Source organism: Haemaphysalis longicornis, unplaced genomic scaffold (genome assembly GCF_048455015.1).
Source record: "Haemaphysalis longicornis isolate Haplotype H1 unplaced genomic scaffold, Haemaphysalis longicornis Haplotype H1 scaffold_3, whole genome shotgun sequence".
In the NCBI taxonomy this organism is placed as follows: Eukaryota; Metazoa; Arthropoda; class Arachnida; order Ixodida; family Ixodidae; genus Haemaphysalis; species Haemaphysalis longicornis.
In genome coordinates this window covers 108,307,059-108,427,690 of record NW_027526335.1, presented here as the reverse complement: position 1 = coordinate 108,427,690, position 120,632 = coordinate 108,307,059, and the positions used below count along the sequence as shown (strand labels likewise).

The window sequence follows — 120,632 nt, the reverse complement described above, 5'->3', positions numbered from 1 at the left end:
TTGCTTTCATCTCGCACCTGCTCAAGCCTTTCTGTGCCGCTTCGAATGCGCCGTTTTTTAATGCGTGGCATTCTTCGTCGAGTACCCCGCAGCCAGGACCGCATAACGCACTGCACTTCCGCAATAATGCAGATTTCGCGGAAGTTCCACCTGTAATGGTTATAATAGCGTAAATGGAGATAATTGGTCGGACAGGATTTAGAAAAACCGAAAATATTGGCTGCAAAGAACTCACACTCAAGACAATAATGCTACGCATTAGTAGACAATTCTCATAAAATTCTGCAGAATTTTTTTCTTCGGCGGCAACGTATTTTTCGCTTACTGTAGTAGCGCCCAACCCAATGAGCGTTGCTAAACTAAATAGACGTGGGGCTGCCGGTTAATTGCAAAGAGTTTGCCTCGAATGTGCCTGCAGTTTTCTTTGCAGTAAATAATGCATGGGACATGTATCACAAGTATACACGCGGTTCAGGAGTTTCGACCGGTTACGACTATATAAACCGATTGTTCAGAAATGCTGGCAACTTTTGGCCGGAAGGCTGAATCGAGGGACAAGCAGATATTTGTTCGTTTCTTAAAGGTCGCCAAGAGCGTGCAAAGGTGTGGAGTCCCTTTTTAAAGGGGCACTGACACAAAAATTTTGCATCTTGTTTTTTTTGTTGCGATAAGTAGCTAGTGACCTACTTATAACCTGTAAAAACCTCATTTGCTTCAGCGTGCGACGGTTGTTTAATTAGAGGCATTTTCAATGCGACCAGTCGCAGTTTCGGTTTCAGCGAGTGCCGCGAAACGATGGATTTTGTGGATTTTGTGTTAACAAAGCTGACCACGTGACCATCGGAGGGATATCACAGAGCAGAGCTGCCGTAGCACTGTCGAATCCGCATCGACGGCAGTTTCTGCCAATGCCCCCACGTACTGATCTCGTGAGGCGCTTAATTAAAAAGCGACCGTGGATGTGACGCAGGCGATGCGAGTGCAAATGCTACCGCGCTAAAGTACGACGCGCGACGCTCGAGATGGTGGTGCAAGACGCGCGTTGGGAGCAGCCGGCCGGTCTGCCTACAGGTCCGCCTACAGATGTGTTCGGCTTACCACTGCGGCAGATATTCGAGTGCCGCTCTCGTAAGCGGTTCAGATGACAATTTTTAATGCAACCCGCCATGGCATCATTAACTCCTTTCTCGTGTAAGCCACCATGGTCGGGACTTGGGGACAATTTCGTGCAGCGGTAACAAGCTATCACTCGAGCTACCTGCGCCGGCCTGGGCCACTTCGCGGCCGTGGCCGCCGCCTGCACAGCGACCGTGCGGCTATTTCAGAGGGCTTTTCGTGCCTCCGGCGCGTTTTCGCATCCAATGGTAATAAACAGTAATAGAAACAGAGTGCCTGGAATCGCTGTAGAACTTTGGTCGCGGCCAGCTGCCCGATGAGCTGACGAAATCACGGCGCCTCCGCCGCCAACGATCGGGTCGTTCGTACTCGAGAGCAGAAGCTCCGCCCTCCGGCCCTCCGATTGGAGCGGCGAGCCTGGCGAGCCGACGAAAAACGCCGGCAGTGCGGAAGCGGCAAACACAAACTCGTGACGTGTTTGGACGTTGTTTATTTACCCAATATCCTCGGGATGTCGATTGCGCGTGGTCCTCGGCTGGCTGCTCGGTTGCGTTTCGCACACTTTAAAATTGTTTTTAAATATGTTCTAGGCTGTATTCGCCGCTGATATTTTGCAGATGATGTAAATGTGTTCCCACCAATCTATCTCCGAAGCTATCTCGCCTTCAAAATTTTGTGTCAGTGCCCCTTTAAGGTGTACACACTTGTGCGCTTCCCATGGAGGGGAGTATACAGAGGCCACGGCGCAGCCTAGGAAGTCTGGCTGAACATGTCTTGACGTGTTGTCCTAGATGTGTTTTTGTGTTGTGTTTTTATGTTGAGTTCCATTGTGTTTGTGTTTTTCCATTGTGTTTTGTGTTTAACTATTGTGTTTTTATGTTGAGTTCCACGCGTGAACTCCGGTGACTGCACCTCGCGCCGTGGACCTCAGGGTTAACAGCCTTTGGTGAGGTGGACTTTGTTTTACGAGAACTTGTGTGCTGTTCATTTCTTTCTTCAGGTCCCTGGGTCCTGTCGTCCCGTGAAGTAGCTATCCTAGCTGTTACTAGATTTAATAAATTACCTTAAGCGGACTTCTTTTCGATTCTAATGAACCACTTGGAGAACAAGTTGGCAGCTCTAGAGAAAGAAGCCTTCATTTTTGCGCTGCTTCACACGCTTTATTCTAAGGAGCCGCATGCTGAGAGCGTCCCTATAGTTCCGAATTGAGTTTCAGCTAATTTCTGAATTCTTTCTTTGAATACCTGTGAACTTTCTGTAAATTGATTTTGAAGTAGCTTGTTGCCTGCATGCGCGCCTCTCCAGTGAATAAAAGCAATACCCTTCTTTCTATCCCGCCACACGCTTATTGAGCCCCCAACAAGGCATTCTGTGCAACCTTATATGAGAGTTCCAGCAATACCCAAGCCTCATCCCTAATCCCAGCAGTACCTATGAGCAGCAAGTGGAGAGAGAGAAACATTTATTATACTGGTGAGCAGGAGGGTGTTCTTAGGGTCTTCACCCAGTGAGAGGCATCCAAGGCCACCCCCAGCCGACGGGCCCGGACGCGTCCGGCCGTTCTACCAGTAAGCGCTGGTTCAAGAGCTCGGAGCTAGTCAGCGGCTCCACCCACTGTTTATAGGTTGGTATTCGGGCTCAGAGTGCTTCGGAGTTAGAGCAACTCCGCTGGGGTAGAGTTGCTGAGCAGCTCCAACCTCTCAGACCAGCAACGACTTCGGGAGAGATCACGGATGGCCAGCAAGATCCAAGACTTACCGGACAAAGGCCGCCTCTCACAGAACGAGTGACCTAACAACAGCACCTGTTTGAGTCGACGTGCTGCTATCATCATCATCCTACACTATATGGCACTGTGTCTGGGGCTTGGAAGTGAATGCAGGGGCGGTGAAGGGTCTGGAATGGATGTTTTAAGCGTGTTGGGTGTGCCAATTGTTGCTTCGAAGTCGTCTCAGTGTTGTTCTCTGGCCTGATTGGTAACTGGAGGGAATAGCCTGGTTATTTCGAAGTGTCGCATAATGTCTCCGTATAAGGGAACTCGTCAACGGGTCCACTCCAACTGTTCTTGTAGCTCCCGGTGGACGCGTACTCAGGCCAGAACGTGCGCCGTTTAGTTGCAGCGAAGAGCGGAGTGGGCGGGGTCCATGCGGTTTGGCGTGCTTTTGCGGGGGTCGTTTGCGGAGGACACTAAGCGTCTGCCTTTAAATTCAACCTGCTTAATACGCTGGTCAGTCTGTCTGAGAGTCTGATAATTAGTTTGGGTTTTGCTCGATAGAGGGCGAAAGCTGTCTCTCCCGCCTGTTCAATGTTCCAGCTAATTCTTTCTTTCTCGCGTGCGGCCGCCGGCCTAACAATCAAATAGGGGATTCCCATTGGCAAATTTATACGCAAAGATAGAATAATTTTGCATATTTAATGGGCCCTAAATAGGCTTCCGAATTTCGCCATTTCAATCGAGGAATCGCTATATCCCTTCGCGACAACTTATACCAAATATTACATCTCTGCGTAAAGCAGGGGCCGCACACATATGCAAAAATATTTTCCTTTCTTTCCTTGTTTACCTAACAATCCTCGTAGCCATTCTGCCGCACTCTGACGTAAACCTCTGGCTCTGGCGCAGCCTCTATAACGCACGAAGCACTGAACAGTACGGTGCCGCTCTTGGTGGGCCCCTTTAAATGCTGTAGCCAATTAGCGCTCCCGACTCTGGAGGAAACACGGCTGCACGTTCGGCTGTTCCGTTGAGCGGAACTCCGGCATCGGTGGCATGGCGTATATTAGTAGGGACGAATGTCGGTTGTCGCCATCCGTCACACCAAGTTAGCTGAGTTTTTAGATATAGCGCGTCGTGTACATGGCATGAATAACGCTGAAAAACACGGAGTCTCTGCAGGCGGAACAGCCGCTACACGCGCAACCGCGGCAAGCATCTGCCTGCAAGGTCAACACGGAGTCATTTGTGCGGTGTATGCACGATACGGCATACACCGCTGCAACTAAAACGCCTCACCGCCCTCCAGAGCGGGACTATTGCTGAAAATTAGAAAGGGGGCGATAGGGCAATGAAAGATTGCGCTGGGTATCGTCGTGGGCCCGGCTTTGTAAACCGGTGACTTTATAACTGCGGCGATGCTAAGCCTTTTCTGAGCGACTGGGCCTCAGAGGGCCCTGTTCGCCGCGACAACGCCGCATGCGGAACCGCTAGCGGGTCGCTAGTCGTCGGTGGAAACCTCCAGGTACTGTCGTGAGCGCGCAAATTGAAATACGATGTGATCGGTAAACCATGATGATGATGAAGATGGCTCGCTGATCGAAGGCACATAGCTGACGACAGTCTACTCCACGATATTTACACTTTATTACAATATTTACAGCTAAGTTACAACAGACATCGCAGTACCATTGCTCGGGGAGAGCTCGAGACGAGGCCGCATCAAGCGGGGCTCTCTCCTCCCATTCTACAACCAACACCCTGGTTTTATTTTAAAAAAAACACGCCTTTAAGGAAGGCGGTACCAAAGAGACAGAGAAGGACACATAATGAAAATATCTGGTCATTCGTAGGCCACACCGCCGCCACAGGCGGGGCTCATAATTAAGCAATCGGCGTGCACCCCTTGTCCCAAACTCATTTCCCATTCCCACGCGAACTAGGCGTCAATAGTCAGAACGAATTCCCACTGGAAGCCGTGTGACGAAAAACAAACTAACCAAGTCTGACGCGTTGTACGCCGATTTCGGAAGTGGCCTCAAAAGGCCCGACTCCCCGAACTCCACATGCCAACATGTGGAGTTCGGGGAGTCGGGCCATGGGGTCGACAGCCATGGGGTCGACTGAAGTTCCCATTAGTTTTCAGTTCGTCTTTCCGTTGACGTTCAGCTTCAGTTTGAATGAGTGAAGGACATAAGGCGCGTTCGTAGCACATGTTCCCGTCTCGGTTTGTAGCTCACTGGGAAGAGCGCCACGTGCCTCCCATTGCGGCCAGACAGTCGTGGAATCGAAACCGGGCGCCGTCTAACTTTTTCTTTTTATAGTGGACTGCGCTGACGTCAGCCCAAACGCTGACGGGGCTGAAGAGACGCGCATGCCCAGTAGAGTGCGGACAGCGGACAACGACAACGACAACAAGGGAGGGAGGGACATGCAGCCCCGAGCATGAGATGCTTCGCATCTAAAAATGTGATGCTGATGGCTAGCATTGCACTAGTAAGAGTCGCTAGTCGACATATAGTAAGAGTATAGTAGTAAGAGTCGACATATGAGTCGCTAGTAAGACCGGGTATTATGTATGTGACGCGATGGTGGGTGTAAGGTCCACTTATGAGATTAGCGGCCGGGCGCCCGGGCTGCGCGTGAGAACCCGCCACTCTGCCTAGCGACGTAGCACTGCCAACGCTGCGCTGCAACCACCGCCAATTCGTCACGGCGTGCACGGGAGACGGATTGTCTGGCCCACCTCGTACCACAAGGATAATCCCCCATTGAGAAAGCAGACAGCGCCGCCGGATTCCGGGAACGTCTGCTAGACGAGCGGAGGTGGAGGGATTACCGGCGTCGGGACGAGCGCGCGCCGTGCAAGAAACCGCCGGCGCAGTGCACTGCGCCAGCGTCTTTCGCGCTCATCCCTCGGGGTCGTACGCGCCTGCTGGCCCGCGAGCGGTCCGTTGACCCGAGATGGCGGCGACTCATTGAATATTCCGTGGCGTGCTGAGTGACAGCTGTCTACGTGAATTTGGGCACTCCCATACGCGTGTACTAACGCTACAGGGGCGTTCCCGAGAGAGTGTGATCTCGAGGTTTTATAAGGCCTAACTTGGCCTTTTGAAATCGTTCTTGTCTGAGCGCTGAGCTGGCAGTTCCCGGCGGGACAAGGAGTCTCAACCGTTAAAGCTAGGTTGGGATTTGTGAGCCCCCTAGTCGAGGTTAAGATCGCGCCGGAGGTTTAGGGTGCAGCGCCGTACCGGGCAACTAGACGGATCTTGCGGCGAGACAGAGTCTCGGCCGGCCGTGGCTTCTCGAGCGGTTTGTGTACGCTCCGAGAATAGGAAGCGTTAGACGAAGTTGAGGAGCTCGAGTGATTTGTGCGCACTCGGAGCTAGCGTCTAGCTGCAGTTTGAAGTTTTTCTTTTCATTACGCATGTACCCAGTTTTCCTACTGTAAATAGCTGTATATAAACTTCCGTTTCACTTGATCAACCTCAAAGCCTCGAGTTCGTCAATTCGACCGCCATCTCCAAGAACTTCAACACCATCGCCCTCCCAGCCTCCTGCCAAATCAACCGGAGCCCGGGCGATTGGGTTCCTGATCGACACCGGACTTCGGGGAAACGATCTTTACTGTGGGCCTAGCCTAGAGCCACTAAATAGGCTTCGTTTAAGAGTAACGAGTCTGATGCACGCTGGCAGCCACTTTGGTTACTTTGGTACTGTACTTTGGTGCCTGTCGACAGGGGGGGGGGGGGGGGGGGGCAGTGTATCCCTTGACTGGCGGAATTCGTCCGGGCGCAGCTTGGCAACCAGGACACTTTTCTAGTAGCTGTATAGGTTACGCTAGGCCACGCCCGTTCGTTTCCAGCGGGAAGCGAAGCAGCGTTTTCCACCTTCCGGCCGGTTGAAACAGCCCGGCGCAGAGCAGCGCCGCATCGCTACTCAATCTGGGGCGTAAAAATGCCGGCATTTTTACGCATTTTACGCATAGGGCATTTTTGATATATCAACGCGTCCTGCAGCCGCACTGCGCTCCGAAAATCACAGTTTATCGAAGAACGCGCGCACGCAGCAACACAGCGGCACCAAAATGTCAGCGCCCATGGGTCTTCCGGCGTAAACAAATGTCACGTGACGCAGTTCTATCAATGGCCGCTGTTGGCGGCATACAACAATGGGTGAAAAGAGTGATGACCAGGGAGGAAGAAAATTTGTAGGAGGGCGCATTACGCCAGGCGGCCCAGCCTTTGCAAGCCAACCTCTCCTGATGCTGCATTCTCCTCTCCTCCGGCTCTTCCCGCGCACTGCATCCTGGGATCTTCGCCTTCACCCCATGCCCGCAGGAGCATCTAGATTTAGTGGCCCCGGCTGGCTGCCGGTGGAGGTGGAGGGGCATCGCCGAAGGTGGAATACGAGATTTTCGCCAGCGTTGCCCTCCCAGATTCGATTTGTGGAATTACTGTCGCTGTTCAAAGCGAGGCGAGACGTAGATAGCACGCTCAGGAAGCACCCTCACGAGCTTCGAGCGGAATTTGACTTATGACGTTGCATCGGTCAAACTATGACCCGATGTGCCCGAACGCGCGGCCGTAAACATTCATAACCACGGAGCGGCGTACGGCTGCGTGGTGTTTGCCAGGTTTGCTGTGTCGGTTGCGTTTGGCATTCTGCTGGGACTTATCGCGGAGCCTTCTTTTTACATCATAGAAGTTTTACAACGGTCCTATCAGCTGAGAAATGGTGCGAAAAAGCTTTGGTTTCGCTCGCGTGCGCACTTGCATACGTTCGCCTTATCGGTGCTCCGGCGTTGTGGCACGTATAGTGCCACGTGGTCGGGATGACATTTATGGCGCGTTTTTGTCTCCTTCAGTGCATTGCGCAAAAAAAATGAAAGAAGCTCACACTAAGGCGCAAGACTTGATGGCAACCATCACGAAGGAATTAAGTCCACGATTGCAGCCGACTTGCCTCTTTTTAGCCGCCGCAACGACCTTTACTCTATCATTGTTGCTATATATAAGTGTGAGCTTCTTTCATTTTTTCTTAGAAGTGATAATCATTGGATATCACGTTGGAGAGGCGTACGCTACTGCGTGTCTTTATCGTTCCGAGCAAGGGGTTACCGCGATTACGGCGAACGCTGGAGTCTTTGTCGTTTCGAGCAAGTGTTTCCGCGATAACGTCAAACGCTGGAGATTTATTTTTGGCTAATATTGCCCAATCTCCCTAAGTGGGTATGCTTGGCTTGACGAACGTGCGCAGGGCACGCTGGGCGGTTCTCGCGAGGCACGCACACACGAGCTAGACATTTTTTTCGGTTTTGTTAACTGACGGGTGGTCGCCGTGCTCATGAGGCCCGCGCTCATGTGCACGCGTTTGGTATTTTCTTGTGTTTTTAACTGCGGACATGAAAAATTACGATTTACTAAGCAGCGTCGCCGTTAAAAAAGTGCAAAACCACCGATTTTGGGGGCGGGCGGGAAAGAACGATCATTCTCGGCCTCGCGTCGCAAGTAGTAAGTGGGCGGTTGTCCGAGGACTGGGAAAAATGAATGCGAAATTACTGATGTTACGCCTGGGAGGGACCTTGGTGTGTTCCTGACTGACTTAGCCTTGGCAATAAACGGTTGATTAATTAGAATAGAGCCTGAGCGGTAAAGTTGAAAGAATCAGGATCAAGGAAGTGATGTGTACTTTGTGTATAAGGCGCGGATCTCGGACTCTGTCATCTCAACTTTTGCACGGCGGCACACAACACTTCGACGGCGGCGTGAACTTCGACGTATACGAAAGCTCGACAAATAAAAATGTTTTCTCTGTCTCTCCCGTCCGACCACTTCGCCCGCACCTTCAGCCCTCTGCGCGTTTCGGGTTGCAGGCTGTGCTACGCGACACCCGGACGGCCCAGCACCGACGGACGCACGCACGCAGCGCAGACGCGATCGCGTGAGGCTTGCCTGTCACGTGAAGGTGAAGCTCCCATTGGTTTTTCCTTTTTATTTTTTAGGACTATGCTTCACGATTCTCACATGACACTCCCTCCTAAACTTTTCTTTCCTCCATGGTGCCGATAGTCTGAACCTAGATGTAGTGGCTCCAGCCTAGCCTGCTGCCTAGCCCGGCCTGGGTGATTGACAGGCGCCCCTTTGAGCTCTTCAAAACAGCCGAGCCACCCTCGCCGTTCTTAATCGTCTCACCTGAACCAGGCGCCGCCCACGCGACGCGGGCGTTGCCATACCACGTCGCTTGATATCGCGGCCAGCCGCCAAAACTGAGAGGGAAGAGTCAACTATGGCCGCGTAAACTGGTAACGTCCTGTCACGTGGTCCAAAAGATCCACATGATCCGCGGTCTGTAGTGTGGCACGGCCTTTGCGAACCTCCGCGACAAGATGGGACGTGCGCGGAAACACGCGTGACATGCCCAAGCGGGCCGAGCGGTATATGAGAGGGTGGAGTAGGGCAGGAGGGCGGGACAGGAAATGTTTGCACTGCACGGGCCCGGGCCGCCCCGAAAGCTCGGGCTCGGCCCGACCCGCGGGCCGGATCGGGCCGGGTAAGGGATTGTTTGATCGGGCCCGGGTTGGGCTCGGGCCCTTGAGCTTCGGGCCCGGGCCGGGTTCGGGCCTGAGTCAGGCCCGGGAATCATACCTGTGGGTAATGGCCCGTGTATGCGAATGCTTGGCTTTATTGGTTCGTATGTTTGCTGGAACACAAAACTACAAGACAGGCAACCCAGGCAACGAATTCTAAGACCGGGAAGACAGATGAGAGAGGAGGCGCCGCGCAACCACCACGCCTGTCCCCGTCGGTGAGCCAGGGTGCCGCAATAGCGTCGAACGGCGAACGCGTGGTATGCATGGAGGAAGAAAACTTTTAGGAGGGAGCATGAAGTCAGGCGGCCCAGCTCTGGCAAGCCAACCTCCTCTGATGCCGCATTCTCCTCTCGTTCACCTCCTCCCACGAAATGCATCATGGAAGATGCACCTCTTTCAGGCCCGCGGTGGCATTTAGAAGCTCCGGCTGGCTGCCGGTCTCAGCTACTCAGCCTGGCGTAATCCCACCAGCACCAGGAGCAGTTACAGCGCGTTTTTTCCCCCTCTCGTTGCATTGTGCAATGAACGAAGTTTGCAGGAGAATTTTCTGCTGTTGTACTCAACAGTCCCAGCTTGTCAGAAATTAATGTAAACTGAACTATGAATGTCCACCGTTTTTCCACCTTATGCGGGCGTTGTATGTTGTAGTCATTCTTTTAAATGCAATAAGAACATTGCGTGATTAGCAGTGCATGCACGAGACACCCACCTATGCTTCCGCTTATAATAATGCCCTGAAAGTATTTCGCAAAAGTGTTACGGGCGTAATTAACCGGAGGTATACGCAGTACCACTGGAAATCGTGACGATGTCTCAAGTTCTCACAGCATTCTCTAAAAAATATTGCGATACGTAGTTAGGAGGGGGCGGTGACCGGTAGTTGCAGTTTGCCGGTGACCAAGGCAGCCCGTTCCGTCAGACTTGTTTGCATCTGCGGGTCGGAGCTACCCAGCGCCGCCTCCCATTGCTCGTTCGTACGGATTAATGGGAAGGGGTCGTTGTTGCATGCCCACATGGTATGGATGATGGTGTTTTTCAAGCCACATGCGGGGCAGTTGGGGGACTGATACAGTGTTGGATGAATTAGGTGCAGTTTGGCGCGACAGGGTAAAGTGTTTGTTTGAATGAGGCGCCATAAGCGTTCTTCAGAGTGAGAGAGGGTAGGATGAGCCGGCGGGAATATGCGGCGGGCGAGGCGGTAATGCTCAGTTATTTCCCGATAGCTAAGCAAGCTGTCTCGGGCTGATCGGGCTCCGTGTAAGGGTACGAGGCTTGGGCCTGTTCGGACAGTGAGTTCTCGAGCTGCTTTGTTGGCTGCATCGTTGCCCCCCAGCCCTGTATGGGCAGGAGCCCAGATCAGCTCCACGGGGTCGGTAGGGGGATTTTGAACAAGAATTTGGAGCGCCTGAGGAGAGATGGTACCCCTGGCAAAGTTTTGAATGGCCGTTTTCGAATCAGAGATGATAATTGTGGGGTTGGCCGTTGCGTTAGTGCTAGGGCGATTGCCGCTTCCTCCGCCGTTGCCGGATGACGGGTGCGTATTGTGAGGGAGGTGAGGGGTGGGGAGTTAGGGCTGAATATTGCTGTGACAGCGTACGCGTCGTGATGTCTATAGTCTGTTGCGTCTACGTAGAGGGTGCTCGACTTAATGGGATATTTCTCAGTCAAGGCCCGTGCTCGCTGTTCCCTGCGTGCTTTGTTGTGCACTGGGTGCATATTGCGTGGGAGAGGGCGGATGCAGAGGTGCGCATGAATGCTTGGAGGAATGGGGACTTTGGGATCCTGCAACTACCGGTCACCGCCCCCTCCTAACTACGTATCGCAATAAAGTTTATTTCTCTCTCTCTCTCTCTAAAAAAATATCTTGTGTGCTGCTGGTACCTGCACAATGACTGGGGATAGGACAGTACCTCGTTTATGCTCAAGGCATAATTGGCTAAAACGTGCCGGGCCGGGCTGGCCCGGGCGGAAACCTGTCGGGCTCGGGCCGGGTACGGGCCGTATCTGATAACACCGGGCCGGGCTTGGGCGGGCCGGTGCATGGCGCTTTCGGGCCAGGCCGAGCCCGGGCCGGAACAAATCGGCCCGTGCAGTGCTCTAGTTTGTATTCATGTTTTTCGGCTGAAGTGTCCGGCTGATCAAAGATTCGTATCGACCTAAGTATAGCGATGAGCACCATGTTTTTTGTCACCAGCACAATTTTGTGTTTGCACATCACTGGTGTAGACTGATGCACCTAAACAAAATTAATCCGCTGCTAGGTTTCGACAAGAGGGTATCCTATTTACGAAACAAGTACGCTCCCTACCAGGCTATGACATCAGCGTTATCAGCTCTAAACTAGAACTAGTCTGACAGTCCTTGTTATGGACTGTGCGGCGGTGACACGTATTTCAGCGAAGCAGCACGAGAATGCAGTATTAGGGTGGTGGTAGTTAAAACTAGACAGTGCAACTGCCTTTAAAGGGACCCTGCAACACTTTCGTTAAGCGCTTTCACTCTTTCCGCCACGTCTGGAACCACTGCGAAAGCTACAGTTATCGCCAGCACGGAGCGGCAGTGCGTGATTTGTTCGTCGCACCATATACGCCTTCCATTTATGCTTTGTTTTCGTGGCTTTTTTTAGTTGCTATCGAAAAGCGTTCATTGCTGCAACTGAAGGAAAACCGGCCAACAGCCGCTACATGGCCTTAGTGGCGTAATTCGAGCCGTCGAAGAACTTCAAGACCGGGAAAGAGAGAAGAAATCTTTTTAGCAAGTTTACAAGTTATCTGATGGGCATAAAGCAGCAATTTCTGGCTGAGAGATACTTTGCGGCCCCCTAATCTAAGTACTGGGTGTGTTGGTTGACTACGTTCCGCAAGCATTTAGGATTTTAAAAAAAGTTGAAAAAAGTGTTGCAGGGTCCCTTTAAGCACACCACATCAATGGCGCGTATCTTATGAAATGATTGTCTAATACTACCAGCGGTCGCTTCCACAGCGTATGAAAACTTGAAACAGCACACAATGCCTGTAAACACCCACTGTAGAAACTCATGAGGAGAGGGCACCGCCACTTGACATCCAAATGGACCTAGAGCAGGAGACAATCAGCCCCATGAGGAACTCCAAATGCTGCGCATTCAGGCCATCTTTAGATACAAAACGAAAAAGAGAAATACTTTTTTTTTCAGCATCAGATTTTATCCAGTGCTGCACATGTACACAAATAATAAATTACGTGAGATCTTTAATGCGGACATCTTTTCAAAAGTGCCCTAACTCAGAATCAGAAAGCATGACAGTTCAATGTCCATTCACCAGCAACTGCTGGTCTTCCTTGGTGGCTGCAAACGCTTGAGCAATGCTAATGACTCCACTGATCCCCGGAGGCAATAACTCCCGTCATTGTATCGTTTCTTGGCACACACTTTTGGTGTATAAATGTCAAAAAGCAAATATACAAGTTTTTCATAGAAACAAGCGTCAGCGGCATAAAAACTTGCTGGTGCACTGGGCATAAATAGAAGGCGCAGTCAGGTGCATCAGCCATTACACGAGACACCACGCCAGTGATGTCGTTGAGGGCAATACAATCCATGCGAGACACTGGGCACGGTCAGGCACACACGGATGCTCAGATGTCGGATCATCGCTCAGCGAACTCCACAGTTGACAAATGCGACCGAGTTCTTCCTTCGCGGCGTCTTACGCTCAAAGCTGGGCGACTTCCCAGACGTCGAAGGCGGTGAGGAACTGTCAGAACTACCTACACTTTCCCAAGAAATACAGTCCACGTCCGACGGCGACATCGCGGACGACGACGATGCGGACGGTGGCCGTTCCTCGAAGAAGGGCTGCTGGCCAAGACCTGTGGGCGTTGGCGTTCCCTCGTCCACGGGCTCCATTCGCACCAGCGGCGGTGTTTGACGCGAAGTTCCAGGGGCCAAGCCGTCCATCGACAGCCGCCTCTTCTGGTGCGCTCCCTCGCTGACGGTCGGTGATGAAGTGCCTGAGGACTGCGGCGCGCCTTTGCTGAGATCAAAGAGCTCGGTCACGCGGACCTTGTGCGTTGTTGCGTCCGTGTAGTAGAAGGCCATCAACGCGCTCTTCTGCTGCGTCACGTCCAGGATCTGCTCGAGCTTGTCGGTGTCCTCCTTGCGCTGGCAGCGCTCGATGCATTCCTTCTCCCAGCTTAGCGCCTTGTTGGTGAGCGCTATCGCGTCCACCGAAACATCCTCTTCACGGTCTTCACTAAGAGTTCGAAGCGCTTCCACGACGCTTTGCCTGCGGCAGCGTTCCACGGGTCCTCCAACCGCGCCGCCCTGTGGGCCTTGGCCGCCTCGGCTTCCCGGCAGGTTCATGGTGAATCCAAAGTTGAGCGAGCTCACCACGGTCGTGTCCTCGCTGCCGGCGCGTCGCGGCGGCATCGGTAGTCCCGCGTACGACGACTTGCGCTGTTTCGCTCGCTGGCGCTGCTGCTGCAGCCTTGGGTTCCCGCGCACCAGGTCCTCCAGGCTTCGGCTTCGCAGGTCGTGTCGAAGCATGGGGGCGGGCACTCGGCGCGGTGGCTGCCCCGTAGGCGTCTTGGGCCGCGGCTCGGGCTCGTCCGGACTGTAGTTGAACTCGGTGATGTTGAGCTGGCAAGAGAAGCGAGCGCTGTACAGTGGGTGCTTGCTGTGGAGCTTGGACGTGAAGTCGCGCGCCAGTCCCAGGGTGCGCGCGACCCTTCGGCGAATCTCCCGGCGAAGCTTGGGGAGAAGTTGCCACATTCTGCACACAAAGTACCAAAATGTGAATCAGGAGAGCGGATAGTACACTCCGTAGAATGTTAGAACTTGTACACCCCACCATCCCTTCTTTTTACGTTTTGCTTAACTATCGGACACTGCACGATAGCGTGCGTTCAGCTTCGCAGCACCAAAGTGTAAGGTTCGTGGCCAGCAGTTTCTTTGCCAAAGAATGCTGCGCATAGTAAGTGAAGGCCTGTGCCTCCGGGAGTTGATCTCTGTCAGGTTTAACCGGCCGATGCACTTAAACACATAACCTCGCGCTCAATGCAAAGATCATTTGCGCAATCAAAGGTACAATTCAAGGTCCAATAGCATTCCTTCCAAGAGGAACATTAGAGTTTTATGATACTTGGCAAAAATCAATGCGTGCTACAAGAAAGACATTTACGTCATATTTAACTTGAACCTACGGCAGGCTTCGTTAGAAAAATGCACGACAAGAAGTACTAGTTTCATTTTGTGAGGAATTTTTGTTTGTTTCTCTGCAAAGTCCTGATTTGTACAAGGACAAAATTTTCGCGCGCAGAATATGGCTTTACAGCGGACAATTTCAGAACGTGCTAAAGATGCCCCAAAGCGCGAAAGGAGGAACGAGCTTGCACTGTACACTCACTTGCAGACGATGACAATGACGATGTCGATGGGCAGTACATAAGGGATGGTCAGGATTGACAGCAGCTTCATCGGGCGGTGTCTGAATAGCCAGTTGATCACACCTTTGTTCAAGTGGTCAGACGCTTCTTGGATCGCTGCATGTAAATAAAACGGAGTTGTTTAATTCATGTCTTCTATGGCGTTCTAAAGCCTGTTACAAAGCTACAGTCAAGAGCCCGCTGAAATAAAATGCAGAAAGCCATCAAGCCAAGTTATCGCGTTCACAAATTTTCATTGACCGTTACCACGTGATGGTTAAAAGAAAAAAAGTTGAGTGAATTGGGGTCTAGGTGGCATCCAAACCAGAAATTTTGTGGAATGTGAGATTAGAACGCATCTACCACAGCACCGCAGCTCAACGCCTTTAGTCGACTAAAAGTTAGGTTTTCACTTAGATATGGTTGTGAATAGGCATGTACTGATGCCTACATGAGTAGCTTGAGCATGCTGATATCAGAAGTAGCAATTATGGAAGTAGCAAAGCACGTCCCGCTACATGTCCTCTGTGTTACGACGCCTACTAAAAGTATTTGAGAGAAGAAAAAGACGCGCAAAGAGAAACATAAAGATGGCAATGACAGCACACGTTCGGCAATTGGTCATTACTGCTTTCGTAATCCCAAAGTCATAAGGAGTGCTTAAGTGTCCTCGTAATTCTTTCTGGAGTCACTACGTACCAGCGTTTACATTTTTCGTATTTCCCACAGTGCAGCGCCTGCGAAACCCACTACGCCGACACTGCGCATGATTAGTCCAGCTATTGCAGCACACGAATGTTCAAAAAGAATCGCGGCATCGAACCAGCTTGACTGATCACCACCTCCGCTTCTCTCTAATAACGGTCCCCAAAATAGCCTCGTCTTAGTCTCGCTTGTGCAAGCAGAATCGCGCTAATTGCAAAAGCAGTCTGCTTCCCCCTACAGCAACTACGGGATAATTCGTTACTCGCCAGAAGCAGCACAGCGGACGCTTCGACAAGCTCACACAGTAGTTGCCAGATGGCAACAGCGCCTCACCCTTGACGATGGTCTCGGGCAGTCTCTCGGTCAGGGCCAGCTCCTGACGCCGCTTGCAGCTGGTGCAGTTGTCGAACGGGTGCTCACCGTCGGAGTCGGTGCTGAGCTCGGGGCTCGCCTCGGGCGCCGCCATGACGAAGCTGGACTGTACCGCCAGGCAGCTGGTGCACGAGATCATGTCTACGACGCGGGGAGAGAGCGGAAAAGAACGCGGCTCAGATGGCGTGCCACAGGGCTTTCACGTATGCACTCCACTTTTCACCGAACCTCGAGGGACGCTAAAATTACAGACGACTTGGTGTCTCCGACGCACAGGTGCTTTAAGGCTCGTAACATGATGTCGCCACAGGACGAGACATGACAAGAGTAAGATAACTAGCTGCTTGCATGCTGATGTACAGTAAAGAAGTGTCAATGCGAGGAGATCCGATTAAACAAATTACACGAGCTGCTCGTAGCGCTATGTAACAGTTCGTCATACGTAATTACGTGCGAAAGCAAGGCAGATTACTTGCAGAACTGACTTTGTTTCGCGACAGAACATCACAATTGGTAACACCGCTTTTTTTAATTACAATATACGGGAACTAAAAAACATAGTGAGGGCTAGCCAAACAGTGCGAACTGAAGTGTCATCGTTTCCGCCATTTTGTACTGCGGTGTAACAGATCTGAGCCTCAGGCTTGTGACTATCGCCAGAATTTATTCAATGGCCGAACGCGAGTATTAGCCGTTGAGGTCAGCCATTGGCGGTGGCGTAACCTTTATATGTTCTTTTTTTATATACATTGGCTTCTTAGGGACAAACACCCCACGCAAATTACTGCATCGTGCGAAATCTTGACTAAAGGTCAAACTGCAGTGAAAGCACAACGTGAGCCAGAAATCGTAATTTTACCTGATTGAGCAAGCATCGAGAGCTGGCTGTAGGCAGCGAGAGATAAAAAACATTGCAGAAGCAACGGGAAAAAAGTTAGTAGCGAAACTCATGATCGGCATTTTCCTCCACCATTAAAATCTACCTTCCCCCCTTCACACTTAGAAACAGTGTTAATCGTTCAATGTCTGATAATAATGTTAATGACACATTACGCGATGTATACCCACCCCGAAAAACCTAATTCCAACAACAACTTTTTAAATAGACAGCATCGTACAACGTATTACAACAGAACAACAAACCCGAATGGTCATAGGAAGTGGATACTTACTATGCTTTTGCAGGAACCGAACAGCATCGTCGAATCCCTGCTGACACATCCGGCTCAATATCTCAGGGTCAGGCGGAAAGAAGATGCGAGCAGCCCTATAAAGGTTTCCCGGGCAGATCTGTTTAACAAAAGGCACAGGAAAAGAAGGGGCACATTCAGCGGATTACAATACGAATAGCTTATACACGTATAACATGCGTATTAAACTGTCTCATTTGTTCTAAATAGTTCCATATTTTCCGAATCAAAGACGAACCTCTCTAGCCAATTTTTCGTACAAGGCACATACATTGCTGTTAAATATTCTATTCTCGAAACTATTTCAAAGCACGTTTTTCTTCTTCCTGACGTCAGTGCTTTCGCATTTGGTTTGGCTGCCTGCCAAGCACAGGCACCGACCAGGGGGCTGGATGACGAGGCTCCATTCAAACGGAGCCGCAGATCCGCCATTTTACGTATTCTGACGTCAATACGTGCACGGCCACCGCACATAACTTGTGTTTAAAGCACTACGATGTCGAATTGACCGAAATGTGCAAAAGATATCGCGGCCGAAATAAGAGACAAGTCTACGAGCCTCGTGGTGGTTTACAATTACTGTAATTGGCCTGGGGCAATGAAAAGCAGCTCCGGTAGCGACGACTACTTATCACTGTCTGATTTAATGTCTAATATAATTAAAATGTATCTAATCAGTAAAGAATGATGACTCTCTTCTCATTTGAAACACCACTTAACATAACACATAAATGCCTTGCAGATAAGATAAGGTATCATTAAATAACTTTATTTCTACGCATGAAAACTTGTGCATTATTCAGCCAGCGTAAGCCCTAAGGCTTGTGTGCGAGGACAGGTAGACAGCTGAAAGCAGTTCAGCCAAGAACCAGATGTACCGACGCTAGACAACAAATGAAACCCACAGCATCTGCAAACAAGCACGGCCGAAAGAAAGAACACAAACAGAAAATGCTGACCCGCATGGCTGATTATTTACACTTGAAAGCCAGTCAATAATACTGGCAGGAAAAATCCCTAATTCCCCACAGGCACTAAGCTGACAATGACTCTATCCCAACACATTCCAATGCTTTTTGAAGACCAAAAAAATTACAAGTCTCCGCGCAGAACTTATGTGTGACGCCAAGCAGCTGACATCAACAATGAACACGACTGCTGCCTGTGTTGAAGCCCACGCGCTGCCGACGGCACGACGCGAGCAGATGAAAAGTGCCTGCAGACGCCCGCCGTTTACGCGTGACCAGCCCGCCGCAAGGGTTCGACACATGGAGATGTTTTGAGCGCATGCCTTCACTTTTGGCAAAAGACCAACATGAGTGCGGATAAATGCAACCATGTTTGCTCCCCTGAGGCATGTAAGAATGGAGAGCGCGTTTCATTGAAGGAATGGGTCAAAATATGACCGACCCAAGGCCCTGATGCTTAGTGCTAGCGGAACGGACGTGTTTTGCACCCAGCAGGGAAACGGTGCCAGTAGTGTCCCTAGATAATGTTACAGAGTATCGGCACTCTTTTCTGTTATTGCTCCGAGCCGCCGCCGTGATCACTGGTCAGTGCGCATCACGTGGAATTTGTTTACACTGCGACGGATCATGGCCATGGCTACCGTCATTTTGTTGTTTATGCATTCTGTGTCGGTCAACTGTGGTAGTTACTCAGCTTGTCCTCCCTGCTCAGCGGCTGCGCGCGACTGACGTCGTTCCGAATGCGAATCAAATATAACGCGTGTAGCAGCATTTCAGCTGCAGAAGTGTGTCCGAAGATGCCGTATTGCTGCGTCTTCGGCAACGTTGTTTACAAGTTACACCGTCAAAGTTAGCGGCGAGGACGCAGAAGCGGCAACATGGCAACACGGATAAACACCAAATTGACCGCCGTTGCTCACTTGCGTGCCTCAGTGACGGTACTCTTGTCTAGTGACACCAGGTGCCAGCACTCACCGAAATGCTGGTGTTGCTGAAGTTGATCTGCATGAGGTTGAAGCTGTCGTCGATGGGGCAGATGTCGCTGTCGCCAGCGAACGGAGACACCGTCACCGTGTCGCCTTCCGCCGCCGACGGCTGGTTGTCGCTGAAGCCGCCGTCCATGTACGCCTGAGAAGGAGAAAATCCCCGATTGAGCACCTCGAACACGGGATGTGATTTAAATGTTACTCATTAAGTGAACGTAGAGACTTACAACTCCATTGATCTTCGGAGGCCTCAGTCCAGAGTAGAAAGGGATGAAGCAACTGCACTTGAGAGCCTACAAAAGAGGTGGCGAATTCGAAGTAAGCATCGTTTATTTCGCATATGACAGTCGCCACATAGTGTGATGACACCCCCACTATCTTGTTTTCGGTACGTCTTTATTTCAAGAAATAAACGCAGTTATGAAAAAAAAAATCACAGGCGAAATTAAATTTTGGAGAAAAGTACGTTGTATACCGTCTGGAAACAAGACCAGCTATATTGTGTTCGTCAAGGCAATTTCGTACATCAACCATTCCTGCTCATAGCATTAGAAAACAATAATCACAGTCCTTTCTCGTTCACTTGTTAACTTGTCCAAAGGTCAAGACGGGCTAAAATTTGACATTTCCAATCCGCAAACATTTGTATCCAATAGATAATGCAATATTTGCTTATACTTCCTCCGCTGCGTCCTTTGTGTCTTGATGTCTCTTCAAACATAGTAAATACCACGAGGTGTTTCCTAGAACATAGCGGATGGCGTAAATTGCGCTACGTATGCGACGACACGCGTCTCATCACGACAGCTACACACTGGCCTTGAAATTCTCCTATAGTCTAATTTTTTTCCGTTCCTTCTAAGCCAGGTTTTCACAGCAAACCACGATCACTTATAGCAGGAGATGAATCATCAGACGACGTACCAACGGATAGCAACCGCGCGCTTCCGAAAGTTCAAGGACAACAAAGCAACGGCAACTGTCCGCTTTCTTCACCATCTTGGTCGACATCGAGGAACTCCATTTAAACTGGATTGTCTAGACGCCTGAACTTTGAGCGTCCTGTTCTCAGAGTAGCCTGAACCACTCTTTTCCCGAAAGCACGTCCAGACGGCACCCTACAAATCACAAATCAGGCTGAATCACAAAAAGGGGGGCTTTCGCGTAATTACGACACGACGACCCCGGGCTTCAGTAAACCATTGATGAAACGGAATCCCCCGCCTGTTAAACGCACGACACTCGGACGCGGTGTATAGCAACAGGGCAATACACGCGACACAAAGAAAGCTGGCCTTGCGAGCAAGCGTAATACGCGTGCGTGGGCCCGATGTATACCGCTACAGCGGTATCCGACGAGCGGGCGCATTTTCCACGAAACGTTGGCGCAATCATCCCCACGCCTTAAGGCGCGCGAACATCGTTGGAGAAGCACCTCCTCAGTGATCAGTTGCCTGTAATCACGTGATGCCTGTCGCTAAGGGTGCATGCGGTACCGAACAAAACAAAAACTCATCCCACACGCTGATTCACCTCGGTTTCCTTCGCAGACTCAGAATAAAGCTCTCTCTCTCTTCCACTCCCAATCTCCTCCACTCTTTCTCCCTCTCCCTCTGTATCTCTCCTTCAAACCCAGCTAACAGGTGTCGATTAATGCACGCTCTTCGGCATAGAGATAATCTTTAAGTACCGTGCGTCGCAATTCCATTGTCTCTTCTAGCCCTTCAGTAAAAAAAGATGTTGCATGATCAGCCAGATTAGGGGGTTGACAGGCACCAACCGCGTCGGGTGTGTACACGCAAGGCTATAGGTAAACAGCCGCGACCCCACATAACTGGTCGCGAACGCTTGTTACAAAGGCTCGGCATCCCTCGTTTCAGCTATTGGGGCCACCGGGGTGAAGATGTGACGCAGTTACGTACCCGCGCGTAGAGATAACGCCGATAGGAGACGGTAATCTCGTTATACAGCACCCGATTGGCGGTGTCGGATTAACGCAACGTGGCACATGACCGGGTTGCGGTTCTCGCTTAACCCTCTCTTTCAACGTAAACACACTCCACGCCGAGTTTCCACGAAATGGGAATCGCGGCGCATCGTTCGATATTTGTCCTTCATGACTTTGGGTCGCGATAATGCTAATACAGCCGCGGAACCACTTGTTTACCGTTCTCCTCACCCTTCCGCGTTTATCAGTTGCCGCTCCACGTTATCGGCACTTTAGACCGAATGCACTCGCCAGGAGATCAGACAAGAGCGAAATCGTGTGACGCCACGCATCCATATTTTTCGTTCTTTTTGGTGGATTCGCTTCCGCGTGAGCGGAACGCAACCTTCACAACCGCCAATGTGTTGCCGACAGCACACTAACAACACGGCTATCACGCTAACCTCGTTCGTAGATGCTCTCAAATGTAGGACACGGGTGTACATAGTTGCACGGTTTGCATATCAGCTGGGAGATAACAAACTGCACAGGCGTTTCGCCTCGCATGACTCAAACACGTGCTTCCTTTCAGTGGAATCACGTACAGTGATGGACAAACAAAATATTAACGCGAGAATACTAACCTGAACACGCAAAATTAAAAATAAAAAAAAACCGTTCGTGGAGGTCCAATAACGTTGCGCTATTGGTATATTTGGAAAGCCCCATTTCCCAACATTGGTACCGCAATTAAGCCACGCGTCAATTTGACCTGCATGGAAAGGAATCACGCCATTTGTGAGTTTTGGTTCATATTTTCGTGATCACGTTTCTAAACGCACGTCAATGGCATTTTTTAAATCGAATCCTAGTATGGCTAATGCTCCGTGCGTTATCCCTAAAGAAAGACAGACAGAGAGAAAGAAAGAAAAGAATAAGAAGAAAAATTAATACTACTACTACTAATAATATTACTAATAATAATAATAATAATAATAATAATAATAATAATAATAATAATAATAATAATAATAATAATAATAAGAAGAAGAAGAAGAAGAAGAAGAAGCGGAGGAGGAGGAGGAGGAGGAGGAGGAGGAGGATCCGTGTATATATGTATCATCTATAATAAACACTTGTCAGTGCGCAGTCATTGCAAGTACGTGCCCTTCTCTTTAACCAGTCTTTGCGTTATACCCCATTGCGCAATCCTACAAACGATGTTAAACCAACCAGCCCGACAACAAGCGCTGCTTAAATCATGGAACGATTGGCCGCTAGGACAAGCCTGTCCTTACTTCGAGTTTTCTCTTCTCGTCATAATTAGATCACAGTGAAGTTGCAAACGTTACAAAATTCCCGTCTGCTTCCAATACAGGGGCATCTACGGGAGAAGTCTGGCTAGAGGAAACGGCTGAAATGGTCGCTTCATCAAAACTGGTTCATCAAAATGCGAGGACACGTACGACAGTTGAACGTTTACGCTTTCGCATTCACTAAACCATAGGAAATGCTTAGTTGTCCTCGTAATTTTTGTTCTCCGTTTCAGGCAAATTAGAATGCCTTCACTTGATTGATTATTACGTTTAACGTGCTAACGCAACGCAAGAGATGAGGCGCGCCGTAGTGGAGAGCTTCGGATTGCTTTTGACCACCTGGGATCTTTCACGTGCGCCCAAATCTCGAACACACGGGCGCTTTCGCCTCCAACAAGAAAGCGCCGCAGCGGCCGGGAATCGAACCCGCGACCTCGTGCTCAGCAGCACAATGCCTTAGCCACTGAGCCACTGCGGCGGGTGGCTCCCTGGCATGCATGGCTTAGCTGCATCCATGGCTTAGCTAAACACCGTTGCTATGAGCCAAAAGTGTTTATTCTCTCTGCACTCCAACATAACAAGAATGTCAAGGTTGCTCTCTGGTAAATTAGCATGCTAATTCTTCCAGTTTTTCTGCTGTTGTTCCGTTTACAACAAAATGCACAAGCAACAACAGAGACGAACACAGACTAAAGACGACGTCAGTGTGTTGTTCGTCGCTTTTCTTTCGGTTCGCTTTTTTTTTCGTCCTCTTGGGTCAGCCCGTGAGCAAGGGATGCGTACCTGTATTAGCTGGTCCCGGGTCTCGAACTCGGACATGAGCACGTTCTTGCCGTCCGAGACGCGCGTGAGCGAGATGAAGAGACGGCCGCTACACAGTTTGTGCGCGTTCTCCGGCAGCAGCTTGCACAGGCCGTCGTGGATGATGCCGTTGATGTCGAAGCCCGGGTGCAGGGGACCCAGCGCCCGGTGCCGGGCACGCACGGCCACCCGCAGGATGTACGTGGTCGTCTCACCTGCACGGACAAGGAGAGAAGGAGGGTTAGGATCCATACAGCGCATATCCACTCGCAGAGGCCGACAAGCTGCGGCTGTCGGGCATCACACCTCTCTAACACAGACTTCTCGGCGATAAAGTTTTTAACACGAAAGTGTTTTATTCCGGGATACACAGAGATTTCACTGACGTCATATACGTGACGGAAATGACGCCAGTGCAACGAAGCAGGCGGCCTGTAAAGGGTGCACCCCAGCACACACGGTCTTCTTGTAGAAAAACAACCTTTAGTCCTAAAGGGTACGTTATACTTTGTTCGTTTTCGGGTTTTATATTTTAACACGACAGTGTTTTATGCCGGGATACACGAAGATTTCACTGACGTCATATCCGTCACGGAAACGACGCCAGTACACCTTCGCCGAAGCAACCCACCAGCAGGACGTCGCTCATCAAGCACATCCACAAGACAGCCGCCGACCCGCAAATCATGCTCAGCTGCAGATTTCGCTGCACATTTCACTTTTGTGTTTTACCGATTCCTATGACAGAGGAATCAACCACAGTTATTTTTCTCTTTCTCACTCGCACACAGGTCAACGGCTATAGGTTTCGCTGCTCGGCAAGGAACTGTGGCAAGTTATTTAAACATCTCTCTCTCTCTCTCTCTCTCTCTCTCTCTCTCTCTCTCTCTCTCTCTCTCTCTCTCTCTCTCTCTCTCTCTCTCTCTCTCTCTCTCTCTCTCTCTCTCTCTCTGCAACTCTAATCAAGCTTGCCGACAGTGGCACATACTCGAAGGCGTGTAACGAACCACACTTTATAAAACGGCTCAGCAACTCACTTCAATTATTCAAGAATTTCAATCGAGGCCTGAATCAATCAATTACTTAGAGCGCAAGCAGGTAGACCACAAGAAATGTGTGCGCGTACTCTGAATCATGTGCGCGCCCTCTTGAGCCTAGAAAGGCCCTACATACCCACAGGGTAGCACACATCCACGGTGCTGCATTGGACAATGCTTTATAAGCATGAATGTATGCCGCTTTCGCACGATAGTCCGTCGGTGGTACCGCAACCCTGGGCATGCTAAGTTTGGTGCGGAAGGCGCGCATAAGTCTTCGTTTACTGAGTCCTTCTATTTCAAGGAACAGCGGCAGAAGCGTGCGCACGATTCTGAAAACGCTTTTATTATCAGACACTACAGGAAAAGTCCGAATAGGAAATGCCAGCCTGTACGCGCAGTCCCCCCGAGAGTCGGAAAGACCTTGAACAACGCGGCAGTAGTTGTCAGGGGTCGTGAAAGCATGACGGGGAAAGATGCAACGCGCCTAAGTTAACCACGGGTCTCTAATGCGGAAGGCTTTCACGGGCCGCCGCGTTATTATAAGCATTAGAACCACCATCGCTGCCCTGAAACGACGGCAATCGTGGTTTTACACGAGGCAACTTTCCCCGTTGTATATCTTTCTTCCCGTTCATAGACAAGCGTTTACTGCAGATACAACCTTACGGAGGACTAAGGGGTCCTGCGAGGACATTGTAACACGGTCGAAAGCGGCCTTCCGGCCTCGTATGCATTAGATATGCAATACTGTCCACTCAGCGTCCTTGTTGTAATTGCTCACGCCACCGTTTCGCCTCCATCTTAAGCCTGCCTTATGAGTAGGATTTTGTCAAGAGTCGAATCTCCCAGCCTGTCGTCGTTCTTGTAGACCTGACACTTCCCCCCACAATCTGCCGTGAAGGGAAAAAAATCCCCTCCTCCGAAATTCGCTCCTCATATGTCAGCGAGTATCGGGTTGAGGAGACGGCGTTGAGATCCCTCTTTTCCAAAGAAGGAGACGGAATACCGTTGCTTACAGGAGCGGAATGTACAATGACCGCTTTTTATGACTCCCAGATTGGACTGCCGCGATTTTACGATTAAATAATGATCAGTGTTTCCGGACCATCCTTTTCGTCTCCTATTTCGTCTCCCTTTACCATCTTCTGCCGTACCGACTTGTTCAAATTTTTTTGTGGCACATTGTAATGCAGTGCTCTCATATCAGTGTGCTATTTGTTTATCCGCACGATTGATATTTGCATTCTGTTTGGCTTCGCAATGTGTATTGTTCACCTGCTGTTTTGTCTAATATGTTGTGTTTCACTGGCAGTTTAGCTGGGGTAAATGTTTTTTTTTTCTTGATATCGTTAGGTTGCTGTTACCGACCAGTGTTCAAATGTATGTTTCACTTTGCCTCTCCTGCTAGGGCCATTCTGGCCCGCAGTATTCTGAAATAAATAAATAAATAAATAAATAAATAAATAAATAAATAAATAGATCTTCCCTTCCCTAACACGTATGATTTATTTGCTGCCATTAATCTTATCGTAATTTATATGCCCTCCTTTACCGTGGTTTGTTCCGGGAAAACTTCAGGCACCTCGTGGAAGCTGCGAGCGGCGCGTAGACTCAGCATCGCACGACACTGCGCCGCCGCTGCTTCTCGTGCCGTGTACACCCGAGCTTCTCGGAAGAGCCAATTAACGGCGACACACTTGGAAGTTCGCAAACGAGACCGGCGATAACTCAGAAGCGCGCGCTCACCGTTGTTCATCGCTTCCCAGAAAACCCGAGAAAAGGGAAGCGCATACGTTACGGCGCCTGCACTTCCGCGAGTACGTGTCGCACGCCGCCCGCGAGACACCGCGACTTCTCTCTCACCGGGAAGCGATAGCGGTTCGGGTGAAGAGACATATCGCTTTTCGGGTACTGATATCTCCGAATGAATAAAAGTACACGCGCTCTACAGCGACGCCGATACCGGGCCCAATTCTCGCACTTTCTGCAGTGCATCCCTGCTTAGACACTTTACCCCTGCGCTGACGTCCGCCTTGCGAGTGGTTTAGCTGTATGCGTGAACTTAAAATCCAAGTCTAAGCTTTTTGCCAAGTTTTGAGAATACGCCTAATATGCACAATTACACTCAGGGCCAGCCTGCGGGCCAGCCTGCTATAATACTTTACTAACTGTCTCACCTTGCATTATCGGCTGGACAAGGAGGCCGAATAAGTGCGCAACAAAAGAGCGCCGCAAGGTAACCCACAGTTAGAAGTAGTCTTTGAGGGGCTCAAGCCAGCGGGCCATACAGGGTACCCCGTTAAGCCATTGACTGACCCCTTCGACGCACGTTGTTTTGTACGTAAGGCCCCGGCAGAATATACGCTTGACAACATGCACCTTCCTACTATAGTATTGGAGGATTGCTACGCCTACCACAAAGGTACGCTGTGTACGCTGGATGTACGCACGCATACGTGCGCGTACACGTACGCGCGTATGTAGAGTACGCGCTCACAAATGCGGTACTTGCGTACCGCAGGATGCGTGTGTTTAGAAGAGTGGGTGCCACGGCAGATCCACTGACATGGGGATGAAGCCCACAATTTCCCCGGCACACCTTGGCGCTTCTAAACTTTGCCACTCACATCGAAGCAGTCATTGCAGAATGATTACTTCTTTCTTTACGACTAACTGGTGCCATTTCGTTGGAAGGTCTGCTAAGGGTAAACACTACTCTCTGTAGATAGAGCAGAAGGCATCCTGGATACAGCGGTCAATAACGCCGTGACGGAGGGACCGTACGCCCGCACTATTCACCCTGTCGGACGGAAACATCGACGCGTCACCTAGAGTGCAATACCGATTCTAAGATACTCTTTGAATACGGTATTGGACCAACAATCCCCTTCCGTCCATTCTCTCTTCGCACACTACGGCGCATGCCCTCCGTGTTTCATTCAATGGTTCGCTCAATCCCACGTTCTGCCGACGCAGTGCGTCACGTCAGCGCGGAGAATCGTCGGTGCGAAGAAGCGTGCAGTGACCCGCGCACACGAGAAGGCGGAAGGGAAACGCATGCGCGACGACGTCGTTGTGACTGGGACGCCGCGCAGGAAAAGCGACGTCCTCTGTTCAGCCCCACAGATACGACGCTGAGAACCGATTCAGACGAAACGCTGGCAGCGAGAGCCTCTCGTAAAGTGCTTGTACTGAGACGCGAACTCTCTCTCTCTTTTTTTTTTTTTTTTCTGGTGAAAGACACCTCAGTCACCACGTATCTACAGTTAGAAAATGGAATTACAATAAAACAAGTGTAGTTCCATGTGAGGTACATACTGCGGTTTCTTCTCTGCGTCGAACGCCATTGTGCAGTGATAACCCGATGTTTCGCGCAACATCTCGCTTGATAACCTCCTAAATAAAAAAATGAAGTCCTGCCGTTCGTCACTGCATTTCTGTGTCAGGAGCATTGCGTTTTTTTTTTTTTTTCGCCATGATACATGCCATGTGTCACACCCTATATCCCGCCACATGCCAAAACTTCCCCCAACCAGGCACCCTGTACCACATGGTATGGGAGTACCAGCAATCCCCAACCCTCACCCCTAACCCCAACTTTACCTATGAGCAGTGGAAGGAGCTGCTGACCAGCTCCGATCTCCCAGCGCAGCGACGATTGGTGGAGAGGGCACGGATGGCCAGCACGGTCCAAGGCATCCCGGACTATAAGGAAGCCTCCCACCGGGCGGGTGCCCTAACATCAGCACCTCGACTCAAATAAAGTTTATTCATCATGATCACAGGACACTCGCTGCTGCCGCCACTTAATTGTGGAGAATGCGCGAAAGTTCAACTTTCGAAGGCATTAGTAAGAATTCAGAATGTGATTACCGGTTATGGGTGCGTTCACGGCCATCTGCCGATGACCCTGGTGGGGAGAGGGTGGGTCCACTCTGCTCCCCTCATCCCACTCACCTCGCGAGAAGTGCGAGTTCAATCCCGCTCGTCGTTCTCCAACTAGCGTCACTATATATAAGGAGCGGGATGGGGTCGGGATCACACTTCTCAAACCGCGCAAGCAGCGGGTTATGACGCCGGCTACGACCATGCCTCGTGACTTTCAGCCGTACGGATAAATGCTAGCTTGGATCGAGGCGTGCACGCTATATACGCCATGATGAAATTATGCGTTGCACCCTTATCCATCATGTTTAGTGTCCAGCGTTCGTGTTATGGCAATGGAAAGACGTGTCGTTCGCCAAAAGAGGGCAGTCAGACGTCGCACGGCACTGCCTTCTTTCTCTCAAGCTTATTAGAGATAAACTTAAACAGTATTAACTACCAACTATCTCTGCAAAATCACTACTGGCGCAATAAAACCAGTGAAAAAATATTTTCAACCCAGCTGTGCAGTACTGAATACAAACTAGCCCTACTCATGAAATATTTCCGGGAAAAAAAATTTAAACAATAAGCTGGCACACGCTGTCGAACATGACTCGAAAAACGACGCGTCTCCTTCTTATCTTAATATATTAACACCGAGAGCCCGCGCGAGTGCAGAGCAAGCAAAAGCAAATAGGTCGTCTCGTTAAGAAGAGCGCGCACTGCCACGCCCTTGCCGGCGAGAATGAGCCTCTCGTCTCCGTGCTGATTATCCGAAAGGACGCGCCCGTGCCCTACTCCAGCGCCGAGTGCATTCACGCCCATCGGCGGCGTGCACTGAAGAAAGTGCGCGCGAGTGGGTGGGCGGGAATCAGCGCGGCAGTTATCTCTCCAGCTCTCGTCTCATTCCTCCCGTATCTCCTCGGAGTGCTGACACGCGCGTCACTCCGGCTTATCTAAAGAAAAGTCGCGCGACTCCCTGCACCAGACACCGCGGCGCCGACCAGCACATCCGAAGACCCCGTCAATCATTTTCTACGCGCCTCTTTGCCCATTCAAACCCCTTCTGTATAATCTGCGATCCATATCGATATCGATTTTGTAATCTTGCAGCGGGGGAAAAAGATACAAGGACGGTAGATGGGATATCTCTCCGTAATGCGTACACGAAGTTGCATAAATGCGTCGAACTTCACTGCGATAGCCATAGCTGTTCTGTCACTCTTGTATCTGTATTTTTTTCCACCGCTTCAAATTTGTTCAATGGATTGTATAACCAACAGGACCAGCTATCAGTACTTCATTTTTTTTTTGCATGCAGAATGAACCCTGCCGATATGTATGTGGAGTCTTGATAAGCAAGGCGATTAGAAATTCATAGTCTCGCGCTCTGAGGAAACGCGCACTATTATACGATTCGCGCTGCAGAAATCACGTCATTCATTTTGCCCACGTAAGCTTTTCTACAAGTTCGTCTCTCTAAAGAGCAGCTCAAAAATTTTACAGTTGCAGTTAACATAACAAATATTTCGGTGCAAGAAAGGAGGGAATAAAGGTAAAGGAAAGGCAGGACAGGAATGTCAACCAGGCCGTAGCCTAGTTCGCTATCCTACACGTAAGGAAGGAGAACAGTGCGAAAATTTCGCAAACACGTAGGCACACAACATCAGCGGCAGATAACGCGAGAATAACTTTGAGATCTTGCCTAATTATCTGGTTGCTTACACTGAGTTATTTCCTGATCTAATTATCTCATGTAATTACCTGTTTACGTTTCTTTTCTATCTGAAATCGAAACGTACAATTTCAATGTATTGCTTTTACTCGTTATACATTCGTGGTGCGGGAAGAGTCTCTATGCGTAGGCTTGTTTAATAAAGAAGTTGCAGCTAACATGCATGAGGAACCGCGCTTCCAACAGCAGGTTATGTGATTGCTCGCAAACTCCTCCCCAATAGAAATCAATGTCTTCGATTGAACCGCTGTCCGCAGCATGCCGGTGCCATTAAAGCACCTGAAAGCCAAGTACCACAAGAGGACACAGTTCTTTGCCTTATGGTACTCCACTTCAAACCTTAGGCCCGTGCAGCTCGGCGTGCTGAATTTTTACGCAAGTCGCATATGAAGCATAATTCCCCGACTCGTGTTTTTGTGAACTAACTGCCCAGGTACTCTGCTCACCAGCCAAACTGCTTAGGAAATATCTGTTTAGTTACTTGCTTCAAGCTAGAGCGACTGATCCGCAGTAGACAGAGGTTATTCCAATTGGTGACACCATACACATCGGCCGCGCGCGCACTGCGCTGAGAAATGTAACCAGTGCACGTCTTGTTGCACTATCAGGCTATGACACTGTCGAGAAGCCTGGCACCGATACGAAATCCCAGACGCGTACGAAGAACAACGTTACACACAAAAAAAGATGACATAACCCAGTAAGTCATCTTTGAAATAACACTGAGCTTTCAAAGGTGTAACTGACAGCTCCCGAGACAAGCGGTGTCTCGGGAGCTGTTTATTTCTCGATACACACAAAACCTTACCCTACAAACAAAGACACAGAACATATATGAACAATATGAACAACTTCTCAATTTTATGTCTCGACAGGACCGACCTGGTCTGTCCTGGGGCGGTATTCTCGGGTTTTGTCCCTTTTGCGTCCCTTTCAAAAGTGTCCCTTTTGGCGAGCCCTGATTGGCTAAAAGCAAACAACCGGAAGTGATGTAGCGCAAGCGCGGCAAACCTACTGCCAACGCCCACTGCTTAACCGGAAGTACGTCACGATGAAAGGGACGCAAAAGGGACGTTTTCAAAAGGGACAGTTACGAGAATACCGCCCCTGCTGTGTTCACTGCTTCAGTCGATCCAAGAGGGCGCGGCATGCACCCACATGATATGGCTTTACGCACTCGCACTGACGACCGTGGCCACGGCGGAGTTATAATTCAAATTTCGATTGAACGTACCCCCAATTGAAAGGGTCAAGTTCATCAGTTTAATAACGTCTACAGGACGTTGCGACACACCGAATTAGCGTTAGGGTAACATAGACGCAAAGCGGTTCACCGCGAGCGCCTTTAGCGAATGTTCTAGACAAAATATATCGACCCGGCGTCGGACTATCCACACTCTTGTCTACGCAGCACGCTACAACGATCAGCCTATCAGGCGAACTACACAATCTTGCGTGAGTTCGAAGAGCGTAAACACTCGCGGTCTCTAGAACAACCGACCCCGACCGGGTAACGGAAACACGAGCGCCATGTTATGAGCGTGTACCTTCAAGTGTTGTCGCTTCTGCTGACGTTTTTTTAACACTACGTCCAATAATACACTTTGCACACTTCCCTTGCATTCCTTGCCCGCGAAGGCTGAATGCACGCCTACGCTAGACGCAAGCGCGAGGCGCGCTCCGCCAAATGGCACAATTCCAAGAGTGCGTCTGCTCTCCCGACTGACCGTGAACTGGCTTTCCGGCTCACGCGAGAGCGCCTCTCCAACGATCGTTGAGTTCGCGCTATTCGTGTAATTCCGTGCAGTGTAGCCAAAGGCGCGGACATCTCCCGCCGGTACGATTAGCAGCGAATTTCAGAACCAAACGTGCTAGCGTGAAAAGTTTTATCGCTGAATATTAGTTGTCGCACCCCTCCGAATAAGGTCTTAAGCAAATTCAACACACGCTGGAAAACATCGTAAAAAGGAACGGGGAAAACAAGCAAAGAATAAATCACCTAGACATCGACACAAGCTTTCTCACTTATTTTGTTCTTGAGAGTATACCTTGCGTATGACTTCAGGCTACAATCACTAAACGGGCGACACCAACGAGACATTCGCAGAGAACCCTTGATTGACGCGCTGGCCTTGAAAGCGCTGCACGAAGTACTTTGAGACAAGAGTGCGTGCCACGCGAGTTTGCCCTTGAGTTTTCGAACTGTCGACCGCACTTGCTCGACGCCGATTGCCAGCGACAACTGCGCGCTCGGACCCTGCTTTGTCGCCTGTGGCTTGGAGTTGCCTTCACGAACGCGTACTCCTTCACCATCGGCGTGCCTGACAGCCCTGTTCGCAACTTTTGTGCTGATGCGACAGCTGAACGCCTCTTGGACCAGTGCGCCCGCGGCCCAAAGCACACACAGCACCTCTGAACAACACTCGGCAAACTCGATAGGGCGCACTATTTCGGGACACAGGCGGTGCCCGTCACAGTCCCAGAAGGCCACAAAAGCAGCGTTGCGCTTTTCTAAGGTCACGCGCTTGTCTCAGCTGCTGTAGAAACAGCCTGCCTTTGGCGTCCTTCGCTCGCCCATTGGGTCGGTTTACCTTCCGTTCTACACCTTCATTCATACTGTTTTCTCACTGCCCAATAATGCGCTTCGCGAGGACCCTATGGACAAACTGTTTCTTCGGCGCGCTAAGTGGAAATGCGTTGCTTGTTAGTTTGTTTTCACAAAGTCCTCGAAAGCCACAAGCCGCAGCGGGCTCCAAACTATAACTCACGTAGCTCGTTGACCGACCATTCGGCGCGCGGAGAAGTGATTTAAGCCCACGGCGCAGCCGGCAGCGATGCACATCGATAACTTAGTTTCAGACAATTATGTTTCTCCCGAACAAAGTATCGTATGCCCTGTTCAAGGCTAGGAAATGCTCACAGGCGTACGGGTCAAGGCTATAGGAAATACTCACGGGCGAACTGTTCAAGGCTAGGACATGTTCACTCACAGACGCACCGTTCAGGGCTAGGAAATCACGGACGCGTTGCGTGCTCGCGGAAGCCGTCCCACAAAGGATACTTGTTGTCGACCACGACCCGAAGAAAACCTCGCCTGCGGCGGCAAGGTCTGCAAAGTAGTCGTGTCAAGTGGTCGTCCATATTTTCACCCAAGAACAATCTCGCTACTTCGCGCAAGGTTAATTTCCCTAGCGAAGGCTGCGAAAGACAAGCGAAAATGACTCTACGCACCAAAGTCCTGCCGGGCCATATTTTCGATCTGCTACATGTGTCCAGTACCACCATCAGAGTCTGCGTTGTCCTGAGCAGAGCTATATATCTTTGCACTTCCTCGTTCTCAGCATTTATAAAAAATAGGGGGACCAGCTTTGAGGTCCGAAGTGCGATTTCAGCGAGCAGTAAGGTGTACATGTGATATTATGGAACATAGAGCGCTTAACTTAACACGACAGCATAAAAGAAAAAAAAAAGGACACACGAAACGGAAGATGCGCTTTATACCAAGCTTTATATTGATGTGTATATGTGTATGCGTAAAGGTAGACCTCCTCCCTTCCGCACTTGCCTCGGTGCTCGCCCAATCACCTAGGCAACCTAACCGTGCATACAACTGCGAAAAATGTCCGCTGGAGTGACACGTCGGGTGTATGGAGGATGTTCGTATGCTGTATTCATAGGCCAAAAAGTGATCACTAGCGATGTATACGCAGCATTTCTCTTAAGAGGGTTAGGGGGGGGGGGGGGGGGGGAGGCATGATTAGAAGAAAAGACGCAACCGAATTAAGACACTACGAAAAAATAAATCAAGCCAGAACTTAAAAAAAAAAAACGAGAATTTCGTTACGCAGTGCCCGACACCGCATCAAAAGACAGAGGGTTTCCGTTCCAAACGCACACCTCGCTTTTGTCTCCCTTCTAATAACCGGCCGCTCTGTACAAGACTCCGCACTCGGCGAGCGCCTACCTCTACACCGCCCTAAGAAATATGCTTACGCGTTATAAGGTGCTGGCGCGGGCCTTGGCAAGCGACTCGCGTGACGACACTTTACGAGACATCCTCACGCTACATGCAGATTCGGCGCCAACTCAGCGCGCAGCTCTTTATCTTCAAGCCCGGTGTTATCAGCGCGCCCACTTGGCCGATGCGTGTGCATCATAGTGTAGGAGCTAACCCTTTCCTCTTCACGTCGCCTTCTATTTCGTCTTATGACATAATGTGACCTATGCGTAGCTCCAGACAAAAAAAAAAAAAGCTACAGAAATTCTGAGAATTGTCTGATCATGATGCGTCAGCATTCTTACGACGCTGCTCCGTTCAAGTCGCCAACCTTACGTTTCCTTTCTGGCATTGGAACTTGGAAGGAAAACGTCAAGCCAGATAATATCGGTTCTATTGCTTTTTTTATCTCCGTGACGGCGCTAGAGAGCATATGTATTATTGATTTCATTTCTTCAAAACTTTTCCTACTTTTTGTGTTCTCTTGTCGCTGACCGAATTCGATATTGTTACGGAATATTTGTTGTTCGTCGATTTTTGTTTGCTTCGACGAATGATGGGTTCCAGATTTGGCTTACCAATGGACGATTCTTCATTTGATTTGGGTCTTTCTTTCGTTTTTTTTTTTTTGTTTTTTTCCTTAATATTATTCCTATTCACTTACTGCGCCGATCAAATTTCGTAACTTTGACAATTGGGCTTTCTTTTTTGTTGCGAATACAAGGCCTTACTACACTGTTCGCGTTGACGTACTCGGTCAGCAAGTAATGCTTACTTTCTGAGTACGTCAACGCCATTGGCGCAAGTCGCCAGGCTCCTCCCACTGCCGCGCGCGTCCGCGTCATTTTCTGACCGAGGCAGCAGCTGCCGCGGGCGCGAAATCGTCGGCGCCGGCGTGAAAATATCGCGCGCGCAACGCCGATGCGCACGAATCGCGTGCAAAAACGCTCCATGCGGTTCACGCTTAATAGTATAGCTCGCCGACACGCGGTGGGAAAATAGCCGTATGCGCAAAAGTGGAAAGACGCTGGCCAAGTAACAAAACACGAGCCTGAGGGCATGAATAAATTATCCAATCGCTTAGCGAGAGAGCTGAGAGACACACGAGGTGAGGCGAGTAGACTGGCGACCTTTCCTCTCTCTCACTGACTTGATGGCGCGACTCGATGACGACAAACTAAATTCTAGCTAATCTGCGTACGGCCCCAGGAATACCTGGGCCCACCACAACTGTCTCTAGGGCCTCAGGAAAGCTGAGATGCATCGTTCCACGTATGAGAAAGCCAAGCGGCGGAAGTCAGAGCACGTCCTATCTGAGAACGAGTGGCCTCTTGTGGTTGCTCGATGTCGAGAGGGAGTGCTCATGTTAAGAGCGCGATTTGCCTAAAAATAGCCACTTGTCGCCGCGCATATTTCGCGGAAGTCGCCTTGGCTGCCCGAGGAACGTCAAGCCCGTTACGCCGGATTGCACAAGTAAAAGATTGCAGTGGTGCATTGCCGATAAGGCCGGCGGCTTGGCTTTACAGCCTGGCGGCATAAAGGCATGTACGAAATGCTGCCGAGAGGCCTCTTCCGGATGGCGGTTACTATGCCTATTACTAAGCCTTGCGAGCGACAGTGCTTCGCGGCATTGTATACACTTCAACAATAGATGACGCGAAGGCTTCCCAGGAGCGCACAGCAAAACTGACTGTCAAACGTATGAGCTGAGCCCGGACTGCAGGCTGTGCCAGTGTTTTCAGAGGACCCTGGAGACAAAGTTTCTAGAAAAAGGTATTTCCCTCAAAATTATCGCGCGTCAGAATAACAACCCCTCATATTTAAACCCGCACTTCGAAGAGTTACCCTAAATAACACGGGAAACAGAAAATAGTGGCGACCCACCAGCCACTCCCTCACACTGCCCTTATGACGTCACAATGAATAGCCCGTGCTATTGGTAGCTGCCGACAAAAGGTACTGCCAAAGAAGACGACCATATGATCGTAGTAGTCCCTTTGGTTTTGTTGGATCGCACTTTCGGAATGCTAGCATTATGTTAACACACCAACTGCTATAGTTTTTGGTACCTGCTCAATTGTGCAATGTTGACGCCCGTTACCGGAAATTTAAAAACTGGCTAACGCTTGCGACTTTTTCTTTCTTTTTTGTTCGAACAGCGTCCTTCAGAGTCGCAGCGGAGTTTGAGTTTTGAGGCTAGTTCTTTCGAATAGCGCAAGAATATAGTAGCCTACATTGTACCTTTAAAAGCCCGATGCGGTGAAAACGTAATCGTCATTTACTCCGAAAATAGAACGCGAAGCTACGAGAGAAGCCACTACAAGGTACCACAGCCCGATACATTCCATAGCACCAGGCGCTTCACAGCGCGAGCATTCACTTGGCAGTAGCGAGAGGTGGTTGTCACCGCCAGCACACTGAGGTTGAAGGGAGCGGAGGAACGTAGCCAAACGAGCGAACGGACAAGCAGCGCCATAGTCGTCAACTCATGGTGCCAGGAACGAGCAGTTGCGCAACGCGTGGGAGACGGATCGAAGCCATTCGAAAGCGTCGAGGCGGACCGCAAGCAAAGCGCCCCAAGCGGCGCGATTACAAAGGAGCTTGACAACTCGAGGCGGGAAGAAAGCGTCTTGGGCGTTCATTTGGAATTAATCATTTCGTATTCATATTAGATAAGAAGTGCTTATGTGTTCTCGGAATTTTGGTTTCGTGAATATGTGCAACCCAATGATACCGAAGCAGCTTCAGTTGGTAACCCGCCACCATATGAGTGGTTCGTTCCTGACATTTTTCCAAAGCTCCGGTCTAAACGCAGGCACTAATATAGGGCTGGTACTCATAAAGCACTGTGCTGGCCCGCTAGCTCAGTCGGTTAGAGCGTCGTGCTAATAACGCGAAGGTCGTAGGTTCGATCCCTGCGCGGGCCAGTTTTTTTTTTTTTTTGCTGCCAAAAAATTATCCCCCCCCCCCCCCCCCCCCCCCCCCGCCGTCTCCAACCGTAGTTTTTGTATTTTCGTTTTGGTAAATACAAGGGTCTGCGCTCCCCTGTTGCCTCTACCATGTATTGCGAAGCGACACTGGCAGAACTTTCTTTTTCTTGTTGTTCATTTCAATCACAATTTGTTCAACGCCCTCCGTTTTCAAAAGGTTCTAAAACGACCAGCCAATCCAAATATGACAGCGTCGAGACAAGTTCGGTAGGTCACGTCACCACCTACATTTCGTTTTCCTGACTGCCGCTGAGCGGTAAAATTAGCAAGCTTGTTATTGCGGCACGACAACCGGTTGATCCTGAAAGTTTTGCTATTTGATTGATTGATTGATTGATTGATTGATTGATTGATTGATTGATTGATTGATTGATTGATTGATTGATTGATTGATTGATTGATTGATTGATTGATTGATTGATTGATTGAGTTTAACGCGCCGACGCTACACAGGGGATGAGGCACGCCGTAATGGAGCGCACGGATTAATTTTGACCCCGGGGGATTTTTAACGTGCCCAGAAACCTTGAACACACCGCGCTTTCGTTTTTCTTCTCCATCACAAAAGCGGCGGCCGCGGCCGAGAATCGAGCCCGCGTCCATGGGCTCAGCAGCACAACGTATTAGCCACTGAGCCACCGCGGCGCGTAACGTTTTGCTATCACCTCTACGGTTATTTCAAAATAAATTATTGTTCTAAACCTTTTCTTTTCGTTTTTGACTAGAATAGAAGCAAGTATCAACTAAAGTGACAGCCTCGTTGCCTTCTAATACCGCGCGTAAAGCTACTCCTACTCTAGGTAGCTACTCCTGAAAACAATTTTGAACCACACAGTTGGGGACTGACGCGTTAGGTCAAAGGATCAAGCAAGATTTCATTCCAGAGGAGGGCGAAAAAAAAAATATCAGAGGAGAGGGGGGGGGGGGGGGGGGGGGGGGTGGCCGTAAAAGACAAATAAAAATACCCAAAACAAGAAACTTATAATAGAAGTACTGGGTTTTTGCCGCGGGGATCTTTGCCGCGCTGTACATTCATTCATCTTTGAATCACGCCGTCTACCGTGCTAGCCGCTAATTCAAGATGGCGGGCTGCTCTTAAAAACATGTCTGCGCCTGTATCCTCTGCCTTCCCGCTCACTGCCTCCCCTTCATTGCCGAATCTTCTTTCTTTAATTTTCTTACATAATTTCCACGATTGTCCTTCGGCCAAACCTTTCCTTATTCATTTGTGCTGATTTTGTAGTTGGTGAGCTCTATCTGCTACCGCACCGTATTTTCTGGCAGTTTACTTATTATCTTTTTACTCCCGTTCATACTCACCTTTTTTCTGTATTTATTCGCTTTTCTTCTTTTAATCCAAATTAGTTTTTCCTCGTCTCTCAGTTAGCGCCCATTTCCTGGCCAATCCCCCTGAGTGGGTACGATCCATTTTTTTTTTGGACCAACAACAACGACAACAAGAACTATCGTGGGCGCACTTGACGCTCCTTTCTGATTGTTTCGCGTTCGTTCTTGTTTTTCTTATGGGACATTGCAAAAGGGCTGACCGTTGTGTTGAGGTTATGTTGTGCGAAGAACTCGAAAACACGCGAACTTGTTATGTCGGTTAAACAACAACAACAAAAAAAAACTTTATCATCCCTTCCTCAAGAAAGTTGAGAGACGTGCGAAAGCGTTCCGACATCACAACTGCGTCTAAAGCGCGTCAAAACCTTCGCTAATAGTGCGTCTATTATCCTCACTGAAAGTGCGTCCAATCGAGTTCGAGGTTTCGGCGCACACCACCCGCCCTGGTGGCTCAGTGGCTAAGGCGATGTGCTGCTGATCAAACACGAGGTCGCGGGTTCGATTTCCGTCGCCGGCGGCCGCTTTTCTGATGGAGGCGAAAAGCAAAAACGCCCGTGCGTACGAGATTTCGCCGCACGTTAAAGATCCCCGGGTGGTCAAAATTAATGCGGAGCCCTCCACTACGGCGCGCCTCGTCGCCTGCGTTGCGTCGGCGCGTTAAACCCTACAATCAATCAATCAACATTAAAGATCCCCAGGTAGTCAAAATTAATCCGGAGCACTACACTACGGCACGCCTCATCGCCTGAGTGGCGACGGTGCGTTAAACCTTCTAATTAAATAAATACGTTCAATTGATAATAAAAGCTTCACAGATCTACCAACGGTTTAAATGTGTACCGATAAGTGGTTTATGGGATAGAGGTTTATAAGATAAAGATAAAGGTAGAGATCGGTATGTGTATCGTCTTACCTAGAACAGTTTCTTATTCGCGATGTTCAAGTAACCGTCTTCACGCAATGCAGGGCCGGTTTCACGCAGGCGCCGTGTGTTCAAGGATCTTATCAGAGCTTTTCGGTCGACCAACTGGTCAGTTTTTTTGACGGTACGCCATCGGTCACACTAAGAAAGCTTTCGCTTTAAAATAATAATCGGTGGTTGTTACTTGATTAACGGGTTCAGGCGCGCCGCGTATGACACAACGTACCCATCCTTCTCATTAAAGGAGCCATGAAGAGAAAATACAACTTCATTTAATTTGAAAGAACTAGGATTCAGTATCTCACTCAGCTCCATTACAGCCACAAAAGATGTTTTTTTAACGAAAAAAAGCAAGAAGTATTCAAAAACTTTCAAATTTTGCGCCACAGTGACGTGTTATGAGCAAGAATGACGTCACACGGACCAACAATAAAACATAATTTTCAGTGCGTTAACTGCACGTTAGCATTCAAGTGATGCGGTCAAATGGAACTATAGAGGCCCCAATACAGACGTCCAGTCACGTGTCCTCGCGACAGGTCAGTTAGGCGGCCGCCAATCGCACAAACAAGGTTCCGTGACGTCATAGAAAAGTTGTGGGAAATTGGCTAGGGGGTCGCGACTGCTTCACACGTTTTCTTTCATATCTCAGTTATTTGTTCGAAGATTGCGATGATATTGGTATCATTGTTATCGGGACTGAGCAGCCTTTCTAATAAATCCAACTTGTATTTTGTCTTCATGGCTCCTTTAGGAGAGGGATGGAGACGCAACCCACTTTCTGTGAAATCCAATTTCCGCGTTAGTGCAAAGCTTATACAGGAGAACTGTGCTCAGGTGTCCGTGTTTTTGCATGTGCATCCCCCGCCCACATCACCCGCCATCATGCTTGCAAAATTTAAAGCGAAGCATGTATGGATATTGGGTTCCACGTCTCTGATGCGCGAGCCATAGGAAAACTATCCGTCCCGGTGTGTGTGTCCTTAGCACACGATCATGCCGTCGAGCATGCCGTCGAAATGATGCCGTCGAAAATGGCATGATTTGTGAGGCATTCGTGTGTGTGCGTTTGTTTGTTTGTTTGTCTTCAAAGAGCGAGGCGTTCACGTGTCAGCGTGCTCGTTTTGTTGTTGTTGTTTGACCAAAATAGAAGTGGGTGCGTGTACGTACGTCTTTCTTTGGTATCGCTCCTACGTCGCCTACGCTTTCGCTCCTACGTCTTTCATATAAGTTCTGTGTCACCGTTACGTCCTGCGCTAAAAGGCTCCGCGGGTCATTCACCTCGACAGAATGGAATGGCTCACGACTTCTTTTTAAGCACCGTCGAAGCAAGTTGGCGCGAAAATGGTGCAAGACACAGCAGCGCCCTTCCGGCGGAAGTAGTAGTACCCGCCAAGTCGGTCGCACGCTCCACCTTGAAAGCGGCAGACATAGACGGCGGCTGGCAACCGCGATATCGATCGCGACGGCGCTCGTACGATCGAACGACGCGGCTGTGGCGACCTTGGATGCAGCACGCAACCCTGCTCAACTCGCTAACCAGACCAAGTCATTACATAAGCGACAAAGGGAGAGCAACGGACGCACGCGAGGTCTCTATCGCGCATTCGCTTTGAGGCTGAGCTGCACACGTATACGACGAACGAATACGCCCTCGGCGTATGACTGCAAAAGTGAAGTCTATAAAAATGATCCCCCTTTTATCGTCGCCTCGTTTTCATCTTCACCTACCGGATCTCTGTCTCTTTCTAAGTTCCTCTTCTGCGTCCCCCCCCCCCTTTTTTTCCTTTTGCCGTGTCAAACAAGGAGTCGTCGTGAAATTATATTAAGGTGAGTCTTTTTCAACATGCACGCGAGGAACCATCCCGCTTAAATTAATGCATGCAGCCCCATTTGTCACTCTATAGAGTATACAATTTCCTTGTTTCATTGAACACGTACACTATCGATTCTACGGGCATTGTCATACTCGTTCGCGTCTTAATGCGCCCATAAAAAAGGACATGGCTTTTATTTCGTGTCTTATAATACTGTTTCCCTATTTTTTTGTACGGCGTTAGTTCTCGAGCAGTTTAGGAGACAATATGCAATTTTGGGGGCGGAGGCCTGAAAGGTCTCGATATCCCTAAGAAATAGCGCTGCCAAACCGCAGTCCTGCTGCGCTGGATTAGCACTACAGTCAAACCCGGTTATAGCGAACTGCAATATGCGCCACGATTAGTTCGATATAGCCGAACCCGTCCATAACGAGGTTATTGTTACGAGTTCGCAATATGCGGGAATCCACCCCCGCCACACCCGCATGCAGAAACGAGCAAAATAAGGTATGTCATTACCATACACGAAACAATCGATTTATTGCAAATAACAAAGCTACTTTCCGCCTTAACTGCCCATTTCCCAAAAAAAAAAAAAAAAGCGCTGATTTTTGTTTTCCCTTTCGTTCTGGCAGCGTCAACTAGCACAGCATTCTTTACACGAGAGACTGTTTGCACCAGTTCGAGTCCGTGTCCTTCAATATCGAAGAAATATTGGCGGAGGACATCGACTGCCGAAAGCGCTTCATTAATCGTCGGACGGCTTTCACTCGCGACATCCTCTGCCTCCTCGGTGCTTTCCATCAGCATTATGACGGTTCTGCTGACGGTGTCAGCGTCCGAGGGGCTTACAGTGACGGCAATGCCGTCGTCGACACTCAGGAAATCTTCGAAGGACACTCCTTTCGGCACAGCATCGGGAAGCTGCCGTCTTGGTCCCGACTCACTGACTGGGCGGATTCCGTCGTGAGTTCCGCGCGTCGGAAACAGTTACGGAAAGTGTCAAGCGTCATGCCGCTCCATACGAGGCGCAATGTCTCAGTCGCGGCCTTTGCTCAGTGGTCTCGGCCAATCAACATCTCAATCACCGCCCCGAGACCATGCATTTTGGCGCCCATTCTAAGCATGCCGATTTCGGTATATCAGATGTGAACTTCGTTATAAGGAATATGCATCGCGTGTATTTCCGTTACTGATTTATTTTTGTTCGATATATGGCATAATTCGCTCTATCCGGGTTCGTTATAGCCGGGTTTGACTGGATATAGTATGGCGCCTTGCGCGATATAGCGCGGAGCGCTTTAGTATATACTTGGGTGTTGCGCGCGCTGCGCTGTTGCGGTTGCGAAAGGGGCTTTAATGTTTGTGGAAGACAAAAAGCCTCGTTCTCTTAAAATAATGTTAGCTGTTTATAGCAAACAAGGCGACTAAACTCCATTTCTGTTTTCAGAATTCCGAATGTGTTTCGGTCTCTATCTACAACTATCCACGCTATACTCGGGAACAAGTTAAGAAAGGCAATAGCTCACGTACGGTATCGCTCCGCCTAAGCTACGGACCCAGATATCAACGGGGGCGCGCGTTTTGAAAGGAGATTGTTATGAATGCGTGATATCGCCTTGTTATCGTGCGTGATATCGTAGTTTGTTTGTCGTCGCTGCAGTAGTTTATAAGTATATTAAGTCCAAAAAATCACGGAAACGGCTCGTGCCATGTTCAAAATATTCCCACTAACGCACTACTTGCGCCACGCGGAGTAACATCCGGCTGCGATGATGAGGCACAGTGGCAACTTCCGCTGCCTTTGTTAACTTGTACTAGAGTATTGTGTAAGACTTAGGCCTAACGCTTTGACCTGGCAACCCAAGAAACCGTCACGGCCAGAGCCCTGGACGTCACGGGGGGTCCTTGAGCCTCAGGGGCTCTTTGGGGCCCTTTGACCCTGAGCAGTAGAGGCCTAAATTTTTTGGCCCTATCCTGAACCCAATGACACTACTACTTACGACTACGGAAGGCCTAACGAGTGCTCTATTGACCGTGCATGTCTGCCATTCGGTATTCGGTTTCAGCTCGTTCCGGATAGGCCGCTTAAGGACAATGGCGGTTATTGCCTCTCGACGATAGCTGGAGATATCAAACAAGCGTTGAGCCGTGCGCATGTTAGCAGCGCACTGCCGTCTAAGTGCTTGCCGGGCGCTCGAATATTCCCCCATTGTGAAATTCTCAATTGACCACACTGTGTGACAAGTTGCCTTATAAACCACCACCACCGCTTACGCACCTCGAGTGCCTATAGCATGCCGCGCTTACACAGCAATGACCGAGGATGTCCGTCCTGCATAGACGATCGGTCTACACACGTTCGGTACGATCCCAATCGAAGGCGAGGGCCGTACGAGACGTCTCCAAGATGGTCGCAAGATTTCGAGCAGCCATGGTACGAAACGGCATTTCCTCGACTTCTCGCGGAAGTTTACCCGGAGTTTGGTATAAACACTCGGGACGCAAATGCCGCGCGATGCATCGAAAACACGGAGGGTCACCACGGTGCGCAAGAGGACGGCAACCCGCGAAACGGCGGGCGACGCAGCGTTCGCCAGCTGCTCGCTATCTGCGTACTCCGCGGCCTTATTTACCAAAGGGCCTCATCGCATCGGGCGCGCGCCCAGCCTTATCTAAATGGATATGAACGCAGAAAAAGGGATCCAGCAGATGTGTTGCGGACAAAGGAAAATGCAGCCGGTTGTTATGCTTTTGGGAAGCAGAATATGTTTGTAAGGATTCACGTCACCCTGGCGGGCAGCTGCTGGCGAGCAGGGCCAGCAGCTGTGTTGCAAGCGCGAAAACAAACATCTCAAGGCGGATCATTCTGGATTAGAACACTTATTCATCCCTGTATTCGCTTCTTTCACACCGAGACCAACTGAGTGTGCGTGTCACATTCCACCCAGGCAACGTGCGCACGCAACAGGTTCTCTATGTCAGGATTGGGTGTATTTGAGAATCTGTACACGGTAAAGATAAAGGCTTCGTTTCCTTTTTTTTTTGTACGCCCCATAAACTCCTCAGTTAGTGGAATTGTATTCTCCTTTCTGAAGCTACTGGGAGCAGAAGTTTTGTGGCATTTGTATGCATCTTCGCTGGAAATCCGGCCTCACTAATTGGAAGGGCTCAATAGACGTGGCTGGAGATCTTTGGGAGAGAGAGAGAGAGAGAGAGAGAGAGAGAGAGAGAGAGAGAGAGAGAGAGAGAGAGAGAGAGAGAGAGAGAGAGAGAACGTTTATTCTTAGAGCATTTACGGTGTTCTAGTAGGAGTGGCTCCCTCTTCATAAGAATCCATGAGCTGTCTTAGCACCGGCTGCCCTCTCGGTGAGCAGAAGCTGGTCCGAGAGGCAGGGGCTGGACAGCAGTGTCTCCCACTGCTCTTGAGGATTTGAAATAGATCTCTGGGAGAGGCCTTCGTCCTGCAGTGGACACAATTGGACTGACGATGATGGTGGTGGTGAATTTTTAGAGCGCAAGCTCTGCTACGACGTGTCTCGCAAAGTCATTCATCACGTCGCAATGACCTTGAGCCGCCAGAGCGGAACTGTGGCAGGTGTGACGTCACTCCACGTGATCTGCTGGGGAGGAGCGTCGCAGTTGCGCTCGCTCGGGGCCTGCCGCTGCGGTACCACGTCACTAAGCGAGGGATTAACGGCTGCTTCGCCAGCGCTTGGTCGCCCAGTCTCGGCGTGGATGGAGCGCCGGCTGGGTCATCTGCGCTTGCCCTTCAGCGCAAGTGACAGGCCTTTCGCTTCTGACAACTAGGTTTTCTAGTATTAAATCTGACCGACTTTATCGCTAAATAAGCTAGTCATAAATTAAGTGATTACGACAATAAAAACAATATGACGCATTGCTTACGCTTGTTCACCACGCCTTTGCCCGGCGACAATTAATGACTGGATACCGTTGTAATACACCGCGATCGCAGTGCTTTCGAAGAGGAGAAGGGTAATGTTAGAAGTTAGTAACAGAGTCATTAGAAGTGCAATCACTAGCGCCCACGGACTCTGCAACCGTGGTACGGGCACGATAAGGCAGACCCTGTTTTGCTCGGACCTTCCGTTTCGGATCGCCGTCACGTAGGCACGCGCGCGTGTCAAACATACGAGCAAGTGCCGGGTGAAGCAATTTGAACCTGCGCCGTTCCCGGTGCAATACGCGCAGGTCCTTATCCAATACGCGCAGTGACAAAAAAAAAAATGGGGAAATGGTCTACGAAAGATCGCCATGAAAAGACAGCTATTTTTATAAGGAACTGTCAATACACCACTGGCCCTGTTCTTTTTTGTTTGTTTGTTTGCTACTTCCTGCAGAGATGAGGTGATGCTGCTGAACCGCGCTTTTTAATTCGCATGTATTATTAACGCCGACCTTCCGTGCCTTGGATATGCATCTAAAGCATTCAGCCGAAGGGCTAGTAATGCGCCGACCTTCCGTGCTTCTCAGACGTATTTAAAGCACGAACATAGCTTAGCGTTCTTCTTCTTTTCACGTCGAATGGGCGAAGCCGTCAGAACAACCAGTTACAATCGAATTACGGGAAACACTGCGATCTCACCAGCGGTCAGTTCACTCCCACGTAACGACACAACTAATTAAGCTCCGCGCTTCTGGAAATGGCACGAACCTTCCTCCAGAAAGACCCGATCATCCACCAAGCTACACGGAAGAGACCACGATAGACAGGCCGGCAGACGCGCACTCACGCAAGCACAAATTTTACCGGCGGCCATCTAGAAGAGTGCCAGCCACCTCTTCATACCTTCCGGAAGCATTTCTGAAAAAAAAAAAACATCCACCACTGCCGGATCTGCCGGTAAGCCTGCAGCATAAGAATGCTCGTGCCCACACGAACTTCGCGAAGCCCTCCCTAAAATAATCTCCGCCCCGGCACGATTATCCAGGGTTCCCTCCTAAATAATGCCCGTCATCGGATGATTTTGTGGAATGCCTTCCTTGAAGAAAGCGGCCCACGCAGGATATCTCCACGGGCATTCCCAACGCCAATTCCAGCAGCAGTATCGAAATCCCCGTCATTCCGAGACAGTGTTAATAAGTACGCAGCTTCCCTCTACGGCAGCTAGTAAAAAATATTCGAGGACACCTAAACCATTCTTATGGGCTGTGACTGCGAAAGCAAAAATGTCCCGTTGCACACTCGACACTCTGCTTCCGCCTCGAAGGGCTTCGCAATTTCTCCGCTTGAGACGCTTCACCGCAACGCTTTCGCGTGGCTTTGATCTGTCTCCTGTGCGTTGCGCCGCTGCTCTCTCCTGCCGCCGTGTAATGGAAAGGTTGACGAGATTAAGGGCTTTCGCTGCGTGTCTGTTCGCTCGTTTGGCTCCGTCCGTCCGCTCCATTCGTGTGCGGGGGCGAACAGGTTCCCGTCGCTGCTGCCGTCTTTATGCTCGAGCTACGGAACACCTCGCGCTATGGAACGCTTGCCAGGGAGCCGTTTCGCGGCTTCAGACGCCCGCTTTTTCGCTCAATTGGTCATTAGAAGCCTTTCTCATTAAAAAGGGAGCGCACAACGCCCCGCAGGCGCCTCGTTCCAGTCAACATCCGTTCAAGCCCAGCGGCGCCGCTTGCCACTGGCCATCAAGGAAGTCGCCTTCGGAGATCCACACATCGACGTGCGTACAAAACCACAACAAGTGTTTCCCGCCTCCTCGCGCCAAGGGCTGCCGTATCAGCAGACGGTGAGGCAGCCAGGATAGACCTCGTGATTGCCGCGCGGAGGGGGGCGGGAGACGGCGCGTTACGCAAGACGCGAAACAAAGAGGGCGCGGCACGAGGCAGCTAGGCGCCGGGGAAACCCCTCCGTCGACAACAAGGAAGAAAGAGGAGCCCGCTGCGCACGATACGCAGTAGTGGGCTGAGGAAGCGGCAGTCGCCCCCGAGAGATACGACGAGGGGGAGCGCAGTCGCCACGAGCTCGGCCGCCGGCGTTTGTACACGGTCAAGCTCGCGCGCCGCGGGATCTCAGTGCGCGCGTTTTTAGCGACGACGAGCCTGCGAAGCAATCCCGCTGAGTTGGCATTCGAGGCAGCCGCACTCGTGGCGTGACCCGATTTCGCGGAACACTGTCTGACAGCCGCTCGATGCAATACGCAGAACCTCAGTGCTGGGCGGCGAGCGACCTACGTCGTTTCTCGTGCAGATAAGCGCGGAGCCGGGCAGCTTTCACCCACAGCCGAGTAGCCTCACGCGGGTGCTGTTCTTTTTTCGTTTTTTTTTTTTCCTACCCGGAAGAGCTTTTGCATGTGCAGTGCAACACTGCAGCGATAACAGCGGACTCACTGCGCCAGCACAGTGTCCCTACACTTAATGCCAGGAGAAATCTAATCAAATGCGTAAAGCATGGCGTGATATCGGGGAGAGGAAGAAGCTGCCTTGAAAGATAACACACCCTGTGGAGAGTGGTTGAATAAGAGCTTGCTAAGTCATTCGTCCTGTAACTCTATAAACCAGTGAAAAAAAAAAAAAAAGAGCCGACGTAAGCGGTTTCGAACCCTTGTCTACAGTGGCGAGGCATGACGTCAAACTGAGAGGCGCGTTTCGCGCTTGCTGAGCAGTGCTGGCGTGAGCTCTGGCTGCGCAGCCAGATAACATTCCCTGTGCCCGCTGTCTAACCGCTGTTGCTTGGAGCTATGAGCAACGCTCCGAGCAGGAACATTTTCTACTTCGCACTTTTATGAAACGGTAACCGCGAGGCCCGCTGTCACATTACTGTGGCCACAAAGAAAAATGAACACAAGGCAGGGTGCCCCTTAGCTATACTACTTTATCTATACCTGTAAAGGCAAGTGTTCTAACCCGCTGACACACCCCCAGTGCATCCCAGTGCCCCATTGATGAACCCACCGCGCACTGGCAACCTCGGCGGGGGAAATTCGAGGCACACAGTCGCAAAAAGCTGTAGGATGCCTCGTTGTGTGGCTCTCCTAGACCCGCTCAAGACGTTCACAGGATCAGGAGAGGTTAATATGCTCTACGCCACGGCACTGACCTCTCATCATGAAGCACACAAGTGGGTCACGGAGCTGGCTTCCCCATCCAAAGCTATCCGTATTGCTAACAGTGCATGCACTCCCAATTTGTCTCATTCTGTGTGGCACTGTACCTACTTTACTACTGGTCACGAGGGACCTTTAGAACTCGGTCCCACATCTGTAGACGACGAGACACGTTTTCGACACGTTCGCACAGTCCCGTCCTCGTTACGTACTGTAATAATAAAGTACATACCTAACAGTGGTCTATACAGGCCGAGCTGATAACGGAGACTGACTCCCGCATTTCCCTATGGAACCCATGAACTACAAGAAGTGTTTTGCGTGAGGTATCCAACTGTCATCACTGTTGATTCTTTTGCGTGTAAAGCTCAGTCATACAAGCACATATACTAAATACCTAAATATTCACTGCATGGTATTTCCCTACTAACCCCGAAAGGAGCGACTGCGTTAAAGCAGCGAACCTGGATTTAGGGGTAAGTATACCATTTTCGGGGGCATCGCGGTGCAACACAAAATCGCGAGCATTCCATGAACCAAAAAATGGGTCAGATTTTATCAATTGTAAATCTAGTGATCACGAGCGAAAGGCCTGTTAGGCTTCGTTTTGCAAGGCTATGCTCAACGTGTTCTATAAAAGTTAGGCTAATTAGTATAATTGGATTCAGTAAGGATAATTGGAGTCAGAGTTAAGAGTCAATGTTTTTAGTCACTGGCCAAGCAGAGTAGCTTGGGCGCATGTCCGCGAGGGTCACGTGGGATGACGTCACACCTTCTACACTCGCGACGCAGCGGATCAAGGTCGTTCCGATGCGATGAATGACTTTGGAAGACATAGCAGAGCTTTTGCTCTAGACACAGCCGTTCGGTGAACCTCGCCTTCACTTCCCCCTTTTAATAAATCGCATGTTTATGCAATCGCATCACAGCCTAGCTAGCGTACAGACTTCCCCCTTTTGCGCTGTGTGTAAAGGCTAGCAATTGTTCAGCGATAAGCAAAGGGCTGAACCTATAGTGGACTCTCGGTATTATTGTGTATGGCGCCAGGGCCTGGTGCCGTTCACTGCTCGGTCCGCTGTATTCCAGATAAGACCGCCAATAAGAGTGTACAAATTTCGCGCTACTTTTGTTTTCCTGCGGGAAGGTGGTTATCACCTCGGTGCGAGCTACACAAAAGAATCACGCCTGGACGTTACCGCCACTTATTAAATGAGCCACGGGAGTGGAGAGAGAGAGAGAGAGAGAGAGAGAGAGAGAGAGAGAGAGAGAGAGAGAGAGAGAGAGAGAGAGAGAGAGAGAGAGAGAGAGAGAGATGCACAGGCAAAGACAAACACCATCAAAGACGTTCGGTCGACTAGCTGCGCTTGGTCAGAGACAATGTTCGATTCAAGCGATCAGGACATTCAGCAGCGATGGACTTCCGTTAGTCTACATCCCCTCTTGAAAGCAGAACAAGCTTTAGCGGCTCGTCCGCGTGCTGCGAACGAAGTTTTCTGCTGCAATTCGTGCACAGATGACGCGTACACTTCCCGAGTCCTGACTGCACTTGTCGCTACACGCTGCAGGTCTGTGTACAGTCGCCAAAAGTGTCAGCAACAAAGAAGCGGAAGAAGCGGTTGCTACAGCCCGGGAGAGCTGGGGCAGCCACCGGAGGTATTATTTTCAACGGCTCATAATCGGCGCTCACGAGGCTCACCTGCACTCGCCAGCTTCCGAGCATTACCCAGCTGACTATAGTCCCGGCACTATCTCAAGTTGCCGCGCCGCGCATATGCTCGCAACTCTCTGTTTTTGTTAACAGTTTTTACGACTGTATATGTATTCATGTTCCCAGCTGGGCCATAAAACTTTATTTCCGCAGGCGCCGAAGCACGCAGCCGGCAAGAGCAGAAGACGCCGCACTCGCGGTGAGCTTGACGACAGTATCAACGACAGGAGCTTACTAAGCGTGGCTGACTAACTGCCAGGCAAAGTACCACTCACACGCGCGCCTAACATGTGCGTGCAATGGGGCTTGCCACTGCTTCGGACACGTCTCGTCACGTCGGATCGGCCCGAGTGCGGTAACATGCCAGGGGGCAACCCGCAGCGGCCGCCGTCGCAGCTGGGGGTCTTCTCGCGGTCACCGCTTATCGGGCCGAAGGGGCGAGATAAGAGGCCGTGTTGATGGTCGACCTAGCGGCTCAGGCACACAAAGCGCGACGCGGCTTGCATAGGCACACAGTGGCCGGATAGCGCTTTCTCTCCTTTCTCCGGTGGCCACGCGACGCGATAACGCCGATGGGAGACATGCCTGAAGGATAGACACAGCGGTGTTGCGTCACGGCGCCGAGGTCGCTGCCGACTCAGAGCCACGCGGAGTCGCCGCCTGCGCGACGAACGGGCCCCCTCCCGTCGTTCCACCGACCGACCGTCCTGTTACCACGTCGTAACTTGAATATAAGCCTGACCGTCACGCGGTGGCCTGGCTGTGCCGTCAGGCGGTGTCTGCAAGGCTAGGACAGCGAACGACAACTGCACAATCAAGCTATAGGAGCTCTGGAAATGCACCGAGAGAGATAAAGAGAGAGAGAGAGAGAGGGAGAGAGAGTCAAGGTTTGTTTAAATCAACCGGCGGGATTGTATTGAAGTTTGAAGGAGGCTTCCTCAGTCCAAGATGCCTTGAGCGTGGGCGGCATCGACAGCCCTTTGGCCAGCCGAAGCTGGTCGTCCAGGCCGGTGCTCGCCAAGGCGCCATCCCAAAGCTCGGCTGTGAAAGCCGGCATGCGTTGTGGCGATCGCGCATGACCAGGAGTTCCAAAGAATCGGGAGATTTAGAGGGTGAAAGGATTCGGCAATCACATAGCAGGCGAGCTATTAGATCAAACGAGTCAAGAGCTCTACATGGGTCAAGAGGTCCAGAGACCCAAATGTGGTTGATCATCCTCCTTGGCGGGGACGAAGCGGCATGTAACTCTACAAGCGGCACTGCCGGATATTCTTACACCTTGCTGGCTGGCTACGGAACGTAAGCCAAGAAAGAAGAAAATCCCTTGACTTTCCCCCCCACACCCCCAACGGCCCCTTCCCAGTAACCTCCGCTGCACCCCCATTCCCTCCAACATAGAAAGAAAACGACTCTAATGCAGTGCGACGCACGTTCGTCGTGAACAACTATTTATTGCCGCGCGAACAGAGCTGCACTGAGCCGCTAGCTGGCAGCCAGCTGTTCAGTACATAGCCGACGTGGGCATTTCCGCACAGATTACACGTTCCCGCTGCCGTCAATGAAGTGGATTCAGCCGCTTTTACCACCGTCCTCGGCAGCGGATCAACGCCAGCTAGGACGCCGCTGTGAAAATTGACTTGCAATGTAGCTTTCCTGGCAGCAGTTAGTGCACCGATGCCAGCTCGATTATGTCATCGATTTCGTTTCGACAACACACGCACTCATTTCACACTTGCAAAGACGCTAGACGCCACCGTTCACAACATACGGCGTAATGGGTGCGCGAACTGTATAAGTTAATTAGGCGACCTACGTGAACGAGTTTCGGACCTGATTCTGGCGCAATGTTTCTAGTGAAAGGCCTGCAATCGGAGCCTTACGCCGGTCCCTGCGGCGTGTCCAGCGTCTCACGGTCGTCTTGGGTCGGCGGCCTGTCGGATTCCTAGGCTATACAAGCCCTTCTGCTACAAACTTGCGAGATACGCGTGTTGAGAGCCTCTTGCGATACCACTGTCTTCTTTTCGCGATAAACGCACCCGCCTAAGCGTGCGAACCTCCGCTTGCAGAATATTGAGTTTCTCGGGGACGCGTGCCACTCAAATCGGGGAGAGGCATTCGCTCTAGCTATATAGGAACAGGCGCGTTGCACATAAATTTTAACGCGAAACAGCGACTAGAAGAAACAAATGGGTGAGGTTTATTTATAGGCCTAGTTATCACAATCCAAAGGTCGGTTTTGCTCGGTTTTGCATAGCCTATGACCGCAATGCGTCACGGAAGTTAGGTCGCGCCTGCCACACTTGCTGTCCGGCGGCGCCGTGCCATTCATGGCGAGACTGAGCGATCAATCGCCGGCGAAGCAGCCCAAGAATTATCGCCTAGTCACGTGGTATCACACCGGTGAGGCTACCAGCGAGCGCAGCTCCTGCGACGCCTCCCCGCAGCAGATCACGTGGCGTGACGTCACACCTACCACACTTGCGATCCAGCAGCTTGAGGTCATTGCGACGCGATGATTTACCTTGAGAGACATGGCGTAGTAGAGCTTTCGCTCTAGAAATGAAATACGCCCACTGAGGTAGCCCAGTAGCTAATGGGGTTGCCCTATTAAGCACTAGCCTCTATAGGTCGTGATGTTGATTGCCAGTTTCAGCGGCTGGTCTTCTCATTAAGGTAAAATCAAAAACGCCTTCACGGCGAAATGGCGTACACCGTAATGATACCTAGGTGGTCTAAATGAATCGTCAGCCCCCCAAAGGTTGCATTGAACAGAAAAAAAAAAAGCAGTTATATTACATAAAGAGATTAGGGCATGAACGGTTAGGGCATAAACGGAAGAATGAAACCAGTTTTCCATTTCTTCTACCAACAGCAAGGCCTCCGCAAACACGCGAGAAGTCGTTCCTCTCTGCTGAATTTCGCCGTCATCGCAGGCGTATACGGCATCAATAACTGTGGCGGCGCAACGGACCGGAACCTCGCACGCAAGACGCCACGCGCAAGAGACGGCGACCTGGCCTTGTGTGGTTCCATTCACTCCTTAATCCAAAGAAAGCATTCGTTCCGCTGTTTTTCGCTTTTCTTTTTTCGTTACTACGTATTTTCTTTTCCGAACCCATTTTCCTCCACCCATGTCGTGTGCTTCAAACCAAGAGTCACCGAGAACATATACCCGCTACATCTGGACAGTCCGACATCGTGCGACAGTCTAGGGAGAGCCCCCAAAGCCCGCAAACAGCCTCTGGACACCCCGGCATCGAGGCATCCTCTCGTCTCCTGCTATACCCCACTGCTGAGTCACTGCGCTATCCATTAATAATTCAATGCTGGGAGCTCAGACCCATTCTACGAAGAGTCCCCGACCAACTACCTCTGGAAAGCCCCTCCGTTTACACGGCGGACAGTTTGTCGCGATTCCCGTGGAGTCGTAGACGAAAGACGGCCCATCGACTCATTTACTTCGCCCAAGATTTTCGATGGCGTCATATTCGCGTTAAGGACGTTGGCCGGCGTCTAAGCACGGGACGGGCCTGCTCCCGTCGAACACGAGGAAGCAACCGATACACTTGCGAGGGGGCAGACGTCATGGGAGCGTAATTAGTTGCCGAAGCCTCGTAAACAGGGGCTCGTCGTGTACAGGGCGAGCACTTGTTTATGCGGGGGCCGTGGAGATCGCTCAGTTCCTCGATTCTTCCCTTATCATTCGTTTTCATTTTTTCCTTCCTTTGTTTGCTGCTTCCCTTTCTCTTTTCTCTTTTAATTCGCACGCAGGAATACACCATAACGGGTGCCGTTTTAATGCAGCGCCCTAGCAGGCGCGCGCGTGCACGCCGGATTCGTACAAGGGGTTTCTTTCCTAGAAGCGCCTGCAGGGATCCTTATCTGGACGCCTGTGAGGTAATAGGGAGCGATTATCCCAAGCCCAAACAGTGCGTCGTTTTAAAGGTAAATCATCCCAGTTGTGTACTTTCTACCTCCGGTTCCGTTCCAGCCGATGATGAGTTTAACACATGACATAAGCCATTGCAATCTGAACAAACAGTGAGCAGCAAGACAAAAAAAGTACTGCTTCCGTTGTCCTGAGATCACTCTTCACAAGAAATTCTGTTATGTACCTTGTTACTTTTTGCCTTCAATGCCCTTTTTCCTAGGTACTCGTCTGCATTCGTATTTTGTAGAATTTCCTTCCTTAGCGTCTTTCGCTGTTTTTTTCCTGCATGTTCCATCCGCCTTTTTAAATCTCTCTCTCTCTCTCTCTCTCTCTCTCTCTCTCTCTCTCTCTCTCTCTCTCTCTCTCTCCTTTTCCACCTTGTTTTGCATCTACATGCAGCCTCAATCGAATCTGGGCGCATCACGCGCTCTCGTGCGCAAATCCAGCGAGCTGTCAGTGCCTACGCGCGTACGTACGACGTCACGGCCGACGGGAACAAGACGGCAGGACGCCATGCCAAGTCGCGCGGGCTCGTCACGCGATCGGCTCGCTCGGCCCTCCGCCCACAAATCAACTTCGCGTCTCGCCGACGGGCGCCGTTGATAATGCAAAGTTTCCGGCAAAGAAAGTGCTCAATGGACGAGGGAGGAGGGATCCTCAGTGCACGAGACAAAACTTCCTACAGGAGCGGCGAATTAAGCTCGTACAAAGCATAGAACCTCCACCCCTTGTCGTGTACATGTGGGGCTGCGTTTCTCCCGATGATCAATTTCGCCCTGTAAACGTTTACCGCCAGCTCTTTCTTGTAAAAGCAGCTGGTGTGAGCAAATAAGCGTAGCTCGCAATACTTAACCAGCAAACAAGCAAGCTCACCCGCATACAGCAACACCGGCAAGTGTAAACAAATGTATTTATCCCATTTTTCCCGAAGACAAGAAATGTCGTAGACGGAGGCAATGCCGTTACAATGCCGCGAGCCTGGCCAAAAATGACACCCGCAAGCGTAGTTCACAGCGCACGCCACACCAATCACTGCTGGGATATATTGTTACGGGGCGGCATAACAATAAGTGACACGAACCGTGAGGGATGCGGGCTATGCACGTTTTTACGTGTATTGACAATTGGGCCTAACATTAAGGGACAAGAAGAGAGCGAAGTGGGTCAGGGTGCAAACGCGTATTAAGGACATATTAGTAGAAATTAAGAAGAAGAAATGTACGTGGGCAGGGCGTGTAATGCGAGGGCAAGATAACCGTTGGTCATTAAGGGTAACAGAGTGGATCCCTATAGAGGGCAAGCGTGGCAGGGGGCGGCAGAAAGTTAGATGGGCAGATGAGATCAAGAAGATTGCGGGGATATATTGGCCGCAATTAGCACAGGACCGGGATAATTGGAGATCCACGGAAGAGGCCTTTGCCCTGCAGTGGGCGTAGATAGGCTACTGTTGCTGATGATGATGACAACTGGGCCATCAGCGACCCGGAGCTAGGCCACGCGTCCACGCATCTACGTCGGAGGGGTATTACAGAGCTGTATGTAACATTTCTTCTTTCGTCTTTGTCTCGTGACGAAATAACTGGCATTGCTGGCTAACGCCCAGAGGTTCGTCACCCGATTTTGCCAGTTTTATTAACCGCGACGTATAAACACCCTAGGGACTCTGGAGGAAAACAAACATTCAGGGGGAGGAAGTAAAATAAAAATCAAAGTGCCTTTCTTAAGAGATAGTTAAAACACGAAACTGTCTCCTAAAGTCAAACCTGAATCAAAGTCAAGTCCAAAATTCAAACTGCAAGCAGACTGTGTCGGAGTCTATAATGCACCCGGATATACGTCGGCTTCATAACGCGAGGGACCTAGAGATTCGATTCCGACCACGGGAAGCGTTTGTTTCCCTTGGGGCGCTTTATGTGCCTTCGTTTATCATCACCATCATCTCTTTATTTTGTAAGCCACTGTGTAAAGCTGGATTTCCTGCAGTGTTTTTTACTCGGACGAACGACGCCATCATTCAGGCGTATAAAGCTTCGCTTTGAAAGAAGAAACTGGCATTCGTGTCTAAATTTTGGAGATTTTTGTTTAGTCTGAAAGGAAACATTAAAGGTGGGCACCTATCCCTTTAAAAGTTTGGTTTCAAAATAAGGAACAGATAGCAATCCGATTGACACGTTGCCGTGAGAAAACGTTTAGGCAGATTCATATCGAGAACTTTGTGCGGTATCCCAAGAACGCTAATAGCCCTAAAAGAAAGGCTACAAAAAAAAAGTGCTATTACACCGAACTCCGTGCACTCGGCCAACAGTCGTTTCACTACAAAGAAAGAATAACTAAACATTCATTCAAACATTCAGCGCGGCCGTGTACCGAAAACACACCGGTATGTTTGCCCAGATAACGATGCCCAGCGGTTCTGTTAAAACAATGATTACTTAGCTGCCATGCGTACTATCAGCCAAAGTACCCAAAGGACCCCCAAAGAGGTGCTTAATTACGACGACTTATCTCTAGTGCCGAGACCAAAGCCATACATGTAATTTTGCGAGCAACCATTGTGTGTAACGCACGTGCTTTGTACTTCCGCAAAAGAAGGCGCTATTTCTGTCACAGTTCGTGCGTCTTTTATCTGCAGTAAGCCACCGAAATCGCTACTGCACGAAGTAATTGCTGCGTAATTGGTTAACGATCACAGGCAATTCTCGTCTCCTTTGTTTCGTTGTTTTTTGTAGCTGTCGTTCAGCTCCGCCGTTCGTCTAGCCACCAAATGGCGCCCGGAACGGCTCCTCCGCCACGTTTAGCATCCGACACCGTCACGGTGCACAGTGAGGGATCCGTAACTTCAGTGTCATCTTATTCCTAACGCTTTCGCGGGGGATTTCGGGGTTGCACTCTTACCTGAAACGCTGTGTTTTAAGTGCCGTGCGACGTTTCTATAAGCACTTCACTAAAGAGACGTCCACAGACGTTTTCTCGCAAAACGCCCCGCCCCGTCTGGCACTTCTTGCCTCTCCCTAACGTAACGTAACGCAACGTAACACAACCAAACCTAAATAAACTTAACCTAACGCACTCAAAGCAAACATTAAACCAAACCGAGCCATCAAAATTATAACTGAGACTAAAACTAAAAAAAAGGCCCTCCAAAACTGAGAGTAATCTGACCACGGCCCTTCCTATCACCAAGCAAGGACGGAACCTCTGCACCGCTATGGCAGACGTTCTGATACTCGTCATGGCCTAGAGCGTTAGAAATTGGAATGCAGTTGGACGGCACTCTAGACACCGCGTATCTGAAAACATTTTAAAGAATTCGTATCCTCGGGCGATTTTATTTCCCACCACTTTCGTCCCCCGCGCAATTTCTCGTCAGAAACACATTTCGGCACCGGATTATGTGACTACTTCCTCGTTTCCCCCCTTGACGCAATACGAAGCAACTGGAGTCCTCGGCAGCACGCCCAGAACTGCGTCGGAACGTTATCGGGACATACCGCGGCTCGGTTATCCGACTTCTGACACGCTATCGGCGAAACACCCGTATCTCAATCTGTTTGGAGGGGACATTCGCGCGCGACCAGCACAATACGCGCGAGCTTGTGTTTTGTACACGACCTCACGCACGTTCGATAAGGGCACGCCCAACGAACGGCCAAATTGACCGGCTTCGCTTTCACAGGAGTCACATTGTGATTATACAAAGAACGAACTCCACCGAAAGCTTTCAAAAGGCGGATAAGCGTGCTTATCGTGCGTCTCCTTGTTCAGGATTGACGATTATTCGACATTACCCATTGTGTCGTTCGCGTTTCTGTTTGTCTGCGGTGCTCGTAATTGTCGCCTGTTAATATTCCCCGCTGCGCATGCTACGCTTAAGCTGCCCGTGCGCGGTCCTCGCAATAAAGTCGCCCACCTTTGTTGACGTACTTTTCGTGGGTAATTGTGCCTTCACACGAGAAAAACCGGGCTAGACGTATTCACAAGCGCTGTCGACGACAGAATAAGGCGCAAAATAATGATTGGAAAGAACGCATAACGTATTCCTTTCTTGATGATTGTTGTTGATTGTATCGGGCTTACCGCGCCGACGCAACGCAGGCGATGAGGCGCGCCGTAGTGGAGGGCTCCGCATTAATTTTTACCGCCTGGGGATCTTTATCGTGCGCCGAAATATCGTACACACGGGCATTTTTGCTTTTCGCCTCGTATTCCTTTCCTCAACCGGTGGAAATCATTAGCGACTTTGAATATTCAGTGCTTATTCCGGCCGTCCGTATACTATAGAAAGAGCGGGAACTGTGTCACAATTGCATACTTCTCCCGAACATGACTTCTCTAATCATAATCAGCAGCAGCAGCAGAGTGCTTATTCAGCGCCTATAACACCCTGAATTAAGCCCGGCTGCACTTGTCATAACAATACGTGTTTATAACGTGGGCCAAAATGGCTAAGGCGTCGTGCTGCTGATCAAGGCCGCGGTTCGATTCCCGGCCGCGGCGGACGATTTTCTGATGGGGGCGAAAAGCGAAAACGCCCGTGTGTTCGAGATGTCGCCGCACGTTAAAGATCCCCGGGTGGTCAGAATTGATCCGGAGACCTTCACTACGACGCGCCTCATCGCAAATCAATAGATTGGGCCAAAAGCAGCAGAGTACAAATTCTAGTCCGCTTTCATTGGAACGCGTTGTTAAAATTGTCAAAAGATCACAAACACATCCAATAATGACATCCCTGGATACTATTATGCAACTGCGGAACGGCCAAGGAAAACAATATAATATGTCATTTAGCCTGTCACAGAAAATATTCCCTCTGAGCAAAGGTGAACAATCAAATGGTTTGTTAGAGGCAAGCAGGCACAAGGTGTCATTACTTTAACCCTGTCATGATGTCCTCGGTTGAAAGAACGAATTCGTTATGTTTGCTTTTCCGATCACCCTTTCTATTCCATGGTCCAGTGCCTCGACATTCGTCTAGATCGTCTTTTTTTTTTTTTGCTTTCAAGTCCGAGCAGTAGCGGAAGGTACAACAAACACACGAGGTATAGTCGCGTTGCTTTATCGTGTATCTGCTATTTCTACAATGGCGATCGTGATTACCGGCTTCACCTTCGGGGTATGCCCCCTACCCCACGAGATGTCATGCACTTGCATTGAAGACGTGCGCGGTGCATAAGCGATTTACAACGGTCACTGTCGTTCGGCACGACAGGCGGCAGCACGTAATGACACGAAAACGGTGGTAATCATTCTCGCGGAGCATTATGAGATGCGCATCCCCGGTTATGGTCTATAGGGGCCGAAAGCCCTCAGATGTGCAGGGTATGACGTCACGGAAATCCAGGTTATAGCTCGGAGGTAGGGGGAAGCCCGAGGTATGCTCGTTTTTTCCCTTCCTGTCCAACCGTATACGAGTTCAGCAAATGCTTCGTTACGCAGGTACCTCGGACGTCACGACGAAAGCAGAATGGCAACCTCTCAATGGCCTAACAACTTGACGTCAATTTAGCAAAGGTTACGTCTAGAACAGCCGTCATTTCAAGCATCGTTTGCCCTATCGCTCTCATCGCATCATACCTCGCGGCGTATTACGCATAGGGTTTCCCCAGGTCGAAGCGTGGCTCAGTAAGCCTTCTCCAGACGATAACACTACCAATAACGGAAGCAGGCACCTCAAAACAACAATATTTATAACAGTTTGAAAGCACTTTCGGCCTGGAATACATGGCTAGGGACTGTTGGCGATACTCCAGCATATATGCTCCCGCCCACACGCAATTATAAGACAATATAGCCATGCGTGTCATATGACGTGCGTTGTGGCTCGACCAGACGGCTTCCGAGCCACTGAAGCAGGCTTGAATGATTCCCCGCGTGAGCCGACATTTAACTTACGCGAAATGAGGCGAGCCGCAAATGCGAACCGTCCAGATAAGAGCCTGCGATTACAGTACCCCCTATAACGTACGTGAAGATGACGTAGGTATAAGAGTACGGCAAAGGAGGAAGAAACCGAAGGCCGTATTGCATTCTCCCAGACATTTTCCATGCACCAAACTTAACAAGTTGTGTCTGCGGCGCGTTTAAACACTCCATCCCGGACCCCCCTTAGGCTTCGCCATAGTGCTTCAACAGCATTTAATTTAAGGACTCTGCACCGACCGCCACCAAACAAGGTCCAAATACATTCTGCATGGCGCGTAGCGGCTTACGTCCCATCCGCTAATGGCCACCCGCCTTGCTTAATCTTTTTTAGTTAATTTTCCTTCGCGACATAGAAGAATGCTCCTTTTTTCGCCAACACAATTCCAGTACAGCTCGTGCGACTTGACGGTAGCGGGGCCTGATGTGGCTTTAAAAGAGGTCTTCTCAACAGTAGCTGTAGATCTTTCAGGCTAAGTGTTTGGGGAGACCGTGCGAAGTATATTGGCCCATCGTATTACTTTCGTGCGCAATTCCTCTAATATTGAGCGCTTTCCGAAGCTTCATCGGGCAGTTAGCATTGAAGGTGAAACGTTGCTTTGTTCTGACTATTACGTTGGAAAGATGGCTTCACCGGGTTTCAGAGAGATGGACGCTGTCAGGTGTAGCTCTATGGACAGCAACATCTGACGACTTATTACTCCAAAATAGTAGAGATTAAGAGTTAGCTGTCCTAGTAATCAACGCAAAGGCTTTCCACGGGTAAAATATTGCATCTACAAAAAAATTCTACTCGGCTCCTAAAAGAATCTCCCAACACCGCCAAAAAGCCACGTATGAACAGCGGCTTAACAAAAGGCTGAGTATAAACAACTTTCTCGTAGTTTTACTGCGCTATCCGTATGCGATATTCAAACGGGCCCGTTCAATAAAATAACTCCATCAGATGCAATTTAAGCATTTCCTCCTAGTCCTAATGTGGGGCAACTGAAGCCCGCTGTCATCAAGACGCTACGAGGTCAGATAGGCAGATAGGCTTTCTGAGGCGTTCCTCAAGCCGGCGAACTGTTTTCTCCACTTTTCTTTCCGAGCGATCGTGTGCAGTGCACTAGCTCAGGGGAGAAGGAAGAGGGAAAAATGTACAGTTAAGGAAATCGCCTCCTAATGTATCGCTCGCATTCGGGCGCCATTCGTGCGTCAATGAGTCAGCCTGCGGTATATGGGCTCTGCGGACATATGCCTCCGCTCGTCGGTAGATCTGATTTTAACGTGCGTTCCTCCAGCCGACACGCATGCTCGCATACAGCTGCGAAGGTCGGGCGATGTAGTCATTCAACTCCGAGCGCAGACATGGGCACGCAAAAGAGAGCGTCACTGACGTCGCGCTTTATCCTTAAAAGATATAATAGATTTCAGTATCTGTAAATCAGCGACGACGTGCATGGACAAAACTTGACATACTGGCAGAACACATCAGCAAAACCCCGTCGGGCACCTTTGTTTGTAAAACTGGAAAGATGATTTCCTTAAAACGAAACACGTTCTTTTTTTCTCGCTGCCGTGATTTCATCAGTGACTGAACTGCTGAAGCGCGTGCCCGAAAAAAATGCGGAAAAGCACTGTACTCTGAGGGCGGTACGTACGAAGCCACCGCGGCGAAGGCCCATACGAAGGACTCTGCCCATACGCTGGTTGCTCTGGAGATATAGCTTAAAATCGGAAGCATTTTGTAGCGTAAGCTACGCTGCCGAGGTTGAGCAGTTTCGCGTGGGCCGTGAAGTGGTGAAGGGCCGTTCTGCGCAAGCGCGAGGAGCATTGGATTGGTTTGGATCGGATTGGATTTGGATTGGATTAAATTGGATTGTGTTGGATTGAAATCTAATCCAATTGGAGTGCGGGTGTGTACAGAATTGAGTCGGCACATTCGCCGGTCTGCACGTTCCAGAGGAGTGACGTCATAGGTGCGGCAGACGCACTGGCGCCGGCACGTGCATAGTTGTGCGCCTCCGTTGCGCAGCGTACAGGCACAAACCGACCCCGCACGTTGCTTTAAAGACGCTAGCCTGCTTAACTAACCTGCATTGATTTACAGACACGCTATTCACGAACGAGGTGGGTATATACCCAAGACGTCAAGCGTCGTACATCGATATATCTTTACGAGGGCCATTCCCAAGAGCAATGTTCGGAGAAAACTCACGAACCTTTTTAAAAGAATTGCTCGCGTTAGAAGCGCGGGGAACGTTGCGTAAGCCATGGAGGGGAGAAATTCTGCAGGTACCTGCAGGCCTGCCAAGATATCGTCCTTAACCTATAACTGTACTTAGGTCGCCGCCGGGCTGACGGCGCGTTGGCGGTGTGCAGTGACGTCAGAGCTGACGCACATGGGGCCGGCGCGGACGGTCGCTCCGAATGGAAATCCCCAACGTGAGTAGATTCAGATTTCAAAAACAGACAAGCGGGAACGGGAGCGGAAAAGGGAGGTTACTTTGAAGTGCTATTAATAGAGTCCAGTCATGCCCAGAACCTGAGCTACAAGAGTAGCTTGGAAACGAGGTTGTTTTCGTCGTTTCTTTTTGTTTTGCTTCGTTCTGTTTTGTTGTAAGCGTCTTACTGAAGCATCGTCTTAGGCTTGTTTCTTTAGAACAGACGAAGTAAACAGATGTCCATTTATGCCCACGTACAAAATTGTTGTTGCTTTTTTGCTGCGTCACGTCCGCCACTTTCCGATGCACTGCTAACAGCTTTCTCGGCGCTGCTCGAGATAAAAAGCTCCAGATAAGTTCGCAGATGTCCACCGCCCACTCGGTGCGCCAACGTGAGAGCTACAGTGACGTCTGTGCAAGCCATCTATGTTTGTCCTTGGAAGAAAACAAGCAAGCAAGCAAGCGAACAAACAAGCCAGCTTCCTGCGTGTGCCGTAGACGCGGCTTTCTCAGCCCCCTGAAATGCCCCTCTATCACTCGTGCGTTAGTACGTGTTTACGTGTCGGACAAAACCCCGGCTCGCCTGAATAAATTCCCGCCACCGCGCTGTACGTTAGGCCAGGTGTTCTTTCGGCACAATAAGCCCCAAATGTGTGGTCTGCGTTCTCGTTATATGTTTTATCAGATCCAACAGGCGTAGTCGCCTCCTCACGGCTCTTCAATAAATCCAGCAATGTCCCACCGGCGGGTTACTTGCGCGCAGACAGTGAAGGGACGACGCAGCACGGGGTCAGTGTATGGGGGGCGGGTGGCGGCGGCACCGGGCGCTATTCTTGGAACTTCTTCCTAACTTGCCTGCGCGAGCATTGCACCGACGATCGGTCGCCCGTGAAGAACACCCGGCCTTCCTATTTTCGCACGCGGACCTACCGCTCAAATGCTGCCGCCAGTTTCCCCCCTCTATTACGCCGTATACGATCCTCGGAAGAAATGAAGCAAAATAAAAACAACTACCACTCGCCCCTCCTGAAAAGAACTACTGTAGTTTTTTTTTTTTTTTTTTTTAATTTCACCGACTCCAAGTCGGGTTTTTACGCAACGCGTCGAGGCTACGCTTGGGCTACGTTACGTGCCGCAGTGGGCCGCCACGGATTAATTAGAACACGTCGAGGGAAGGGGACGAATGTATGGGAAGTGAGTCGAAATCTGTATAATGTGCGGCGGCCGGAAGATGTACTCCGCTTTCATTAGAAGAAAAAAGAAAAAGAAAACGTCCAGGTAGGTCAAAAATCACGCTTTCGCGGCCGTCGAATGTCCCCCGTGAGAACTGTCAGGGGAGGGAGCACTCAACAAAGCCTGACTTCGCTTCGCTCCATAGCAGACGCGAAAACAACTTTCCAAGTGAAAGGATGTTGGTAGCGTGAACGACATGAACGTAATATCAAAGACAGCCCTTCAATTTTTTTCCCCTTCCCTATCCTGCAACTTGTTTGTGAAAGTAAACTCAACTCAACCTGTCATTTTTTTTTTTTTTCTTCAATATTTTCCCCTCTATCTTGACAGACCGTTTGAAGGCCGGAGCAATCATCCCGGCGCACTGAATATATATAAAAACTTTTATTGACGCCACTGGCCTAAGGGGCCGCCATGGCGGCCCGAAGGGCCGCCACCACGGCTTGTGCTCGGGTGACCAGTGGGCGCTGGGAGTCTTCGTCCGAGCGGCCCAGGGCCTCCGTCCAGTGGTCAGGGGAAGTTATGGTGGGGTGGGGGTCAGAGGGGCAGGCCCACATGTGGTGTTGCACTGTAGATTTAGCGCCACAATGTGGGCAGAAGGGAGAGGGGTAGGCGGATGGATAAATGTGATGAAGGAGGGCTCGGTTGGGGAGCGATTCCGTTTGGAGGAGGCGCCACAGCCGTTCCTCCGAGGGGGATAGAGATGGGTGAGCTGGGGGCAACGTGTTGCGGGAGAGGCGGTAGTAATCTGTAACCTCCCTGTAAGTGGTGAGGGAGTCCCTGGCGGAGTAAACTCCTTGACGGGAAGTGGTCTCGTCAGGCGCACGGGTGACGAGTGCTCGTGCCGCCTTATGAGCCCACTCCGCGCCGTCTAGTCCCGTGTGTGCCGGTAACCAGAGGAGCTCCGTGGGATGCTGGGGGGCTGAATTTTGGAGCAGAATTTTGCAGGCTAGCGTGGAGATACAACCGCTAGCAAAATTTTTGATGGCCGTTTTTGAATCAGATAATATTAGATCAGGGGGAGGCCGGTGTGCGAGAGCCATGGCTATGGCCACCTCTTCCGCAACATGAGGGGTTGTGGTGGGAATAGTGAGAGACGTCAGAGGAGTAGTAGTCGGCGAGGAGACGACAGCCACAGTGAAGGCCGGCTTGTGCCTGTGTGCTGCAGCGTCTACGTAGAAGGTGTTTGGCGACGGGGGGAAAGTGGAAACGAGGGCACGCGCTCGAGCAGCTCGTCGGGCAGTATGATGAATAGGGTTCATATTACGGGGGAGTGGCCGGATTGTGATGTTATCTCTATAATCGGGTGGAATGCGAGCCGTGGGGGTTGATGTAAGAGGAGTATGTATTTGTGCCTTCTTAAGTAAGAGTTGGCCAGGTGTGTGTTTAGCCAGGCGATGTATCTGACCCGTACGATGCGCTTCGATTAATTCGCCCAGGGAGTTGTAGGTGCCAGTGGCCCATAGTTTGGCAGTGGATGCGTGAGGAGGCAAGCCGAGAGCAGCCCTGTACGCCTTACGGATGAGTCCATCTACTTTGGTGACCTCCGTGGTAGAAAGGGACAGATATGGGAGGGAGTAGGTAATGCGGCTCAGTAGAAATGCCTGGATAAATCGGCAGCGGTCCTTCTCCCTCGGGCCGTGGCCCCTAGCAGTTACGCGCCTCAGGAGGCCTATGATTTGGGTTACGTGTGAGGAAAGGGTGTGTAGGACCGATGTGTTTCGGCGATTGGACTGGATGACTAGGCCGAGTATTTTTATGCGATTCACAGTTGGTATACGAGCATTATCCAGATATACATGCACGCTGGGTGCTGTTTTAGGGGTGGTGGCGTATGGTGATAGCATGATGAGTTCGGATTTTGATGGCGAGCACGTTAAACCTGCTTCCTGGGCTGCCTGTTGTACCGCTGAGACTCCTGCTTGAAGTGTTGCTTCTATATCCGCGTCGCTGCCCCCAGTTACCCAAAGGGTGATGTCATCAGCGTACATACTATAACATAGCCGAGGGATATTGTCCAGGATGGGGGGAAGATGGGAGACAGCGAGATTAAAGAGGAGGGGGGAGAGGACAGAACCTTGTGGAGTGCCGATGGACGGGAGTTGGTAGGTGGGGGATTGGAGGTCACTGAATTTGTAGCGTGCCGTGCGATTTGAGAGGAATGCCTTTACATAATTATATGTACGATCCCCGGGAGCTATGCTGGCAAGGCCTCGAAGTATGGCTTGATGAGTTACCTGATCAAATGCTTTTTGTAAGTCTAGGGCTAAGATGGCCGAATAGTCGTGTTTGGGCGGTTGCTGGAGGAGATCCGTGTACAGGCGCAGGTGTACGTCATTAGCCGCAAGGCCTGCACGGAATCCATACATGTGTGGGGAAAGGAACTGCTTGTCCTCAATGTAGCTATTGAGCCGGGCAAGTACTATTCGCTCCATTAGTTTTCCCAAGCAGGAAGTTAGCGATATAGGCCGAAGGTTAATGTGGGAGAGGGGTTTCCCTGGTTTAGGGATGAGAGTGACCTCTGCGTGAGTAAACTCGGGGGGGAGGGTGCCTGCTTCCCAGTAAGCGTTAAACAGATCGGTGAGATATTTTATTGAAGGATCATCTAAATTACGGAGCATTTTATTGGTAATGCGGTCACCACCGGGAGCTGACTGCAGTCGGAGGTCATGTAGGACTGCTCTCACTTCCGCTTCAAGGATTGGTAAATCAAGGGGTTCGTTAGGGGGGCCGGTGTATTGAGGCAGTGGCTCAGATAAGCCTACTGGGACGTACTGCTGGGTTAGTGCATGGGGCCAGGTGTGATTGGAGTCGGTTAATTGGCGGGCTAGTTGCGTTACACGATTAGATTGGACAGTTCGAGAAGTAGTGGGATCCATCAGGTGTCTTAGGAGAGCCCACGTGCGCTTCATGCTGAGGCCGTTTCGAATGTTGTCGCATACAGTGTCCCATGCTGCCTGAACTAGTGTTTGGGAGTGGGTTTCTATGGCCTTTACAAGGTGGGCAATGCGGGTTTTGAGCCGCCTGTTATAACGTTGCTTACGCCAGCGACGTTTAAGGCTGCCAAGAGCTTCCCACATGTGGTGTAGTCTGGCGTCTACATGGGGAGATGGTATGGCTGGGTCTAGGGGATGTTGGTGCGTGTGGACATCGTGGAGAAGTTGTTGCGTCCACTGTGCTAGGGGTGTAAGTGTTGGGTCATTGGAGTTAGCAGAAGTACGAAATTCCCGGAGGGCAGCCCAATCGGTTATATGAGTTTGGAGTTTGCGCGGGGGGTTAGGGGGCTGGTTTGAAGATTGCAACTGTATAATGCGGTGATCGCTGCCTAGTGTATGGTCTAGACGCTGCCAGGTGGTTGGCCCTGTGTGATAGGTGATCGTGAGGTCCGGTGTAGTGTCTCTTTGGACACTATTTCCTTCTCGTGTTGGCTGATCAGGAGGTGTCTCTAGAGTGAAATGCTGAGTTTGGAGGAGCTCCCAGAGGTGCCTTCCTTTCTTAGTATCGCGTGGATAGCCCCAGGCCGTGTGGGGAGCATTGAAGTCCCCAGTAATAATGAGGGGGTGCTGCGCAGCATGGGCTTTGGCAGCTAAAAAGAGGGGTTTGAAGTTGTGGTGATGTTCGGAGGGTTTACTGTAGATGTTGAGTATGTAAATTGGTGGTTGAGTGCTGTTGGCGGGGAAGATAGTTAAGAAGTCGTGAGGGATAGGGCTGTCAGCAAGGCTGTCCCGTTGTGCTGAGATGTTGCGCTGTACAAGAATGGCTGTGTCGTTGGTATGTTGATAAGTGGTATACCCACGACACTTTACTGGACCGGCGGGGTCTTGTATGGTGATAATGTGGGGTTGTTCATTTTGAGACTCGAGGAGGCATTCCAGGGGGGCTCTCTTTCTGCCGAAACCACGACAGTTCCACTGCCAAACCAAAACCCCTTTAAGGCGAGCCATTGTCAGTTATGTCAAAAGTAGCAGCAGTGGGAGGAGGAGGGGCATTCGTCTGTGCAGCTGTTGCACGGAAGTGCATGAACACCTCTTGTTTTATGGATTCCATGTGAGATTGCATTGTTGCTTGGCTCTGCAAGAGGTTTTGGATGAGTTGAGCTTGCTCTATATGAAGCTGCTCGAGACGCGTGAGCCTCTCTTCCCAGGGAGTCGTATTTGCAGCGTGCTCAGGGGGCGATTGGGCCTTTCGCTTTGGAGGGGGTTCTGCATTGGGCTGGGGAGTGCGAAGTTGGGCCAGGGTTTGGCGTAGGGAGGCATTTTCAGCTCTCATTGCCGTGAGCTCGGCGCGCATGGCCTGCATTTCTTGCAGTACAGCAGGGGGAAGTTGGGAGGCGGGTGCTGATGGGATGGGGGGTTGTTGAGTGACCACTGGATTGAATGCCCTTGGGCCGCTCACCTGTGAGAGGTTGTCTGGCTGGCGAGAGGGTCCTGGCTGATGCATCCTAGGTCCGTTTGAGGCGGAGAGGTGAGAGCGTGGCTCTAAGATGGATGGTTCTGGCTGCTCCTGAGGGTTGGTTTGGGTGCGGTGTTGATTCGGCGGAGAGCGCTGTCGATGGGTGTTCCCAGGGATCCTGGCATGTTGAGGGTGACTCGAGGAGGGTTGATCTTTCTGGTATTGGTTCTTCGGGGTTTGCCGTTGCAACATCTGTGCATACGTTGGTTTGGGTCTTGGACGAAAACGTCGAGGACAGTCCGGAGAGCCCGTGACGTGTGCTCCATCGCAGACAATGCATTTGGGAGCACATGCGTGTGTCTCAGTGGCGTCAGGAGTACCGCACGTCGGGCATCGGTTGGGGGGGTTTCGCTGCGGGCAGACATCCTGCCTGTGTCCCGCGCTCCAGCACAGGGCACAAGTTTCAACTTTCCGGCGCAGTGGCTTGCATCGGTGGGTCGTCATTCTGTACCTGACCCAGTACGGCACCCTGGGCCCATCGAACAAGATCTGAACAAAAGAGGTGGTTCCCATGCGGCGTGCATCTAGCACCTTGAGGTGGGGGTTGTAATGGATCAGCTGTTCTGTGATCTCTTCGGACGTCTCTTGGGTGTGGAGGTCAAAGACGATACCTGAGGATGTGTTTGATGGGGCCGGAATGTGTGTGGCCAAGGGGTAGGTGCAGTCACCCAGCTGAAGACTTTGGAGGGCTGCGTACCGTGTTGCTCTCTCTTCAGACGGGGTGCTGACGACCATGAAGTTGGCTTTTTTGTGAAGTCGCAGCTGGTCCGTGTCATTCATGTCCAAGCCAGCTTGCTGTTGAATGGCGGCGGCGATGGCTAGGGCGGAGGTCTCAGAGATATTAAGACCTCCACGAGGTCGGAGAACCACTTTAATATCCGTTTCCGGGAGTGGAGTTAGGGGCGGTAGTTTGCGGGCGTGTCTTGTTTTCCCACGGGTGTTGCTTTGATGTACCGGGCTAGAAGAAGGCGAGGGGCCGGTCCCCGGCGTCGCTTGGTGGGCTTGCTGGCGTCTTCGTATAAGGGTCCATTTGCAGGGGTTGTACGATTCCGGGGGTATTTCGGTGCCTTCAACTTCAACGGTCATCGCCGTGGATGCCATGGTCGGGAGGGCAAGGCTGCTGTGAACGCGCGCCAACAGGCTTGCGAACGCAGCACCGGTCGCTGCGGCGGCGTCGGTGTGGGCGAGCTGAAGCGATGTAGCGAGCTTGCCGAGGAAGCCACCCCGTCACCACGGCTAACCCTACATTTAGGGCTAGCGTGGCGGTCGCCGCTTCGAATTTTCTCAGAGTCGTAGAATAAAATGTAGGGGCTTGCCTGATGGAAATTTGGTGTCCCGGTAATCGCGTTGACGAGGTCTATCGGCTGGTGTACGTTTTGTGGCTCTGGAGGCCGTTGGCGAGTCTTTCGAGCGGTGCTTAGCAGAGCTGATGCGAAGCACGCCCACATCGGTCGGCCACCTGGTGGCGATCTCGCACTGAATGGATCGTGCCCTTGACTCTGAGCGGTGACCTTCCGCCGTGTGCCGGCATTTAATCGGACTGAAGAACCGACAGCATCGAAGGAACACGACGGGAGACAATGAAGCCTCGTACTACACGTGTCTTCCATCACGTCTATCATTTCGCTTCACATCTCGCGTCAAACTCTTCCATGCTGGTTAATTCTTTCTTTAAAAAAAATTCAACCCCCCCCCCTCCCCCCTTAAAGAGCTGGCGCCAGATATCACAGGTGAAAACAAGCTCGCACTATGCAGAGCAAACCAAGAAGAGAACGGTTGGTTCAAAAAGTTATTTTTAAAAGCGGCGAAGCTGGATGTTCATACCAGCTGCCCGGGTGTCCAACGGGCCACGCAGTTTCCAGACGAAATCTCCAATCGAACCTGAATGGCGTATACGCGTCCCTGCCGTAATATTTAACAGATAGACGAAACGAGAGTCATGCGAACCCACGCACGTACAGCCTCGCTTGAATGTCAGCTGTTGAGGTCAGGGGCGGTATTCTCAAGTTTTGTCCCTTTTGCGTCCCTTTCAAAAGTGTCCCTTTTGGCGAGCCCTGATTGGCTAAAAGCAAACACCCGGAAGTGACGTAACGCAAGCGCGGCAAACCTACTGCCAACCTTCCTCCATGCTGCCAACGTCCACTTCTTAACCGGAAGTACGTCACGATGAAAGAGACGCAAAAGGGACGTTTTGAAAAGGGAAAGTTACGAGAATACCGCCCCAGGTCTTCAAGCGAAGGGAAAAACATCACCGGCAACGTGCGTACACGTCCCGCCATATATAACATGACTCCGCCCTGTGCGGTGATTGTTTGATATCCCTTTCTAAAAATGATTATCATTAAGCCCTGAATATACCTTTGGACAGTAACGCTGTTAAAGTAACAACGAAAACTGGATTATGCGAACGAACGACATTTGCTCTTTCTGTTGCCGAAATTTCTCCGCGCTTTCTTTACGAGCGCACTGACCAGGGGCGGTATTCTTGTAACTGTCCCTTTTAAAAACGTCCCTTTTGCGCCCCTTCCTCGTGACGTACTTCCGGTTAAGCAATAAACGATGGCAGTAGGTTTGCCTTGCTTGCGTTACGTAACTTCCGGTTGTTTGCTTTTACCCAATCAGGGCTTGCCAAAAGGGACACTTTTGAAAGGGACGGAAAAGGGACAAAACTCGAGAATACCGCCCCAGGGCGCAGTTACAACGAGCGCAAGAAACAAAACACGATTGCTTCTAATTCGCGATTTCGCATTCTTCCGAATTAATTAGCCTGCAAGGACTTCATTTCTATCCCGGCTGCAGACAAACATGCGCTGTTCGTTCCACGGCGGCTAATTTTGATGCTGCCTGGAAAGCCTCGCAAACGCGGCTTCATGTCATTTGCGTCCAAACTGCGACTGATCGTTATCCATATGTTACCCGGTAAAATAAAACTTGCAAGTGTTATGTGGTCGTTTGAGCAGACCGACGTTATGAGGCGTGTTTCGCCGCGATAGGTTTGAAAAAACACGACTATAACAGCCGTTTTCTATAAGGATAGTCCTTCCGTAGAATCTCGTATATTCACAACGGCAATCGCGAACTGTTCGAACTTACGGGAGCCAATAAGTGAAGCTCGTAATAATGGTACAGTCGTCTTAGCGGCTTAATGCACTACACAATTTTTTTTCGAAATATATACATTGCATTGAGAGCTACGGAACATTCACGAAGAAGTTGGCTTTGCCGCAAAGCGTATCATGGTGACGACACGAAGCACTGCCGAAGACTGAGCCATGTACACCTCCGCTGTAAAACAGGAGTTAGGTCCCGCACGGTAAAGCCCTCAGTAAAAATTAGTTTAAAATAAAAAAAAAACAGCATTATTCCAAGAGCAGCGGTAATTATATTTTCCCGCATTATTTTATACGCAGTTCAATAAAAATGTTCACATTCCGTTCGACAGCTAAATTCCCACTTTTCGATGCTTTAATAGGTAGGGTTCGTCGGCTATAACTTAGTCGACCTTTGCCAAGTTCTGAAATGGTGTCTATAGAGGTGAGCCTAGAGTGACATAATGCCGCTTCATGAGACTGCGTATAGGGCCGCGATTTACAGGAGTTGCGAACGAGTTTCTCAAGTTAATCCGTCCTCGCAGCAAAAGCGCGCGACACACGCGGCAGCACTCGTTAAGTTCTGAAATATCTCACAGTCACCCGCCTTTTTTTATTCGTGGAGGTCGCGTTGCGAAACCGATTTTACTTTCCATATCGTTCGCATAAATTCATATCTTGGCCAGCTTTCAAAGACTCGTCCTTACAACAGTTTGATAAGCGTGAACGATGGTGGATACGTTATCTGCTCGTCGTCATAACGTACATCAAAGGCGATAAGGCGCACCTATGCAGTGGACTCTACTTTTTTTCTTTACTTGAGGCACAGCTTCTGTAAACACTAAAACCTTTGGCGTACGGGTTCTCTGTTTAAGTTATCTCCGTTAAGCAGGGTAACCAATAGTAGTTCCACTTTCCCCTGGAAGGATAGAATGTTCAGCAGAAGCTGGCGCGGTATTCTTGTGTTTTGTCCGTTTGGTGTCCGTTTCAAAAGTGTCCGTTTTGAGCAAGCGCTGACTGGCTAAAACCGAAGACCCGGATGTGACGCCGTGAAAGCACGGCAGAGCTTCTCGGCGGCTTCTCGGAGCAGACGATTTTTCATCGCCTTGTTGTTGGTTCGCTGGCGGAACAATAAACTCATAAAAGATAGTTTAAAGTTGGTTTAGTCGTTTAAAATGTGTTTATAAAAACAGTTGCGCAAAAGTCAACCCAAAGGCCACCTACAACAAGATGTACGTCACAATGAAACGGACGCAAAACGAACGCAAAACGGACGTTTTCAAAACGGACAAACACGAGAATACCGTCCCTGGAATACTTATCTCCTTGTAGCTCTTCAACCCTATTGGGTCACAAAGGCAAACACCTGCCTCGCCTACATTTCGATCGATAATATTCACATTTCCGGCCAAATGAAAATGTGTCAAATAATAATCTCTGTTTTAATTTCCTCAGACCACATATCTGACAGTTTTGGTTACACCGTCTCGCGTGCATACGTGCTTTGTTCGTTCCAGGAGAGGAATTTGCGCTTGCAAATTTCCCAAAAGAGCAGCTCGGCCCCATACTGCGAATTCCGTTCTTCAGGGCATTCGCATATCCCCTCCCGATGTACGCATTCCAAGCCTCAAAGCTGCTTCCTGCCTGACAGCAATCTATCAGGCGAGGCAAAAACACGGATCCCGCAGCTGCGGGACACTAGGCACAGCCTGACCTAGAAGGTATACCGTATACTCAAGGTCTTCACGTGCGATACGACCTGTCTGTCCCGAAGCTGAGAGAGAGCGAAAAAAAATAAAAATTAAACCCGGACACTTAGGTCAAACGACATTCATTCGCGACCGTGGAATCCCGCCCGAGTGAACTTTACGCGATTTATATATATACCCAGTAAAGCTGCATGCATTTCGCTTCGTTTTTAGGGACACGAACAAAAACAACTTCAGTTGAGGGAACAGAGGTTACGTGAGTGACGAGGACGTAAAATGAAGGTCAACATTCCCGGCTTTGTCTTTTCATGCATTATTTTTTTTTTTCATCCGATTTTGACAGTACGTTTACAGGCCAAAGCGTGTCATCTTCCTGTCCAGCCATCCTACCACCCTGGATGGATTGCGCGTTTGACTGTGTGGCGGTACAATCCGCCAACATTTATTCAGGCTGAAGAAGCGACAGAATGGAGGGGAAAATGCCACAAGGCAATAAAGGATCGCGCTACACGCGTCGTTCCCCGTACTTCCTGCAGCGCATTCTGCTCCACCTCTCACGCCAAACACTCTTCCGGGCTAGTTATATTCTATTTTTATTGTGTTTTACTTCTTTGCCTCTAAAAGCTTGTGGCAGGTTTTACAGGTGAAATCAAGCTTTAGATACGGATGCACAAAAGAGAACGATTGGTTCGGTCAGATATTGATTACTCGGAATGAAGGCCCCGTTTAGTGAACATAGTACTAAAGCCAACAGTCAAGAACGTTAATGAAGGCCTATGGAAAGTATTTCGTCTTTTTTTTTTTTCCGGTGTGAAAATAGGAATTTCGAAATGGTCGGAAAGAATGATTACATACAGCAACGTCTATATATTTTCGTTCTTTCCTATCATTTCAAAATACGCAAAAAAATTATAGAAGAAACATCACCTATTGAGTTCTTGACTGTTGGTTTTTCTTACAATATATACATATATATTAATACAAAAAATGTTTTCGACCACAGTGGAAAAAAGAACGTTTTTAATAATGTTTCAGCCGAGGGACCGCCCTTCGTCAAATATATATATATATATATATATATATATATAGAGAGAGAGAGAGAGAGAGAGAGACCGATCTTCAATGAAGTCTGGCTACGTTAGCCGGGCTGAAATGCCTAAATAATGGGGATGATGTTGGAAAGACGTCTTAGGCCTGCGGGCATGTCCCAAACGTGCTTTACGGGCTACGAAAGTTCTGATCGCGTACCTGCAACACACAGGACAAGACCAGTTGCTGTAAATAATTGAACCCGTCTGTGCGCATCAACCTCTTGCCTAGTGAAGTGTTTGTCTGATATCACTGGATAAAACCAGAAAGAAGTGCTGCTGAGTAGCCGCTATAGACGTTCTCATCGACGCCCATGCCTTATATCCCCAATCGACCGCCTGCGCTTCCGACGAAAGGCGCCGCTCAAGCTCGCGTCGCACACTGCAAGTCTATAAAGGCCGGCTCCGCCGGATGTCCCAACCTTGAAAGAGAAGGCTGGGCGTACCGCTGGCGTGATTAGAACGGCACGCGAACGGTCTACTTCTAGGCGACCCATTTTTTTTTTTTTTTTGCTCTTGGCGGTACGCGCGCGCCGACGAGACTTCAGCGGGCGCGGCTGCCTGCCGTAACGCCAGAAAGGAAGCGTCATATCACGGCTGCGTTCATTTAAAATGCGTTGCGCGTTTAATCTGCAACGATACGGCCACTAAAAAAAAATCGAACCCGCTAATGGGCCCTAGAAAAAGGGCTAACGTGCTATAGAGGGTGAGTTCAGTTAAAAGAAGTAGCAACAAAACTTCCCTTCGAAGGTTAAAATTAAGTACAGGTAAGTGTCTCACGGGTGACAAATTTTCGAAGCTGCATCAATTCATAGTATTTGTTCTTACTGTTCTCCGCTTCAGATTATGGGGTTTATGGGGCCGAAGCTAGGCTATGAGGCGCCGCCGTAGTGGAGGGCTCCGGATTAATTTCGAACACCTGGGGGCCTTCAACGTGCGACGAAGGCTCGACACGCATGCGTTTTCGCCTCCATCAGAAAAGCGGCCTTCGCGGCTAGGAATCGAAGCCGCCTCCTTGGGCTTAGCAGCGCAACGCCCGAACCTCTGAGTTAAACTTCGTTGAAAAGCGGTGTCTGTCGAATAAAAGCTTTACTTTACTCTGCATAGAGGGAATGATTACAACCACTCTTTACCAAAAAGCACCTTTCGCGCTATCGCAGTTTATTTCCTAAATATCTTGAGTTTTCAGAGCTTCTCCCATGAAAAAACGAAATCCTCGGCATCTTTTTTTTTTTTTTTTATCGTTGAAGGGCGGCCTGAGGATAAGATTTAAGAGATAAATTATACCCCACTCACATAAGAAAATGAGACAAACGTAACGAAACGAATGAATAATTTCTGACGTCATTAAAAATCATCGCCTCACGAGCGCGCTATCAGTATCTTTTTACGTCGGCAGCAAGATACGCGAACCAACACTGAAGGTCGCACGACATCAGCAGTTTAAAATCTAGACAAGCCTGGCGTTCCTCAATCTCGCTGCTGACACAATACTAGCCTTGGGAGAGATAAGCCTGCTTTTGCGATAAGCTCAGATCTCCATCCCCTCTCCCCACACGCTTCGCGATTGTTGCTGGAATGGATCAGTTCAAAATTCCGTTTACTTTGAAAGCACTATAATCTCGGGACTACAGAAAATTAGCTCGATAAAACGTTATTACATGGCACGGAATTTTCGCTGCACATGTACCCTTCCTGCTTTTTGATAAGCAGGTATACACGGGGCCCCTTCGCCTCATTGCCCTAAGTAATCTCGACCGCTAATCATCATATAGTACTTGGGGCCACTGTATAAGTTTGTTTAGTGGCTCTAGTAGCCTTTTCTTCTGAAAAATTGAACTGCCTTCGCGTTCTATTTATTCCAGTGCGTTCTCCATACATCCGCCATTTGACTCGCGACACCCAAAGAAGAAAGTTCTGAACGTCAAAGCGCAATGGCTACGCTTCGGCCTGGCTTAATCCAGGACTGGCTACACGGACAAATCGTAACGCTCCCCATTCTTTTTGTTCGCTCGTTTCTGTCTTCAGGTTCGGGTGAAGTTTAACGCAGATATATGCACACAGACGCTGCAGAAGTCAGTAGCAGAAAACGCGTGCCATTTGAACATAATGCACTTGAATATGGTCATCCCATTGTTGTATCCGCGGTCTATAGACAGTCTAATGAAAGTTTGCTCTGGCAGGCCTGCTCACACGCTATGCAAATTTGCCCCCCCCCCCCCCTCAACTAACCCCGCCCAAAAAAAAATGCGACAGCATTTATGGGTCTAGTGTTTTATACAATAGCCGAGTCATTTGTGGTTGCGGCTTAATGGGACAAAAAAAAGGCTTTATCAAGGGGGAATTTCCCAGCATGCTCTAGCATTTACAACCCGTGCAGAAATCGCCAAAAAACACAGTGCACATTTCCCGCTAGTGCAAAAATTTGCACTGCTCTTCGAAATTTAACGGCCGACTAACGTGCCAAACTCCAAGGCGGTTCCGTAGTTCAGCTTTTGCCATAATGCACTCGATACACCAATCCATTCCGCCACCCAAGCAATTCCGGCGCGTGACAGCAACCAGCACAGCATTTGACTGAAAACGGTGATCTGCACTTAGGCACTCGCGATTCGGAACGCCGATCTTGTACAGTCAAACCCGTTTATAGCGAACTGCAATATGCACCGCGATTTGTTCGATATATCCAATAGTTCGATATAGCCGAACCCGCCTATAGCGAGGTTACTTTTACGAGTTCGCAATCAGCGGGACCGCCCCCCCCCCCCCTTCCTCCCCCCATTCATTGCAAGTAATAAAGCTACTTTCCTCCTTAACTGCCCACGTTGCAAAAGAAAGCGGTGATTTTTGTTTTCACTTTTGTTTTGGCGGCTTCAACTAACATTGCATTCTCTACACGAAATATTGTTTGCACCAGTTCGAGTCCGCGTCCTCAACTATCTAAGAAGCATTGGCGGAGCACATCAACTGCCGAACGCGCTTCATTATATGCGCCAGACGGATTTCATTCGCGACATCATCGGGAACGTTGGCGAGCTCTTCCCACAGTTCACCGATGCCGCTGTCTTGGTCCGGACTCGCTGACTGGGCCGGTTCCGTCGCGAGTCCCGCGCGTCGGAAACAGTTACGGAAAGTATTGGGCGTCCCGTCGCTCCGTGAGAGGCGCAATGTCCCTTTCGCGGCTCTTGCTCCGTGGTCGCGGTCAATCCATATCTCAATCGCCGCTCCGAGATCATGCATTTCGGCGGCCATTCTAGGCATCTAGAGTTCGGTATATCGGATGTGAACTTCGTTATAAGGAATGTGTTTCCCATGTATTTCCGTAACTGAATTATTTTTGTTCGATATATAGCATAATTCGCTCTATCCGGGTTCGTTATAACCGGGTTTGACTGTATTGCGTTATGCCACGGCGCAGGCTAAACTTTTGCGTCAAATAGTATCCTCCACGTCGTCACTCGCAGAAATTTTGCTGCTGAATTAGTTAAACGAGTGCACTGTAGTGTAGCCGAACCGCAGACTGTCTTAACAACGAATTAGCACGCCGTCCGACTAACTGGTTCCCTGTCAAACACCGAACGGCATCACGACAGGACATGCGATTCGTTTCAGACCGCGGAGAAAACAAACCGTTTTTTCTTCCTTTCATTTTTAATTAGAAGCGCTCATTCAAAAATCTGTTCGTACTTCATGCGTTTGAGTTAATTTCAACCTGGAAAGCACTACACGAACTTCAAAATACATAGTTCAATGAAGTTCAATGAAACTTCAATGAAGACGCGATTGATGCTGACGATTTTTTTTTTTTGTTACTTAGGAACCGCGTATTCATTTTCGTGACGTCTAGGGTGGCAATACCAACATGCACCCTAAACATAAAATACAGAATGCGCAGCGCAGTTCTCAAAAAATAATAATAGAAAGGGGACCAATGCCAGCATGCGCGGCTCCCGGATCAGGTCAAGCCCCTCCATTGCGACCACGGACGAGAGGGAGCAGTACCAGAAGCATTCAGGGGCTCTGGCAGTACGGAGGGGCTTAGGATCAAGGGAGAACGGATCTGGAGAGAATGGAAGGTGGCGGCGGAGGAGGCGGTTCGGTGCCCCTGCGAGTTCGTTTGCCCCGCAAGGCCGGCCGACCTCCAGCTGCGAGTGGCGTGATCGGCAGGCCGGCAAGAGGGGCCCCATCAATACGGGTACGGACAACACTGCCAGTGCAGTTTTCCCGGCAGCACCCTCTCCACCGGCCTCAGTTGATGTAGTGGCGCGTTCTCCTTTCCAACGGCCGGCGGCCAAGGGCAACGCTCTCGCCCTCCACGCTTACTTTCGGCTCCTTCCGCAAAAGGAGCGACCCCGAACTCGAAAACCCAAAGTGCCCCCGAAGAAGAATAGGAAGAAAAAACGAGAAATGAGAACTAACGGAGATGAACAACAAGCAAAAAGGGACAGAAAGATGACCCTCCCGGAAGTCGTGCGTGTGGCGTGACTTCGCGAAGGCGAGCAGCAGCAACCGAACCCGGCGCGCTGCGCGAAGTATGCGCACGTACGCGGAGGCAGCAGCAGACAGCCGTTTTCAGCCGTGCGCGCCGCGAATGTATGAAGCGGCCCGGCCCTGCGTTGCTGTGTCAAGGTTCCGCGTTGGAGACGGCGCAGCTGTCCGCCGGCTCGCCCGGTTAATTAGCGGCCACCAATCACAGCCACGGGCGTCTTTGGAACTAACTACGTACGTTAAACGCCCGTGAAGAGAGTTTAGTTCGTTGGCAAAACAGCTGGCGGTGGAACAACCTGCCGATATCTGAACGCGCGGCGAGCGTAAGGCGCAACAAGCGGAAGCAAACTGCGCAATTATCGACGCGTACATCTACACACGATCGCGCTGAGGTGTTTCCGATCGATTACTAATATGACCAAATAATGCGAATTTTTGGAACACAAAATAAATTAATAAACTGTCCAAACGACTGTAAACAACGTGTCAATAAAGCAATGTCAACGTTAGAGCAAGGAAACAATGGTCGTCCGGCTGCCGCGCAGCACCAAACGTGTATGCAAACATGCTAACAGCGCACGAATGAAAAGGTACACTTACCCAACGGCACTTCGCAGGCGAGGGCAGCTGCGGCGAGGGATCCGGCAGATGCTCCGGCGATCTTTCCGAGGCAAATTTGCGGAACGTACTCTCTGAAGGCGCTCGCGACTCCGACATGGTAGATGCCCAAAAACCCGCAACCGGAAAACGACAGATTCAAGGCGCTCATCTCGCAGCGTCCGCGAACAATTTCCTCCAGTCCGTCGTCGTCCCAGCACTGATCCCCTGGAAGTTCGCTTCCGCCTTTGTCTTCGCGCACGAACGCGAGAGCGACTTGTCAAAGGAAAAACGCAGTTCGTAGGCGCGCCAGAAGCTCTGGTGGTAGGCGCTCGTCAAATGCCAGCAGCGCGTCCTGTTTACTGTGTAGATGCAGTACACAGGAAGAGGGAACGGTGTAGCGGTGCTAGTCGTAGTAGTCGTTGTACTAGCGATCGGCGACGCATCCAGTCAGCGACGATCGTTCGACAGCTCTGCCGCCATCGCCGAAGTCACGAGCGGCGGGTGACACCCTCTCCCTCTCGGCCGGAGGAGCGGCGTCAGATTTGTTTGGGTGTTTCCCCAAGACGTAATACCCACGCGCAGCGTCGCGCGACTTGTGGGAGGCGGCCCGCACTGTGCGAGATATCGCGTCGACAGTCGGCGGCCGTGCGTGCGCGTTGACTTTGCTGTGTACTTGTTCGGGGCGAAGGCAGATTGCGCTTTGATATGCAGCGCCGTACCGCAGAGCACAGCGCGACAAAAGAGAACCGAAACAAAGAACCGAGAATGCCGCCGCGCCGCCGCGGGAAGGTGCGCGCGGAACGCGCTTCCCCAATTGGCCGGAACGACGTGGCGTGTTGTGACGTAGGAATGCGTCATTGCCATAGCAACGGTCCGCCCGCGCGCTTGAAAGTTGGCACCGCGCTCGCTTTCCGTGGTCCGGTCTCCGCCTGCCGCCGGACGAACGTAGAAAAATCCATTTAGTATATTTGTTTTTGTTTTTTTCGTGCAACAGGCCCGCGGGACAAGTAGGGCTTTTCGCTTGCGCACGCTGACGCTGGAGCTCATCGAAGTGACCTTGATGCGAAGGGGTGGTTTTGGGATGTTTGCAGATCGTAGACCTGCAATGACGCGCGGCGGAACCGATCTATTTGAAACGCATTAGGGTGGTTTGTCCCCGGTATTTTTCTTTTTCGTGATTCACTGCACGTCAAGTGAATTAATGAGAGCCGCGTTTTACGGAATTATACCGAAGCGTTTCCCGCGATAAATTACCAATGCTGGTTGTAAATATTATAATTATGCGAGCATCAGGTAGGCGCAATCTAGGGTCCGTCATGGCTGAAACTTTGAGGCTGTGTGTTATTGTATTATTATAGATGATGTCTTCATAGGGCTACTTAAACGCGGAAATCTTGTTCTGTCTGTCTGTTGACTCGTCCTTGACTCAGCCTACCAACTACGGAAGCTAATGTTGAATGATGTGCAGCCATTGCAGAACATCTAAGTTCGGTGGCAATGCTCATACTTGTCAGCATTGTTGAGCCAAAACAAAATATTACGCATATCTGAGATAAAAAATCAATACATAAGTAAAATTTGCCGCTCCGCAAAAGATCTGCATCAATTTGTGCGCCTAGGCTCTCACATCTTGCAAAGTATGCAAAGCTAATGTAAGCCCTAATGTGATATCAATTCATTTCTGTAGCTAGAAGTAACGTGCAAAGGCGTTCACCAGCGCTTGTGTCCTGACGACCACGGCTCCGATGTGGTCTTTTTTCTCCGCAACCACGGCACGGTGCGACGATTCTCCAATCGCAATCGACATCAATTCTTTCTGTAATGGCCGCTGTCAGGACGTTGAGTCGTCCCGGCGCAACCTCAAAAACGCGGAAGTGAAGTCGCTCCAGAATTCCTTGTCCGGGTGCTCGTGATGGCTCATAGCCGGAATACATGTTTAGTTACATAGCACATGTGTGTGGTAGGTAGCGTAACCTGCAGTGTGTGTGAACAACTCCGTTTCCACAAGTGCGGTGACGGTTCCTGGAAGGCTACTTCGGAAAACATCGTCCGTTTCCGCTTGTTTCTTCATTTTTCTTGTTTGATGTGTGTGCGTGTGCATTCCTGTCTGCTGCTTACACACTCGAAAGTGTGTTCAGTGCAAACACATTGTGACTAACGGATTCAAAGCCAAACTGTGGGATACGCCAACCAACATTCGCCGCCCAAAGTGACAGCCTAGCGCCTGTGACGATCAACAAATGTTCGCTTCACCAGTCGTCAGTTACGATTGCAGTGATCTCTCTTGTTGCGGCCTGTTGTAGACACGTTTCATCCACGTTGTCGGTTTGCTTTCAGATGTGTTCTGTCACCGCGCATTTGGAGAATTTGCGTGATTGCGCAGGCGCGTCAACTTTTTATCAGTAGCAGCTCGCGTGGCGTTATCGCATCTGTTTTCCCGTCTTTGTTTTCGCGCGCCCTTGTGGCATTCCGTTGTGTCGCTTTGCGAGGGGTCGTGTCGCAACGCGCTCTTCCGAGCCAGTCATGTTTCGCATTAGTCAGACAGCTCGAATCGGTTCTGAGGTCGGTAAACAAACGTTATGTAGGTCAACCGCTGCCGTTGGCATTGGCCACTTAGGACGACCTCGCGCGTCACGCTCCCGAAGCTGAAAATTCGTCATTTGTGAAGGACAAAAACCACCAGCGAATAAACTGTTCCGTTTTTAAAAGACGATAGTCTTTCTTGGGAGAGTCTTGGAAAAGTTTATATAGGCGAAACTTTCTGACCGCTAAATCTAGAAACACAGTTCATACTTGCCGACATTGTTGAGCAAGGAGAAAACATTAGGCATGATTGAGGCAAAACATCAATATTTAACTAGTACTAGGCAGCGCTCTTTTAATTGAGAATAGGTGTGCGCTGGATATTTCAAAAAATTGCACGTTGAAAATAATATTTTGACCCTTAAGTTAACCTACAACGTATTTATCATGGTAGGGCAAGAGTGTGGGAGGCAGGTGGGGGAGAGAAGACGGGCGGCAGAAGGCTATAATTCTTTCGACATTTGCAACGGAGGGAGCAGATAGGCACCCTTTTTTTTTTTTTTTTTTCTAGCAGCATCTTCGTACACTAGGAGCATCTAAGATCATGCTCCTAGTGTACAAAGGTCTACACGAGCATTTCGAACGCCGAGTCGAGCGTCATTTGACTCAAATGACACCTTTGAGCTGCTACACGACGTTTTTCAAAGGCATTTGGTTAAAATGGCATTTGAGTCAAAGGAGCATGACAACTGACCTTTGAGAGTCTCAATGGCCTTTGAAACACCAACGGTCGTACCCTCGGGCTCAGTTTCTGCAAGCTGTAATAACAAAAACAATTATTTACGAGGAAAACTGTGTGTTTGAAGAGCAAGATCTTCATAATTTTTCACTTGTTCACTTGTTTTCGTTCTCTTGTCACTCGCTCTACGATTACGAGGTATCTTGGTGCTCTCAACACCGGCGGTGCGAAAAAAGACAAAAAGAAACTGGCTGCCTTGTGCATGTTTTGTGCACGCTTGTAGATCGTTATCAATTTGATTACTAATAATTGCTTTTTTGCCCATTTTAACTCTAAAATTAAATTTTCACCAAGAATGAAACATGGCAGCAGTGGCGACACCAAAACACGGCGGGCGAACGCGAAAACTTTCATCTGCCTTTGAGAATGGTCGTGTAGATCTACAGCACTCCTTCCAGTTGGAATGACATTCGAAATTTCGAAGGTCATTCGATTGAAATGTCCTTCCAAACGCTCGTGCAGCACAGGTATTAGTTTGCTGGTAGGCTTCTAATTTTAGTTGATTGCGGCTTCCGTTAGTACAGTTAATAATCCTAATATTGTTTACCGCCACATTGGCTAAGGTGTTGCGATATTGAGCGCGTTGTCGTGGGTTTCACACTCGGCGGCTTTGGCTGCTTTCTTTTTATTGAGGCGAAATTTTAAAGAAAATCTTTGTGCGCGAGATTTCTGTGCACATTATAAAGATCCCTCGCTCGTCTAAATTAATCCGCAGCACCTCCATTACAGTGCATCCTTGTAGCCCAAGTGTAGTGTTGGCGCATGCAGCTTTAATTTGTACTTCAGTTTTATCATCTCACCAAATGTTTTGATGATGCAAGAACTGGTTTTGTAAATTTCAGCGTAGAGTGTTCTGAGGGCAGTGTGAATGATGGGCAGAACTAAATACGATTTACACCTTCATGTCAGTACCCTGTCATAGGAGAGGTGGTTTATATGCTTAGACAGTTACCAAAAAACAAAAACTTCCCCTTCACGTTTATATTTCGCTCATTTCGATGCAGTAAAATGTGACGTTATGGGAAGCGTGGCAGTGACACGGTCTAGCGGTGATTGCGAAAACTGGAGCGGATAGGATTTGTAGGCCTGCACTCGGCAAATATCCACCGTGCGGATTTACTCTAAAGTGGTCTTAGCCTACTGGGCAAAGAAAAATGCTTAAAAATGAAAAGCACCTGCAAACGGTTGCCGGTGGCATCGTTCGCATTTCCATCAGCACGTGCAGTGCCATTCTTCATCGCGTACGTAATCGGCACTACAGGAAAGCTACCTTCTTGTTTAAACTTGAAGACCTGACATTTTAGGCACTTGCATGGTGACAAAAGATGCTTCGTTGCTGGCACGTGCAGAATATTTGTGATATTAAGTCGTGTCGGCCTAATAAGCCAGTATCCCTCTTCACACTTTCACTGTTTCTTAGTTGATCGAAAAGTCTTTCGGCCAATTCTGGCATATTCTGAACGTTTGGGGGTGTAACCATAGGTGTAGGTCAACATAGTCCTTGCCGCGAAGACAAAATACAGGTTTGCTTTATTGAAAAGATTCAGAAAGTTTCGTGGCGTCAGAAAGTTTCGTGGCGTCAGCGATGATGTATTTCGGGCAGGTACCTAAAACTTAAGTTACTATGTTGACTGTGACTGCCACTACCAGCAAACCGTTCTTCGTGTATTACTGTCCACCTGCCTAGTTGGCGCAGCAATACCACTCAAGGACTGCTTTTCACACACTGTTTCTTTTGACCGGATTTGTACCTGCCGTATCTTAGGGCGCAGACCTCTGGCAGCCATTACCGGGGTTTCGCGGTGGCGGCGGCGTCCGTGTAACCGAGTGAGTGAACGCAGCAGTAACTGCACAAAGACTGCAGAATTGGCAAATTACGTAAGCGTCAGTGTCAATGCGCTAGAAGGCTGCGTTAAGCAGTGTCAACTGGCATAGAGCCACACTAACTGCTTCTATGGGTACATGTATGTTCATAACTTTCATTGTTTACCCAAGCATTCTTACCGCTATGCACTATATTTAAGCGCGAATAGCTCATTCTGGAAGCTTATATTCCCTGGTTAATTTGCAATTTTGTCGGCCTCAGCCGATCACAAGAAGCTGCCCTTAATACGTCACAAGTTCAGTGTCAGAAAGTCGTTGACAAGTCACACGCCTTTTCTGTGTTTTTCTTATTATGTAGCTTATTTGAGCAAACTTTATGTTAAAAGTGCTGTCGATGTTATTTTAACAAGGCAATCCTTTGAATGAATCAAACTTGCGTTTTGTCTTCTTGGCCCCTCCAATGCCAATAACTGAGAGTCTTTGCACAAAAGTTGGAAAACGGAAACATCACAACCTGAAAAGAGGGTTGAGCTTGCATGTTCCATTCTATGGGCTTAGAGCAGCTGCTGCTTCATTCTGCCTGCCCACAAAAATAGCCATGAAACGGCACTCTGGTCGTAGATGCCACAAAAAAAAAAAAAATGAAAGGGTGTGGTTGTTGAATGGAATGTTGAAAGGGAAAGGTTTTCTCAACAGAAAAAAAAAAATGAAGTACCTAAGGCAACTCACTGAGGGACACAGAATTTTATAAAAAAAAAACTCTCAAATAAGCATTTAGATGGGCAGGCCAAGTATTTTAGTGTATGAAAATTCGCCCTTTAGAAATCACGTTGTTCAGTGTAATTTAAATACACTGGTGATAGCCAGACAAAAACATTCGCTGCTTTAAGTTTTAATGGAGACAAAGTGGTGGAACTGATTACAGAACTGTTCAGAGCTAACTAAAACATCATTTCAGAGTTAAACGGGCTTCATAATGATAAAAAAGAAGTTTGTTTCAGACAAGCATATCAAACTTAATCTAAACAACATCCTCAGAGTTTGTACCCAGTTAATGAAAAAATGCCCATAAAAAAGATAAGAATCATTTATCTCCAGTCGCACATATCTTACAGAAGTGTACCACGTTTTTTTTTTTTTTTCTGAGGTTCTTTGTTCTAAAAGCTATCACAATACTTTCGTTGTTTCCCCAAATTCCGTACTGCAGTCTCTAAACACTACCTTGCTGTTAACGCTGTGTTAAACGCCGCCTTGCGTCAAAATTGAGCCCAGAGGAAGTCAGATTTGGGTGTAAGTCTTTGGCACAGATTAATTGCGGCAAGACGAGCTGCCTTTGTACGCTGTCGCGTTCAAACCCTAAAGGTGCACATGACTTCCGCAGTATAGCAAAACACACCCAGCATGGATGCTCCCTGGACAATGCGCCTTCGTCACACGTGTCAAGCGAACGATCACAGGCGCGCATGCAAAACAGGCGAGGCCACAGGTGTTTGGCAGTGACATCAGTCAGCCATCACCTCCGAGCACATTGCTCTGCTTTTGAAATCAATTCTTGCATGTGTTTCAGTGCATTGGAGGAACCATCACAAAACTTTCTTATTAGTTTACGTTGTGGAGCTTGGGGATCGCCACTGAGCTGCTCTTTACTTGTCAGTGAAGCTTTAGATTTTGCAATCACTATTGAAGCTTCAGTATTCCAAGAGGTCACTTTTGGGAAGTACTGTGGGAGGCTTGTCGAAGTTTTTGTTAATGCAGTGGCATTGTTGGGCTGTTGTAGGGCTTTAGTAAGTCGAAGGAATGATCGTACAGCTTATTAATGTGTAAACATTTTTTGCAGAGTGCCCAGAGTGCTAGGGGTAATTTGGGAAGTTAAGACATTTGATTGCTATTGCTTGTATTCACTGGCGAGGCACGCGTGCAGGCAACCGTGCGAATGCGCCGTGACTCGTTACGTCGGGCTCCGTGGGATGGCGGTACTTGTCCGTGCTCGTTACAAACTCTATTTCACGAAACGCCTAGTATTGCCTCGAGTCCAATGTGAGTGCGATTAATAACATCTTTGTTGACACCACCATTGATAATCTGGTTGAAACGGAGCAGACGACGCACGGCGGTGTTTTTTTTCTTCGGCGTGCGGGCGCAGTGGCACAAGCCGCGCCATGTCTGTGGCCGTTTCCAGTGTTGCCAAGTGAAGAAATTGACAGCTAAACTTTTCAACGAATACCACCTATAGCAGTGTAAATATAGATTACTGTAAGAAAAATATGTATGTGTATGTAACCAAACAAAACGAAAAGGTGCCCAATTTGGATATTGACAGCCAAACATGAAAATCATTCAGTGCAGGAGAAAAAAAAATTGACATGCTGGAAAGAACGTATCGAAATCGCAACAGTGTCTATTTAATGTAGCACCGCCAGGCGATATTAAATAAACAGAAAAAGGCACTGTCTGTATTGACATTCAATGTCGCCAAGAAAGCGCGAGGTTGGTGAAACAAAAAGAAAGCAACGTAAGAATTCTTGCGCATTAGTGGACATTTCTCAGAATTTCTGTAGCTTATTGTGTGTGCGTTTGTGTGTATCATGCACACATGTATATACGCACACATATAGGAATGAAAGCTTTTTTCATAAGTTTCTTTTTCTTTTGCACGTTTGATGCACGAATGAGCCACACTACACCGAAGGTGTTCAATGGGCATTTTTTGCACATCAAAGCTACACTTGGGCTACGCCAAATACAATTGCCACTAAGCCTGGAACAACAACTTCAATTACCAGCAGCAGTTGCAACTGTACTGTGGGGATTCGTACGATACACGAGTATTGTAGTTCACGTTAATGAACCCGTGGTTATCTCCATTCTTCTGAAGCCAAAGCTGCTGTTGCCTTAATAGTTAGGGGTTTCATCGACTCTCTAGACTCCAGACTTCACAAAAGTTTCTGGGCACAAACTGTGCAAGTCTGTGCACGGACTATGTGCTTGCCTTTTTGAAAACCTCTTTCCCCTTGAGAATCCGATGATAGACGATCCAGCGCGTATACGTTAGATGTTTCTACTAAGTTTAGGAGAATTTGTGGGGTCTTTGCAATAATGTGTCTGTGAGGCTGCCTGTGTGATTCACCGCTAAGGAACAATTTCATTTGTACGGAGCTTTTATTCACGTAATTATTCAACTGCTTTTTCCTGTCATCTTCTACGAGTATGAAATAATCAGCACTCCCTGTGTTTGAAGCATTGCTTGTTGAAGTTTGTTTGCATTGATGTACGAGCAGCCATGAAAAGTGAAATCATTGCCATCTGCCATGTAGTTACTTCCACTGAGCGCCTGAAGGCATTGTTCCCTATCATGTAATTTTATGTCTGTGGTTTTTATGAAAGGTGTCTAGCATAACAAACCTTTATGCAATTGTTTATTCTTTTATTGTTTGAAATCTCAGTGCTTGTGGTTTTTCACGAGTGGTCTTTGCATGCAAATTGCGTCACATGCCTTTTGGCCAGTTTTGATGGTTACATCCTTGTTACTGAGTGCTTCTGCTATTTGCCATTGCTATGTTGTGTTCAGCTACCTTTTTAAATTGGCATTTCAAACTAGTATGCTCTTTTTTTTATCCTTTGTTTTCTCTGCATTTGTTACACTCAAAGTCTTGTCATCAGTTTATAGCCTAGCATTTTTAACTTGCTCATTTGGTATACAGTGTCTGAACCTAGAGTACCAAAGGGGCCCTGCAACCTGGATTAGCTTATTGGCTTCAGCTACTTACATTGGAAGTTCTGTGGAAGATGAATCTTGAGTTGCTGGCGACCTCTAAAAAGCGATTCTGAAGCTTCTAGATCGGCTGCTAGCTGAACTTGATGTTTTAGAATCCAGGTGACAGCAATGGCAATTCCTGTTTAAACAAACCCCCTAGATGCAGGCTACACGAAGTTAAGGCCCGTTGACACTTGCGACTAAACGCGATTTCTGTCGCGGCAACAAAAATTTGTCGAGACCAAATGACAAAAGCGGTCGCCAAGCGACTAAAGCGTCAGAAATCGTGTTGCTTCCATCGCTCCAGTCGCAAGAGTGAACGGGACTTTAGCATTGTGTATGTGTATGAAGCAAAAATGAATCACATGAGTTGCATCTGGCATTCCAGCATGCAGGAATCTTTGAAAATTATTTTAAAGCATCTTTGTGAGTGAAAAGATTATTGGTGAGAACTGCAGGCCATTGACAGGTGCTTCCAATTTTTATTGTGTACTTGAAACCATGAGCACTGTGGAATTTTTCTTGGCATTGCGAAAATTCACTTTGTAGCTCCTATTACACTTTATGCGGGACCTTCGTTCAGTTCCTTTTGCCGTGATATTTCAAAACATTGCACATAGGGGCTGGGTTAGGGTGCACCAAAAAGTGATTGTAAGGCACGTATTTCATTTTCAATTCTTCTGACACCATGTTTGCAAAGCCTTGATGTTGCGATTGAACCCTTCTAACTCATCGGCGGGCAGAGCCAAGATGTAACGGACACTGACCAGGGCTTTGTCGTTGAATTGTTACTGCCTTTATAGTATTAGTAGTTTAGGGAAGGTGGAGAAACAAAATCCTTTTTTTGTTTCTCAGCTGTTACAGTCTCAGTCCACAAAGATTAAGTCGTCAGTGCTATGCAGGAAAGTAACCCACAACAGTTGCGCATGCCTCGAAAGATGAATTGAGATGTGAAACTGATGAGGCCCATTCTACCCATTCTAAGGCGAATTATCTTTCAAAAAGTCGGGGACTGGGCGTTGCCAGGCATTTCACAGCCCAAAAATTTCTTTATGGTCCCAACTAAAGCTGGCATTTGATTAAGCACTGTCCATATACAATCTAATTGTTACATGCCGCCAAGAAAAATGTTTGTGCTCTTGAGTTTCTGAAAATGTTGGATGACCTGAATGGCCGTTGTCGTGCTTAACACTTTAGCATTTGCCTTTTAGTGGAAGCCTTGGTGGAAAGCATAAGGTTTGTGCTGTGAGAGGCAGAGCTCATTTGCAAAGAAAGTAGCTGTCTTCGCCCAGTTGCACAAAAGCTCTCTTGGTAGCTATTAGTGTGCTGTTTGACTGCAAGGGGTGACTGAGTTAAGTTGTAATTTAAAACATTAGCAGTTGAAATCTCTGAGACTGTTTTTTGCTAGCTGTTAATGGTCTTATGCCTACCCAGTTGTTTAAAGTACCATGATTTTTTTTTTGTGTGTGTGTGTGTGGTAGGGTTACCAGGGTGGGTCTTTCTAGGAGCCAAAAGAATTATGCTTTAAGAAAGATAAAATGTGAGCCTCCCTGAATTGACGGATCGCGACTTTGCAACTACGATTTTTCAAAGTTGCAACTGTGCTTCTTCAAGCATATAAGTACCAGTGCGTACTGCTGCTGGTACTGCGCACACTATGCTTGTTATAGCTGCACAGCAGTGCGGAGCTTTGGGGTTGTCTCAGATAACACTGGCTGATTGGAGTAAACGCTGTTGTCTTGCACGACCCTATTTGTCGAACATGCCCCATGTTTCACGAAACGTTACAACCTACCGTAAAAAAAAACAAGCCAGGTGCAAATACGGTCAAAAACTAAAGTGAAGGCGAATAGTGGTGCAGAGCGGTGTAGTTGCGCCATCTAGGAGGAATGACGGTAAACAAGGCCCCACAACCTGCTGCAAGCTGAACAGCTCACTAGACGATCGCTTGAAAACCCGTACATGTGAGGTCGCGAGACACGATTTCGGGGGGAATAGAACTTTTAACTTAAATTGATTAATTTCTCAATGACTAAAGCATCACTTGCCGCTGGAAAAGTGCTGGGACACTATAAAGCACCAAATTTTTCAAATAACACAAACTTGTATTTTGTCTGCATGGCCCGTTCAACGTGAAAACGGCCCGCTCAAGCCCACCCAAAGGCAAAACAATGATAAGGTGTACCAAAAGTTCACCCGCCATTTCTGCCCATTTGCTGCTCATCCTGGTATGCCAAAATCGGCAACATCAAAATCCAACCGGCGTAAAGCAGTTTGACCACTGACCACACCGTACCTACATTTGGCATGGTCGCACACGCAGTGTTTTCTGCATGTTTGCAAATACCTCTCACAGCCCAAAGTAATCCAAGGCTTCCCACTACGGCACGCTTTGCAGGCCCTTAAAAACTGCATCAAAAACCGCAAATTTGCAAAACCTGTTTCAAGTGTGGCAACGCCCCGTTCGGTTCATTCCATCTCAATGTACCTAATGTGTCCTCCATGAGACGAAAGCACTTGGCGTCACCGCCCTCTTCCTCCATTCCTTCCAGGTCTCCTCCCTCGGGGTCGAAGTGGCGGCGGTGGCAAATCGTCTCAGCCGCAGCCGCAGCCGCGGCTGACGTGCCGCTACTGCGGCTACGTGTCGTGCAGCACGAGCTACCTGGCGCACCACGAGCAGACCCACACGGGGGTGCGGCCCTTCCCATGCCCGCTGTGCCCCAAGGCGTTCAACTGGAAGGTGGACCTCAAGCGGCACCTGCGCACCCACACGGGCGAGAAGCCCTTCGTGTGCCCCACCTGCGGACGCTGCTTCCGCATCCGCAGCCACCTCACGGGACACCTGCGCTGCCACTCGGCCGAGCGGCCCTTCCGATGCACCCGCTGCCCCATGCGCTTCACCCAGAGCTCGGGGCTCGCCCGCCACATGCACGTGCACAACAACGAGCCACAACCGCCCGGCTGAGGACGATGAGCCCCGCTTCTCCCTCCTCCTTCTCCTCTTCCTCATCCTCCTTCTTCCTCTTCTCATCATCGTGGCAACTGTGCACGCATGCACAACGAAACCACCTATGGTGTGGACTTTACCCTTCTTTGGTATTATCACGGGAACTGACTTTGAGCTGATGAGGGCGATGATGAGTTCCTTTTTCTCCTCTCTTCACCTTCTCTTTGGTGATGTATCGCCATGGCAACCGATTGGGACACGCACGCATCCGCAAAGGATCTAGCTGTGGTGATGACAGTTATGAAGAAGGCGTTTGTTCCTCCTCTTGTTCTTTGGTCACCGTTTTGTGTCGCAACGGGAAGTGACTCTGACAAATGCATTATGATGATGATGATGATTGGCTCATGTCAACAAAGGGGGATTGGCCAAAGCTAAGTCCTTGATTGTGCTCCTATTGGAGCTTAGAGGTGACCCATGACAAGCCCAACTATGATGATGGTAGGTAATTTCTCATTTGCCCCCCCTCTGGTCGCAAGAATTGTTCCGGTGAAAGCAGCAGCTGATTGCTGTGTGGACGAGGTGAACCTTTTTTTTAATTGCTTTTTTTGTCACACTAGCTGCTGTAACATATTGGTCTGCCACTCTTGGTGAACTGACCCGGTCCTTGATGATGGTCAAGCAGTGTGTGAATAGTAGGAACTCAGGAAAGGGGATGATAGGCAGAAATGCCAGTAGACTGACATCAGCTGTTGCGTATATTCATTCTTCCCTCCTCTTTACATACACAAATTTTTGATCTTTGTGAGTGTGCACCAACTTTGCTGACCCTTTGTGTTGTCTTCTACAGGGACTCGTCTAATAGATGTTGTTGATCAAGATAAGAGGAAGGGAAGTTTAGTTTCTGTACTGTTTTCTGTACATTCGCAATTTTTTTTTTCTTTGTTGCCACGTACGTTATTTGTGACACAGTGTGTGTGAACCCTCCCACCACACTTCCGTTTAACCTGGTGGTTTTGGACCACGACCAACTTTACATCGGACCTGCCCAGCCAGCGGCGCTCTATGGGAGCGGTTGCGCCGAGTCTCGTTTCGCGCCTGGCCGCTAGGGGCGCTTTTACGCACTGTTGCGGCGAGCGGCGGCTACGCTGTGGGAGCGTGCTCGAGTGCTAGTAGCAGCCGTCTGGCGCGGAAATTCGTGTTTAATCACACTACAGTTAATTGATTTCGGTGAATCTGAATGAAAAAGTAGCAGTTGTACGGTGACCAACCCTGAATGAATGTTTTTTTTTTTTTTTTTCTGATTAAGCGTGTTAAAGCGGGGCGGGGCCTCCTGACTGGCTTTCCCGTTTTGAGATGCGTTGCGGTGCACGCGGCGCATTTAGTTTCGTGGTCTCATATGAAGTACAAGGTCCCTATACAAGCACCGAAGATGCCAGTTTCGGTCTTACACACACTTATGAGCGGCAATGATTTGGCCCCTTCTTTACGAATAAATTGAAAATTTTTGGGGGAGTGCATGTGAAGTCCTACAATGACCTCCTACACAACTATAATTCAGTAACGATGTCATCTTAAGCTTATTTACAGGCTGATTTTTTTACATACACAATGCCACGGTTTAGGCTCACAATGCCACACTGTAGCCAGGTTTCCAGAACATTAATGAACGCTGGTATATCACAATCTTTTTCCCTTCGGCATTCTTTTCAAGAGTGCATTTTCTTTCACAACCCTACACTTCACATGAACACTGAAGCACAGTAGTCAGACTTTCAGCTCTTTTCCGAAGTCTGGTTTTTTCGCAATCCTTTTTCCTTTGCCACTCTTGCCGTTTTCTCCGCAGTAAAATTTGTGAAAAAAGGTCGGCTAAACTTGTCCAGTATAAGCTCAACCACTGCCCTCGTTTAACTATCCGATGAGCCGTCGTGGCTGAAAAGCTTGTTTTCCCGTGCAGCTTGTAGAATCGTCTTCACAAACACCGCCATCGGTTTTTTGTAGGATATCGCAAGTTCTGCGAATGCTTGGGCTGCTCTTTCCAGTGCACAGACGAATTCCAGGAACTCAAATCTGGGATAAAATAGCCCACCCCGTCCAAATTGAGATCACCGCAGTGGCAGGTCCAGATGAGCGAGGCGCCTTAAGCCGCTCCACGCAGAGTGAGCACTTAATGTGTTCCTCGACGGTTCTCGCAAGGCAGCCTGCAATGAGGCCCAGTGTGCTGGCCTTGATAACCGGAACTGGATGGCCTAAAAAAAGTACCTATAAATTCATTGTGAACATGAGAGGCAGGGTCAGATGTAAAGACAGCGCACCGCTGCGCGTTGCCATTTCATACCAATCAACCATATTAAAATACGATAACTGCGCAGCGAATAATGCTAGCTTCAATGTGTCACTCTCGGTCGAGCGATTAAAGCGCATAATTACACAAATCAAACACAATTGTGAAGGAAACAAATAAAAATAAAACGAAGAATGTTCTCAGCTTTCCTTGGGATTGTCTTTATCCATTTGTATCGAACTTCAGTGACGGGGAACTCGTGAAAGGAAACATTTGTCACCTTACCTTCTTCAGATCTACAATAAGGTACGAAACTGTATACCATCGCGTTCCTTCAAAAGAAATACTCGCTTCAGAGGATTGAATAAGCTGTATTTTTCATGTGGGGAACTTCGTGCTTTACATACAGCAGACGCAGCTTACGTGCCATGCCGCGTCTGCAGTTGCGCGTTTGCATGGCTGCGCCCGCGCGTTCGACGGCCGCGGCCGAGGAGCACGGACAGCGACGAACGAGAGGGCGTAAGTAGCGCCACTCCACTCGGAGCGGCAAAATTTATCCCTGCGACGGCGGTGCTGGGGCTGCGCTCGCTGGGCAGGTCCGAAGTATAGTTGGTCGTGTTTTGGACATAGCTGAAATGAAGAGAAGCTTTACGCAGGCTCTGCATGCGAATTACTGTAAGATACTTGTGTACATGAAGCTCTATGCCACGTTGCCTTCTGAAGTAGTGTGGCAGGTTTGAGGTGCGCTTGTGGCAAGGCAAAGAAAACGTGAATGGAGACGTGAGGAAACTTTGGTTCCTAATAACCATCCTTAGATGGTGATGGTGATTTTGTATCGATGTAAAATGGAGCAGCAAGTTGTGAGCTCATGACAGAAATCATTTAGCTAGTCATCGCATATCAACACTGTATCAAATGTGCTTATCCGTTTGCGCTGTACAACCAAGTCAATGGTTCATGATGGCCGATGGGTCAGTGTGTTGTGTTGCTTTGAACAAAACCTTCAAAAAGGTTGTCTGCTGCAGGCTTTACACATTAGTGGTAACGAACAAGCATTTCTTTTTGAACAGACTTTGGGGGAGCGACATAATTAAGAATGGTCATGGGAGCAACAGACGGCATTGCGGTCATTTCCTCGTGCCGGCATCTTAAAAGTGCCCAACTGAGTTCTTATTACATCGTTCCTCTAAATTTGTCGGGAACTGTAAGGGAACTGTATCATATCAATAAGTCGCGTGTCTGTATTCATGTGTTTCCATTTCTGGAAGGGTCTTCACTTTTAACACCTGTTTGTGGTCATTCGATTCTTGCCTAGTATGTTCACAGACAGGCTTGATTTTCTGATCGCTATCTGTGTGTTTAACAACTCTGACTCATCTGAACAAGCTGGCAGATGGCAGTCTGCGCCATTTTTTATGTCATAGCTCTTACTTTGGGTGGGGAACAAACAGCCAGACAAAAATTACGCGAGCAGCTTCCAGTTAAGGAACATATATAATTTTACAGCTTTTAAGCTCGCACATGAATAAATAAATAAATAAATAAATAAAATGTCACTTTGAGAATATTAATTGTCGGTTCTAAAAGAAGCTAGTGCTAGTAAAAACGTGCAGTGAAAACGTGCGTAAAATTACCTGTGATTTCCACCCATGAACTCAGGCACCACCGACCAAAACAGTGATGTCACAGGTTTTGTCATCACGGCAATGGCAGGGTGCTGGTTTCGATGAAACAGAAAGCCAGTTGCAAAAATTTGAAAAATGATCGGCTATCTATTGTGGCAATCCACAATTTTCAGGCTAAAGGTGAAAAGGTACCAGTAGCAGTGAAATAAGAAATGCAGCACAAAATTTTTGTATCAGTACTCTTTAAGTGGCTAACATTAGAATATTTCAACCAGCCGAGTCAATGGCCTTTTCACATTTTATATAAACGTGGCTTTCATTCGTTACTGATTCCTACATTGGAACACTGAAGTAGGTATGTTTGCGTTCTTCATGGTGAGAATTGTAAAGCTTGTTGACTGAATCAGGGTTCAAAGAGAAGCGATTTGTAAGAAGGCCTTGTATTTCCTGCGACGCTCTTGAGTAGCATTTTCTAGTTATGGGAGTGAACGTTGCCTCTAGAAAGAAGCATTGTTAGCTTATATTTGCAACGTGCAATGGGATGTCTTGGTGGCAATCTTCGTGGTCGTAATGGTTTTAGCCGTGTTTATCTCATTTTATTTGTTCTATCCTTGTACATTTTTCCTCGCTAGATGCATATCCAAATGAATTTTACTAAGGCGGGTGATTATAGCTAGTGGCTTGACGCCAATGGACCTCTCCCGGGGTACATCACACGGGGGCTGTGACGTCACGGCTAGCGAACGTGCTTGGTGCGGCCGGGCAGGTGGTTGGCAAAACATTCGCACCGGCGCGCGGCGCGTATCCACTCAGGCTGCTTGGGATGCGTGCAAAAGTGTAGTTTTAAGTGCAGAGCACTTTAGGGGCTCACCTTGTCGTTGTAGCTCACTCGCGGGACCCAAGTAGAGCCGCACGGGGTTCCGTCGTTCGGCTGTTGTTGCGGCATAACCCAGAGGCTTCGAAAGCCAGGTGGTTTATATAGTCTAAGGCGTTCGAAACTCATGAACCGCTGGCACTTGTCATACATCTCCTCATTGTTTAGTGCAAAGAAAACTGCCGGTACATTTGAGGCAAAGTATACATAATTAACCGGCAGTGCCCAGGTTCATTTAGTTAGGAACGCTCATTGGGTTGCTTTTTAAGGGAAAAAAGTGGCAGTGCAATGCCGGCACGTGCTGGAGAAAAAGCAAGCACAAAAAGAACAGAACTCGTGCTGGCGTAGTTTCAGGCGAGGGGCACGCGAGCACTACGAAGGCGGGAACTTTAAACTGCATTGGGTGGTAGCTCTGAGCGGATAATGGCGCTACAGCCCATTATGGCGAATCACTGCTTTAAACTTCCTACAGCTTTCACATTGAGTGGAACGGCTTTAATTTTTTTGTTTGTGTGTTGGCTTTTCTGATGCCGGGGGGGGGGTGTTGTGCCTTTGGCTTTGCAAATCGTGTGAGCAACGGCAGTGGCTTTAAGACTCTTATGCATTCCCAAGAAGTTAAATTCGGCTGACATTGTGGATGCATGCAGTCTGTCGTTGGCAGCCAAAGGCTGGCAGCCAAAGCAGCATCCACTGTCTACATTGGCAGTTCACGCCAATTAGTGCCATAAAACGATGCTATGTGTTAATCCTCTGCATTCATGCAGCACCAGCAGAAATTTTGGCCAGTGAAATGGTGCCAGGGGGAATTTTCGTGCTGTGAAATATTGTCATGTTTTGACAAAGTAGAGTACATACAGCATTAAAAATGCAATTAATGTTTAACCTGCATAGGCGACACGTGATCAACGTTTCGGCCGGCGATCCGCGATCTGTTTACCTCCAGATCGACCACAGCAATTTCGCTCGTATGGGGAGCAGAAGTCCTAGAGAAACGCATGCTTGTAGGCGGAATAAATTTATAGCTTGATAAATTATATTATGCCTTGTGGCTGCGGCAAAGCAGAGATGCTTTCAGCATCCGCATTTAGCATCGCGTCTTTGCCACGAAATGGGCCGGTCACATGTCTGTGTTGCTGCACACTGAACTCGAAAAATCAGTTTGCTCTAAGCGACCGGACTCAGTGAATGTTTACTTTTTTCGTGGTTTCCCAGCGCTGGCGTGCAGTGGAAGGGGGGGGAGGGGTTGATAAGGCTAGTAACTTTGACTGTCATGAAATAATGACTACCGGTAATTATTGTACCGTCAGTGTCGCAAGCTACGCACTAACCATATGTGACTGCTATGTGCACTCTGACAGTGGGATGAATCATTTTGTGATTTCACTGGGGAAAAAAAGTAGCTAAACAATTGGTAACTTATGTAGAGCGTGATATCACCCCAATATTTTTATTGGAATAATTTTTGGATTTGTCTTTCTATACTTTTGTTTTGTTGCTGTTTATTTTACTTCTTTTACCTTTCATGCTTTCGTTTTTCCCATCGACATGAAATTGTGCGTGCACCACTGGCTCTGGCGACGCAAGGAGACCAAGAACAGGGAGCGTATACGTTGTCCGAGGCAGCTCTTGGCATAAGCGACCCTTGAAAACAAAAAAGAATGAGCTTTCCTTGGTATGCAGCCGACATAAAGCATCCCCAAAAACATTCTTGGAATGCGTTACAACAGCACCTTCAGAATGACCCCTTTTAGGCTGTTCTGTCACACACTGATTATCCGAAAGCATAAATGCCCCAGTCGTCAATTGACTGTTTGGTACATGGTTGTGTTGCGGCTGTTTTAGTTGCAGAAAGCCACATGTAGGTGTGACGGCCACAGCTAGCCTAGCCAGACCCCCCCACCTGTAAACTAGGTGGTCAGCGGTAGTCCAAACCAACGGCACAACGTTCCTTTCAAGCGCCGCGCAGCCGGGTCGGGCCAATGGCGCACACGCATTCTGCCAACCACCGCCGCATTTCACAGCCATGTGCGCTTCGTGACGTCACGGTGTTTTCACACAGGGAGAGGTCCATTGCAACTGGTGGAACGTGCAAACGTCATAGACACGCATAAAATGTGGTGCCTTCCAGTTGTGGCTTTTCAGCAGTTTGGCTGTGCGCTGCTCTACAATTGTCACAGTGATCGGGGCAGTTCAGCTAATTTGCTCAGAGGTGATGGAAAACAAAGTTAGCTGACCTCCCTGTGAGCTGAACCCACACGCCGTCAGAAGTCTCCATGCCCCCGAGTTGTGCGTGTAACATAGAGGTAATGCTTTACAGACAGGCCTTGGGATGAGCTGCAGTGCTTTGAGGATGTGACGCAGGTAGTCAGAACTGATGGTTCCTAGCAGAACATGATTGAAAGTGTAGTAACATATATCATCATTCTGTTTTTTTTGTGAGTATTTACTGCGAGTGAAATTAGAGAGCTTATTTCCTTCATTTCACAACCATGGTTTTACAAGATCATAAAAGGTAAAGGTGAACCTGCCCTAATTTCTCGGCAGGTTCACCTGTGTTTTAAAACTTATGATTTATTTGCTCTTCTTGTTCTTCCCCTTTCCTGTATACATATATTCCCTGTCACAATACATCACAAGGTGAAATGAGGCACATGCTTTATGTGTTATGGGCACTGTCTCAAGATCATAATTTTCAGTGCGAAGAGGTTTTATTTTGTTTTGTTTTTTCCTCCAACTTTTGTCCAGAAACAACTTCCAAAGAACATTGGGCTGCGGTGCTGTGGAAATATATGACAACTGCAGAGGCACTACTGCTTCTGTTTCTTCTCTTTTAGCAGGCCTTATTATGTTACACTGGATTATGTGCACTTGCACATGGGGTACAATATTCTTTTTACCTGTTGTTCTTTCCCATTCCACGGCACTTTCTTTATTTATTCTGTGTGAATGATGAACACAATCTGAATCTTCAATTAAGAAAACGAAATGTAGTGATTTAATTAATGCAGCTTCGCAATCACTTGAACCACCTCTCAAAGAACTAACTAATGTTGCGCTTCGCTAGGAGTAGGCAGCAAGGAAGAAAATTTGGGAGAGGAAGGCATGTGGGACATGTTTGCAAGTGTGTCATGTGCTGCAATGTTCGTAACGAAACATCGCTGAGAAAATATTTCTAATGGCGGGGTAAACAATGTTGCTTCTGAGTTGAGCGCAACACATATCGCGCGACAAATCCCTCACTAAGAGCATCATATCGCCGTTGTCTCCGCACAGTCATTCGGCAGTGCTTGCAGTGTAAACACCAGAGAGTAGGGGGCAGGGCCTCAAGCTTTTCTGGTGCCTTTTAGTTAACCACGTATCCAGTTGTTTAGTCATTTCAGTTCCTCTCAGATTTTAAGGCAACTGTAACCCATCTTCCTACCCCCTCTATCCTCACATTTGCAAGGATGTGATTCTGGCGTAAACTATATGCTTTGGGCTGAAAAATTAAAAATGTGCCCTTGATTAGTAACCAGCGTTACCTTGTTTAAAGAAAGGGTGGTTTTCTGGTTAGCATGCGTAACACTTGACACAGGATTTCACATCACGTAGGGTTTTACTTGAGTGTTTTTGTTGCGGTACTGCCGGCAGGGCACTCGACGCAAACGTCGCAAAGTTTGTTTCTCAAACTCTTTCATTTGTGAATTTGAAGTGAAAGTGAATGCACAAACAGAGCGCTTGCATTTCCATCTAAAGCACAGCGGATTCTCATTGCAACTGATTAGTTGAGATGCAGTAGGAAAGAACCTTTGCTATCAAAGGTATTTTTAAAGGGTCCGAGTAGAGTGATAGCAACGAGAGAAGGCACGCCGACTCATAAAGCAGGCATGTCAGTAAAGATAAGTTTCTGGTTACAAGCATGAAAGTGTTTTTATTGGCATGCAAAACAAAAAAGGGAAGGGAAAGAAGCTGTGTGGAGGATTTTCCTCGTTAAGCACCTCACAGACATCAGTGAGGGCAAAATTTAAATAGCGCAATTTTTGTTTAATTCAAATTCCTGTATGTTTACTGACGATTCCAAACATTTCTCAGTTGTATTTTTTATGTCCTCTCTTTTTTTACGAACTGTTTGCCGTTGACTGTCTTTTCTCAGTTTGGTAGTTCCTGCTACAAAGCTGTCTTTGTTCTCAGGGTATTGCTGTTAATTAAGTAACAAAGAAAACAAAGTAACAAAGTCACAGAACATCAAGACTATGCTTGGAAGCTTGCTCACTTGTAGTTATCGCTGACGGAATTAAAAAATATTGGTTAGTAAAGTCTTCACTCTTGTTTTCGTGGAGGCTGTTGCTTAGGTGGGCTGCCTTGCCTCATTCGGGATTTCGCGTGATTGTGTTTGTGTGGTAGCTTATGTTCTTTTGACGGGATGTCAACTGTATGCAATGTATTATGTCAATCACGTGAGCTGCTTTATAAATATATAAATATCGCCTCTGACGACAAACGTGTCGTGGTCTCTATCGTGCGTGCCACCCCTGCTGAAATTCTCACAGATGTGGCCTTGGTATCAGAATAAGGGCTTGTGGATCAAACCTGCATCTTCCGAAAAGAAGAGCAAGAGAAGCAAAAGAAGCTGGATTTAAGCTAGCAGCTTTAAATGTATCAACATTTATTTGTAGCTGTGCTGCTTTTGTGTCTGTTCCTGTCACTTTGGGGTGTAACGTTTCTTTTCCATGTGCTTGCTAGAATTTTCTTTTGTGAACTATTCGAGTGCTGCTATTTTCTTTTTTCTTTTTTTGAAATTTAATCTGTAAAATAGTAAACAGACCATGAACTTGTTATAAAAGAGACTGATAAGCTCTATTGTATGTTAGAAATGTTGCAACCATCGTGCTTGTGGTGACGTCGGATGGCGTACCAGTTTTCTTTGGGAATGGTTCTGAAAGCCTTTATGATGCACAGTGGAATAACCACGGAACGTGTAATTAGTGCAGGGCTGCAGTGTTTTCGTTGCATTTTAAGTATTGTGCCAGCATTCCAGCTGGTCAAGTACTTCACATTTAAAAAAAGAATGCGCAAGTTACTGTAACCTGGTCATATCCGTTAGTTTTTTTCTTTTTTGTTGGCAAGGATTTTACTAGTTAGATTTCAGCTGTTGCCATTGGCTGTGCAGGCAGATTGGGAAAAAGTTTGTTACTCACTGTGTATGTTTTCGATTCTATTGCGTTCTGAAGGGCCTAGCAGTTCTGCTATACTATTTGCACGCTTTCATTTGGAAATGCTGCTTCCCTCAATCATTCGTGAGCTGAAGTTATTTCATGTAAACTTATTATTAAACTAATAAACGCACTGTAATTGTTGCTCCCGCATGTACCCAGTGAAACAACCATTACTCCCGAGTTTATAGAGAGTGAAACAGAGCTTCATATTTTTACCTTAGTTGTATGTGCGGCCAACTGGAAGGTTTTGATTCCACCGTTTTGTGGTCCTATTCTGAAATCATCTGGCTCTATGCAGGCCACGGGGGAAAGGAAAACTAAGTGAATGGTTTTCTTCTTTCCACGAGTAATTGTATACCGCATAAGCATGAAAATCGCTTTACAGCTGCTTGCCTCTTCCACGAGTGCTAATTTGGTCATTTTCTGTCATTCGTACGGAATAATTGAATGCATACAGTGAGACCTCACAGGGTTGAGACTGATTTGTGTGCGCTGCATTTTTTTTTTTTTTTTCTTTTCAATTTTTCGATCTCACAAGCGTATGTGCCTCACTTCCAACACGAATGTGTTTGAATGCCTTTTGAAGCCAAATTGTCGTAAAGTGAGCTGTCACTTTAGTTTTAAAGGTTTGTCCAAAGTTTCTTTGCCGCTGCCCATTGAGAGGACCCAATGCTAGCGTCAGCAACCTCCTGATTTCATGTATTCTGGGTGCACTCTCATTGCTTAGGGTATTCACTCTGCCTCAGTTTTTGAAATCCACTTCCAGCTCTGTGCTGTTTAGCCCTTTGCAGTCTGGACCTTTTACCCACTTTCTGGCTGTTCCGGTCCGCAGCTATTTTGCCAGTTTCTGACGCCACGAAGAAAAAGGCGAACTGTGCAAGAAAAACTCACAGGATTTCTTTTACATTCTGCTTGCAACTTCACTACCAAATATTTGAGCAGCGTGTGAACCCGCTCGCAGCATTCTCCTGGGTCCAGGCTACGGTTTTTACTGCAGGTTTTGCAGAAAAACACTTTCCCTTCTGCCTCTTTTTTTTTTTTTTTTTGTCACTACAAACAGCACAGTCCTTGTTGCATTGGCCTGGGAGCTTGTAGATGAAATGGCTTGTCCTATTTCACCTTTACTCACACTCCATACGTGCAGACGGGCCCCACTTTTGCCTCGAGCCCTCAGATCACCCACCAGCTGTTGGATGAGGTTGCGGCAGTACTGCAGGTTTCTCTGCTCTTTCTTACCATGGTTCGGCAGCTGTGTGCACCCCCTAAATAAAGCTATTGACAATGAAAACCTTTAGATGCCAGAAAAAAAAAAAAAAAAAAAGCTTTCGCCACCATTTAATTGTCTTTCAACAAAAATGTGTAGCTCACAGGGTAATTATCCGCGCGGTGCTTTCTCCACCGCCTTCGTGGTCTTCGTCACTCGCTTCTGTCGAATCGCTGTCATCACTAACTGATGGAGGCACGCAATTCTCTTCCTCTCTGAAGTTGTCGTCGCTTTCACCAAGTGCACCACCGTAGAACGCACACGATGAGGAAGCAGTTGAGCTTCTCGGTGAACAGCGTGCGTAAAAACGCTCTGGAATCCAGAAAGCCTGTTCTGAACATTGTGCCGCACCATAGTGCAAAAAGAGGAAAACTTCGACAAGCAAAGCTCACTTATTCCTCAAGAGATGGCGCATCATGTACACAAAGAATGTGGGCACATCGCAGTGAGAAAAACAGCGAAGTTTAACCTTGAACAAGTATGTCGGACATAGCCTGACAACAGACCGCTACGGCCGTTCCCAAGACAACGAACCACGAAAGGTTAAAATTTGCCGTGGGTCTCTAGCACGAAACCCTCTTCCTTAGTCGGTCTCCACGAGTGCTACAAGTCAGGGGCCCCTCCCCACATTCATCCCCCACCACAACTGTCCTTCTACACATCATTCGCGCATGGTACATATTTACATGGTACATATTCGCGCATGGTACATGGTACATAACCATGATGGCTCAGTGGCCGTCATGGTTAACCTTTGAGGTGAAATTTCTGTGCATTTAAGAAGAATAATGACGCTAAATTTTGCTGAAAGGTATGAACAAAAACACCTCTAGCACTCAGCAGCCAACTGGTAACAAAGCACTGCAAAAAGACTGACAGCTCATTTGGACAAGGTGGTACTCTTACCTACTGAACATAACGTGCTGAACATAACCTACTGAACATTTCCGTTTCTTTGTCCATATTTTCCGTATGTCTGTTCATACATCGGTTTTCTTGTCACCCCCCGTTCTCTTGGAAAACAAATTCCAGCCTGTCTCTGTTCGGCATGGCTGCACTGACCGTTGGCTCCTTGCAGGGCTTGGAGGAACTGGGAGGCACTGGTCCAAAGGAGCCCTGGTGGCCGAGACGACCATCTCCGGAGGCCATCGCACCAGCAGCACGTGGCAGGGACAGATGGTGCCGCCAGACTACACCACTCCTCCGTCCCATCCTCCTCATTCGTGCTACCTGGACACCAGTAAGCCCGTCAACGTAAACCGGTCAGGTGGGAGGGAGGGTAGTCATCGCAGCGGCAGCATTTGTCAAGGACAGGTGGTGCCAGACTACACCTCTCCACCTCCTAACCGTCCTCCTCCTTCGTGCTACCTGGACACCAGTAGCAGCCGCTGTGTTCCCGGGGAACCGGTCAGTACTGAGAGTGGGAGAGATCCCGAGTGGCGCACGCTGCTGCGGACGCGCTTGCGCAACCCGGCGGCCGAAGAACGGCCGTTCAAGTGCCGGCTCTGTCCACGCTCCTTCACCCAGAGCAGCCACCTGAACCGGCACTGCCTCAGCCACACGGGCCAGCAGCCCTTCAAGTGCCGCTTCTGCACTAAGCGCTTCGCCCGCTCCGACAACTGCCGGACACACGAGAAGTCCCACGAGCGCGCCATGGGACGCCTCTAGGTAGCCAGCGTCGTTTTTTGGCATCTGTGGTCGAGCAGAGCATCACCGTTGAATTGTAACAATGCACAGCAGGGGCTTTCTTTTTATCTAGAAGGCGTTGCTTCAGCTCAGTGATGCTACTGATGCCATGGCAGTATCACGCTTCTCTTTTTTGGTCTGCCACTATTTTTTTTTTGTACGGGTTTGGGGTGAACCTGGAACACTTGAAACTCTCCAGTCTCTTTGGGATGTGTGATAAGAGGATCACTTAAAAGAGCACAACAAACCACGATAAAACACATCATATCGTAATATATGCCAGAGTGCCGCATTCTTTGGATGGTATCGTTCACTAGGAAAATGTCTAATGTTCAGAGCATTGGAGGAACGGATATCAGCAAAGCTCGTGTGATTTCTTAGAACCCATGTAAACCTGAAGCACATTACAGTTGAGATGGAAAGGAGGATCGTAGTACAGGAGGGGAAGCGTTAGAGCCTCTATGTGTGATACCGTCGGGATACTTCATGAAACCTTATGCAATGCACGCCTACACCAGCACTGCAATACATATCTTCAGCCTGTGTGCAATTAGTGGGTATGATGTGCTTCTAATGCAGATTTGAATATTGTTGCATAAGAAGTCTCAGCCTTGGAATGGTGGCAACTGCGTTCTATACCGGTGTTCAGCAATCTCTAACGTTGTAACAAGGGTACCAGTGGAAAGTGACGCCTAACTCAGCGTCTTACCCACCTTGAGACTTCTCAAAACGCTCGGTATCTGTCTAAATACTTTTCTAAAGTGGAGGACGTAGCAGGTGTCGAGCCCAGCTCTGGATTGAAGCCCTTTTCACCCAACTCTGAGTGGAAATAGTTGTCGCACCTTTTGTCTGCCTGGTCGTCAAAAAGCCTTGTTGCACTCTTTACCACTTCTCATGACCTATGTCACTGCATTTCTCACAGCTCCCTTCGCTGCAACCAGGTCTCGCTCCTTGTTCCAAAACAGGCAGAGTTCACAATGCACTGAGTGCCGACTACGGACAGGGTCTCGTCTATTCACCATGCCCAAGTATTCTGTTTCATTGCTGTTGTGACGCTGCAGATTCAGTTACTAGAAAGAATGGTTATAACAGGTGCATGCAGCCTGCCTAGCTGTGGAACTCACCGTGACTCAATGTTCATGCTGCTGCTGATGGCATGCACAGAGTTGAAGAGCGGACAGGACGATGAGTAAGACAGCACCCGGTGAGGCTTTGTGTATTGCCTCAGCCATCGTACGTACTGCCTTGTTGGCAACTGGTTCCCTCCGTGCATGTTCTTCACTGTGTGAGTGTCAGTGCGAGTGTTAAAGGGGCCATAAAGACAAAACACAACTTAACTTGTTCAGTTTGAAAGAACTAGCCTCTGGTAACTCACTTAGTTCCATGCCAGCTATGAAAGATGTCTTTTAAGGCGACAGACGGGTCTTTGGAGCCAAAAAAAAAGGTCAATAAATCGTTTTCTGGAAAATGGCGTTTGCGGCATCCCTGGCCATTTTTCCATAAGTCTGTAAATTTTCTCATCGTAAGACACCATATTTTATTGTAAAAAGCATTTTAAAGTGCACTCTACAGCTCAATTTGGGCAGAATTCGATGGTGAAATGGCACTTTTCTTGCAACGCTAAGCTAGCATTTCGCCCTTGGATATCTCGGCACCCAGAGCAGGTACAACTGTATTTTTTTTTTTTTTTTGATACTCAAATGTGTGGAGAAGACAATGTTGGGAACAAATTTTTCAAATGGAGGCTTTGGAAAATTAATACTGTGTTAAACTGACACCAACCGTGAGCCATTTCCGGCAGAACACGGGAGGTGTGAAGTTCAGTGTTTTGTGAAATGACCAAAACTAGCTAAATCAAAAAACTTTTTCCAACGTTGTATTCTTTAGTCATTTGTCTTCCTAGGCACGTCCTGTATGGAGGGGTTATTTTATAATTGTGACCTAAAATAATTGCAAGTAATCATTAATTATCTAAAAAAATAATCAACTTGCCAAAACTCTAATTCCATATTTGAAATAAGCACAAAAAACTCCATAATGCTGTGGATTGTCATTAAAATTGGTTGGTAAATAAAAATATTAGCTCTAAGACCAGTCTGCCTTTAAGTAGAAAAAAACGCAAGATATATTGAAAAAAATTCAAATTTCATGCCACGATGACATGTGGGCAGGGGTGGGTGGCTTAACATTGGCCAGCACTGAAAATAATAGTTATCAGCATGTTGTTAACTGCATGCTAGCATCCAAGTGATGTGGTCAAATAGGACTAGGGGCCACGCTGCAATTGCCAGTCATGCTTCTTGGCGATGGCTTTGGTCAGTGGTTGCCAACTTCAGAAACAAGACAAGCAGTCTGTTTAATGAACCAGAGCTGTATTTTGGCTTCATCGCCCCGAATCGTAGCTTTGCTGCGGAACTCAACCTAAAGGAGCCATAAAGACAAAATACAAGTTGGGTTTATTAGAAAGACTGCTTAGTCCCGATAACAATGATACCAATATCATCGCAATCTTCGAACAAATAACGGAGATATTAAAGAAAACGTGTGAAGCAGTGGCGACCCCCTAGCCAATTTCCCACAACTTTTCTATGATGTCACGGAACTTTGTTTGTGCAATTGGCGGCCGCCTAACTGACCTGTCGCAACGACACATGACTGGACGTCTGTAATGGGGCCTCTAGCTTCATTTGACCGCATCACTTGAATGCTAACGTGCAGTTAACGCACTGAAAATTATGTTTTATTGTTGGCCCGTATGACATCATTCTTGCTCATAACACATCACTGTGGCGCAAAATTCGAAAGTTTTTAAATACTTCTTGCATTTTTTCCGTTAAAAAAACGTCTTTTGTGGCTGTAATGGAGCTGAGTGAGATACTGAATCCTAGTTCTTTCAAATTAAACGAAGTTGTATTTTTTATTCATGGCTCCTTTAAGAAGCTGCTGTTTACCTGTCTGAATGGAGGCTATTTAGCACCTCTGAATCTCAATGCAGTATCCTAGTTCAGTTGGAAATGCAGTCTGCCACTTAGGTAGTTACGTGAGGTTGTTCGCTGCCTGTCCATTCAGATGTCTATTTTTATACTGGCAACATACTCTGGGAAACAAGGGCAGTGATGCAGAGACTAATTCTATGGTGCTTTTTTGGTAGGGGCACAGTAGTATGGAGGTTTGACTGCCCTGAATCCACCCTTGGCCTCGCATTAAGAAAAGTTTCAAAACCAGTTCCCATTTCGCATTAAAAACTGGCGTGGGTGTTGAGACCTGTCGTCTCGTATGTATTGTGTCGAAGCATGGGTGGTAAGCATAACTCATGCTTTAGGAAAGAGCAGATTATATAGTGCAGGTCATGTTCAGAGTGCTCAATCCTACTTTCCCTCTTGATTCCACCACAAGCTTTAGGGGAAGCTTGGAAGGGTTCATCCGTGTAAGTGAAGAAAGACCCTTCTGTGATGCTTTTTGTTACATACCACATTTTTCTGGTGTTAGGGGGGTATTACGTGAGGTGAAAGATTACAAAGGAGGCCCTCGTGAAAGAAATGCAAAACCTCCTATGTGCTGCAGTGAATTTCACTGCAACGCGTCGCATTGCTCAAATGCTGCAAGCCTCTTGTGGCAGGTAACTTTGGCTGTGAAGTGCTTGGTTAATGCAGAAGTACAATGGCTGTTTACAAGTTTCCTGACTCGACACATATCACGTGCTGAATTAATTAGTTTTGAAGCATTCCCCTTAAATGTTTCTACCTTAGCCGATGCAGCAGGCATTGAGGACCTCTGGTACGTGGCGGGCTGCGTGGTTTTAAAACATCGATGCCTCCTTGATGGCATTGATGTACGAACAAAATGCACTTCAGGAAAGCCAACTTTACAAACAATGGGTTTTGCAAAACGACGGTGATGATAAACAAAGCTGGCACCGTTCGCCTCACTGGTGCCGTCCATCATTACACCGAAAATGCACCGCAGGAAAGCCAGCTTACACAATGCGATTCCACAAAGGCACAACAAGCCCCCTCCCCCCCCCCCCCCCCCAAAAAAAAAAACACTTCTCGTGGTCGGAATCGAACCTGGGTCTTTGACCTTATGAAGTCGACGTCCATCCAAATGCGTTATTCCAACATGGTCGTAGCAGTTTGGGTTTTGGACTTTCTGTCAGGTTGCATGAGAGAAAGCTTCACATTTTAACCATGTTTCTCTTAAGAAAGGGGCTTTGATTTTTCTGGAATTGTCATAAAGCTGTAAGGGGTGCATATAAATACCTGAGGATTTCTGGAAAGGGATTATGGAACATAGTAGCTATATTTGTGTGAGTTGCTGCAGCCGATGGATTGATTGATTGATCAATTGATTGACTGGTTGGGGGCGGTAGCAACTTGGTTGGTGAGCATCGGTGGTTGTCACTTTGCAATTGTGTGTGATATCGAGTTATTTGCTTGTTTATGTATATGCATGTATTTTTGTATTGACGGAGTGTGGATTATAAGTTTCGGGTTTTAAAAAAATGTTGGCTGTAACATGTGGTGGTGGGTTGCTGATGTACGACATAGTATGCTAGTTGTGAACTCAGATGTAGGAATTGTTCGAAAGGTGAAAGTGTTAAAACGATGCAGGTTGACTGTTCACGTATGATGACGTGAACAGGGTTGAACTCCGGGCTAAGACGCGTCGTTGACAATAGAAAATAAAAGTTTTATTTTTTAGGGAAAGGAACGCACACGTCCAGGCCTGTTGAAACACTTCTGGTGCTGGTGAAAGAAAAAATTTCCTGGGGCACTTACTAAATCTGCTTACATGCTTCGATGGCGAAAGCCTAGCGATACTTATGGAATATTTATTTTCTGCCGCCTCGAGTTTGTGTCTCATTATTCATGTTCGTTTCTTCATCTTTCGACATGAATTGCTTTGGCAAACAGATTGGCGGCACTTCAGGCCACAGCTTTCTCAGAATCACAGTTCTCCATCACTGGTGTGCACCTGCTTTGCTCATTTGTAGTCATGTGCACCAGTGACGTGATATGACATGAGTTCTGCACACACTGGGGTAACTCTGGGGTAACCCAGGATCGATTCCCGTACAAACTAAAATGTGCTTTTTGTTTGCTCTTTGCAGCAGCAGCCACTTTCTGTATGCGGTAACAGCGCCGGTTTTTTTGCACAGTGGTGCACTTCAAATTTTCGCCCTAAAAAAAATTTGGTTGCCTATTTTTTTTGCTTGTAAATGTCTCTCTTGACTGAAGTGACGTGACCTTGGGCAGGTGATGGGTGTAAGAGAGGAGGTGTACATTAATATACACTGCACTTAGTACAGTAGCCGACCGTTTTTTTTTTTCAGACTCCATAAATTCTGACTTGCTGAATATTCCGGACTTTCTTAAGGAACCGCCAGTTGTCCCATAAGAGTAATTAATGGCTCACGAATTTTTCAAACTGCTCTTTTCTTCAGATTTTTTTTTTTTTTCTTTCTAGGTCCGAAAAATCGATCGGCATGTGCATGCTATGTGGGTTAGTGGTTCAGATCTGACATTCATCAAAAGCAGTTTTTCTAGCACATACGGGTGTGTCCGCAATTAAGCTTGACCACGAGTGTATGGCAGTGGGCTTTTGCACGGTGGTGTGTTAAGTGATTGTATGGAATTGTTAGTGAACACTTTCCCCGCTTCACACTCGGACAATACGTTTAACATTGTCTGAATCAAGGCAGGTGGGATACCATCAGGTTTCAGGAAGTTAATTTATTGAGCATTGGTTGCCATTCACTCCGTGTGTCGGAAAAAGTGGTGTTATAAAAAAATCAATGATGTGGCTTTGATTAGAGTAATCTGATTTCAATGAGCCACGGGCTTTAGCAAACATGCCTATGTTAGAATATTCCGGTTGTGCGAATCCTATGACGTGAAACCTGCTTCAATGTCTCTACAGTATTTTCCGGAAGCAGTGATATTTGTTGGAGGCTGGGGCATGTGTGTTGGTGATCACAGAAGCTACATGTGTGCTTGTTCCTTCCCCTTCCATCGTTGTACAGTTGGAAATTAAATTAGTCAAGATAGTAGGAACATCTGTGAATGGCTGAGGACTCTTTGGAATCTCAGTGATCCAAACAGGACTACAATTGTTTGCAACCTTGTTTTTGACTTGCATAAAACAGCTCCACTATGAACCCCCTTTTTTTCTGTGAAATTGTTGATGTTATACTACAAAGGACCAATAGGTAACCCCTCGACAATGTGATTTATGTGTAATACGAGAGTACACACATTTCTGACCTCACAGATATGGGCTTCTGGTTGTAGTACCAGACTTATGTGTGCAAGTCTGAAGAGCAAAGAGTTTTTTGTACTGCTCAATAGGATTGTGTAACAAGAACCTCGAAAGGAATGCATTTAACAACACTTGAAGGGCATGCCTTTGTTGGTTCACGTATTTTTTAGTAGCATTTTGTCCTGACTTCCTGTTGCCTTTCCACTGTATGCTCTAGTACGTACCACTGGGAACATTTTATTGGTGTTGCTCTACTTTGCGCAAGCTATTTATATGCATTCCTTTTCTTTGCCTGAGGACAGGTGCGTTGTTGTTGCAGTGCAATGACTACTTGTGAGTGGTTATCGTTTGTGCAAAACAGCCCATGATTGGGCATTAAAAATATATGAGGTGCAGGCAATGTTCCTCCATCGTGTATGGTGCAAGCAGATAATATATTGCAGATTTGGTATTACTATACTTATGTGTCAGTCTTGTTTTTTTTGGCTATGCACACCTAACGGGGGGAAGAAAAAAAGTTTTTCTCGATACAACTCTATCCTGTGCCTACTATTCAGTAACATAGTAGCTCAAGTGTTGGTACAGAGGTAAGGTGGCCATGTCAGCATGAATGAATGAATGAATTAATTAATTATTTAATTAATTCATTAATAAAGTGGGAAGGAAATACCAACAGCAAGCATAGTATGTCTCACCCAAGGGTGGACTTCAAAACGGCTGCTTGTGTAGGGGTGTGGGGAATGGGAAATACAGGCAGATGGGAAAAAGAGAAGAGAGAGAGGGAGAGGTACGAATATACATAAATACAAGACTAATAACTACATATATATACAATATATGCAAGACTAAGGACTCAACACTATATATACAAGACAAAAGAATAAATACTAAGAATAAAAAAATTACAGAACGCACCACACAAAAACACTGCCACAGTCCTGTTTCTTAAATAAGGAAAAAGTGGAGAGTTGGGCAGAGTCCCGAGGCGACCAGGTTGGAACCCAGGGCCTCATGGACTTCGTCCCGATCTCTGGCACTGCCCAGCGGCCACAGAAACTCTTCGAGGGGTCGAGCCCTTCCCCTGAGGGTGGCTGGCAGTTCAGCCCTCCCTGCAGCAAACTGTGGACACTCAAGGGCCAAATGTAGCAGGGCCTGGCAGTGCTGGCACGACGGGTCGTAAACTAGCTCCAGGCGGTGTTTTCACTCAGCCGTCCACACGCACCCCACACAGCGGCGCAGGACAGCCAAGCGTTGCTGACGTGGCAGCCGTAGGCCAAGGAAAAACAGTGTCAGTGATATGGTTGTGATGTCAACGATACCGCGTTACGAGCCCTTCTGTGAACTGTGAGCCCAAAAGTACGTTTGCTTTTTTTTAGCTCCTCCTTACATTGCTAGACGAAGCTGCCACTGTGCTGGGGAGAATGAAAAAATGTATTAGGCATAAAATGCCTCTGTAGTTGTAGCACCAAACCAGCCTTCAAATTTTCGAGCGTGCGTGGGCTGTCGTAGTGGATTCGAGAATTGAAATGCGCTAGTCAGTAGTGACAATTAGCGACACTAAATAAGGTTTATTTATTATTTTATTTTAAACCTTATTCAGTGACACTAGTGAACCACTGACTTGGGCTTTATTGATGCAGAAGTGGGAACGTTACTCCCTTGGTGACAACTCCTTCGCTGAGATAGAAACAAAATTTGGGTACAGTTGAACCTCGACGTAACGAAGTCGGTAAAACTCGTAATTTACTTCGGCACATTGAAATTCACAGTTAAAATGGAGTGTTAACCGCGTGAAGCTGTTCCTGCAAACGAAAACGTGGTGCGCATACACGGCTGGCGCACTGTTTCTGTTTGCCAGAGGTTTTAATCGGGAAACGGTCGCAATAGTGTTGCATCATGGCAGTGATGGGAGCAGTCTGTGTTGATTTTAACCAACCGTCCAATCCGCTTCCACTCACTCACCAGTCAGAGTCACTGTTAATTATTACTAGTGACAACACAAACAGCACCCATCACCGCCATGATGCAACACTATTTAGACCATTGCTGGGCACATGACCACTCCCATTGTAGCCAAGCTAGCCACTGCAAACGATTCTACGCGCATAACTGATTTTGCCCCCCAATGCCACATAGACCGCAGTGCTGTGTTTTCATCCCAGCATGATGGAGTTAACCTGTGCGACGCAAGGTATAATTGTGTGTTCGGAGTCGTGAGGCAGGCAGCCAATGTTCACCATTGCGAAGATATAGTAACTGCATGCTGAATAATCTCTCTGCTAACCACTTCTTGGGTCACAAACCTTAATCCAGCTGGTTATAGGACATGAAGCCTGGTGGGAGGAAGGGCTGCACTCAGGACAAAAATTTTTTAAGTGCAGAGCACTTTAGGGGCTCTCCTTGTCGTCGTAGCTAGCTCGCTAGACCCAAGAGCCAACGTTTCGTCCTAGCCGCTGTCGTCGTGACGTAACGCAGAGGCTTGGAAAGCCAAGCGGTTTATATACTCATAATTAAGCGTTCGAAACTCCTGCACCGCTGGCGCTCGTCAGACATCTCCCCATTGCGTAGCGCAAAGAAAGCTGTACGTACATTTGAGGTAAAATAAACATAATTAACCGACAGCGCCCGCAATCATTTAGTTAGGAACGCTTGTTGGGTTTGTTTTGACGATGGTAAGCAAAGAAAAGTGGCAGTGCAACGCCATCACGAGCGGGAGGAAAAGCAAGCACAAAAAGAACAGAACTCCCGCTGGCCCAGTTTCAGGCAGGGGGCGCGCAAGCACTGCGAAGGCGGGAAATTTGAATTGCATTGGGTGGTAGCAGTGAGCGAATAATGGTGCTACAGCCCATTATGGCGAATCACTTTCTCTGCACTTCCGTCAGCTTTCACATTGAATGGAACGGCTTTAATTTTTTCCTAGATATCTCCGCAGCTTTGCTTGGCGGTGCGGCCATGTTTTTGTAGCTTTTCGCTCCAAATCTAAAAGTTTGTCCATCCCGTACTTTTCACTTGATATCACTGTACTTTGGGTGGGCGTTCTTTTGGAACTTTACGGTACTAGACACATCTGTGTTCAGGTACTTGTGCTTAATATGCAAAATATTTAATGCAACAGATAAAATAAAAATAAAAACGTGGCAAAGCAGTGAAACAAGAATTTTGCACACATTGCCGTGGGAAAATGCAGGTTCCTCAAAATTCTGTGAATACAGTAAGTATATTGAGGTATATTTAATATGACTGCAGCAGTCCCCCATCATTGAAAGGAGACTGGGCATGCTAGTTGCTGGTAAGACCTTACCAACAAACAAACACTGACGCCTGCTTTCTCACTCGTGCCATAATATTCACAGGACACCTATTTTCAGGTTTTCAATTTTACTCTTGCAGCGTTGCAGTTGAGCTAACGTACACCACAGTCAGCGAACAGTTGTTTGATGCAAGGCATCAGGCTTTTGGCACGGCTTCGGTGTCATGCGGGAAAACCAACCCATAAGGTCTTGTAGTGCAGTGAAGCCTGAAAGTTTGCCAGTCCTGCGGCAGCGCAAATATTCGTTGCTCTGTTATGTGTAAATTTCAAATATTTGAAACAGCGCTGCAAATCGAATACTAAAAATATTCACGAAGTATTAGAAGTTGCGTATTTTCGCACACCTTCAAATATACTGCCTGGTCTCTTCATTATACACGTGTATTAAATTTATAAAAATAATTTTAGTAATGAAAGTTAAAAATGCCTAAGGGTGTTCATTACACAAGTTTGATGCGTCTACTTGAAATCATTGATAAGCGTTGGGTGGAGTTGATTGGATGGTTAATTTTGCTATCTCCTTCCTTCCTTTACAGGATGGGCATTCGTGGTGACATGTGTTGGGTAATATGTTGTGCCGTGTTATAGTATGTGTGGGTTTGTAGGCACCTCCACAGCGGCTTTGGGCTAGAGGGGGGTGAGGAAATGTGGTGGGTCTGCTTTCTTGAAGTCCCTGTGTAGTAAATTTGTGGGCAGCAGTGTATGTACCTCATTCCCGTGTAGTTAAGCATGGCATAATGTCCGGATGACGTATATGATCGCTAGCCTCTGTGTGCGTTAGTGTATTTGAGGCGTGGTGCATCCTTTTTGATAGAGGCGACATTCTTGCAGGGAGTCAGTGGTGGTGATGGTGGAATATGTCGTAGGTATGCTTGCATCCAGGTTTTTTTTTAAGGTTAACGTTGTGGAGGTGACAACGGTGAATGGGGTGTAAATGAGGGTTTTTTTACGAGTCGTTAATGAAAGACGCCCCAGGGTTTTGTGCTTGAATATGCATTGAAACAGCGAACTGAATGAAGGTGGCTGTGCAGCCTAGTTAGGACTTCACCGTGGATATTTAGGTTAACACGTTCAGTGCGTCGTGGGTCACGGCCTGTGCTCCTCCTATGCGGCAGTGAAGTTACGAGCCTACATCTGCTTGCGGATGTGATGTCATCACACGTGAGCACAGAGATACGATTCTTTTTGTATGAGGTTATAAATACCCAGAACACTTTGCTCGTGCGAATGCTGTGACCTGACGGTGACCCACGGCGCACTCAATGAGAACGTTTTCATGCTGCGTGCGGTGTGACCGGTGACCCACGCTCAAGAACGCTCCATGTTGTGCTACCGAGTTTGAAAATGCAACTGATGTATCAGGGTGTCGAACCGGAACCGAACCGAAAACCGGAACCAAACCGATATTTTTTTCCAGAACTGAACCTGAACCCGGACCGTTATTTTTTTAGTATGCTGAACCTGAACCAGAACTGAACCGAAAAACAAATAAAGGTTACCGGTTCCTGATAAACCGGTTCGACCATCCTCTTTACCTACCATCAGCTTAGTGATCATCCATGGACTTTTACCCTTTACATCAATCACAACATTATCAACGCCATCCCTATTTGTGGTCACAACACGACTGAGGAAATACGTACCAATATTGAAATCGCATGTTTCTCCTGGCCGCCCACAGAATATCTCACAATTGGCTGCGTGCAGACGATATAAAAGAGTATGTTTTGCGCTTCCAAGTAGAGGTCTCACTGTGACTATACAAGCATTGTACATCAACACAAAACAAATGATAAAAAAATTTAAGAAAAAGTTTTTGATGATTACCTTGCTAATAATATCACTTTTATGCATGCCACAAAAAAAACAAAGTTTTAAAATTTTATTTTTCTTAATCTGTTATACTTCGTTGGCAGGGCAGTGGTATGTTGTGTATTAGCTTGCTTAATGAATTGATAAATAAGACTAATTTCGTCAGAAAGGGGCAAGGAATATTGGGTCGCAAGGGGTGGCGACAAGACCGTGCCTTCGGGCAACTTCCCGTGATCGTGTCAAGGCCCAAACTTGCATCAACGGGCCGGTGCTAAGCATCGCGCCCTCCAACTACGTACTCTGAATTATGTAATTGCAGACAGCCAAGAGGGAGTGAACTAAATCTCGTCTTTAGGCTTTAGATAGAGAGCATTAGGGTCGGTAAGCTCCTGGATAAATCTATGATAATTTTCAGGTGGCATAGATTTTATTAGTTTAGAGCTGCCTCCAGGCGTCTTAGGAAGAGGATATTTATTTATGCCTAGGTGGTAGTCCATAAATATCTGACTGTGATATAAAACCACTTTCACTACTCTTGGCAAAGTGCTGCCCCACCAGTTCATTTCTGTATAGAGGTAAAGCAGACTCTGTAAAGGCCAGCTGCATGAAATTGCAGTTGGAAAATATGTTTACACATTGGTATTGAGCAGGATGAGGTTGCATTTTCCTGCTGATCTACCACCACAACCATTACCGCACGTTGGTCAGGGTAGTCCGCTGTGTCGACGTAGCATAACGCCGGGTTTGAGCTGTACTGCTTGTGGATCGCCTTCGCACGGGCAAGCCATCGGTCTTGATGGTACTCTAGATGCCCTGCCACCTAGAAACAGGGCCACTTATTTGGCTCGTAGGTCCTCTTTAATGGTGTATTTGGTTCCATTATGGTCCGCGTAGGATATGTGCAGTGACTCCAGAATGGCGCGCCCAGTTGGGGTCTCAGCCAACTAGCCTGTTGTATTGGCCAATGCGTTGGGCATCTATAAGTTCATTCAACGTGTTGTGAATTTCAACCTCCAGTAATTTTTGTGTGGAGGCAGCCATTGGAATGCCTACAGCCGCCTTGGTGGCTTTGCGGATAATTCGGTCTATTTTATCTTTCTCAGCTTTCTTGAGTTTCAGGTACGGAGTAACGTAAGTTATTTTGCTGATGATAAAGGCTGGCCCTACCTGGAGGAGATTGTGTTTCTATAGGCCATGGTGTTTATTGGCTATGTGAACTGGCATCCATGATTTTGGCGGCTGTGGTGGAGATCCTACCGCGCGCATAGTTGCGCAGGGCGGCCTTGGAGCATGAGATGATGGCAGTAGCCTGCATGCCTGTAATTGCAAGAGCTATGGCCACCTCTTCCCCCTTTCTGGGTTGGCATAAGGCTGACTTCGAATCCGACAACATGTCTGTAAAGGGGGGGGACATAGACTAGCAACTTACTGAGAGATTACCCACCACTATATGCTGAGCCGACTGAAATTTCCTGCTGCCCACAATGTTGTAAACCAATGGCAAACACTTGCATGGCACAGTTTGCAATCAAATACGCTCCCTCACCCCACCCTGTGTCACCGCAGCTATCCCAATATCCCAATAGGTACACGGACAGATGCAAGAGGTGCAACATTGCAGCAGCCACTCTACATCACAAGATCTGGAAATGCCCCAATAAACCATGGGCCTTTGAACAAGGTGTACATATAAGAAGTAGGAAGCAGGCAGGGGGAGGCTACGTTGCTCGGCTCTCTTTCAGAGATACAAGCTGCTGTCATCCAACTGGCAGAGGATGCCGGCAGGAACCACGAGTTCCTTCCTGCCCGCCGTCTCATGGGACGAAGACACCGGACATTCCCACGCAGTGCATTCGTCTTTAAAAGGAATGACAATATAGTCTGTACTCTCTCTCTCTCTCTCTACGCATTAGTAGTCACAACTGTCAAAATTTCTGTACCATTTCTTGTAGATTGTTACAGGTATATAAAAATGCAGGTAGAATTTGCTTTTCCCGAGTGTTGAAGGAAGCTCCAATCTGAAGTCGCCTAAGTTCGTAGTCAGCGTGATTCCCCCGCTGAATTGTGCTTACAGGCTCGGCATGGGAGTTCAAAGCAACCGTGAACGCAAAACACAACCATGAACACAACCGTGTTTCATTTCAAAGCAATAGCGTTTAACCGGCCCAGCAGAACGTCGAATTCACCAAAAACGATAATAAGTGTTGAAAAGAACCTCAAGTTTCACTCTAACCAACATAAGCGGTGACGTAATGTTGGAAAACAGATTATCAGGTAGTATTTAATTTTATGTTAGCAATCAGGAGATAGGGTAAAATAAGATTGGAGGCACCACTAAATCTCACAAACCTGATTTGTAGCTGTGGCTTTGGTTGGCAGGTGAAATCACATAAATAAGTCCCTGTGATGACACAAGGGCTGCGCAAGAAAGTGCCTCTTGAACGGCAACAATTTCATTCATTTTTTCGATTATCTAGCCAAATTGTTTAAAGTTGCCGTTATGGTCGACATCGTTGCTATTGAGACAAAGCCCTTTTGTATGAACCAAACATGTATTGCTTTCGTTACTGTCCCTCTGTACTACAAGGGCGGGCAAGGGAAGAACAGATCATTCTCGGCCTCACTTGCAGGCAGTACGTGGGCTGGTTGTCCGAGGACTGCTCAATCTGTGCGTTTGGTATATATGTGAAGAATGAATGTGTAATCACACCCGGGAGGGACCGTGGCGAGTCCTGGACTGACTGCAGCCTTGACAATAAACGGTTGATTACCTAGAATAGGACCTGAGCGGCAAAGTTGAAAAGATAAAATGATCAGTTCCAAGAAAGTGCGGTGTGTTTCGTGAAATAAAATAAAATACAAGGCACGGATGTTGTACTCTGTCATCTCCACTTTAGCAAGGCAGCGTGAAGTTCGATGGATCCGAAAGATCAATACATAAAAATGTTTTCTCTGTCTCTGCTGTCCAGGGAATTTCGATTCTGGGGGGTGTCGAAGTCCTCCTATGGGAGTGTTCGGGGGTGCATATAAATCCCTGGGAGGGTGCTGGTGGTTGTGGAATCTTTTTTGAGGAATGTCGAAATCCTTCTGGTGGGGGGGGGGGGGTGTATAAATCCACGCTGCCAACCACTGACACATTTCGCGGCAGCCAGCAGGCCCCCCCCCGTCGTGCACGTGCGCTTCACGACACCACGGTGTTTATATACAGGGGGAGGTCCATTGGTCTCAAAGCAAATGACTCAAAAGTTTGTCGCCCAGAACCATTTGCTTATGCCTGAAATAGCTTGAAACTTTGGCGTTTGATTAGACTCAGACAATACAATAATTTTTCTTTGAAATAGTTGTAGACATGTCCTGTAGAGCTTTAAAAAAAGAAAACTTGATGTCGATGCTGTCATCTAGTGGGAACAATTAGAACCAAATAACGTGTGAACTAGAATTCATGCCTCCCCTAAATATTTCCGCATAAAATGAGTAAAATATGTTGTAATAATTAGGTAGGCAGTGACCTATATTACCTTACCCAGCTCGATTATAAGGGCGTAAGGAAGCTTTGCGAGTTCATAAACGTATCTTAACCATTTGATGCGGGTGAGGCTTAGCACAAGTAAGGGCAGATTTTGCTCTCCGATCCGAAGAAAATTGTCATTCGTCATACTCCTGAGCATCGTTTAGCAAAAATAACATAACAAACAACATCAACTAAGATTACTTTATCGGCCGTACCAAGCATGAAGCACCGAGTGCAGTGCATTTGCTGTGATCAAGACATGATGGTATACTTTGCTGCCGCAGAGAGCTATGGGGTGATGGTAAAACCTGTCCCAGTAAGGAAACATTCACAATAACTCTCATACCATGCACAGTCAACTCCCGCAATTACAGTATACGCAGTACCTCCTGCTCCAAGTCCGTAAAAACCAGGAAGCTAGCTCAAGGGGGGAAAAAAAAAAGTCCCATGTGTGATCTACTTGCTGAAGTAACTGTGGTAACGATGACGCCTCGAACGAATGTGGGCTGGAGCATCGCCGTCAAAAATCGCAGGCATAGAGGTGAATTTAGGCGGGCAACCTTGAAATTTATGCTTCGCCTTGGACTACTACGCCATCGCAAGCCGCTGAGGCTAGTGTCATTAAGTAAGGTTTCAGAGTATCGGCACTCCTTTCCCCTATTGTTCCGTGATGCCGCCATGATCATTGGTCAGTTCACATTACGTGGCATTTGTTTACACTGTGACAGTTCCTGGGCGCTGCCATTTTGTTGTTTATGCATTTTGTCGGTCAACTGTGGCAGACTTAGCTTGTCCTCCCTGCTCTGCGGCTGCGTGCGACTGACGTCATCCCGAACACGAATCAAAGATTACGTGTGCAGCAGCCTTTCAGCAGCAGAAGCATGACCGAAGATGCTGTTTTGCTGCATCTTTGGCAGTCTTTGAGCGGTGTTGTTAACTAACGACCCGGTTGAAGTTAGCAGCGAGGCCGTAAACGCTGCAATCTCACAACACTGATAAACACCGAAACGGCCACTGTTGCTGACTTGCGTCCCCCAGTGGCGGCACTCCGATAGTGACACTAGCCGAGGTAACAAACGGTCCTGTCTTGTCGGGGTAATAACTTTTGTTAGTGCATGTGAATATTACTACTATTTCTTGGACTTACCTCTACAAGAACTAGAGAGTAGATGTACGATGCAAACAAAACCACTTTGAAATCTATCTCAGGGCCCCTTTACGGAGGAGTACTCACCTGATCACATTCCTGCGGGACTAAGGTACTAATTTGTGGCCCACGGATGCATAAACTATCGTGCACGTATGCAAAAAGTTTTACGAATCCATGAAAGTGTTCCTGGTGGCCTAGTTTGCTTCATTTAGAAATATATCACTTCTTCACTGAAATACCGCATTTTCGCGCGTATAACCCACACCAAAAATGAGAAAATTTCTGTGGCAAAGTAGGGGTGCAGATAATACGCGTTTTTTTTTTCTTTAGTGCAGCTTCACGGCAATGCGCATTGTGCCGTGAAGCTCCTGCGCAGTAACACTGACTAAGCCTTCCATGGCAGCAATTGCGCGCTAGTATACGCTTTTTCTGTATCCATAGTATGTGATGTGTTGCTTGAGCAGTAGCTTTGGTGCAGCCTTTCCTGTAATAAATGTGCGGGAAATACGCGAGGATTTTTCTTTTCTTTTGTGGCAGGCTGATGGTAGGGGTGCGGATTATGTGCAGGTGCGGGCTATACGCGTGAAAATATGGTAAAAAGTAAGCGTGAAACGCGTTTTGGTTTAGCTAGATTTCACTTCATGGCGCAAGCTGTCTGACAAGCAAGTTTTTTCTTTACGTACAGAAGTGACATATTTTTAAAATAAGCAAACTAGACCGTTAGGAACATTTCTATGTATTATTTGTAAAACTTTTCGCATTGGTGAAAGATGGTTTTAAGGCTGTAGGTCATGAAGTACTAGTATGTACCATATGAATGTTAATAGAAGAGTCCCCCTTGAAAGCACCAGCCTCGATGCTGCACACCATGTATAGGTGTGAAAGATAAGGACAGCAGCACTGCAAAGTGTGCCACCATGAACATACATGAGCTATACAGTGAAGCTGAATTGCAAACAGCGATGCCACTGTTTAGGCATTTTGTTCTACGGGCAAACTAGTTAGCAATACCTTGTGTGCAGTTAGTATGAGTCGGGGACACATTTCATTTATTAGGTGCTATTTCATTTCAGGCAATGACAAACAGCTCTTTAAAATACAACACAGCGCAAAAAACACGAGGACTAAGAGTGAAGAAGCACAGACCTCTGCGCTTCTTCACTCTTGTTCTTTGCGCTGTGTTGTATGTTCAGAATGAACCAACAAGCCCCACTCCAAGAGGCGCTAATTCAGCCCTTCAAGCCATGCCAACAACTTTGTTTTGCTTTCTGTCTAACTTTGTTTTGTTTTGTTTTCTGTCTTTC

At 48.4% G+C, this 120,632-nt stretch overlaps 2 protein-coding genes and 1 non-coding gene across 3 annotated transcripts; 2 read left to right on the top strand and 1 right to left on the bottom strand.

Annotated features, from left to right (window-relative positions):
• Positions 1–9,484: 9,484 nt before the first annotated feature.
• LOC144175007 (uncharacterized) lies at positions 9,485–79,270 on the bottom strand. Its single transcript, XM_077704014.1, has 8 exons — positions 78,516–79,270; positions 23,076–23,308; positions 19,277–19,342; positions 19,039–19,191; positions 17,078–17,195; positions 15,867–16,046; positions 14,810–14,945; positions 9,485–14,176 (listed from the first exon to the last, which is right to left on the bottom strand). The coding sequence occupies exons 1-8, from the start codon at positions 78,682–78,684 to the stop codon at positions 13,060–13,062; spliced, it is 2,172 nt and encodes a 723-aa protein (XP_077560140.1). The 5' UTR covers positions 78,685–79,270; the 3' UTR covers positions 9,485–13,059.
• Trnai-aau (transfer RNA isoleucine (anticodon AAU)) lies at positions 36,586–36,659 on the top strand. The gene has a single exon. It is a non-coding gene; the product is annotated as a tRNA-Ile (tRNA).
• A 9,041-nt stretch (positions 79,271–88,311) lies between the features above and the next one.
• Positions 88,312–107,305, top strand: LOC144175371 (uncharacterized). Its single transcript, XM_077704453.1, has 3 exons — positions 88,312–88,321; positions 89,968–90,375; positions 102,551–107,305. The coding sequence occupies exons 1-3, from the start codon at positions 88,312–88,314 to the stop codon at positions 103,267–103,269; spliced, it is 1,137 nt and encodes a 378-aa protein (XP_077560579.1). The 3' UTR covers positions 103,270–107,305.
• The last annotated feature ends 13,327 nt before the right edge of the window (positions 107,306–120,632 follow it).

Bases quoted from the DNA above. Each gene is read 5' to 3' on its own strand.
- LOC144175007 (XM_077704014.1), bottom strand. From the start codon at position 78,684: ATGAGCGCCTTGAATCTGTCGTTTTCCGGTTGCGGGTTTTTGGGCATC. The intron at 23,309-78,515 runs GTAAGTGTACCT...TTGTCCGTGCAG, and splicing joins CGCCTGCGAAGTGCCGTTGG to GTGAGACGACCACGTACATC. The intron at 17,196-19,038 runs GTGAGTGCTGGC...TTTGTTAAACAG, and splicing joins TCAGCAACACCAGCATTTCG to ATCTGCCCGGGAAACCTTTA.
- LOC144175371 (XM_077704453.1), top strand. The intron at 90,376-102,550 runs GCTGAGGACGAT...CTGAACATTTCC, and splicing joins CAACGAGCCACAACCGCCCG to GTTTCTTTGTCCATATTTTC.